This window comes from Chiroxiphia lanceolata, chromosome 12 (assembly GCF_009829145.1).
Source record: "Chiroxiphia lanceolata isolate bChiLan1 chromosome 12, bChiLan1.pri, whole genome shotgun sequence".
Lineage (NCBI taxonomy): Eukaryota > Metazoa > Chordata > Aves > Passeriformes > Pipridae > Chiroxiphia > Chiroxiphia lanceolata.
Window position 1 is genome coordinate 14,940,117 of NC_045648.1, and position 144,179 is coordinate 15,084,295.

Here is a 144,179-nt window from a genome sequence, read left to right on the forward strand (position 1 = left end):
TTCATTTTTTTCCTTCAGCCTTATTTACACATTTGAAAGACCTCTCAAGCAAAGGCTAGAGAACATGCAGATAATGCAAAAGCTGATCTGCCCTGCACAGCACACCCTATTTGCTTTTAGCAAGTCCCAAGGCTGAGTACAGTAATTGCAGAAATGAAAAATCACCACTTAAATTCAGCTCTAAATTTGCAGCCATTCTTGAGTAACAGAAAAGGAGTGGTATAAATAGATCTGTGTGATGAAACATTAAGTGAAAGAAGGCAAGTATGTTGTAACAACCGATCAAAACCTGAAGAATGTCAATAGCCAAGATCTCTTGACAGATACTCAGGTACTACACTCACACTGCAGCCTGACACCACGAGTAACACACGACTACAAAGCACACAGACCTGCATCCTTTGGTGGTGGTTTCAGAAACTGGTGACACATCCAGACTAGGTCTGGACAAAGTACTTTGGTATGGCAGTTGTTAAGCAATAGTGCAGAGACAAAGGATCAGGCAAGATCCCAGTTCCCTGAAATAACTGTCCTACAGGAAAGAGACCTCGCCCAGGGAAACAATCATTTTTTACATCAGCAAAGGCTCTTCACCCCTCTGCTGAATGTGTCTCACTGACAGATGGAGCTGTTAAAGACTTGAAGGGCTAGACATTAGTGTCACTCTGGTAGGTAATTATTTTAAAATCCATACAAGCTTAGAAAAGTGTATCTTCAAGAGTTTATGAATTAAATATAAAGGCACTTTTTGGCAGTCAAGTGTGTATATATTTACTGCCTGAGGACAGGACATTAGTTAAAAGTACAACTGAGAGAGCTTAACAGTGACTCTAATTATGAATGGACTGAAGTACTTAAAAACATAATGTAGAGTGCTAAGAAACTGCTGACAAATGGGTCTTCAAGGGTCTGGTTCTTTGGGAAATAATTTTTCTCATGTGCATGTTTCATTGATTTAGTCATCTAATTTAAGGCAGTCCAAAATACCAAGTAAAAGTAAGCACTCAGAAAATAATGCAGCAGCTGCATCCATACTGGTCAACTATCTCCAGTAATTGCCTGCAATCGATTCAGTTTTCATTCATTTCACAATATTAAGGCCGGTATGTTCCTTAAATAATTATCTGATGAGCAGGTGCAAATAATAGTATCATTAGCAACTAATGCTTGAAAAAAGATCACGGTTTTACAACAAACAAAAGAGATAACTGCACAATAACTGAAAGGGTGTGAGATTTAACCATAGTCTCGATGCACTCAGCAACACAAACCCCCCATCTCTAAGAAGCTAAACCTGCTGCAGTCAAAGCAGTAACACTGTTCAAGCTCCAGGTGCAGCCCGACGTGGCTGCTCTGAGCAGAGTGTTTGTTATCTGCGGCCCAGGAACCCCGACTGTCTGTTTGCCACCCGGGTACAGGATGCACAACAGGCTGTCTTGTAGTAGGTGTAGACACAGAGCCTGGCCTGAACCACCACATTGCAGTTGTAGTATTTATCTTTGCAGTTCTCATCTGTGGAGGAAAAGGAAGAGACAAGGAAGTGAAGAAAGAAGTAATGGAGCAACAAACAAACAATCTCCTTTCTTTTTATCACGTAAAATCCCTTGGATCTGTATTTAAACATTAGTTCTCAGGTCAAAACAAGCTACCTATGCAAATAAGTCAGATTATTCAAGATTTCATACATTATAACAGAAAAACAAATAAACCATGGAAGAAATGTACCCATGCCCGGTTCCCCCGGTTTTTTGATGTAGTTATCTTTAACTATGTTGAATAATTCTCAACTGAAACTTGTAGAACATTAAAACTGCTTCTAAATTATATATCTTCCTTGCCTTTGCCATTCTCATTGCTATTAAAATCAAATCTGTAGGAGCTGAATGACTAATTCCAAAATCAAACTGTCTGTATGTGTATATTTAAAATACATATATATAAAAGAAAACTGCTTAATTGCACTTAATGTCTTAGTTTAATGTTGTTGGTTCCTACAGAACCTGTTACCAACTACAAATCATACATGATTCTCCTTGTTTTAAAGACTCTGCCAAGAGAAACCTTGGAGAATGCAAGGAGACAGCAGAAAAACACCCTGTATGTAGCATTTTCACAGAAGCAGATCTCTCACATTCTCAGCAACTTCAGAAGTAAGCCAGTTTCTTACACGTCACAAGGAAAACATTTTAAATCAGAAATGAAAACCTACTTTTCCAGCACAGAAAAGAGCTGTATTTTGTGTAAAAATAAAACTCTGTACTCGACAAAGAAAATACACTGTTAAAACCTCTTCAAGACTACTAAATATTTTCTCCACTAGATGGAGATCCGTAGTTAAAGCAGAAGCTTCCTCTTCCTTACCTATTTCAGGGACACAATCCTGTGTGTTGCAGGGTTCTTTCTCTTCGGGTTTCAGCTGTGGCTCACACTGAGAACTGGCTGCCATGTCATCTGACAGACACCGGACCTCCCGCACCCGAAATCCTCCTTCACAGGATTTGGAACACTGAAACAATTAAGCTGAAGTTCATGAAGACCATATGAGATGTGTAAATACAGAAAGAAAAGAAAAGGGAACTTTGAAGCCAGACCCAGGCATCAGTGGAGCCTTTTATCAACTTCACCACTACAGTTTTCTATTTTCTATCTATGAAGCCCATAATATACAGGTGCAATTTTGTTAAAGATTCCAAAACAGTTTTGAACACAGGAGGAACAACTGGACAAGTAAACGTGGTGGACACTGCAACTGACAGCAAGCCAGGACAGTTCCCTTTCTGAATTTATTAGTTAGCTTCTTGCTTCTTTAATTAGCCTTCTTGTTCCCTACTTATTTATACATATCTCCCAAATCTACTCTTTCCACAGTGTTCCCATTTCCTACTTTAAGAACTCCCTGCACTGAACTTTACTACTTGACTGCACTGCCCTCCACTGCCCTTTTGCCATTTAATAATACACAAGCTGGAATAATTTTAATTGCCTCTTTTTCTGGCACTCAAGTATTTTTCACCTCTTGCAACACAATTTTACTAAGCATTATAGGTTTCTTTGAAGGAGCACAGAAATACTTTCTTTTGATGTCCAAAGTCTGTTATGAAGCCAGAGATTTTTGTACTTGCTTGTCATGGTATTTTTAAAGCCAATTATTACACATTTCTGCCCATATTGAAGCAAATTCCCTGTTGACTTCAAGAATTTCGCCTGAGTGGGGTCTTTGAGATTTGGTTCACTGTCCAGTTTGACCTAATGCTCACAAACTTAATTACATCTGGGTAATTTATAATGACTAAAACCTTAGCAGCCCTGAACTAGTAAGAATGTTTTCTTCCTGACTTTTTTGGCATAATTATTTCTTTTCCTAACACTGCAGAAACAACTTATCATGATCATAAAATCAGACACTGTAACAAACTGACCAAAGTATTCTCAGTATTATATTCTTAGACTGCTCTTTCATCTTTAACACAACCTTTTGAAAGGGCAGCTCTGGGGCACTAATAGAACACCTTTTTTTCTAGCATTACTCTTGTTACATGCCTATATAGAATACTGTAATTATTCCACATGCAGCAATAAGAGCTTCAGTTCAGGTTTGTAGAGATCTTAAGCACTTAAAGTGGAACCAAGGCACCCAACAGACTGCACACAAACCCAGCCATTCGATCCCCCTGACTGAGAGGCCATGCCATGTATTTTAGGTCATACAAAAGATCTGAAGAGATGAACCTGACAGTTTCCAAACCTAGTTCAGGGGCTTTGGGTCAGCTCTTCTGCTCCCAGCTCACCCCTAATTTTTTCTCTTCAGCTCTAACAGTAAGAAATGCCACATACTCTGTTGATAACTGTAACAATATAGAACAGAATCACAGAATAGTTTGACCTTTGAAGGCCATCTAATCCAGCCCCCCTGCAGTGAGCAGGGACACCTTCAACCAGAACAGGTTGCTCAGAAGGAGAACTGAAACACAACGTGATTTTATAAGACCTCTGCTAGCAGATGTATTTCTTCCTACAGGGAAGATGGTCACAAAGGCTTAGACCTTTAAGGGTTTCTAGATGCCATTTCTTAGGAAGGGATCTCTAGGGATCTCTAAATACCTCTCAGATCCTGAGGAAGTCAGCACCTTGTTCCTTGTGCCTGCAGAAAGCACATATCTCACTTGCACAGGGACTCTGCTGCCTTCTGTGGAAGTAGACAGTTCTACCTCTGCTACACACCCACAGGTTCACAACTGAAAATGGGTTTGCTAAGGGGAAGTTATTTAATCTAAACAGTTCCATAAACAATCCAAAGAATTTCCAGCAACACCAAAGAACCTGCTTTGATCTGCATGGCTTTATTATGACCTTGACTTGGATGTTGCTGTCAAATAAGCACCTATACCTGCAATTAAGGGAGAAAAAACAGGATTCCCTTCAGCTGACTTAGTTTGTTAAAAACATTCTACCTTCTTTTCTTCTTTCTAGTGCTGCCAGCAGGCCAGTCAAATAATTGAGCATTTAGCAAAAAGAAAAATCAAAATAATTTCTCTCTAAATAATTTCTCTCTCATGTCATGTGGATGAGATATTTCCAAAGGTTCCTGACCAAGGGAACTCAAACTAAAGGCATCTGAGTTACATCCACAGTTCAGAGCTGTCATTGGGAATTTGATTTAAGGCTCAGAGAGTTACTGCATGAGATATGATGTCATCTCATTCTAAGATGACAATGAACTTCCTGGTTTTTATGTAGGGGAAAAATGCTGATTTTTTTCTGGTAAAAATCCAATAAGCTTTTTTTGGTATAGGAAATGATGGAAAGACAGATGAAACCAAAGCATTCTGTGGCCCACTGGTCAATGCAGCTGGTCCACTTTCAGGGCAAACTGAAGATACATTGGGTTCTACATTTTCTCTCAATCAAGTTCTAAGTATCACAGTGAAGAATTTACAGTAAAATATTATGGCAAAACTGACTTTAAAAACCAAATACATCCCTCATTCTTTATTAAATGTTCCTTAATTTTAATGAAATCAGAGATCTGAAAGGAACTTCTCAGTACACATTGTCTCATTATAAGGGGCAAACTAACTTTATAAAACAGGAAGATTCTTTGAAGAAGAGATGAGTGATGAAAAGACAACCATGCAGTGTCTCCTTCTGGTCAAGATATTTCCTAACTTTCCTAAGCTCCACTGGATAAAGGCTTTACTTTCTTTTTAGTGTCATTCCTGTGCAAAATAAAGTCAATGTCATGATCAGTGGCTTTATGCAAATGGTGCTCTCTTTCAACATGAATGGAAAAAGCTGTATCAAACAAAATAGAGACAGAGGAAAGCATGAGAGACTTACTGTGCTCCATTCTGTATGAAACCACTTAGATCCACACGGTTTGAGGTAGCAGGATTGCTGGATGGGAGGTTTTTCCAAATATGAACATTCATAGGGGTCCAAAACATCAAAATTACCTTCAGTTTTCCTAACACAAATGACCTCTCTCTGTTGAGTTCCACTGCCACATTCAGAGGAGCACTGCATCAGAAAACAAAAAACAAGGGGGGGAATCTGTTAGTCTACTCATGTCCTTCAGCTTGCTTACAAAGTAACATGTTTGTTCCTGAAATAAAATAGCACACCCCCTTGCACACATGTGCACTTGCATTTTAAATTAATATTCAAACAGAAAGATCTGGGCACCTATCTAGACACTAACATCCAAAATCCATTTCCTCACTTTCATAGGTTTCTTTCTCAGAAAAAATGAGCTTAACTATATCTTTCCTTCCATCACTGGCACATGACTTGAAGCAAAAGGAAAAGGGCAAAGTATTCCTTAAGATCCTGCAGTAAGATTTTTCTCTCTCAGAATCAGAATAGCAGCCTGGATAAACCTTGGGTTACTATTATTATTTGTATGCAGTATTAACAAAGCAGCCACTGGTCCCAGTTAAGTACCAGTACAAGAAAAAGCTGAAGGATATAGTAATGATTTAATTCATCAAGTGACTACTGACTGTGTCAGGTATTACATATTTAGTTTTTTAAATTTTTTTTTTTCATTTTAAATCTTAAAAATGGCTATAGAAATTAAAAAGATACTTCTGTGAATTTTTATTCCATGTGGTACCACAGACTCAAAACATATTTCTAATTATTTTAATGAATAAGACGTAGGGCTCTAAGTATATTTTTGGAGAAATCTGAAAGTGTCGTTTCACCTGTAGCTACAGAAAAGAAACTGGTATTTATTTTTCTAATCAAAAGAGAAGCATAACTCACTTTCTCCATAAACTGTTTCTGCTGAAGCAGGATTGTATGTACTGTATGAACTTTTGAGGGTTATAAGGTTAGAGCACAGTTTTGGAGCTTTACAAAGCTCCACATTCTGTGTTGTTCTTAGAAAGTGCCTTGATCTGCCAGGGTGTTATTTTCATGTTTGCAAGTATCTGTGTGATGTAGTGTTGGTTCCAGTTCTGAAAAGCAAATTTGACTCACTTGGATTCTTACTGTCCATTTAAAGGTTAGGTACACACACAGTACTGTTCCTGGCACTTGTAAAAAGGCTTTTAGAAGATGATTCCAGCAACATACAGGTTTCTGTGTTGCATAAAGGACTAGGGTTTTCAGAAGGGTTTTTCTAGCCTAAACCAATCATATGTTACCAGCAGTGAGGATTTTATTTATATTTTGGGTAGAATTTACAGTCCCTTCACCAGATTCCCACAAAAACCTCGAGCTGAACAAAGAACCTTAAGATAAATGCAGCCAAATAAATGCAGAAGTACAGTAACTGCACTTTGTTTAACACCAAACGTCTCTGTTGCTGCTCTGTTTAGTGGTACCTCCAGAAGACAGGCTGTGAACATCCAGCCTGAACATCCAGTGCTCCCTCCTGCTCTGCTCTGCTGACTGTCTCTCTTCATTTGGGTATTTAGAAGCCAGGATTTGGTGCTCAGACACTGCTGTGTGTCATCGGAAAGCAAAGACTCTGTACCTTTGGTGTGCACCGAACAATCCAATCTCATGCAAAGAAGGAAGGTGCATCAGCCTGAAAGACCAGGGAAGTTTGGATGCCTTTACTCAACACCTCTCCTGGGGCAGCAAAAATGGATCCAGAGCTCCCATTCAATCTGCTGGAGAGGTCTAAGTAACAAGCCTTGATTTCATCTGCCATTAGAACTGCAGATAAGTATTTCTGAAATGTGAATTTGTTATTCTCACACAATAAAACCAATTATCACTTAGAAGCATTAGCATAGCAGTAGCCCTGCAATCTCCACCTCAGCTGTACCAGTTTAATTTCCAGCTCCTTATCAGCTGGAAGGGTTTCAGGATCTGCAGGGCAGTGAGTTACCAGCCCAGCTCCACTGAGGGCTGGCACCAGCACTCTCAAAAGCTCTCCAGGCTGTGCCAGAGCCCTCAGCAAGGGACAGAAATGCCTGGGCACAGGGTGACAGCTCCTGAAGGGCTACTGAGATGGGGATAAAGGGAAGAATTTACCTTGAGGAAAGAGCATCAGGATACAGGCCACTAACCAAATTTGGTTCTTTTGCCTGTTCTAACAGAGGCACAACAGTACTGGAGATAACTTTTGGGGTTAGCCGTTGGTTTTTGTCTTATTTACCTTGGAAATCTCATATACATATATATATATATGTATATATCTCTCTGCTTGCATGCATGATCACAAAAGCTCTACTTTAAAAGATGCAAATCTGTTGCTTTAGTGTTTACCTGAATATGCTAAGCAGCATTCTGTTACCTTCCATTTTATAAATACACTGGGTCAGGAGATGAAAAATAAAGAAAAAAAGTATAGAGAAGAACAAAATCTTATTTTCATCAAAATAAAAAAAAAAACCAACAGCAGGTGCTGAAAATTATTGAGCATCAACTGAGCAAAATACAGGAAAAAATACCCAAATATTCCACAGAGATGTAGAAATACCTTATGGCACACGTCTTTATTGCACAAAAATATGAGTTTTAAATTAAAATACCAGCAGAAAACCAGCAGCTATGTCAGATATAGCACTTGGCTCACCTGTGTCCAGCCCCCAGCAAACCACTCCACTTTACCAGCACAGGGTCCGTTATTACAGGGGGTGGTTTCCGAGGGTCTGTTGTTGCCACAGCCCTCCAGAGGCAAACTGCTGACGTGGTTGGTCATACAGAGCACGGAGCGCGTGCGGATCCCGGCCCCACACTCTGCCGAGCACTGCGGGCAGAACACACCACACGGTCACTGCACTGCCCCCCACACTGCACAGCAACACCAGGAGAAGCAACAGGCATGAAAGTAAATCAGTGTATGCAAAGTCATAACCTAATTGTCATTCAGCTGTAGGAAATCGTCTCACGGTTTCATGCTTTTGAAAACACGAGCAGTACCTGTCTCTACAGTCAAAAATGAAAGGATTAGTTAAGAAAGAAATCTCGTTTTACAGCTTTGTAATAGCTTTCTTATTTTTCCTGCCTTCTTCCTGCCTGTAAATTCATTCAGTTTTTTTAATTAATCTTTTTGCATCTCAGTTGATAGCTCTGAGAACAGATAATTTCCATACAGGGCTTTTCAGACAGTAGTCCTATTTCAGCCTTTGATTTGTTCTCTGAGTTTCTCCTCTGACCACTTCAAGCTGCCAGCCAGGTGGATCTCACACTGCTTGAAAGGGCAAGGAAGACTCTGAGGGCTGGGACACTGGGAGTAAAATGACTGTGTAGCACATCCTGGATGTTCCACAAGTTGACAAAATATGACAGTGCAATAGAGTAGCAAAATATAAATTTTTTTGACAGGTGGTTTCAAAAGATTCAGGTAAATCCTCAGCAATTAACTGTTAACTACCAGTAGTTTTTGTCCAACTTATTTCAATTGTAAATTGTTAATTAGTCTTAGAAGAGGTGGCCACAGAATTTTAGGTACATTCAATATTGCTTTTTAATGCTGTGACTTTCCAGTAACTAACATTCACCATTCTCAAAGTTTCACTGTTAAATTCTGAAAGTTCTTACTAAATAGTGACATGCAGAGTCTTATGCCACATATTCAGAGACTGTATGCACGTCATCCATAAATCACACAGGATAAATTCCAGTTTTGCCCTTAGAGTTTGCTCTTTTATCTACTGCAGCAGGAAATCTCTGATATTCCACTGTTCTAGGCAGCATCAAACTACTGACATTTAAAAACCAGAAATATGCCAAGGAAGTAAGAAATTCCTGTGTTAGACTGTTCTTTTGTTGCTTAATTCTTTCTTACTCTTCCCTTTCATGTCTAGACCATTAATATAAAGAAAAACCTACGTGCAGCTCACTGAAAGATATGCATATAATGGAATTTAAACACAGCAGTTATATCACACATGCAAAGAAAACCACAAGTAAATATGCAATATATGGGAGAAAAGGATGCATTTGATTGCTATTTCAGATTTTATGTTTAACATACCATGAAATTAGGAGAAACTGTATATTTCTTCAGCAATGAACACCACATTCCTTGTGGATGAATATAACTCTGCACTGGAGCACTTTTTAAACTTTATGAAATAAGAATGATTCAAAAAGCTGGTAATCAGACACAGAGTTGACCACAGCTTGATTTGGCTGTCACTGGTAATAGTGTCAGGGTTCACTGCCAGGAGTTCAGCTACAGGACAGCAGATGCCATGACAGCACCACTGTTAATAAGAAGGTGAACAGATACAGTCACTCATCTTCTCAAGAGGGACCAGTGACCGAAAGTACAATTGGCTGTAAACTGCTCTTTACTCACTGAGCAACACTGGTAACCTGTGTGAAACATCTGGTCATGTTACATTTATTTCACAGATACAGAACAGAAAAATGTTTTTCCTATCAGCAAGTTGATTCCTTTCACAAGATGTTCAAACAGGATAGCAAAGCTTTACTGAAATGGAATGCCTACAAAACTAACAAGTGATTCAACTCTGTAAAGCAAATTTTTTAACAAACAAAGTACAGTTTTGAAAAAACTAGAAATTCAGGTTTCTTCCTTCATCTGCAAGATCAAGTAATTAAACTTTGCCTAAATGATGGCTATAAGTAACATAATGAACCTTTTTTGTTGGTGATTCTGTGAAAATAGTCCACTTTCACCCAGATATGTAAAACAGACCTACCTCCTCAGCAAACCAGATTTCATGGCTAAGGAGGCCTTTTCAAAGTAAAGTGGCAAAATCTTGAAAACACAAGAGTGATGTAAATGTGCCAGTAGTGACCACTTTCCTGTTTATATAAACTGAGACTAAACTGCACCCATGTCAAACAGCCCTCTCTCAGGTAACGTGGCTTTGCTGAGCCCCACACGATGGCCACCACTCAAACTGCTGTGCAGAAACACATCTTGTGGCTGCTCACCTTTCATCCTTGGCAAGTATATTCAATCACATTAAGCACAGAGAACCAGATATATACTCTGTAAATACTTTTCTTATTTCTAACTAATTTTCATTTGACAACCTAATTTGCTTTTCTGCTTTGCAGACCAGAGCTGGGAACAAGTTTAGCCTATAAAGTCATCCAGAAAACCTCCACAGTCTTACCTTTTAAGTGATTATGTAGGAACTAGGCTTACATATCAAATAACAAAGGAAATACCAAATGGGAAGGTATAGGGTTGTCCTACCCTCTGCTGCAATATTTTACTACAGATTAACTGCTGTCTAAGAATTTACAAAGCAAACTTCAACCTGAGTGTTTCATGTTATGTATTTGGGTTTTTTATGGGTTTTTTTTCTTCTTTTCAGTAAAAATCTTCTACATGAAAGCCATGGATTTCCAAAGTGCAAGGCAGGGAGTAGGGAGAGTTTGGATAATGAATCCTCCCCTTTGGTTTTCACAACTGACACACCCACCACTTTCAATTTGGTGCCATTGATTTGTTGCATTAATACATAGCAACTGCCATAACCTAACATTGTGAAACATGAGGAACTTTCACAAGCTGCAACTTCATTCTGGTCCTATTATTAAAGATATTTTGTTTCACAGTCTTGTTTTAATTGGCACAAATTCCTCAGAAACCTCTGTCTGTGTTTTAAGGAGTCTGCCATTTTTCCTCTTCCTGAGGTCCTTCCCTCATGAGTTCAATTTCAGAAGCTTTCCATACCCATTAAAAACTAAAAATAAAACCCCCTCATTCAGGGCTCTGATAGTTGTCAGAAAACAACTGAACAGCAGTCCAGGAAAATAAGGCTAGTTCCTGCAAACTTGGAAAACTGCAAGTGGAAGCCTGGATTTTTGTCAGAGCTACAAGACATGGGTACAGCAAAAAAATCCTCTTAAACAGTGCCAGTTGCCCATCACCAGTGTGCCAGCCCCACTCATTACCCTCAAATGGGGCAACAGACCACAGGAGAGTGGCAGTAGGAATTCTCCTGGACCTCTAGAGCCCTTTCACTCAGGTCTCAGCATCACTGCTGGCATTAATTAAATTTTTAAATAACAACCAATTGAGTTTGAGTAAAACATTCCCATTTGTGTAGGATTTCTGTGTACCACACTTTAACCTTCACCATCTTAATTATTTCCCACAAGACAGTAAAGATTTTTATCAGTCATCCTCCTGATGTTACACTGCTGCAAAAAATAAAAATGAAGATCTACATTTCCAATACATTTATGAAACTCCTTAGCATTATTTGACCTACTCTGAGAAAACACATTTCAGAAGGGATTTTAGACAGATTATGTAACCTTTGTTTTCCCAATAATTAACTCAGACTTGGGTTTCAGAAGCTCACTTCTGCCACAGTTCCAAGACTGAGGCAGATTTTCAAAGGATGTAAAACCACTGAGAGCTGCCTTGATTTCTTAAAAAACAAAAAAGAAAGGGCTGTGTTGTAGCAAGAAATATCCTCCTGTATTGCCAAAGCATTTTCTGATACTGAGATTTGAACTGTTTCCCTTCAGAGTGCATCTATGCACACAGTAGGTGCTGGATCGGTCTCGCACTTCCATGGCAGCCTTCCAAGGGAACAAACATTTTGAAATACAGTCTTAGTCTTTCAGCTGGATCATGATTGCTTTTACATACACAGTTACTTTCTTTATATGCAGTAGGTTACACTGTTGGTACTCACACAATACTGATGCTCTCAGGAGTAGTTAACGTGAGGGAACAGAACAGACTTCCTCACTACTCTGGCTCATATAATAAATATTACTTGCCTTGAGAGCTGTAAGGACTTCTCAGGGCTTGAGTGCACCAGAGCAGCCTCTCCTGGGGCTTCCACCCACACCCTGCTCATGGCCTGGGGTCTCCATTTAACCTCAGCTCTGGTCCATGCTCAGAGATGTGCTTTTTCCCAGCCACAGCCTGGGGTTCAGTGATCCCTCACCCTTGGACTCACTTCCCAGCTCGACCCTGGCACTGCCCCATTCCCACAGACCTGCCCCAGGATCCCTGGGCTGTGTCTGACCCCAGTGACTGTCACTGCACTGACTTCCAGCTTTCCCTTGGCCCTGCCTCATCCCTGTGATGGTGCCTGATAACCCGGCCTGCTTTGGCCCTGCCCGCCACTCATGAGCCCGTCCTGTCCTGCCAACCTCCCCTGTCCTGCTAACCTCCCTGGGACACAGGGAAGGCTCCTCCTGCCCTGCAGGCTTGATCTGCTGATCTTCTGGAGCAGCTGAACTGTGGCACAGCCAGATCAGCTCTAGAGAAGGAAACACAAATCTCTGCAGGTCTTGGCCCCCCTTCTATCACAACTCTCCTGGCTGTGTTTCATTGCAAGTTATGAAGTGTGTTACATATTCATACATAAAGAATGCAAACCTTCTATTTCCACATGATTTCCACATGAAATCAATGAAAAGGGCTATTTTATCTTGTTTTGATTTTTTACTGAAAACAAATAAACAGTGGTAATAAAAAATAATGAACTCTTGCACAAGCTCCATGGTAATTTTTTCCCCTGTTTTTTTTCTTTTTTTCCCCCCAGGATTCAGGAGATTTTAAGTGAACTACCCAGAATTAAATAAAAAATAGTGAAAGAAGAGTGTAAGGTACAGTATTCATTGGTGGTTCCTCATCTGACTCTTCAGCAAACCCACTCAAACCTGTTAGGCAATGTTTTAGAATTGTGAGGAATAAAGCACTGATTTTTATGAAGTTCTCTTTTCACTACAGTTCTCTTATGGCAGATTATTACAGAAGCATTGCCATTACTCCTTTTAATGAAGAGTGAAATCCAGAGCATGTGTTTGGTTTGTTTTGATTATGCTCCCTGATGTGCAGCATTTTTTCTTTCTTCCCAAGGTTTTATTTTGGCCGCAGAATCTCATTAACATCTAAGAATTGTTTGTATTTTGGCTTCTTTTCTAAGTAGGCTGTAAACATAAAACGAGAAACAAATGAACAGAGGAGATGGCAATGAGGAATAAACAAAAACGGGAGAGGGGAATGCTCCAGTTGGAAGCTGGAAGAAAACACTGGTGAGCCTCCCATTGCTGTAAATCAGGAGAATGCAGTTTCCCACTTCTGACCCACAGGAGAAGTAAACTTTCCAGCAATTAGAGCTGTCAAAGAATCAGTCATGTGAAATGTTTGCAAGAATCTCATCTGCTCCCATCAATCCCATTCTGTTGCTGAGTTCAGTAAGGTTCACCAGATTTACTCTACTGATTAATGGATGCTGGTTGGTGGAGCTGTGCTGTTTTAATGCAGTGTGACATCTTTGGAGAATTAGCAGACAGGAAGCCATCTTTCTAAAAATGCACATAAAAATATCACAAAAGTTTGTCCAGACCCTCTATAGGCAAAAGAGGTTCAAGATCATACAGAAGTCAAAGCCACAAAACTTAAGTTAATTCTCTTATTTATACTCAAGGTAGAGCAATAAATGTAAAGACAGGCACAGACAAATAAGATTGGTCTCACTTTGCTACTACAGACTTTTAACCTGCAATCTTTCCCATTGAAATGGGTAAAAATTTCTATTTCTCTCAAGACTGAGCCTGGGGGATATCAATACATGGTCACAAACAAATGACAGAGTATATACTTTTCAGAAAAGAAGTGTTTGTTTCCTAAGGATGAATTGCTTTCCCTCCTTTCTTTACATGTTTCACCAGTGTGGTCACACATGTCATAAGCTTTGCAGGTAAAAGAGTGTGTGTGTAATACACACATGATGGACTTTGATACCTGTTTGTCAAAATAACACAGATCAAGAACTGTATTGTTTCAGGAACATGCAGGGGTTTTTAATTACATGTATAAAGAATCAGTGTGTGCAGAAACTGAATCCAAGAAGGTTGATGCCACGGGGGGGGAAACAGGTGGCCATAAAATACATAAATACATTGTGGGAAAACAGGAGTGGAGAACATGGCAAGAAGGCAGCCAAGTGTTATTTACAGAGCAAAGCCACAAACAGACCACCCTGGGAAGGAAACACAACTCTTATACACAAATTTGTATGTGCTCTGCAGGGTTTTAAGTGTACATATGTTATATTGCCAAAGTTACATTCAGGGAAATTTAATGACATAATCTTCCAATTCAGAACCACAGAAACTATCAGTGAAAATAAAGGTACCTAGTATGATTTTTTTTCATCAATTAAAACTTTGCAAGGTTTCAGTAAAAGAAGAAAACCTAAAATCTTTCCAGCATCCCTAAATTAGATCTCACTCTATTTTTAAAACACTGTTAAAGAATACCCTTGTCAAATTCTGCACACATATGTACCACAGTTATCGAATCCTGAAATTTAACATCTGTTGGCAGCAGAGACAACTGTAATTTTTATGTTACTGTGATTTTTCTCGATGTTTCACTAATTAACCAAGGCTATATTGTAATGCCCCATGCATCACATAAATCTGGACACGAAGGTTTGATACATCCCTTGCTGAAAGAGAAAGGATGTGTTTAACTGATCTCTGACAGCCTTCTGGAAATCTCTGCTTGCTGCTTGTACAACAGTACACATTAAGTGTTTGCAAAGTGGGTTCAGGAAAGTACAGGCCAGGCCTCCTCTTAGGGCTGTAACCAAGTTTGAACTCAACCATTTCAAAGTTCCAACGTTCTCAAAAGTTAGGATAAGTTCTTTTACCTCTTATTTCCAGCCACGGCTGAAATGTCAAAATACAATGGGAAAGACTGTTCTGTGGTATTTCCAGCTGGGACTTGAAGTAGGCATGTAATAAATCTCACAAAGAAGGTCTGTTCTTGTGAGATTTCCACCACAGTTTTGCAGACTCAAGAGGTTTGAACAAGCTTTTTTAAAGCATTTGAACTTTTGGCTGCTTATCTGAACCATTTGTGGCTGCCCATCGCTGATCTGTGCTTATTGCTGGAGTGTGGCTTGGCTTAAAGCACTTCTTAAAGAATTGTTTGGGGAAATTACACACGCAAAGTCCATACACCTGGGAATGCCCATTTCCATTCCATGACAGGATTCTCTCCTCTTGTCTTTCAATAGGAACACATTCCTCTACAAAGAAACAGAGACTTCTGACCCTAAAAAACAGTCCTTTCGTGGCAAAATAAGAAAGCTAATGCCAAAGGCCTGACTTTGCAAAGCTACTGATTACTCCTTTATTCCACTGACTTCCACTGGAATCACTGCCACTGGGCTCCTCTGAGCACCCCAGTTATGAGGTATGTGTGAATCTTAAAAGATCCTGCATATCCCAGCTCAAATCTACTTTTTTTCCTGAAATAAGCTGTTCCTTACATCCTCTTTGTGAATCCAAACCCACTGCTGGCAGAAGTGGTGGTGAACAATGCCAACTACAGTAGCAAGCATTTGGAAGAAATGAATCTGTACACTTATATAAACTGAGAAGGTAACAAAATCCATTCTTTGCTCTCCGGCCCTAAAATGTTTGTGGTAGAGAAAAAAAACTCCAACATTTTCCACATTACCTGCTTCACTTCTATTCAACACATATAAATAAGCATAATAACATTCTACAGTTATGACCTTCAGGTCAAAAGCTGCTTTTAATTCTGCAGAGGACAGAATATTAGTGTAGAAAAATGAAGCAAATGGTGCTAGAACCTTCAATGGAATGACTGTACTTTGTGTGGTGGAACCAGTAGCTGATAGCAGCTGGGCCAGCTTTTCCAAGAAAGATGTCTTTGAGGGTAAAATGCATTTTTCTCTCTTACCTGTAAAATATTACCTAAAAAAAAGGCACTGCCATTTCCCCTACAGCAAAATCTTTGCCCTTTGCACTAATAAACCTATACTTCACCTGGTAACTTTCTGTCCATACTATGCCAGAGTGTACACTGGAAAAAAAGTGACAACAGCACAGATTTATTAGTCTATATTTTTGTTTTCTTTATAAAAGCTATTTGAGCTGTCTAGAGGCTGAAAATTTTGCAGACCTTTGATGGTAACAAGAGTCTATCAGCCTTTTTAATTATGTGATTTAATTATCAGCTACCTGTTCTACTTTTGAAGTTCCCGTTCCATCTCTGCATCTAAACCATGTGCAAAATCTTCGGAGTGTCCAAACTAATGCTCAGTCCATGAGCCTGACATTCCCAGCTTTCAGAGGTACTGCTGCAAAATGATCTCAACCATGAAATCTTTAAGTTATAGATGGAATCTTACAGCTTCAGTGAGAAATTACAATATTTGTCTGTCAAAAAAAGGGAGACGCAACCAGGAGTTTACAGACTGAAGGCTCAGCTTGTCTCCAGATGAATTGGATAGGCAAGCATCCACCAGAGACCAAAATACCCAGCTTTTCCTAGCCCATGTTTGTGAGCCTTTTAATGACAGCATATAAATATCACCACTGAACAACAACAACTCTGAGCCCAATCACAAAACAAGGTCAATCACCACTGGGTTTGCTGCTTTCATGCAGAGACTCATTGGAATAAAGAATCCCCCTTGTTCACAAAGTACAGGAGCCTGAATCAAGCTTGCCTGAGTTTAGGAAGTTGTTCCCCTCTTTTCACAGCTAGAAGATAATTGTTTTATGGCTTGAACTTAAACCCAGACATCAGGCCTCAAATCTGCATCCCCTAAAAAAAACAGTGAATGAGTTTGAATTTTAAGAGTTTGAATCTTGAGTCTCAGGGCTAAGCAAGGCACAATAATAAATCTCAGCACACCCAATATTTTGGGAAGTTCAGACTCAGAGCCAATTCTAAATCCAGATGTTTGGCCATATACCCACATGCCCTTTCTGTGCATTCTTGTATCTTAACACAAACTCGAGATGCCCTTGGGATCATTATGTTTTTGTTTGCTTTTGCCTGTTCATCAGATCAAGGATAAATATGGAAAATAAGATTACTCCTTTTATGGCTGTGCAGATATACATTGTTTAATTCTGATGCTCCTAAGTTTTAGAAGATTTGGCAGCACAAGATGATGAGAAGCCTTACCCTGTCACTCCAGTCTGTGAGGAACCAGCTCTTGGCACAGGGGCCCATGTCACAGTTCTCAATGTCATTTGGCCGCAGCTTCATGTTACACTCCTCGTCATCAACCACGTCCCCAAGGTTGCTGACACACTTCACATCCCGAGTCCTCTGCCCCACTCCACAGGGCACTGAACACTGCAACAAAAGGGAGGTGCATCAGGACTCTGAGCAGTGGCTTATCAGGGAGCTGGGAACATCCAGCTCATTCATTCCTGCTAAGGCAGGAGATACAGAACTATTCTAGATTGCCAGGAGTAGGGAATAAAAGCACATCAGTCGTATTAAATCATATGCTCAGTCTGTGGTATTCTACAGTGTATCATGCTGATACATTTGGAAAACATAAAATGAAACCCCATCTTCAACAGGTCATACTGCACTTACAAAATGAACTGCTGATATTTAAGTAGCAGGCTGACATACTCTGCATCATTTTGACCTTGACCTATAAGAAGATATGAAGCAAGAGAAATGCAAAGAAACACAACTCCTGAATCCCACTTCCAAGCAGAGGCCTTCTCCTCCTGCTTTCTTTTCTCCAGCCTCAGAGAACATTGACAGCTCTGGGTATCTCTGCCTGACACCTGGTATCTCTGGGTATCTGATGCCTGATGCACAGGCTGGGGGAAGCAGGAGCAAGGAAGCACTTCAGGAGAGAGAAAAAAGTAGGTTTAGTTTGAGGGTTTAAGCTAGAATTTGAGGGTCTATCCACCTACGTAACTCAGCAACTCAAAGTTTTTTGCTTTGTTTCATGGAAAACTGAGAGATTTGTGTATCACTTCACTTAATACTGCAGGATATTTTCTCTTTCACACCATGGCCATGAAAATAATTGGGATGGTTGTCAGCTTGATCAAACCTGTTGTAAGCAATACCGAAAAGTTAAATCTCAAAACTGTATCATCCACATTTATCTAAAAGTCTTGGCATGGCTTCAAACCAACTACAGTAACAGCAACTACTGCCTTTATCCTAAATACATATGTGATGTATTAAGCTTTACATGCTGTGAGAAAGAGCAATAGGTTTGTCACCTCATGCAACCCTCTCAGGACCCTCCTACTCACACAGCATGTAAAAAAAACATTGCTTGGAAAGCTTGTGTATGTCTGTACAGACACATCTGCACGGTTTGTGTTTTTTTATCTTCTTTCTGGTGAGGAAACTTTAGTGGTCATAGTGAAGCAGGGGTTTACTGAACTAAGATTTACTTATTTCCAAGGCCTCCAACATTCCACTTCCCCGTTTTAAACAAAACCAAAACTCATGTTTGATTAGTGACACCGGGAAGAAAATTCTTATTCTTTTCTGAGGTTTTACGCCCCGAATGAGTCAATCATACTTACTGAGGTCCACTCTGTCCTGATCTGCCACTCACTGCAGATCTTCAGCTGGCAGGTGCTGGTGGTCTCGGGTTTCTCCAGGTGGTGGCAGCGGTACTGCTGCACCGTCAGGGTGCGGTTGGCGTAGATTTGCCGGCACAAGATCTGGCGGTGCTGCATCCCCAGGCCGCAGGTTTTGCTGCACTCAGACCACTCCCCTATGTCCCAGCTGACGGAAAAAATAAAAAAAGGGGACATCTTCTTTTCAGCAAAGAATTCTCTAATACTGAATCTTAACAGAACTTGAATGACATGATTCTGATGCTGGTACAGAATCCTATAAAATAGCACTTAAACCCCTACAAAACAACCTCTTATGAGACAACATTATACACTTGTACACACAATCCACCTGCAGTGGTTCATAATAATAGCCATGGATACAGATGGCCCAATTTATGGCCTCAAGACATATTACAAACATTACTTAAGCCTCTAATAGCTGTTTGTTTTTTTAAAGATTCTACCTATAATATATATTACTGCTCGAATGACACTTCCCAAAAGTTTAAGATGTACAGCGCAAAGGTTTTCTGCAGCGAAGACTCTAAAAAATGGCAGTAACACAAAAATTATGCAATGCATCCAGGCATTCGTTCATCAGTAAAACTGAAATAGCAAATGATAAGCAATGAATAAATACAATTCATTTTAGAGATGAAAAAAATCCCTAGATATATTCTTCTCATTCCAAGATTTCATTGTATTTATTTTGTCACCTTTGTACAAATATGTCATTTTCCCCTTTCAGTGTTCATTTCAAGCATGAAGATGGACACAAATAAGGGAAGTATCTGAACTGTTCACGTATTTTATTTCAGAGCTCTTGTGGAGAACAAGCAAAATATTTGTATTTAAATATTTAAATTTCTTTGTTTATATTCTTGACATTATCCTGAATTAATATGAGTTGTTAGAAGGAAAAAGGTGAGGAAAATGGTTTTGGTAAGAGAAGATGGCTCTGTGTAAATGGCTTCAGAAATTCCTGAGTATCTAATACACACCAGGAAATTGCTTTCAGACATCTCTGACACTGTAACAGCACTTACACCACTGGAAATCTCCATGGGATAAGATTCTGCTGCTCAGAAGAGAACTGAGAAATGTAACCACCAGAGAGATTGACCTAAAACAACGTTGCTACAATGGCAACTGGGTTTAACCCTTTTCCTGGTATGCTCCCTGAATGAACTGTCCTTTTGGCTGGGGGGGTTATATTTTTATTTTTCATTTTTGAGTATTTAAAACCTGTTGCTTAGCCAATTGCAATGCACAGTGTCATTTCAGAAGGAAATCACAGCTGAGCTGGACTAGTGTGCTGGAAACAAGGGCCACCACTTCAGAATCCAGTCATGGAGCTGAATAACTATTCAATTCAAAGAGAGGGGGTATTTACCAGGGAGCTGCTGTGAGCACTATCTCATCTTTAAACACGACACCACGGAATGAAAAGGTGGCCACTGCAGCACCTGGATCTAATGTGGAGTGATAGAACCCACAGAGCCTCTTCTTTAGACAGGTATGTGCAGAAACCTCTCACTTGAAAAAAGATGTACCCACAGAGACCATGTAGCCTGTGCCTGCCTGAACAATCACACACATTTTGAGGAACTGCTACACTTACTTTTGCCAACTTCCCTCTTGTCTACTCTGAACACTGTTCTCCCTGTGAAGGGGAAGAAGGCCAACAACAACTAAGGAAAAAGATCCACTACACTTTATGACACAAGGGCACAGTACTTAGAAGATCAAACTAGTTTCCTGCTCAGGATAGCCTCTTTCACAGACAAAACCTCAATGGCATTGCCTTATTTCACTTGACATAAATTGTAATATCTTACAAAGCTGGACATGGGAAGAGGTTGCAGGCCTCCTCTTCTGGGATGGGTTTGGTACTGCTGTCACAGTAACCCTCAGGGACCTCCTCATGAGTGATTCTGTTGACACAGTGGAAAATTGGGTACTGTGATCCTGAAATGGAGAAGAAATTTAGATGAAGGATTGCAAAAGACTCTGCAGTTCTAACAGCAGCATCCAACAATGACGTAGGAAGGAAAAGCAGAACCTGACAACAGGAAATACAGACTTTATCCCAAATTTCCAAATGTAAGAGCTGAATGCTGTACTGTTTACATTGTAATACTATGGGAAGTATTTAGTATATAGAAAGTATAGCACAGCACTGTAGGAAAGGCTGAGAAAACATGTTCCTGGGTCTGCACGACATCTTTACAGTGCAGAGAGTACAAACATTAAGTATTTAGGCAATTCAAAAAACATGCAGCCAAGAGGCCACAATACAGGCTTGGCAGGAGGAAAAAACTAGCAGTTATTCTGTCGTGCTTCTGGAAAGAGACTGAGCCTCCTGACTTCAGTTAAATGGAGAGTAAATAGAGGAGAACATCATCCACATTACCTGGATTTTGCAAAGATCCATCAGGCAAAGCTTACAGGTTAAACATCACCAAAAATGACTACTTTTCATATTTAATGCTCAGTCTTTAAGTAACTTTCATGCCAGAGCAGAAAGACAGAACTCTACTATTAGTGCAAAGAGCCAACATGTGAGCTTGTATTTGGCAAACAAAAAGTTAAAGTACATGAACTCGGCCAAGGAGAAGTGGTCAAGGTACAACTAACAACTGCCAGTTCAACTACTTGAAGCCAGACCCAGTGACTTAAAAATTTTAGTGATTTTAGTTGTTTTGGGCTATTCTACAGCAAATAACTCTGAATGACTAATTATTTATTGGTATTGGAACCTGATTAGTGCAGAAACTCAGGATTAGGCTGAGAAACAAACCACAAACGGGAAAATTAACTTTGAACTGAAAATGCTAGATTTTGCTTAGGTTAGACCTAACTTTCTTGCACAGAATGAAATAAACACCAGTGGAATGCTATTCAACCAGACAAGCAGATACGCAGTTTACACTTCTTCCCACAAACTTCCTGGAATGCTTTCCTCCCTTTCCTGGAATGCTTTCCTTTGCAGATTTCATATTTGTCATTTTGCCTTTGAAATGCTGGAACCCTCCCAGGAGCCATCTCTTTTCTGTGCCTGGTGTCCAAAGCACTCACCTTTCCCACAGGTGGTAGTGCACTCAGTTTTTCCAACCTGTTTCCAGTTGTGTTCTCGGTTTTGCCTTGGCTGTTGCATAGCAGGCACCTGGTTTTCTGGCTGATGAGAAGGAAATCTCCCTGGCTGAATAACTGGAAAAGTTCCAGCTGACTGTCCAGTGAGAATGTCTGTCTCTCTGTGCAAATCCTCATCCTCATGACTTGTACCTTCTGGCATTCCCAACTGACCATTCAACGGCTCCCCTGATGATGGACACACAACAGAAAAGGAAAATAATGAGAATGAGCCTCACATGCAAACATCGGTCTATGCTCTGATCCACTAATAATCAGAACTGGAGTTTCATTAAATTTGGAAGCAGCTTTAATCTGCCATGTAGAGAATTCCTAATAGTGACCTGCAAAGACTGTGTCGTTTTAAACTAAGATAACCAAGTCTCAGTCTGCAAATACATTAAGACTCTCCAAACACACTGCAGAGTTAATGCACCCAGTGTGTCAAAATCTCCCGAAGCTTTTTTGTTTTGTACCATGCTCTGCATCCTGTGCCTCCCCATGGCCCAGCACAGCTGCTCCTCTTTACAAACAGGCTGCAAACAGACTTAGAAATTTGTCAAGGCAAGTCACAACCATCAAAATGAGGACCAAATTCACTTGCAAATGTTCTACTGTCCTTCAGGACTTCCTAGAGCACACACAGCACACATCCACAGCTCAGGCAGGAGCACAGGCTGCCCAGATTCTGCCTTGGGACAGAAACACTGTTCTGTTTGATCCTCTCCAGTTGGGAGAGGAAAGAGAAACTGTGAAGGGTTGTTTCAAATTATCTCACACTCTGAAAAGTAAAATCATGTTTTATTTCATTTCTGAGAGAAGGTTACAACACTCCAGCTCATGCAAACCCATGGCTAAAATTTTAATAGCAGAACTGTTACTGAAAGCAGAAATCTGTGAGCAGATTCCCTGCTAAAGTATAAATAATCCCCGCCTGTATTAATTCACTGAAGTTACTAAATCTATGCTGACATCTCATTCAGCATGTAGGGTGAAATTCTGGGCCCCTCCCACATCAATGGCAGCATTTACACTGAATTTAATGGTATGAATTTCTCCATTAGTTTATTGGGTAACAAAATGCGTTAAATAATAGGAAATGGTGGCATTTTACCTGGCCTCCTGTGAGCAAGTAGCTGAGGACTAATGACATTGTCTCCTGGAATGATATACTCGTAATGGATACCTGGGTTAGGCTGCTGATGTATCATCTAAAAAGAAAAACAGCCATATATTGAGTCCTTCCATTTGTTACTACTACTTAAATATCAACTTGAACTGCTCGGCTACATGACATCATTTTTCATCGGTCGTGATAGAAGCAGTGGCTAATGACTGTCTCCAGAAAATACAACAAGAAGGAAACACAAGTTACTGTGTGTTTGTAAAGAAGAAAATACAAGTTACTATTTGCAAGGAAGAAAATACAAGTTACTATTTGCAAGGAAGAAAATACAAGTTACTATTTGCAAGGAAGAAAATACAAGTTACTGTGTTTGCAAACTGAGCCAGCTTATGATGGCACAAAAACTATTTGTCTAAATCTTCTTTGAAAAACGTCAGACTGCCATGCTTGGGGCCGAGGTGGGCTGTGGCTGCACCAGCCATGGCTGTGCCTCTCAGCAGTGAGAGCAGCAGAGGCTCATACCAGGCCTCAGCAGCAGAAGAGACGGTCCTGAGGTCAACAAAACATTCTCAGAGAGCAGGAGCTTGACAGATGCCTGAGGAAATGAAAGCAAGGGAGGAACAAAGCAGAGAAAAACAAATACCACAACCCCCAATAGACACATTTGGCCTTCTACCTTTTAAAGGTTCACCTGTGGAACCTGAACAGAGCACATGCGCACAGCACACACGTGTTGTTCTGCGTGTGCATCTCCCAAATCCAAGTGTTCCTTCCCACACCGTGCAGATCCCTCGGCAGCACTCCCTGGAGCCTCAGCAATCACCCAGCTAAAACTACTGACATTGTGCTGCCCTGGCCATGAGCCCTGCTCCTCAAAGGTGGAGGGAACACATTCCCAAGGCCCACGTTCCTGTTATAGCAGCTGAAGAGTGCCCGTGCAACCCTCCTGCATCCTTCCACGCTCATTTGCAGCTGAAGGAAGGTGTAATCTAAGTGCAGCCAGACTCCCACTGCTTTACAGCGAGCCACAACTCTATCAAAGTGCTCATTATGAAGCACAGGCAGGATCTATAAGGTAAATGTGAAAGTGAAGCTGAGTGTTTTCAGAGCACTGCTGCACAGGCCCACGTGAGCTGACACCAGGCAGGCTCTGACAGTCACTGTTACTTTGGGATGCTTGTTTAAGCAGAGGCAGAATGGGACCTGAGCAAGCTTTGACTTTATAACAGCTTTTTAAAGCTGTTAGTAGCACACTCCATACCCAACTGGCTTCTGTCATGTTGTTGCTGTGAGCCTGAGCATTCTCACACTAGGAATGCAGGGGTATCATAAGCTGCTAATTGCACTACTTTTGCTTTGATTACTTCAGTACTGCTTCTAATGATACTTATGCTTTAGTCCTGAACTCTCAGTGGGGACTAGTCTGGTAGAAGCCTCAGATTACACCCCAAGTACCTTTTTAAAAAAACAAACAAACCCAAAAAACCTCCAAGCAAGGAGCTTGCACTAGCTCCTTGGTTCTGACAATCCACGGACCTAAAAGAATAAAAGTCATGCTATGCTAATGGCCTAATGACCCAGCAGAGCACAATTAACGCCTCAAGGCTTCACTAAGTTCATCACATCAATTAATACCAACTAGGGATTCAGACCTTTGTTTTTCCTTGTGTCAGAATCACTTTTTCCTTGCCAAGTATAATAGCTGTTCCTCTAAAACCTGTCCCTCAGAGATCACTCACTTTTCTGAACCATCAAATAATGCACTGCCTGTAGTACTTTTTTGTAAGGGTTGGTCCTTCCAATGTCACTTTGTTACCCAAAAAATACACCCTCTTTGTGTTTGGTCCTGAGAGATCCAAGAACTGTGAGCTGACTTCAGCAGAAGAGTACACTGCCCCTTCCAGAATCAGGACCCTGCTCTTTAGATGGTTCCAGGAGCAACTTCCCAGTTGTTCATATGGTTTTACCATCACATTTCTCAAAACAACTGACAGACATGTAATAAAGAGTTTAACTGCTGAAGTCCCTAATCAGTATATTGTCCCAGCTTTCCTGCAGGAAAATTCCTGCAATGACAGCATAGTTTGCTCTGAGTTAGTGGACCTAAGTCTTTGTAGCAACGTTTACTTCACACTTGGACAGAACTTGCATCTCTTTATCTTGCTGTTATAACCTCCTGTAAATCAGAGAGCTTTTTCCTCTCCATTTTCAGAGTGCAAGAAAGACAGCACCATCTCAGGCAAACAGGACAGAAAGCCATTTGGAGTTCCCATCTGCAAATCTCTTCATTCTGCTACACAGAGCATAAAGATCATGAGTATGGATGAAAAGAGAATTGCATGATTCAGGCAAGACAAAGTCTGAAGAAAGACATCTGTATCTGCATGGCTACACATTTCAAACCCATAAGAGAGGCTGTGTCATGCTGATGATTGATTTTCTTTCATCTAGCACTATCCAGCTTTATCTTCCCACACTACATTAAAAAAGACAGTGAACTATCATCTTATAATGAATTGTAGTATTCCTCATACGAACAAGAAACATCTCAGATAAGAGTCCAGCCAAATTAGATGTGGCAATTCACACCAGCAGCCACAGAGCAAACTGATAAAGCTGTGCCCATCATGTCAGCTTCTAAGAGTCACTGCAAAAGCAAAAAAAGAAAAAAAAAAACAAAACCAAAGAGACTAAGCCTAAACTAAAACATTACACTATCATAAATTTAAACTTCAGGCTATTTTACGGTATTACTTTGGAAATATCTGTTTAATCCATTTCCTGACCCTTTTCTCTCTGGGTCATTACATATTAGGCATCAATCAGCTGACAATAAAAACTTACAGCCAAGCCTCAGCTCACAAACCCTGTAACTGCACAATGACACATGGATTTTAAAAACATAGAGTCTGCATTGCAGAACCAGCCCAATCACTTATTTTTCCAGGCTTTTGCCAGTTGTACATTGCCATCAATGGGAAAAGAAGTTTGGATCAGTTGGACCAGATGATCTTAAGAGGTCTTTTCCAACCTTAATGATTCTAACATTAGCATAATTATGACACTGCTTTATTAAGGCACCATATAGCAGATGGGGAATAACTCTGCCAACATTTAACTTTTCCCAGCTTAGTAATCAGGGCAGTTACTATTAATTCTTCTATGAAATGACCCAGCACACTCAATTTTCCACCCATATTGCACTCAAGGACAAAAAAGCCAGAGCTGGATGAAACAATCATATAATCAGCTGAACTGGTTTTTTTCAATAAATTGATTTACTATGTGGGAGTGTATGATCTAAGAACACACCATTTATCTTTGAATAAGTTGCAATCAATTCCAGTTATATTTTTTACTTCAGTATGATGAACTAAAAACCTGTCCCATCTGAAGTACAAAGCTTTTTCAATATTTCTCCCTTTTGGACACAATTTGTCCTTTCTCTTCCTTTCTCAAATAGCTATTATCTATAGTCTCCTAGCACAGCTTCATTTTAAATCTGCCCTGCTTCAAATCCTACATTCTATAGGTTTTCTGCATTGTTTCTTTTAAAGAAAACTGAGATGGTACCCCTCTGTGAGAGGCCTTGTCTGGCTTAGGTATTTGCTTGTTCACCATAAAATTAAACTATTTGCTCCAGTTACACAATTTTGCTTCAATAGAAAAGTATCCAGAGAAAATCCAGTTCACAAAAAAAAAAAAAAAAAAAGAAAAAAAGAAAAGAAAAAGCCCCAGACATTTATATGTTTTATCTGTTTTACTGAACAAGTAAAATTGGGTTTACTGGATCAGTTAACTCTGACGGAAAAAGGCTTGATTTAGATTTCCTATGACCTGGAGCAAGACAGAAACAACGGCAAACAAGTGTAAAATAACAGAAGTAATGTTTCAAACTTAAAGTAACAAAGTATTGGTACCGAATGTAATTTTAGTGTCGCATGTTAACAACAAACCGAACATTTTGTTTTTCCATCAGGAAGATTAATCTAAACACTAACTCACATAGACATCAAGGACTTCATTTGTGGGGCCATCTGCTAAAAACGACTCCCCTGCAGTGCTGGAGATCTCGTTTGGGCGCCTGTAGGTGAACATTGTCCCACCACCTTCGTATCTCCCGGGCCGATCGATCGCCCAGTTCCCGTTGATGATGGACCGTCCCGAGCGGCTCCGCAGGGCTGCAGGGATGGGACACAAACACAAGGACCTGGGTCAGAGGAGATCACCTTCACACACTGGTGCCCAACCCAATCCCCAGAGGAGCAGAGTACACTGTCAGGGATTCTCCAGCGGCAAGGGACGAAGCTGTTGGAAAGAACAACTGGATTAGTGGTTGTGGAAAAAGAAAACCCCAAACACAACCCAATCTTAGAAAGCTTTGTCTGAACACTTTGTATGTTCATGCTGCAGGAAAAGAAAGGAGAATCAAAGACAGTTTGGAAAACTTCTCCAACAGTCTCTGGTCACAGGTGGTCCTGTGACTCTCAGCGAGGCAGCAGCACACACTGAACACGTACGGATTGCAAGGAAGTGGTTTTCCTCCACTTTCTTCCCATTGAATCGATTATTTTGTGATTTAGGCAGAACAAAACACTGAGTCAGACACAGGAAATCAGTACATTACACAGTGTAGAAACACCAAACAATTTAGGGACACAGGAGTATCCTGAGTTGCTAAAATATTCCAGTTACTCTTCATGGAGCTGTTCAGCCAGTGCCTCTATTTCCCTTTCAGAACAGGATTTTTTTGCCAGAACATCTGCAGGGCCCTGATCTGCAGCACAGTTTGGAATGATGAGCTCTCTTGCATAAGAAAAAGTGACTTGCAAATCAGATACTTGTCAGAGAAGGATAAAATATGGAGCCAATATCCAGCTGGGAAGTGCATTCCCTTTGTTATCATGGGCAAATCACTGCTTTAGTGACTCAGGTGCCTCTGTTCCTTCTGCTTCCTACTTCCTTTATCTGTTTATGTGACTAAGTCCTTAAGGTCAGAAACTCCTGCACATATATGTGCATAATTGTATGCAATATTGGTTATATATTATTTAAAAATATAGTAATATCTTGAGGCTGAAACCACATCATTGTTTAAGCACACTGGAAAGACACAACCCTTTCTCTAAACTCATAGATTTTCCATTTTATTATGAAAGAGTTTGCTTTTAAATTCAGACTTTAAAACAGACAACAAAATTTGCTAATACCCTTGGTTGTATATTGCTTGGTAATTTATTTTTTTAAAATGTAAATTCAAGGTACAAGCTTTGAACTTACAAAAATTTAGGGTCAAGGATCCAGATATTCCAGAGACTGTTTCTTCTGTGCCGTGCTCCAGCAACTGTGATACTCAGTTAAAATGCTCTCAAAACTACACACAACTATTTATGTTACTGGGAAAAACTTAAGAAGTCTACATGCATGGCCTAAATGATGGGAAATTAAATTTATGCCATTAATTCCAAAGTAATGCACATTAGAAAAGAAAGTTAAATTGTTTGTACATATTCCAGACATCTGAATTAACTTAATTAATCAATAGAAGCAGTCTTTCTGCTTTTGCTGCAGGCCTCTCAGTGAACACCAGCGTGACTGTGTGGAGAAAAACATCACAGAATGTCAGTGTAAAGGGACATCACGTTAGGATAGAAAAAGACAGCAAGAGAACCACCCTGCAAGGATCACTGTTCTTGTATATAAATAAGGGATTTCAAGTGCAATACTACTGCCACATTCCAGAAAGCACATCAACCACTTCACTAGTCCTCCTTGTGGAAAGAAAACCTGTATTGTGAAAATTCCATAGTTACAGACAAAGATGCAGGCAAATACAGACATGTGGGTTAAATGGCCACCACAAAATCCAGGGAATTGGACAGATCAGTATCTTCATGCACAGAGCAAGTTCTGCCTTGGATCCTACCAAAGACTGAGCTGCTCTCCAGGCTCAAAGCCAATCCAGCACAGGACAGGACAGAACATCCTGTGTGAAGGGAGAGTGCCACTGCCAGTGTCCTTGTCTTAAGTTTTAAATTCAAAGTCTTTTTTCCCCTCTGTAGGAGGGGTTGCTGGTGACTACCCAACTATATAATTTGCTTAATATTGCTGAAATCTTTCATAGCAGATGACTTCATTGTGGTTTGTGATAAATTCTGTAAGCAGTGCTTGGATACCATCACACTTAGGTCTCTTCTATGTCCTTACCATTGTTATTCATGGATGGAAGAGTAATGGTTCATTACACAAAGTGTGACTTCATCAGTCTTCAAACACCAACCCACTCCAGTTTTCAGGTTTGTCTGTCATTTCAAGTCAGCTTGCACTGGCTTGCCTTATGCAGAAACAGAGGTGTGCAACACTAATGCATTATCTAATAACTAACAAACATCTGAATTGCAGTCACATGGGATTTATGAATCATTCCTGCCCCAAACCAGTCCTGTCACACCTCTGACAGAGGCAAAGGACTCAGCAACCTACTTTTTCAAAGTAACTTTTTCATAACAAAGGATATGAAAACACATGTGCAATCTGTAAATTTAAAATTTAAATCAGTTTAGTCTTTATTATTAGTATCCCAATTTCTGCAAGAAAAAATTTAAATAGTATTGAATCTGCTTTTAAAGGAAAACAAGGTAGAAACTGAATACAATGGGTATAAAAGTAAAGAATTTTATTTACAAGAGTTTATATTATTGCATTTCCTTCTTCCTACACTGGAAGAATTTTTTTTTTTTATGGTTCTGGACAAAATGTAAGATGTAGAAAGGTGAAAGATTAAAGCAGCTGCTAACACCAGCTCTGAACCCGTGAGAAAGAAGCCCATATTGCTGACAGTGTTTACTTTCAAGGAAATACATGGGACAGGCCCTGGACCACTTGTCCCTGTGAAGAGCCTCGATGGGTGAAGTTTAAGACTTGTAATTCTGCCTGTCCAAAATGCTCTATGGATTTGAGTGGACAGGCAGAGCTGCACCCACACAAACCTGGAGGGACTGAGTCCCGGGGGAGAACTTCCCACCTTTTCAGGTTTCACTGACACACTCACAAAACAGTCTCTGCACCACAAACATGAGCTGAAAAATATTTTATACAACATCAGCCAGGAAAACAGCCTCATCATTACTCACACAGGGATGTGAGGAAAAATTATGGCTCGCACACTATTGCACACAGGTTAAATATGAAACCCAGTCACATTGTTTCCTTGCTAGTTATACACTATTTACACTTGTTACTTTTTAATTCAAGCAACTGTGGATTAAACACTTCTGCAAAATTTATTGGAGACTGGTTTTATGTTGGTTTATTAATGTGGAACACTTCCTCAACTTTATGATCTGGGTATTTTTTCTTAGATTGATGCTAAACAAATAAGATAAATGAATTATCAAGAGCTCAGAAAAAAGCAAGAGCTGGCTAAGATTAAATTGTTATTAATAATGAAGCTGTAGAAAGATGGCTGTCTGAGACACTGCGAGCACATTAAACTTTCATTTCAAATCCATCATATGACAGATTTGAAAGAGGCCTCTCCATAAAAAGGGAAAATGTTCCTCTTTTATGTTTTGATCACTCTGCAGCTACCACCTCAACTCTGCCCCCTGAAGAATTTTTATGGTGCTAATATTTTTTGCCAAAGCATGAAAGATTATGAAAAGCTCTACCATTAATTCCTCATGAGGAATTTCTCATACAGGCTGTAGCTCATTTAATCTATCTTTCATCTTTGAAACAGCTTTTTAACTAAAACAGTGTTGTTTACAGTGGCCTTCAATAATGTTTTGCACCAGCTATACAGAGTATTTCAGGATATAAACTCTGATTAGCATTTCCATATAAGCAGTTTGATATATTTTGTAAATGTCTTGCTGAATGACTCCCATTTTTCTAACCATATCTGAAGAGAAATATTTTATGTGTGGGCAGTACACATTTTATGTGTATTTGCAGTACACTTTCACCCAAAACAGGCACAGCACCAATAATAAAATGAAACCTCTCAAATCTGGCAACAGCACTAATATACAGAGTAATACAGCACATTTTTCTGTCCTAAGGCCATTCTGTCTGGGAGAAGTGTCCTAAGTCCTACTTAATTGCTTTACAAACCATAATAAGACCTCAGACAGACAGAATCAAAGTTATTTCCCATATACAAAAATTATGAAGGGTCTCTCATTTGGTCCTGACCCAAACAGAGGGAGGCAGGGAACAGCTCCTCTCTGCTGGGAAGAGGATGGATGCACGTCTGCAACTGTGGCAGTGGGAATGGAAGGGAAGGCTCGTGCTGCTGAAGTCAATTGTGAATTGCTGGTGATTTAATCCAGGGAACCTGGCCAAGCTGCAGATGCACTCAAGGTGCAAGTCAAAGATTGATAAGACACTGTAAAAAGTTCTTTGATAAACGTCCTCAAAGGAGGCACCAAGAACAGGCAATCGGGAGAGGAGGGTGGGGCTCTCAAGCTGCATTTGTTTTGCAGCTGCCAATTCAACACCAAAGCATCTGACAGGCAACTATCTTATTTTTACACCATTAGCACAATTTTTACTTGACACATCATATTTTGAGCATATTTTTAATATTTTATTTTAATAAGCCTTTTCTTTTTTAATTCTGTCGCTGTTTCAGTTGAATTAAAATGCAAGAATATCTTGGCCATACTAGCTCTCTATAGAAACAACACCACCTTCCCAGCACGTTTAAAGAAAATGCCCAGATACAGCTGCAGAAAGTAAGAAGACTAGTTCATGACCAAAGACATGAAAGAAATGCCCAATTTCTACTGTTTATGTTTCCTGCACAAAAATAAATTATATGGGGCTTTCAGAGCTAAATCTAAAATACTCACACACTGGATTATAAAAATCAGAGCAGGATGGTGCATCTCGTGCTACTAAACCACACAGATGCCCCTGTGCAATCTCCTGGGAGAATTCAGTTGCTTTCGTGGTACAAACCATGAGGAACTTCACAGAAAGAGAAACTTGGAAGTGAGGGGTTTGTTGGAACAGCTAATGAAATATGCACTAGTCCAAATGGATTCTCTGAAACAACTCCTTTCCAAAAGGATAGATATTTGCTGATTATTAGAACACACCTTAGTTACAGAGCATTAAGAATAAATTTGGCATGAACTGAATTATCTATTATTTGCCTCTGAGTTTTTGAATTCAAGTTCCTATTGAGGTCATGGCAAAGCTCCCACAGGACTCTCAGCTTAATTCAAGAAATATGAGTAGGGCTAAGATCTCATGATCAGCAAGAATCAAATGATTTTAACAATCTGATCCTACAAAACCCTTATTCCAGAGCCAACAAAGGATATTAGAAAATGGTCAGCAGTTCACTGACTGGGCTCTAAATTAGTATCAGACTGTACAACCCAAACCTGAAGACAGTGTCTCTGCAGGTTGAGCACCTTTACCTCTTGCACTGTATTTAGTTTCTTCACTGGCAACTCATACAGGGTAAGGGTACAGATCTCCTGTGACAAAAATGGGGCACCCTCTAACTTGGCACAGCTGAGGCAAAGGGTTGCTGAACTTCCAACTATTTTGGAAGTTCAAAGCCATTACTGGTCACTTGAACTGTGCCCAAAAGGACACAGATTATAGAGTGGGGCTCTCCACTGAGAAGTGCTATATGACCTTATGTAATCCTCAGGCAAAAGAATACTTTTCAGTACAAATTTTAGGACAAAAAACTCCTGTGTATGCCTCCACTCCTACTCAGACCAGGGAGGACCAGAAGCAAACATAATACAAAAGTATAACATGACTTGTCACGTGGTTTTAAGATCTGGACTGAAACCAGGAGTAAATCAGGTGTAGTGGCATTTTCAGCCCATTTTCAAAGCCTGGGAATCAGAACCTTCTGCACATGTATCCAAATTTTAGAGACTTACTCATGTACAGGTCTGGGAAGCACCTGAAATTTTGAGTTTGTCTTACTACACAGCTACCCTGTAATATTGACCCCTATCCCAACAAACCTTACTCATTTTTTCACCTACTAGGAACTTAAAAATCTATTCAGAAACACAACAAGCATCTTTGCTTACAGCTTTGAATAGCTTGGGCATATGCTTATTTTGCAAAGGTACTGTTGCATGTTATCCATGAACTGAGTAGTAGTCATAACATTGCAAATTAAACACGACACATGGTGTTTATTGCTAACATTAGCATTCAAGCAATTGCTTAAATATTGTTACAGCACACCCTAGATAAAAGCACCAGATTGTCAACACTGTTACAAGGAAACGATAATTCAAGTATACTCTTCTTTCCAAGGAAAGGCTTATGAAGATTCCTTTCTTATCTAAAATATTAATTGTAGACTTCAGATCAGCAGCCTAATCCTGTTCAAGGAGTTGTTTTGATATTCTCCTTAGGGACCTATCGTATTAAAGAAATTCTGCTCCATAGGGGAATAAATTTGAAACAGTGAATTGCATTAAACCAGTTCTGCCAAGTTTGTCCTGAGGTCCTACTTCAGCAGGTTTTATCCTTCCACCATGATGGTGTCAAAAAAAGCCAGTACAAAATATACAGGTTCTGCTGTCTTAGGTTTAATTTAAAGTTGTTCCATTTCTGAGGAAGCAGTCATTTTCTGGATGCATTTCCTAATGATTTTGAGAGCAGCAAATCCCACTATAGCTTTCAAAGGACTTGTGATTTTTTTTTTTTCCCACTTGCAAAAAAACCACAACTATTTACTTTCTTAAAGGTTTACAGCTAATCATTGCAAACAGAAATGATCATTTTCTGCACTGCAGCAAACAGTAATTTTCCTTTTGGAGTCTTCATTAAACTGTTGCCCTCTAATTTCCCCCTGCTGCTGCAGCTTCCTCTTCACTCAGTTATGCCTGTTCCTTTTTATGCTTCCGACTCCAAAAGCCACGGTGATGCATCAGCTCAAGGAAAATGCTGGGGCAACAAAGCAGAACAGACAAAGAACTTCTGCTGCAATAAACAACATGGGCTTTGAGAAAAAAACACCCTGATTTGTCATATAGCTGTGCAACCTATTCAGGGCCAGACAGGTTCAAATCTCAACAACTTCAATAAAATCTCTGAACAAACTGCAGATTCAGTCTGCACGTCACCAAAGGCAAATATCCTGAGCTTCTACCAGGGCAGGAGGCAGGATTTCCCTGTGTTTTTTAACAGTCTTCTCTGCTGGGTATCATTTACAGTCAACTGACACAAAACCACATCAGCTGTTCTACACTTCCTCTTCTGTTATGCTTTTTTGAGGAGAAGCAAAAGGCAAGAAACTCCCTTTCTGAGCACAGTATTCTCACTGACTCTGAGCCTCTGGCACACACAAGGTCCTACAGAATAATCACACAGATATATGACATTTGTAAAACGTGATAATAGGACTCCTTCAGTGTCACTACTGCTCTCCCACACATCACACTCGATCCCAGTGGGAAGCAGTTTCAACACTGAGAATACAATGACACCTTTAGAAAACTCACAGAAATCCTAGTGTTACTCACTCAGCAAATGTTCTGCATCCTATTACCCAGCTGCCAGACTAATACTGCAAACCTCTGTCTGTACACAGCCTGGAGCTTTTGAAACAGGGAGTTCATGGAATAGATTTGATGATGCAAATAAAAAGGTTAATTAAAGCAGAATGTCAGCATTTGGTAATTCTTGCACTGCAAGGCATAAGCACCCCTTATGAGTTGCATCTTCGGTTACATTTTCAATTTTCTTCCCATTATTGCTTCCCTTCTTTAAAATTGCTCTGGTAAAAAGCCTTCTCCCATTTTTCAAGCAGGTGCTTTTGAGTGACTGAAGACTTCTAATAATATCATTCATAAGTACAAAATTAATAACACATGATTCCCAAGCTTTCCATGGGGAGTAAGTTACTCAAAGGCAGTAATCCCAAATGTTGAGATATTACTCTAAACAGCAGAGAATTAGAGAATACTCTAAAGAGTATTCTTACCCAGAGCATACAATTAGTTAGTAAAAGCATTTATTGTAGGACATATTAACATTTACTGGGAAAGCAAATGAAAGAACAATGGGAAACAACAGAGATGAAGTTGATCTTTATGCTAGTGTTATGTTTATGAGGTCTCTAACACAAAAACCTGCTTAGTGCTCCTTAGCATGACAGGCTTTAATGAAGTCAGGAAGGTGTGAGGCATTAATGTCACATGCTGTTAACTACATATGCAAGTGTTGCACTGCATCAGGATCTCAATAACCACAACCTAGTTCTTCACTATGGGAGTTTCAATTTCCAATTTGCATCGAAGTAGATGGACTGCAATGAGTAAAAAAAGTCCTGTGAGAAATGACATCATTCCCAAACACACTGATTGCATGTTATGAGTAGTCTATCACAGCCCCTACACTGGAGTTTGTGAGAGACAAACTGTCAGAAGGCAGCCCAACGCTTGGGGAAGGTAAGAACCATTGCAACAAAAACTGAAAATGAGCAGGTTCCATTATTCTGCAAATGAGCTGAACTAAAGGGGCTCACACAATTAATCTACACAATGACACTACATGATAAGAAAGATGAATGTTCCATTTGTTTTTACCTAGACATTCTCTATAACTACATACCTCAAATACATTTTACTAAGTACTATTAAAGATCTAAAAAAAGCTCCTGCTCTTTTAACTTGCACAGAAATTTCCCTTGACTTTAAGGGGTAGCAGTGAATGACTAAATTTCCAACTTCACTGAAGTCAGTGTAAATATTCTGCTGTTGTCAATTGTATGTGATTTTACCATTGGTCAGGTCTGTCTGAAAATACTGAAGATGAAGGACAGAAGGACTGGCCCAAAAGCAAACTAAGAGAAATGAAATGTGAAGATAAAGGACAGCACTAAAACACACTAAAACTGGAGTAAAAATCCTGGATGTCTTGTAGCTGTACATAAACTATGTTAATGTATATGCAGTTGCACATTTACTATTCTGCTTTTAGGAAATGCAGCACCTCAAATGGAGCTCCTGTGGTTCAGAAGAACAAAGGAATTCATCAGCAAGATCTAACTCAGAATTTTGGGCTTTTTTTCTATACAGAACTTTACAAAGTCCTTTCCCATTACAAAGTCCTTTCCCATTCTTACTTATACATCCTTAATTTCTTTCTTTAAAGAAGGTAGGGCATAACTAAGGTTACAGTTTCTAAGCGGCAGTCTCAGGACTTCAGCTCTTATTGGGAACAACCAGAATTTCAGTCTAAGCCCAGTGAAAAAGCTTGGCTTGAATTCTCAGCAACATATTTCCTATCCTACCTCAGTAACATCGGGAAATACTCTCCACTGGCAATAGCTGTAAACCAATTATTTAGAAATATTCAGAATTATTTAGAAATATATAACAAACAACATTCAGGACTTGGTAGTCTCCAGGAGGGATACATTTCCAATATAGTAAGTGATATTTCAGGCATGCAGCTCCCACTGAATCTGCAGATTACAGTATTTGGCTTAGTTACATAATTTCAGTTGGAATCTGGTTCTTATATTTCAGAAGTTGATCGGAGTGGCTGTTAATGGCTCTGAACATGATAGCTGAGCCTTCTGGCACAGCTCAGCTGCACATTAGTTACCCCAGCACAGAAACTCAGCTCACATTTGGCATAAATCCTATGGGTAGATAAATGCAATTGAATTATCTTCTAATCTAGACATTAGTTCAGTCAGAAGGGTTAGATTAGTGAAATGCACATGTGTAAATACCCCACTCTTTTCTCCAGCTGGCATAACAAAAAATGTTTTGTACCTCTTTGCACTCCTGACAACTGCCAAGAACTGGAATAGTTGGATGACAGCTAAGCTAAAAAAGCAGATTGTGACATCTCTGCAGAAAAGAGCACTGTATCTCATGAGAATCAAAAGCTAAAGAAGAAAGAATCATAACAGCTTCTTTTGTTTGCTAAATAGCTTTCAGTCCTTGCAATGAAAAACTGGAGTTAATGAATACTCCTAAACTGTTTCAAATTTCAAATGGAATTTCTCAAGAATTTTGGATGCTCTGTGTGGTAAAGTTGAACATTGTAACTCAAAACACACAGATCTGAGAGCTGTGAAGCACTCTTGGGTCCCCTAAGCTTAGCCATGAATTCCTCTGGCTCAGTGTCTGTCATTCCCACTCTCTGGAGGCTTTCAGAGCCACTGTCTGACTGCAGGCCAGTCTGACAGAGACACTGAAGTCTCGAATACAGTAACATTGGGATGAGAGCCAACAACAGGACAGAGGAGAGATCTGAAATAGTTTTCTCCTACTGAACAGCAGATTGGAGCCTGAGCCCCCAGCTCTCTGAGCTGGCTCAGCAGGGCAGGGAAAACTCAGAGCTGGGCCCAGCACACAAGTTAGATCAGGGCACTGCACAGAGACTGAAGCCAAACTCAGATCAGAGGTTACTACAGGTGGGAAAAGATTGGCTTTGATTAATTTGGTGGCCACTATGGTAAGGATACAGGTGCTCTGACATTAATTTATAACAGATCCTCCTGAGTATTTAGCTCCTAGCAAAGAAAAATAATATAAATACCAGTTACAGACTGTCTCCATTTACCTGAGCACGCTCTGCCAGAACAGGAACTCCTGGCACAGCAGGCTGGGTGGTCAGAGCAAAGCTGGACGTACAGCAAGTCGAGTCAGCACTGGGATGCACTTCCCCAGGCATTATTTTCTGGCTATAAAGGCTTGGCCCAGTATCACACATGTTATTGTTTATGTCAGTCCACACATTTAAACATAAAAAAGATGTCCTGGGATGGAACTGAGTTGATATTTATTTGACAAAGCTATCAAACCATGTGAAACACACGACTGATACCTGGAGATAAGCCCAGAAATGCACAGACACGATAAACCCAGAAATCATCACATTTTATTGATGACTTCTATAGCTCCAAGAACAACAAAGAATATGACTGTAATATTTCACAAAAAGCAGCACACAGGATTATTCCAAACACAAATCATTTCAGAGTCTCACTTCTCATTCTATCACTGTTCTTTTTTCCCAAGCTACCTATTAAGCTAACAAAGAAAAACTAAAAAATTCCCCAATCAACCTTTTTCATGGAAACACAGGAAAAAATATAGATTTGCAAGCAGTGAGTCTATGCCCAGATCACTAACTAAGTCTGGCTAATTAATGGCAGTATTTTGTCTGCCATTAAATAAAATGAAACAGTGGAGTTTAGATTCCAAAGACACAATAGAAAAAAATGAGTTAAGTACAGCCCGGACAAACTATATAATTATTTTGCCATCAGGAACTAAATTTAAGTTCTTCCAAGCATATGTGGAAAGAATATATTAATAACAAGAAAGTTGCTTTTTTCCTTCTTTTAGCAAGAAGTTACTTATTTTCTACCCCCCACACTGTGCAAGCAGATCACTTGGAAACTGCTCTGCAGTTTGTTGCTAGTATTTCTAAAGTTTGATCTTCTGGACCTTCTGCACCAGTTCCAGAGGTCTCCTGATCAATACACTGAACAGAAATTGTTATATACAGGTTCTTAAACCATGAAATATGACTGAAATTATTTTAACATGCTGAACATTAAATTAACAACATTTCAGCAGCAAATTTCTAATTTCTCCTTTAAACTTCCACCTTTAAAATCCTTCTCCTTATGTCTCTGATTAATTCTTATTAAAGTTTGATAAGCTCTATCTTCTCCCTTTAATGGAGTTTCTCCAGTATCACTTTTTCAGAACTACAAAAAGTGATTAGCTACAGCCTTAATTTTTGTTTAAACCCACAGTCTATTTTTTTTCGGCATTTCAGACAGCATTTCTCACACTGTTTACATTAAGAGTGAATTTAATTTTTTGTAGAAGTACATCCAGCACACCTAGTTCATATCGAGCTGGGAACGGGTTTTTTTCCATGTTTGAGATAAACAAGTAAGTCTTTTTATGAATGCTGTCTATGAGTAAAGAGCCTGTTAAATACCTACCCTCCCAGAAGTCATTTAAACTGGTTTCCTGTCATAAACACAAACTAAACAATTACTGCAATGTAACAGGTTACACATGTCTAGGAAATACTCCGTGCCACTGGATCATAGCACAGTTTCTTCCCAAAGTCTTCAACTTTACACGACCTATTTCAATACAATTCAAGGCAAACCCAGGAGTTTTATCAGGGAGACGGCAGACACAGAGAAATCAATCCTCTTAATCCAGTTTTTTTGTGGACTAGACCATAGTGATTGGCCTAATTTGAAGTGGTTACACTCACAGGCCACTGCCAAGCCATAAATCCCAGCACTGCTATTGCAGTTGTATTGCAGGGAGCAGGACCTTGGACAAACCCCTCCCACACCCTGATCCATGGACAGAACAAGCTGCCACTACTCTGGTGGATAAGCTGTTTATCTGCACAGACTGGGGTCCTGTGGGAAAGGACATGGCTTGGGAGAAGCTGCTGCCAGCCCTGGAATATCTGCTGAACACCTTTGTGCAGCCTTTGTTGAATTACAACTGTTAAACTGGAAGCACATGTTGCATCTTCCAATTTACTTCTCATTCCTGACTAATGGAACACTGAAGTGGTCTAACTACTGAGCAAAGAGCCAAGAATGGGTTTTTGGAGAGAAGAAAGCCAATTTAGGAGAGGCTTTGGGATCCTTTAGAGGTTGGGCCTGTGCTATGAGCACAGCAGGCCTGGAGGTAACTGCCAAGGTTTGCAGCCCTTTGCAGTCATTATATTATATAAAACAATTGAATTTGAGATACAGTCATTCAATAAAGTTCTTGAGTCACCTACATTTACAAAAATGCATCAAATAAGTTTGAACAAATTAACTGAACCAAAAAAACCTTTATCAGAGATTATTATTACCAGGCCAAGTAAACATTAACCCCCAGATACCTCCTTGATGGCTTTTGACAGATATATAAATTCAGGTTAAAATATTTACTAGTGTTTTAAAGAATGCATTGGTAGAATATTTTGTTTGAATGGGATTTGGTATTACCCTTTATGCTGCCTTTCAATTAGCATCTTCTTCACTTTACTTTTTCCACCTCTTTTATTTCTTTTCTATTTACCTTCTCTATTTGTTTCTATACTAGCTGCCTAAAAAAATATAATCTAAAACACAAACCCTGCCCACCTTATCCAAGGAAACCATAACCAGTTGATCAAATAACATCTCTTCCACTCAAGCCAATAAAATCACTGCAGACATCTGCACTGACAGTCTCTTCTGCCCAAAAAACCCCATCAAAACACAACCCCAAACCAACCCACAAGCAAAATCAACTGAAAAAGCAACAAAAAGGTTAAAGGAGCTGTTCAACACTTTTCTCAAACATGTGATGTAAACACACTGTTTCTTCTCACTTGTAAATGCACCGTGAAAAAAAAGGGTTGTGGGGCTTCCTAAGAGCTTTCCTCAGTTATTCCATTCCAGAACAGAGGGATGGTGGCTGCCTCAGCAAAACTGAGCTCCACATTAACCACTCTGGGACACAGCTCAAGATCTTCAGTGCACTGATCAACAATCAATAATGGTTTCCAATGCTTACTTAGGCAGGGTAGGAATAATAATGCAGCAGAAGAAGGGCAGCACATAATTGAATTAAATTTCTAGAGGATAAAAATACCTCTTGCCCAAAAGCTGCAGCCTCTCACCGGGTATTTGTGCATGCACACACACAGGCCCAGGAGCCACCCACAGACCCCTGGCAAAGCCTGGGCACAACCAAGAAATATTCCTGTACTCTGAGGTGTCTACAAAAATCTCCACTGTCACCCTGGTTGCCAATGACCAAAAAAGACAGTGTGTTACTGGAACCTTGCCTTGAGGTAATATACATAACAGATCAATCATTTATTCAAGAGCTCTTCTCCCATTTCTGCCTGCACTAAATAGGAACACACCACAGGACCGATACAGGGAAAGTTACACTTCTTGTTTAAATTGCAGACTGAAATACCACTCATAGTCTTCAATATGATATTTAGCTGTCTTCTCTTAAAAAAAATCACTGTTTCAATGTTTCCAAGTTCACAACCCACTCAATTAACAATTACTTCCAAATCAAAGATTATTCTTCCCTTGTTTAAGGACCATAAATCCTAGGGAAAATATCTGACCATGAACTGGCAATGTGAACTCGATATTAAAGATCTTGCTGGACAATACTGATATACACATATTTCAAGTCCAGTGGGTTTCAACACTGTGTATTTTTTCATTTATAATCCTATCACAAATCCACACAGCGACTTCAGTGGTTAACAGCATTTTTCCTGATTAACTTCAGTGAAGACAGAAACAAACCCCACCCTAAATACCAAAACACAAACTGGTTCCCTTTACAAAGACTTACTGTCAGATAGAGTTTAGGATAATGGTCACTTGAGAGAGAAAGGAACTTTTAGTAATCCCATGGAGAGATAAAATATTTTCCATTTTCATATTCGGTTATATCCACAAATACCAATGACTTTATTTTGTTTTGCCTTTCTTTTCCATTCATTTAGTGTGTCTTTCTCTTGAGTCTGTCTCACACAAAATCTTTTCCATCTGTTTCCAAGTGTATCTTCATTATAGGTATTATTACTTTTATGATTATTAGGTTTTGAAGCTCTTGATTCAAATCAGGGGTTACTCCATACTGCTTTACTTCCCAAGCAAAGAGCCAGGCCCAAGGAAATCAATGGCACCATTGTAATTTCCAAGCTGCAGAGGATCTGCCCCTGCTTGTTTGAACAGCAGCTTTTCTACGTCCACAAGCACGTAGGCATAAAAGTCTGCTCAAAGTTCAAAAGCAGTTTTAAATTTTGTGCCCTTCTTTACAAACACTTCTAAAGTTATTTAGGCAGTAGAAAAAACCATTTATCCAGTTAGGCTCCAAAAAAGGTTAATACAGTTCATTGCAGTAGGTGCTTAATGGGCATTTTCAGGCTGCTCCTTATCCTGCTCACAGGATCGTGAGGATCCAATTAATTAATGTCAGAAAAACACTTTGAAGATAAGATGCACGTTCTGTGACGATTTTCTCAAAGAACCAAGGAGCTTTTGTTTCAACAGCCAAATTCTGGATGGAGGCATGAAATACAAACCCATGCAGTGGTGGGTTTGGGCAGAAATGGAGCGAAGGCGAAGGAGGGTAGCTTTGCACAGCAAGAACTTTTAGTCACTTCCCACTTTCTCTCTGCAAATACTTACCATGCTGAATGGATTTTAAGCCCTAAAAAGCTACATTGCTATTTATGATTAACTTTAGGAGGCAGTGTCTTGAAATAGTCCTGGAACATCTTAGTGATCTACTGAAGTCTGGGAGCCTCTCAAAGACTGAGAAACCTGGGCAGCACTGCTGATGTTCACAGGCACCAAACCATGCAGGACAGGAAAGGCCTGGCCTATCCTTGCATTCCCTCAGAAGATCAGTTATAGGATCTTTCTCACATGGATTTGGACCCTGAGAAAGCTGGATCATCATGACAGACATGAGGATCTAAACAAACATTAAACTCCATTCCACCATCATTTCTGCTGGGGATGCAAACACGCAGCACCTTTGGTACCACCTCACTTGTGACACCCAATACTCTGCACAAGATTAGTGTAATTTATCTGATGCCCAACAAGCCAAGACAGAATCTGGACTTCAGACTTCAGTTCCTCAGACCAGTTAAACACATTACTATTAACATTGAACATCTGCTTGAAAACCTCCCCTACAGAGTGTGTTTTTAAGGTTTGAAGTTGCCAAAGTCAGCATTTATGCAGACCCAGAGAATTGCACTAGTCCATTATTCTGCACAATTAGTGAGAGCAGAAGTTTCACCCTTGCAAGTGATGGTGCTGAACTGCCTTAGAAGGAGAGAACAAGAGATAAAAACTACAAGTTAGACATTAAAAGCTATTTTCCAGTTTTCAAGGGAAGAAAGACATAGGATGGTTGCTTTATACTGGAGGAGGGAAGAAAAAGCACAAGTAGGTGGTGATGCATAAGAGACACCAGTTCTTGTTAAAACTGAAATCCAACAGGAGTTTGACTCTAAATATGCAATATTATACCAAATTTAAGACCTAAGTATGCCAGAATGACAGAGCAACAGATGACTCACATACGAGCAGATGCCAGTCAGCACTTACAGTTCAGTGTTAACTCATTCCACCTCTAAGACAGAATGAAAATTCAAACATAGTAAATTAAAATTGCACAATTCAACCAAGTGAAAAGAAAACAGCACTAGTCCATTACTAACGACACCAAATTTGCCAGGAAAATCTGCATCCTCAGATGCAGACACAAAATGCACTATGGAAATACTGAAGAAAATTTTATACCATCTCTGTGTAATCAGGTTTATCTGCTCTGTCACAGTATTCCTTTGTTCTAACAAGCAGCACTGTCAGGTTTAGATTTTTACACCTTACAGTCTGACAGGTAACTTATTAATGGTTTAATACTAAGCAGAGTTGAGGGTCTCTAAGCTTAAAACAAATGATGAAGCTAAACAACTGAAAAAAGCCTTCATCAATTCACCTCCAGAAAAGTGTCAAATTTCTATTGCTTCACTGGCATTAGGGATGGTATTGAAATAAAACACAAATGCTTACATCCCATTCCACATTCCCTGTCTCTGCCTCCTCGATCTTTAGAGAAATTCCAAGGTAGGAAAAAAATTATTCCATTTGATTTCACCTTTCCTTCAAAAACGTGTGCAGTGGGGATGTTAAAGACATGGCACACACTCAAAACCGAAAAACAACAGTGAACAGGGAATTTTAAGACCCCTTTTTTGGTCTGTTCCTCAGTTTAATGTTCAGCTTTAGCAAACAAAATCCAAGTCAGTATCAAACTCTCCTGCTTCTCAATAAATACAAAATACTGTTCATCTGCCAAGGTGCACACGGAGAGTCATTGCTGGTTTCTGAAGTGTTTGAATCTCTTCAGTAACAGACGGGTTTTACCTTTACAATAACACTGTGTTCTACTTGCTGGTGTTCTCATTGCACAGTCTGTTAACTGAAGACAAATAAAGGACAGAACAAAGATGCAAAGTGCACCCTCCCAAAGTGCCCATCCAAACACTCCTGGCTGTGTGTGATCCTGGGCCACGCTTCTCCCTGGATTCTGGGGACACACCTCTCCTGCCTCGGGAACACCCCAGGCACTTTGCTGGGAAGCACCACTGCAAAGGGCCACTGTCAGGACAAGCAAATTCGAGGTTAACCTGAACACATGAATAGAATTTCTCCTGTTAATCTCTTTAAATTAAACTGTCTGTAAGGTTTGTGGTGATGTACTAAATTACAGACACATGACACTTCTTTGGGAACCAACAGAACAGAACAAAACTCTTGAGATTTTCCTTTGTAGTTCTCCAAAATCTGTCCCTGCACAACTGCTCAGAACTGAGCTCACACTGACGGGCCCGGGGAAGGAATCCTCTGTTTCATTCACGAACCTTTGCTTGGATGTAACTCCCAAACTTTGCAGCTTCAGTGCAAAACTCCCTCTAACAGAGCTCACTGCTGGCACAGCAACAAACCAGGTCTGCTGCTCATTAGGATGGTATGAACAGCTTCAAAACAATCCCCAAGGAACTCTCCTGAACCAGAGACTCAGAAGCTTTAGGAATTAACTATGATGTGCTATAAAGCAAGGTGAGGGTTGTAGGAAAAACTGATTTTTTCACTCTATCAATAGATACAGTCTGAAGAAACTACAGGTTCTTAAGACTACATGTTACAACTGATACATTGGAGACCTTTTTCTCAAAAGGCTGCTTTGATAAATTTAAAACAGAAAATTATGATGTTGGGAAGTTAGAATCTCTTGACAAAAATTTAAGACTGCATCATGCTTCTCAGCCTTTTTTTTTTATTGTCGGAAGACAGCTGAAGAAAGGTATTGTCTGTTTATAATGCAAATTTAAGCTCAAACCAATTTCCATGGCTTGGCATTAATTGCTGTTAATTAGGCTCGGGAAAGGAAAGAAAAAGTATTTGGTAAGAACTACTAAAAAATCAGAGGAACTATCATTCTGAATATAGAACAACCCCTTCTAGCTCTGCCAGACACTTGAGGAAAAACCAATCCTTCCAGTCCTCTGCAATATGAGCCCAGAAGAGAATGACAAAATGTTATGACAGAAATTCAACAGTAAACTTATAATTCCACTTACTGAAGGAATCTTTATTTTGCAGTATGACCGAATGTCTGCAGACTCATTATCCACTAAGACATTGTTGCCTTAGTTCCTCACAAGTAATTGTAATGATGAGATCTCTTTTCACCAATCAAAATGTATCTCTTTCCCAAGTTCTCCACAGCTCTGGCATCAATTATCACTTCAATGTTCTCATGCTTGGTTCCAGGCCTCCTGCCCAATGACCAGTTCTGCTCTTGCTCCCTCCTGAGGTTCACCTCCCATCATTTCAGTGAAGCTCCTCCAAAGAATCCTTAATTTAAGTTCCCTTCAGCTGTTCCTTGCTCTGTACCAGCGGCACAGTTTTAGGGTGTGGAGGCACCTGCTGTGGGCTCGTGCCACACAACCTCTCACACCCACTGCCTGCTGACTCAGGGCAGGGAATTCTTCCTTTCTGCTCCCCCTCTGCTGCTGGAGGTGGCTGTGGGTGAAGGAGAGGGACTGAAGTATCAACCTTAATGCAGAGAAGCTGCAGCTGGACAGTCATGGCCTTAAACCCCTTTATTAGCACATTGTGGTTACCAGTGGCCAACAGATTCTGTTCTGCTGTCTTGGTCTAGATCAGCAGTGCAAGCTGGTAACCTTTGCTGGGTAGCTCATTAAAAATAAGTCCATATTCAGAGAGCAGACATTCACCTGACCTAGATCTTTAAAGCACACTACCAAAGTTTTTAGAATTACAGCAGTTTGATATTTAAAAATGGAGTCATGACCGTGGGGTAAGTACTACTGCTGTGGGTACAAATATGAAAGCAAGACTGGGTCTGTAAGGCTTCTAAGCACCCAAATTCTTCTGACACAAAGTGTTTGAAGTAATATTCAATAGAAAACAAAGACACTGGGCAAGTTAAGAAATAAAGGATAAAGTTTAATCTCCCTTGACTAACTTAATCACACAGTCTATAAATCAAGTTTTAAATCCCCATATATATTCTGTATTAAAAAAGACTTGGATTTCTTTTGGAATTTAATGCTGCAATATAAAAATATTCTCTGCAGATGAAATCTCTTTATTTGATCCAACCATGAAGCCACTAATCATGTAGAACTTCTACTGGGTGATTATTTTACTAAAAGAGATTTTAAAAAGGGTAAAACCCAAAAATGTTGAAACTGAGCAGTTCAAAGGGAAATAAGAGAAGAAACAGCAAAAAAAAAAGTTTCTTTTACAGAATCAAAGATGTAAGAACACATTCTATCTCACTAGATCAAGAGATGCTTAAGGAACAAAGAAAGGTTTTTCACTATCCAAAAGAGAATTTTGCTCAGAATAAAATAAGATTAGGGAATCAAAGAATGCTGTACAGAAATATCTGTGACAATTGAAACCAGGTTCTCAACCATTTTTTCCTAAGTTTGGTTGTGTAGCATTTGAACAACTATTTAAATTAGTAACAACCTCTCCTCTTGGCAAGAAAGGAAAGAAATGTGTCTTCGTGTGATTTGGGAATTTGCCTGTGAATTTGTTTATGAATTTGGATTGACATTGGTCATTCCTTATGTACAGCTAAGCCAGAGAACAAAATTATTTTTAAATTAAAATTCATAAGAAGAGGAGAAAAGTATTGTATCACACCAGTGACTACATCTTGACAACAACTTAAAAAAATAGTGTTTACTCCATGTAAAAAGACAACTGAGCAACAGATTGCATATGAGGGACTTCAATTAACTCACAAAGCTAATTACTTCCAAAGAGTAAACAGCATTTCCAAAACAGTCCCTTGTTGCTCATCTTAGAGACAAAGGAAGAATGGAGAGGAGCTGAAAGTCAGCTGCATTCCTGAGAAGAGAATCCATGTTACTAAATATTGGTCACTGCCATGAACTCTATGCAGCAGAAGGTGCTCAATTAACATACACTGTTCAGGGGCTTAGATACTTTAAGAAGCCTTGAACAAACCATGTGTTGATATTCCAAACACCACATGCTGTTCAAATGAGTATTTTCATGGAAACTACTTGATGGTTTGGTCATCAACTAGAAGACAGAAATAATCCAAAGCTTCAAGATCTAAAAAGTTCTCATTAATTGGGTTCAGATTAATAAAAACTGTTCAAACAGCCCATCTCTTTCATGTTTTAATGCATTTTCTTTGAAATTTTTGCATTCAAGTTCCTTAGTTCTGTCTATAGCTGGAAACAGAAGTATAATCAAAACAATGTGAGAAAGGCTGAAATTAAAGATTTTGGGGTCTGACAAGAAGCAGGAAATACTAAAAATCTTGCAGAGTCAGTTCTCCAGAGGCTTCCAGGCCAAGGGGGTTTTGCAAAGTTATATAAGCAAGCAGATTGCTGGGTGCTTTACAAGGCAAACTGAACAACCAGCCTTTCTGAGTTCCCTCTCACTATTTTGCATATTTCTCTTTATCCCTTTCCCTTCCTTTCAAAGCAATCTTTCCATATTTCAAGAGAAGTTAAAAAAACATTCTTTTAATACAGAACTTACGAAACAAGCACCTCAGTGGGACTCACTGCTGCTGGCTGTTGTTCAGATGATGCATTTGCAGGGCAGGTCATCAAAGTAACAGCAGGCTTCAGCTGGTGCTCTGCCCTGGGGATTGCTGTTTTTATAAGAACATTGCTTACAAACAAAGGGTAAAAAAACCCACAACACCACCTCTGCCAAATGATGGCAGAACTAGGAAACACAGGAAATGAAAACATGATTTCCATGAGTTTCCAAACTGGTCATGATCGCTGTCACCAACGAGCAGGTATGAGCCAAAAAATGAAAAAGAAACATTTCTATTCTCCCTCAAGATGCAGAGGGTAAAAGCCAGGAAGCTGTTTACCTGGAAAAACAGCAACACAGAGAATTCTCCTTCAGGTTCAGGTCAGATGGAAAGCCATGAAGCTCCCAGGCTTCTTGCTCAGCATCCCAACCCAGAGCTCCCTCCAGATCTCCCACCAGCAGCAAACAAGGAGAAACTCATTTAGAAGCTCAACAGAGAAAATACTGATGGCAAGTGCCTGCAGAAAACTGGTCTGTAAGACAGGGGGGGAACAGCTGTGACACACAAGCTGACCCAGCCATCCAGGCTCAACCACTTTCCTGAGGCAAAGAGCACTTCCCTTCACCCAGATCAGTAGCAAGGTCTGTCTTTTAGTAAAAGTTTTTTTAAAGATCTGCCATTTAACATATAAAAAAGAATAAACTAGTTTTTGAGAAAGCATTTCCTTTGTATGTTTTCAAAATGTGCCTGGAGCCCTACAGACCACTGTACAGAGTGGTAGATACAAGCTGTTTAATGAAGCCAGAAGGGAAAAGGTTACTTTGGAATTTAGTATAACAAGATAACCCTGCCAGGAACTTCAAATTGGAATTATTTCAGCAACACCAGTACTGAAAAAATACATGGTCAGCAAAGAATAATGTCCTGGATATACTGTGTTTCAACTCCAGGTCATTACACGAGGTAAGATGCTTGTGCAACTTGGATTCAGTGGAGTTGAATTCATTAACACAAGGGTTGAATTTCATCCAAAGTCTTAACAGCTTCAAGGAGTTTAGAGGGTGATCACCCCCAGCCAAATAATACATGTTGGCTACAGTAAGATGAACATTTATTTAGTGAAAGAAACTCTCCCTGAAGAAAAACCATTTGAAACTATTTTATGGACAATAATTCAAAGGATATGTAAGTGTGTGTGCAGGAAGAACCTGGCATCTTAATAACAAACTACAGGTAAGAAATGTTAGAAAGGCAGCTATTGCACACTTCTATCTGGTTTAATATACAGTCTCCTATTAGTTTTTGCATTTCTTTTGCATTAGAAGCAAATTTGTGATAGTCTTCATTCTCAAAAAGGCAAATGCTTTGACAGTTGAAAGATCCTACCCTCTCCCTGGCTTTGTGTTCATCACCACAGATCTCATCTTCCACACCCCTGAGTGATCTCTCCTATGTGACAAACATCCAGCTGTGGCTTCAAACACCAACAGTGAGCTCCAGTGCCCTGTAACCCAGCATTACCCTTTGGGAAGGAATGGTTTAATAAACAGAATATTACCAACAGTGCAGAAGGAAGGACAAAGACTTAAATGTGACACAGTGAACACTTCATCCTGGATAGGCTAGGATCAGACACTTGAGCAGTGAGGCTGTTTTTAAATCCATGGGGAAAAAGACAATGCTCTTAGCAGACCTGTCTTAGTTTTGAATTAAAGCATGGCCACACAGAGAGTAATTTATTAAAATTACTGTTAATTCAGATAATCAATGTATCTAGAACTGAGGAACCAATGCTAACTGAAATAAGTGAAAAAAAAAATTAGAATCTTCTCTGCTCATCAGGTCTCTTCTAAAACTGACATTGAATTGAAAGTTTTGAGGTGCCCAAAAATTTTTAAAGCTTCTATTAATGGCCAGTCTTGTAGAATCAGAAAATATTTAACCAAAAGTAGAATCTGAAGCACCGAAGGACACGACTGAGAGTGGAGACAAAAAGATAAGGCAGAAGCAAAAAACCAGTAGCTATCAATTTATATTACCAGTATCATGTTTTTATAGGAATACCTGATCTTGCAAACATTAAAAAAAAAAACCCCAAACCAAAAAACACCAAACCCCAACTTGTTCCTCTTCCTGTGTAATATTTCCTGAGTCTTCAGTTCAGCATTCAGGAAACAAGGACACAGCACTTGCCCTGGGATACCTAATCATAAAAAGCATTTCTTAGGAATATTATTCAAAATGTTCTGCTTAAGTTTACACAGAGATTCTAACTAATAATTTGCTCTGTAATTTCCTCATGGTTTGAACTTGCTGTGCTGAATTTCAGTTGATTTAAGAAGTGTTTCCTTAAATCTTTTCTCCACAGTTTGGAGCACATTGTTGGCTGTACAAAGAAATGTCTTTGTTGTTTAACTCCAGCAGAGAACAGGCAAGAGGACCAAGGACAAAAGGTAAAAAAAATAGTTATTCTTATCCAGATATTGTAATTACATGTTTTCTAAGTGCTGCATTCAGTAAGCTGTGGATGCAAGAGAAACACTCCAACTCCAGTGCACAGACAGGGATGCACTCAATGAATAATACACACCAGAAGAAATGCCATGTTTAAGTCACTGAAAACTCAGACATGTATCCTCTCCTCCATATTACTATATAGTATTTGTTGCAACTTTTTTTGCACAGAAACCTGTAAACTTGTACAAAAATAAAATTAAAATAAAATCAGTAACAGCAATTAAAAAATAAGTATATTTTGAAGTGTATTAATTGATCTACTTAGCCCCACATGAAGGAAATGAGTTAATTGTTTATATTATAAAACTTTTCATATGATCACCTGTGATATCAATGCCTCTAACAACGTTTATCCAAATTCTCTGCCAGTGTTCTAAACTAACTCCTTTATCTGCTGTAAATTTCAATCTCTAAATTGATTTCAAAATGTTATTTTAACCTCCAGAGCTGCTAACAATATTTCATGATGAAATGTACTGCTTGAATGTTATCTGCTGCATGGAATACGGAGTGAAAGTGGGTTTTGAGCACCTTTTCAGAGCCCCATTAGTATCAGCTCCTGTTCTTTCCATCTGACAAATTTCTTACAACCATACTCGTGTTCAGGGACATCAATTTTCACAAAGGTGCTATTAACAACTCTTGGAGTTTTGTTTAAAAATATTAATGTGCAACTCTTATTTTAATCATAAATACTGTACACTGGTATGTGCCAAGAGAAGATGCTACAATAGCAGAGCATCATTTTACAGAAAGTGGGGGAAATGGATTAGACCCAAAGATATCTCTATTTCATTTAGTGGCTGAAACTGCTTAATTCCATTAAAACCAAAACTGAAATACAGAATATATTCCCTGAAGGAACTGTGATGTGCTTTACAATGAGCAATGAAATGAATTTCACTGTGGAACAACCACCTTTGTAGCAAAGCAGTGTTCAGGTGAGAAACAAAACGTTAAGGGACTTGCTAAAACTCTGCTGGATCTCCCCTCCCTTTCCAGGGACACTCACACCCCCCAGCTGTCAGCACTGGTGGCACCGTGTCTGAGACCATTGGATGAACTGGATCCCAAGGCCACAGGACTCCAAACTCAGACAACTGCCCCAGAAACAAACTGTTCCTTGAGTTACAGGACATGATCACATGCCTTTAATGAGAGCAAGTTCATCACACAGTGTAAATGTATTCCAAAACGAGCACATTTTCAACCATTGGATCTCTCAATCTCATATTAAGCTAAATTTTAACTACTGGTACCTCCTTCCCACCAGATTGCCTTGCTGCTGAGGCTGTGGATATGGAGGACAACCAGCTTCTTTAAATTGAGTTCTCAAGACACAAAAAAGGCCAAAAAACCCCACCTTCCAAATAATCACTTCAGATTCGTGTTATTTGGCCTTAAACTTTGCCATTATCTCAAATCCCAATCCCGAAGATGATGAAGGATATTTCTACTCAAAACCACATGTTTTGCAGCACAAGTGCTGTAACATCCTGGTCCCACTGAAGGTATTATGGTCCCACTTAATTCAGTGGCAGGCTTCCCAATTCCATGTATGAGAACTGGCCAGCTGATGATTACCAGTGGGATAAAAAGTATGTCTTTGTCTCTTTTCTGTACAAGACCAGCATGTGACAGAAGTGCTTTGCCAATGGAAAACTCTGTCCAAGGTCAGCTGTTCTGTTACCAACGGGTCTACCACGTCAGCCAGTAAGAAAATGTTGCTGAAAACATCTTTGAGAAGCAAATCCTTCTGACACAGCTCAGGACTGCACAGCCTCTAACCTTCTTTACACTTTAGAGAGTCTAAACCTAAATGGTAATAAAATACTAGAGTAAATATACAGCCTGATGAATACATTATTAACAGGAATGAATAGCTATTATACAGCACTCCAAACTGGACTGCTTTCTTTCTGAACTAACATACACTAGAAAACAAACATGAGATGTTTCCTGGGGAATTTCAGATACACCCAATGGCTCTGTTAGTTAGTTAATTTTGGCTCACTAAGAAACACTAGTTAATGCTGCAGCTCATTCTCAAACTGACTGCTAAAATATTTTCCTCTATCAGATCAACACTCTTCCTACAGTGAAGAGCTGCAAGAAATGGAAAGCCTAAAAGGAATTGGAGCACTTGGGCAGGGAGGGAAGGAAATATGTTTGTGTTATATGAAATTCATTTATCAAAAACTGGGATTTTGTGAAAAGTTAATTACAAAGCTACATGAAAAACCAGCTAAACAACCATTGAAATTGCCTGTCTCCTTTAATCTGCATATTCTGAGTACCCAGATAATGACACGTTCCAGAAATACTTTAAAGCTTTATATACCACTGTCATGTTTTCTCTTCTGACAGAAGTTTATCATTTACAAGTAGCAAGAACTTAAAAATTTTATACTGGAATCACTCCAACTTGTGTGCAAAGACCAAAAATGCAGTACTTAAAATGAGCAAACCTCAAGAAGCTCCATCATATTCAGCAGAATCATTAAGACTGTGCTTTTTATGAGGGTCATAAGCTCTGCAACAATGAGCAATAGATTACTAGAGAAAAGTTCACAAAAGCAGTGTGGAGAAGCTTTCAAATGTTTGAATGACTTTTAGCTGAGTTTGATACTTTTTCCAGCACCTCCTGATTTTACACAAACTTTCCTGATTGCTCACTTGGTTGGTGCTTTTGACAAAACAGTGAAAAGATGTGGAGAGCTTTGTAAAAATTGGAACACATGGAACCAAGACAATCTCCTAAACAGAGACAAGCAGGATAACTCCAATTCCCAGAAACATCTGCTGTCATCTTCTAAAAAAAAAATTAAATAAATCTTACTGACCTTGAGCCAACTTATGATTTTGCATTGAAGAAACCATAAAATGTACAAAGTGAAAGGAAAACCAAAAGCAACTACCTTACACTCCTTGAACCAAGTGGAATGTTGCTTACAAGCAGCTCTGCTGGCTACAACTGGATCATGACAGAACAGGGTCCAGAAAATTCAGTTTTGCAAAGTATTTAACTACATCCTTAAAGGAATGGCTGCTGGGTTGTTTTTCCTGTTGTTGCTACACCTTAAGGATAAGAGTTTTTTTAATTATTACTTTTAAAGTTCAAGACTTTTGTTTATTACCATAAATATAGAGAAAACAGTAAATACCAGATCTTGAGTTCTCAAGCTTCCCAGTTCTACCAGTGTTATGGGCATTATGTCTATATTCTGAATGCTGCTTTATCAGTGGGAAATTTGTGACCACCAATGTGCCAGAACCCAACCTCACAATTACCATTTCACTTGTCCAATAAATTGCTTGATAAACCTGTCTCTGGTTTCGGTTTTCTGATCTGCTGGAACATGTTCATTCCTGTCCTGGTGCAACTCACCTGCCTCAATAAAGCAAGTTTCTTGTGTAACAATGTAAGCAGAACAGCTGGAGTCCTTCTAGCTGGAATTACATCCTCAAGAATTCCTAACAAGCGAGCGAGCTGGCAAACTGAACAGACTAAATCCATACCAGCAGCTTTAAAATAAAACACATGAAATGGATAAAAAACAAAAGGAAAAAAAAGAAGGAAAGAAAAGAAATGATAGCATAAACCAAGGGTTCTGGGGATAAGCAGTTAAGGAGTAGCATGGGAACCATGCCAACGGCCTGGTTATTTTTAATCAAAAAATGTTACTTTCTCTCTGTGCTGCCCATTCCAAAAATGTTGAAGTGGCTCAGGCCATTTTAACATAGTTAAGGGAATTTTTCTGCCAGCTGTTTTTAGATGCTGGCACATAAATCTGACAGAAAAATTACATTCAGCTCCATGATTTTATATATTAGTAACATGACTGCTTTCACTGTACTGCCAAGTAAGCTCCGTTCTCACCCATTTTCTACCAAGTGTACAAGTATCTGTGGAAGTTCTTTAGAGAGAATTATTGGTATAGTTCATCATCAATCAAGTTGGTGTTGATGGATGTTATACAAACTGTTGGCATGAACAAATGAATGCTAGTGCATTTAGGTACATAATGTATAAAAAACTCACTTGGATGAAACCAGGACAAATTAGAACTGATAAGACCACCCTACAAAAGGTCCAGACATTTGGTTTTCTTGGACTGTGGGTAGTTTACATTATTTCTTCAATTTTTGAAGGGTTACTTGTACAATTATGGAGCTCACGTTACAGTTCAGACTGTTCCCCACAACAAACTCCCATCCACAGGCACTGTTCCTGTAGAACTCAGTACAGCTGCAGCAGGAACTAAGGGGAAGAAAGTAGAAAAGAGGTGAGAAGCAATTCCATAACGAGCATTTTCCTTTCTTGTACCTGAGCAGCAGGTGAGATGCTCACCAGCCACAAATGAGATAAAGCAGCTGTCCAAGAGGAATACTGGGGTTTGGAACTTCCAGTACAGTTTTAGCAAAGACTACACCAATTTTACCATCTGCTCTAGCAATTGGTAAGACAGATCTAAGGATGGACTAACAGGTGAAGAGAAAGTAAAGGGTGAGGAGCAGGTTTTATAAATTTGAACTGATTCTTCTCTCTCCAGTCCACTCAGCAGAACTGCCTCCAAAACATGCACAAATATAGACAAACCAAGGGCTTTGTAACTTGGGAACAGGACAGGTGACAACAGGGAAAGCCACAGTTCATAAATGCACACAAGATTGACATAGATCTGCATAAATTCCACATAATCTCTGAGTTGTAACCCATTACACACATCTAGAAATATACCTCAAGATGTTATGTTAATATAAATATTCAAGGACAATCTATGGTTTTGAATTAAGAACCTGCTTCAGAATAAACAAGTGTACAAATGACCTTGGATTCTGCAAATGCCACCTCAGTACCAAATTATCTCAATAAAATTTTTACATTCTTTCACTTTAAAAGAACTGAAATTTTAGGCAATCAGAAGATGCTCTTTCCTCCTCAAGCAGTCTCAATTCAATGTACATGAACAACCAATGCTTGGCTGGATTCCTGACTGCTCAGAGAAGGGCAGTGATGTGGGAAGGGAAAACACCAGAGCAGAACCAACTAACAGGAAATACCAAAGCCAGGTCAGATGGACAGGGAATACATGGGAACAGGTCTATGGTGTTTGTCGTGCAAGAACAACCTGGAATTACAGACAGTTCTATCAAAATACCTGTTTAATGATTTTCTTGCCTTTCCTCTCTTCTTCTTGACATCTACTGCACACAGCTCAGAGGGCCTTTCCTGGCACAACCTCCACCCAGTTGCACTAGAGCACAAAGAAGGCTTCATTCACTGAGATGCAACTTACCCAAATAGTTGTTGCTCTTTGACATCTCAGTAATGTTGATTTTAGTAGCTCCTTCAGGAATTTCCACTATCTTGTGGTAGCCAAGATTTGTTAGCGTGTGTTTGAAAACTCCAGACACCACCTTGCAAGCAGTGTTGTCCCCTCCACATATTCCACACTTGTCAATCACCTTGTCAGAACCCAGATAGTCGTCACAGCCAATGCTCTGCAAAATAAAGTAAGATTTCTTTTTCCAAGATCTTACAACTGCAGACTTTGGACATAATAACCAAGGATAGTATGACTTTCAGAGAACAATCAGTTGTGAAACCATTTTGAGAATCAGCATTTCAGCAACGTCTTCCTTTGTTCATCTGTATAAGAAAAGGCCAGAAAAGCTACAGGGTTTATAGGCTCGGGGTTTCAAAGTTAGCTGACAGGTTTTTACATCCTGCTACCAAAAATACAAGAACACACTAGAACAGTAATGCATTGTTCATCACTGATTGCATCCTCCTTGGCTGAAAGGAAAGAACCTCTTAACAACACAGTTCCCACAGCTGCTAGTCAGAGAAGAGGTGGAGAGCTATGATTATGTCAGGATTCAAAATGGGCTTTTTACAAAAGCAGAACTACTTCACACATAAAGTGTTGTCCTAATCTCCTCTAAAATTGAGCACTCAGCCTATTCTCACCAAAAGAGGTTTCTCAGAAATCTTTATGCTGCACCTTGACAGTTACAGAAGGGATCCTCCAGTTCACTGAGTAGAAAATCTTCAACCCACTCAGTAGCACCCACTTGGATGGGATAATTCAAAATAGATCATTTCCTACAATCATAGAATGGTTTGAGTTGGAAGGGACCTTGAAGATCATCTCATGCCAACCCCCCTGCCGTGGGCAGGGACATCTTCCACTAGACCAGGTTGCTCCAAGCCCTGTCCAACCTGGCCTTGAACAGTTCTAGGGATGGGGCAGCCACAGTTTCTCTGGGCATTTAAAATAATGTAAATTAAAGTGCAGAAAAAAGGTTACAGATTTGACACAAACAAGAAAAAAAATCTTTCCAAGTTACTGCACTTCAAAAGTCTCTACAGTACATGCACTACATCCTGTTTTACAGAAACATTTCTGTTCATTGATCTTGCTGGTTTGTATTTACAGACTTAAGGAAGTTTTATGATGAACACCTACCATCTACTTCTATGATTAACTGGCACACCCCAAAAAAGAACTTCTCATTCTCATTCAAATAAGAATGAAATATTACATGAGCCAGTAGAACAGAAACCTATCACATATTTTATGAAATGTAATTTGGAGGTTGAAACTAGATGATATTTAAGGTTCCTTGAACCTCAACCATTCTATCATTCTACAAATGTAGTAGTTCAAAGTAAATTTAATAAATTCATGTCTACCCCAAAGAAAAGCTTTTTTTAAGCACAAAGAAATCATTCATGATCATACTAAAGCTGCAAGTCAGGAAAGATGTCATAATAAGTTAAAAATACAGGAACAATGCAACAGATAAAAGGAAAAATCTAAGGTTGTTAACAGATAAATCAAGAAAATACCAGATCACTTATGCTAAAGTTGAAATGTGATAAAAGCATGTAAACAACAATTCTTCCATCATTTTTGATCTTACCTACCAAGTGCTGGAGCCTTATCTTTTTAACTAACCCCTGATCTACATTGTTCATGGTTCTTCTGTTAAGAGAATCATATTTGACATTCCATCATCCTCATTTTAATAAACAGTTTTCCATATTCTACCCGAATTTCTAAGCTTTTCTTGCCATGTCAGGTATCTTCTCCACATAAAGTCAGATGTTTTTACTTCCCAGGCCTCTCAAACAGAATGGGAAGATGTTCTTTTAATAATTCAACCAGTAACAAAATGGACACAAGCGAACTCACACATTGGAGATTTGGTGTTGCCCCAGGAGCTCAGGTGTGGTAACCACCTGTGCACTCCACAAAACACCTTCCCTGCAGCTGAGATGGTAATTTGGAGACTTCTTCACTGACCAGGAATGCAACTGTGTTTTCACAAAAACAACACCGTTATTTTCTGTAACAGTTTAAAAATCAACTTATCTATGAGATAAATCAGCTTCTGTTTTGTGACAACATAAGAAAGCACTTCAGCAGCAAGCCAAGGAAGAGATTTGATGTCCTGGAATTTTGATACTGGTTATGGCCTAATTATAGCCTGGAGATAAGTAGGAATTTGTGATGTGTTGGAATGGTTGACAGCTAAACAGCACACAGACAAACCAACTGGATTTCCTCCTAGAACACAGGCTTGAACTGGAGTTGGCTACAGAGGAAGCTCCAGATCCTCCAGAGACAGTTTCAAAATAAGCAGCAGATACTTAATCTACTTTGATGACAATATCTTTAAGTTATTAAAGGGCAGAAAATTAGCTGCATACAACTAGAAACTCTGTATTCCTCAGTACAAAATTTGGTTTTATTTCTGAAAACTGCAGAAATGCCTGAGTTGGGGTTTGCTGTTACACATCGTGGTGCTCGGGTAGTGGAGACAAGGCAGTTCCCAAAACCCTCTGAAACATGGCACAGCTGATGTGCCCAGCACCATGAGATGTCTCAGCACCAGCAGAATGCAGCTGCCAGAAACACAGGGAACACCAGGATGGCCAACAGAGAAAACCCTACAAGCCACAACCCCTCCAAAATGACATGGGCTCCCTCAGGAAATGGAATGAACCACTTTACCAAGGCACTTTCACACAAGGACAAGAGATTACAACAAAAAGAGCCTGTCAGAACACCAGACATCTGGGATTTCACTCCTGTGTATCCCATCACTGTCTTACTCAGGAGAAAGATCTGAGAGTGACCAACAAAGGAATTCCAGCAAGAACTGCAAAACCCATGAAGGAGTAGAGCTCCACAACAAGACTAGTAGAGTTTGGGTTTATTCCCAGCCATTGAACCCAAAGGTATTATGTTCTTCAAGTTCAGCACATCAATTAACAATACTGGAAAATAAATAAAATCCCCTGATCCTCAAAGAAAACATAAATAACTTCTGTCATAGATTTTGAAATTAAATTTTATTATTCTACTTTACCACTTGTATCCTATGAGATACAAGAATAATGATGTCCACAAGGTGGCACTTACAATCCTTGTGAAATCAAAATGCAGAAGGTCTTTGCAAAAAAAAAAAAAAAAAGAGAAAAAAGCTAATTTCTTACACCTCAACACAAAGTTTGTATTGCACTTCTTTTCAAATGAGCCTTTATCACATGAGTAACAACTGCTGTCATTTTGTTATCAGTAACAGGATCTTAAAATATCTCAGTCAATCCAAAGATTTCTTTTGGTTTGGAATGTACTTAATCTGAAATACAAATGTTGTACAAAACTGAAATAAAGGAGAACCTCTCAAACTGTTATTTCTTGCATCATATGTTCTCCTTGTCTGGTCACCAGGTGGACTTCATTTATCAATCATAAACAAATGTTTTAATCCAAATTCTGGTGTCTGTCCTCCAAAGGAATCCTCATTGACTTCAAAGTTGACATCAATGGGAAATTTGCCAAGTCACAAGGGTCAGGTTCTTTATGGATTTGACAGGGCAGAATTATGTCAATCCCATGGTCTTCACAATGTAAAATTTACTAGCAAGTTTAAATTACTTTTAGACTTAAATGTGTCAAACAGAAGTATATATATATATTTTTTTTTCCATTCACTTGAACTTTTGTGTAAAATTAATCACTCCCACTGAATCTGTGGGAATGAGAAAGATCAGGTTTAGGAGCATCTCAGGGACTTTTATGTACACAAATCTTTGGGACCAGACAGGATGCAACCAAGGGTGCCAACAGAGCTGGATGATTTCCCAGTGAGGTCATGGTGGTTGGCAGGAATGCCCAAAAAGCAGCTGCCACATCCATCTTCATTAAGGGCAAGAAGGAGGACCTGAGACTCAGCTGCAGGTTGGTCACCCTAACAGCCCTCAGGAGACTGCAGAGCTGATCCTCCTGGAAGGAGGATCCTCCAAATACATGAAGGACAAAAAAAAAAAAAAAAAAAGAACAACCCTCCTGGACATACCAAGGTCCAGTTGTGCCTGAACAAGCTGCTGTCTGCTGTGGTTCAGTCAGCTCAGCAGGTAAGTGGAGAGCAGTGGATGTTCTGTGCCTTGGGCTCAGTGACACCTTCAACATCATCTGTCACAGTGGTCTTAAAGCCACACTGCAGAAATCCAGACTGGGAAAGGTGACAGTAAGGGGAGCGGGAAACCACTGGATTGCCAGATTTAATGGGTAGTGATCCTGCTCCAAAATCCAACTGACAGGCACTTACCAGTGGCCTCTCCCAGGAGGGATACTGGAGGCAATACTGTTAAACACTCCTTGTGTGAGCTGGATGTTCAGACAGGAGTGTGCTGGCACCAAACTGCAGGGAGATGCTGGAAGCAGGACTGGATTGCTGCTCAGAGGTGTCTTGACAGCCTGGCAGAAGGGGCAGGCAGGAACCACAGGAAGTTAGAATGGGAAGTTCTGTGCCTTGCACAGAATAACTCCATGCACCAGGACAGGCTGGGAAGTAGCTCTGCAGTAAAGGACCTCAGGGATCTTGTGGACAACACGTTGGGTGTGAACAAGCAACGTGCCCTTGCAGCAGAGACAGCAACTGCACAATGGACTGTTCCAGCAGAGGGGTGGTGGAAGGTCAAGGCAGGGGATTATGCCCTCTATTTGACAAGAAAAACCTCAAATGGAATATTATGTCCAGTTTTGGACTCCCAGTACAAGGCATTGACTTTAAGAATGTTTTTGGAGAGAAAGCATTAAAAGCTTCTAAATGTGTCAAAGATAAACCTTACTCCCCTTCTTTATCCTGTTTTCCTTAATCAAGTCCCTCTTCCAACTTTGCCTTCTCCGAAAGAGGGAAAATGAAAATACCAGGAAATGATATCAAGAAATGTGAAACCACAAAAAAAATTAACAGATTATCAAAATAAAACAACACTAGTAACCAATTTTTTCCACTTTACATCTTTTAAGATGATCTGCATTGCTTCCTTCTCTTATTTTCTGTTCAAAGTTGCACCACTAACTAGCAATGGTTCTTTCTAATCTCTTATTAATTCCAGTTCCATCTCTATTAGTTTTCTTAGCCAGTCATTGTAGAACAGGCAGTAAACTTGATAAAAACTGTCTAGAAGTAGACATCTACATTTATACTTCATATACATTATAATTTACTTTATACATTTATAATTCAAGAATTAAGGTTTCATTTATGCACTAGTGTATTGGGTCTGTCTGACATGGAGTCAATTTTCCTCCTAGCAGCCCTCATAGTTCCATCTTTAAACTCAAACAAACATACAGGAAAGATCCTTTCACTGTTCTTTTAATACCAGATTTCTTTTTCTAAAAAAGAAAGCCTTGAGCATCCCTTTCAGAGTCAAATTTGTATCACAGACATCTCACTGAAATGAAAAAAAGTTGAAACAACAAACTCAAAATTTTAAAAAAGGCCAAGGATGTTAGTCAAGAACAGCCCATTGTTCATTTTCTCCAGATGAATTTTTATGTTTAAGAACTCTTACTTATTTTACAACAAAGCAACACTATAAAAGAAGTGGTTTTTTTCCCAGAGTAACGACTATGTAAGCAAATAATTGAGAAATAAAACTATAAAGGATGTCCCTTTATACCACCAGTACCACTCTATTCACTCAGAACTCCAACTTTCAGCCACCTTATCCCACTTCAGGGTACACCCACAGAAGATCGATCCCCCTCAGTGTGTTCTGTGTCCAACAGCTCAAACTCACAGCAGGGGGTGAATGTGACCTTACAATCCCCAAACACACAGAAATTCAAATAAGTGAATGGGAAAAACAAATGAGCACCAGCAAGGTTAGTTAATGCAAACACAGATATATATTAGACATGAGAGTTTTAATCCCTGTTTGAGCAGCTTGAGCTTTCTACATTTCTGACTTTGATTAGAAACACTTGATGCACAATGTTGAGGAGAGAATATTAAAAAAAACCCATTATTTTGGCATGTAAATGATAATCTTTTTCTCAGATCAATCACTTTAACTTAGGGAAAAAATGGAGGATAAATATTAGTAAAATGAGATCCTAATGGTGCATAAATCAGATCCCACACCAGAACTGGTGAAGTACTTGGCTACAAAAACAAAGGTGCAGCTCTGTCTGTGGGGTTCTGTGGCAATACACATCACATGAAGATGTGGTACTCCAGAATGTATCAGTTTATCCACAAAGTCATTTATGATACTGGACTAGAGGGACTAAGTCCTTAAACACTTGGTTTAACTTGGTGTTTACAGTCTAGGCTCCCCCTTAAGAACTTGTCCCAGGAAGCCTGGATAAAGAAGGCATTGCAAGAGAAATTAATAAAGTCCCAACTTCACTAATTTCACTCAACTGCAGCTCACAGACGTGCCACTCATTTAATCCTTCCCCTCCAGGCAGGAGGTCCATCAGATTAGTAACAACAAAGCACATACTGCCTTGGCATCTCAAAGCTTTGGCTCCTCATCTCTTGGAATTACAGTTTGCATTAGTGGATTTAGATTGTTTTCCCAGACAGTTTCTGATTCTTCCACCACAAGCCTTGTTTCTTGTCTTCAATAAATCTCTCTCCTCTCCACCAGGAAGGACACTACTTTTCTGTTTTATTTTTCCCCCAAAACTTAAGCAAGGTTGCCTAGAGATTGGCTGGGTGGCTCTCTCCTCAATGTGTGAAGAAGTTGAGGATAACAATACTACTTTTCTCTGGCCGCTGTTAAAACCTTTGACTTTCACACATGAACTTATAAATTTAACTCCTAAAATTAGATAAATATAATTCCTTCCATTTCTATCTGTCTGTGACAGGTATTAAATGAGGTACCAATGAAGATATAATGATGCTAGAGAACAATAGCCAGCACGTGCCAGTCATACCAGGAGTGGGATTCCCACCAAATGCACACCTCACTTGCCAGAGCTATTTGTAAATGAGAAGAATGATACAGATTTCCAGGAACTGCCTTCAGCTTTGCTGTTCCCTGAGGGAGCCAAAATGTTTGTGCTCTGTAGCACTCCAACAGAACAGTGAGCAAATGCCAGCACACAGCCAGGGTCTGAAGCACTTCACCGTGGGAGGGAGTTCCCGTGTACAAACAGAATGCAAGGTTTGCTGGTGCACATTCCTCAGTGGGAACAAAACAAGGTGTTCAGCAGTGAGGAACCAAGGCTATGCTTGTGGAGCAACAGGTACCTCCAGAAAACCTCCAAAGGCAGAGCACAACAAAGTCAGCAGGGCCTGCTTGTCTCACTTCAGCATCTCACGTGTCTTCAAGGTTGCAACCTAACCCTCATTTGCTTTACAAATCAAAGGAGCAATGTTGAGAATTTACATTCAACCACAGGATAACAAACAACATTCTAATGGCTCTCACTTGATTTGTGGTAAGCTATAACCATAATTTTTACCTAAACATTTGATCCTGCTTTGGCTTTCAAATATTTCCTGCTGCCCACAGACCTAACCCTCACAAATCTTTGATGCTATTTACAGCCCCTCACGAATAGGTTATGGTCACATCCAGATGTCGCCCACTTAATCAATCACAGATTTTCTTACCTGCACAATAGCTGGTTTCATTACCTATCTGTGCTTTATGTTGAACTTCATTTTGTCAGATAAATTTCAGACAGCAAGAAGAAGCAAGCTATTCATTTTTGACAACCTTAAGAATTCAAATGACATTTATAGTATCTAGATATGCACCGGTTCAATGAAAAAAAAAGCCACTCACATAAAGACATATAAAGACTCTTTCACTAAGACATTCAGTGGTTTCTTAGTGGCTAGAAAATTACCTGAGAGCAAAAAGGTTTTATTCTTGTTACAATGGAAAGAGTAAAGCCATCCAGGAAAAGTAATCAAGTGAAAAGATGCCCTTAAAGATATCAACTAGTAACAGCTAATAAAAGGGGATTAAAAATGTAAAGCATGCATCTCACACTGATACCTCTGGCACTTTGCAAAACAACTTCTCTCAAGTTATTTTTGTTCTAAGGAAAGATTCTATAAGTGGGACCTGCAGTTCTCCCACACACAAACCCCAGCAAGGTGGGTGAAATCTGCCCCATCTCCAGCGATGCTGCTGCAACAAAGAGCTGAAATAGAACCAGAACATTGCTGGCTGCCACCTTATCAAAGTCAAGATAAATACTCAGTTTTGAGCCCTCCATTCTACAAAGAGCTTATTAAAGGATTTTATTACTCAAGTGTTTTGAGGTGGCCGTGTTGGCAGCATTTATGAGAGAAGGAGCTGAAGATCCCTCACCATGACACAAATATCCCATTGGAAAGTACACACAGGGAGTGCAAGGCTAGTGGGCCTTCCCCCATTTGATCACACACAGTCCAGTCATCAGCACTCACTTCTGCCTGGGGGGGAAGAAATCTGTCTTAAGCATTCCCAGGAGGCTCTGGGCACTGAATCCAACCACAGGCACATGAGCCTAACACAGATGAGACTAATTTCACCATGCCTGGACCCTGGGTCAGTCTGTTCCCATACATATCTGCTGCCAGAGCATTCAGAAGCACATCCAGGGTCCTGGGGCTTCCCACTTTCAAGGGAATCAGATTGCATTCAGGGTGGGAACACCGTGAGAGAAAAAAAAAAGTACCTGAAATTGAAAGATTGTGGGGTTTTTTTTAAACCAAACATTGAATCTGCAACTGGAAGCTCCATATCCTGAAAGTTCTAAAGCTCAAGAGGTAAAACAGCTTCAAATGGTATGTGCATGTCTAAAATGCACTAATTGCTTTTTCACTTCAGAAAACTTAAAATTACAAGGACAGTAAAGCTGCTTTAGTCCAAGACCAGACTAAATCTAATCTGAAAAAAATATTCCTAAATCACATATAACAAAACGCTTATGTCTGCTTGAATATATTGATCTGCTGCAAATATATCAGATTACTTGATATCACAGATTCAGCAAGAGTAGCAAACTCTATGCTTCTGTTTATACAACTCAACTGGCAAAGCAGAAAACCATTTCATATCTAAGGTCAGATACTAACTCCACACATTATACTCTTTAAGAATGGTATTTTGTTTCTGAGGATTTGTACATAAAGTGTATGTTTATGATGTGGATCAGAAGGCTAAAGCCTCCAAAAATGCAGACAGGGCTTGGATGTACAGACATACTGAACTCACTAACAGTGCAGTCTGAAAATACATGAAATGGTTCATAAAATCTAGCTTAATTTGACCTTGTTGGCAATGACAAGAAACAGTTAAACAAAGTAATACAGTTTCTGTAATTGATATTAGTTCTCTGCCTTTTTAAAACACCTCTCATCTGAGTGGCCAGAGCTAATGCATGTCAGCACCAGCCTGATCATATCTCTGTTATTGATGCAATAATGCACCCTGTCCATGTCAGGGTCTCTACAATTCTCTTCAAAAGCTTGATACTTCAGAGAACAAGTGTAAAACACAATATAATCTATCCAAGGTATGGCTGTGACCGAACACAACACACCAACTCCCTGCTGGCCTCAAAATACTGCATTTTAAGTTCTCTCCTGAACTCTTACAATACCTACCATTATTACTTTCTGGTTCATGAATGTCATAAAGAGCATAAACAAGCAGTAATAGCATTTGAAGACAACCTCAGGAAGAGACCAAAAATAGTTTTAGCTATGACTGAAGTTCAGAACAGCCTCCTGAGCACCTACAGGCAAACACTCACCTCTCCCACACAGCACTGAGAGAGGCAGCAGGTATTTGATTGTTTGAACAGAAGTTCTATGGCATGGTGACCTCTGATGCTGTTTTTATCCTGCCCTCTAGGAAAAGGAGATGGAAAAATGGACTGGCATATTGTCCATTTGAGTACAATCTGTTTCTTCGGAAAAATCAGAAGTGGCAGAGCAGCCACTCCATCTCCAATGCCACAGCCAGCAGTGGAAGCCTCCATTCAAACCAGTTTTATTTTCTCCATCCTTGGTGCTGAACAGCTCTATAGTATCACCCCAATTAACATCCATTTAAACAACATGGGTGATTTACCCAAATACACAAAATTTATCTATTTACACAAATACAATGCTTTCTCTTCTTAAAGAAACTATGTAATATATGCAGCTGTAACTGAGATGCTTGCAAAGAAATCTTTCAAACTTACAGGTCCAAGTTGTCTACTTTTAAATAAACAAAACTAAATAGATTTTATTCTTGTAAAGCTCTATTTTGAGATTGCAGTACTAAAATGCTAAAATTCTGACTGTCCTATAGAAAATAATAGCCCTTAAAACACAAAGGTGGAAGGGGAGCTTATTACAAATGCCCTGCAAAACATACGGAATCGAAATGTTCTGGAGTTTTACATACTCCTGTTGAGCAGAATTTAGGCAAGGAGGCAGTGCACCCTGGCTCTGCTACATGAGTTAAGCACAAAGTCCATTTCCCATTCAGCCATCTGGCTTTTTGGCTGTACATCAGTGCTGTAGGGGAAGGAAATGTGTGAATCCAAGAGGGAGGAGACCACAAGAGCAGAGAATGTGATGGCATAAAAAGCTCCTTCCAAGTGTGTGTCTGTATCACAACCAGCAGAAAGAGGAACACCCATTCCCTATGAATACAAGCACCTGTCAACATTTCTTTGTGGAAGACTCCCCACAGCTGCAGATCACTTCTCTGCAGGATCTCACGAGGCCCTGATCATTTGTCAGATTTTTTAGATTTATCTTGAAAGGGACCTTTGCTCTTCAACCAGCAAGGACTGGATTCAACTAGTGCTTGGTTCTGAACACGGAGTTGCTGTAAGGTTTGTGCCAAAGTCCTAAGCTGAGATTCATCAATGCACACTTTAAAACATCCCATTTGATTAAAAGAAAAAATAACATTACTTTACTGTTCCTGGGTTTAAAGGAGTTTAGCCCAAATAACTATACAGCACACTAAAACTTTGTTCTAAATACAACTGGTTGCAGTGGGAAGTTTCCTCTGCTTTATGATCTTCACCTACTTGTGAAAATTATTTGCAGAGATGAATTTGCTTTTTACAATGTGATTTTTATGGTAACAGAAATGGAATGAGGTAGTATCAGCACACCACCCCTACTTGCAGAGCTCATATTTGAAGATGGACAGAATAAAGTTCTGAAAAAACATCTAACTAAAACCAGCCCTCCTTTTTACTTGTTTTAATAGAATTCTTATATGGGACTGATCAGTTTATATCAGGACATATTTTTCATGCTCAAACACTATTAGATAATGAAATTTATGTTTTGAGTGGCATTTTTTGAAGCCAGAAACCAGGGAATTTGGTTCTTCATCATTTATCTGCTCTCCTCTTTGGTAAAGTCCAACTCTTAGGATGCTGATTTTTCTATAACTCAGAATTGTAGACCAATATCCTTTTTCTAGGCTTCTAAACCTCTTCAGCCAACAGCGAAGCAGTTTCTCACAGAAATCCAGAACTGAAGAATGATCTTGCTCTAGATAATGGCTCTGAACGTGCCAAGTTCCTTTCTCAGTTACCTGTGTATGACTTCATGGGGTTTGAATGGGTCAGATTTAGCAGCCTGTATTACAAAAGAGTTATTCCTAAAACCTAAAGATTTTTTAAAGCTGCTACTTAACTAAGCTGTTTTAAACATCTCAAAGTAGACATGAAAAAGTAAGAAATATTAGAATTCACAGTGATGAGACCTCGTTATCACTAAAGACCTAAAACAAATTCCCTTTGAAAATTTTTAGTATTTTCTTATATTCCAGTAGTTCCTTAATATTTGCAGGATCAAGACTTATGGTCAGGTATAAGTATTTAGTATTTTGACCTATATCAATGTTGCAAACTTTCAAATATTTTTACTTCTGTTAATCAGAGAGAAAATGTGCAAACCATCAGTGACAAGGTCCCTGAGTAATGGAAAACTGCACACATTTCTCTATTTTGATTGGCACACAAATAAGGCAAAAAATGGGGCCTAATGCCTGTCTCAGAAGAGTATGCTCAGCTTCACCATCCTGTCAATAATGACTTCATCCTTCATTTGCACTAGGAATTCCTGGCTCCCAGTATTTTCTAGCTAATGTGAAGACATTCAGGGTAGCAAAAAAACCCAAGTATGAAGAGCTTCAGAGAAATCTCAAGGCAGTCAATGATCAGGCCCTTTGAATGGTTAGATGTCATCACCAAAACTCTTCCTCTCTACTCCAGAACACAGAAACACAGAGTCCTTGCAAGTCAGACCAAAGGTATCAAACATGGACACAGAAGAGGGATCCTAAAACTAGGAAAAATCTATGCTGTTTGGATAGAATATTTTTCCAGGCTGTATTTTTTATTTGAGGCCCAAAGACTTCTTAAGTCAAATGTAATGTCTTTCTATCATTTAGTGGTCCTTTATGGAACGTGCTTAGCTTCCTTCCTGAAATGCAGCAGACCCAGTTGGTTCCTCTGTCAGTGAGTTCCACCACCCTCCACATCATCTTCTCTCGAGAACAGCACCAGGCAACTTCTGCCAGTGCCTTGTAGAGCTTGTACTGAGAACAATGACCAGCATTTCCCCTTCACATGCTCCATGAACTCTCAAGTTTCATGGACTTCACTCCATCATCCTCACCCAAGTTATCGTTTTTCCAGCCTATTTTCCTGCTCATTTTATTCCACTCCCTGGTCACCTTTGTTGCCTGAACTGCAGTTCTGATGGGTCCCATCTGAGGAGGCAGCTGAGATGCACAAGCACCACATGTATGTTTGTCCATCTGTCCCTACCCTCACACAGGAACACACACTGAACAACCTGTTCTTTCACTTTTTTAATTCCTAACTTCTAATTAGCTTTTTTGCTCTTTTACAGTGAGCTGGCATGTTCACAAAAACATCTGAATGTTTTTTTCTGAATGACAAGCTACTTTACTATCATTATGGGTTTTTTATTTTGGGGCTGTCTTTTCTCCTGTGGATGACTTGCCTTTAATTGTGCTGAACAGCGTAAGCCTAAGCCAAGACACAGGAATAAAAATCATTTTTTTTCCATTAAGAAACCTTAGAACCACATGTGCTAATGCTTTGAGTTTTTCTCTTAACCAGTTACTCATCTACAGTATGATCTCTCCTCTTACCCCATCACAAATTAACTTCTTTAATAATGGAACTTCCACAGAAGCTGGAGAAATCCAAGTAAGATCTTCCTTGTCCCATTTTGTTGATATACCTCTTCAAAGAGCTTAAATACATTGGGTGAACTCGATTCCCCTTTAAAAAGTACTGAAACAGCTACATCCATTACAAGTGAAGTGAGATTCTCAAGCATAAGGTCATATGAAGTACAAATTATGACAAAGTATTTATTCATACATGAGTGGATTAGTAACACTTGAAAGTGGTTTCTAAACATAACAGAGATTTGGGAAAATTTACATCTAAATTGGAATTCAGATTATTTTTTATTCATTATGTTCATTTGAACAAACTACTTCTAATCTCATTCTTTGAATATCCCTTACTTTAGTGCCTATGCAGAAGCCTACGTCTAGTTTTTAAAAAGCTAGTTGTTTTTAAGATGTTTTTCAGGAATGCACACTTTTCAGATGCCCAATCCTGTTTTAAATATCACTATAGGCCCTCTGCAGGCAGAGCCACAACCACATCACAATGTGTTCTCAGTTTCTCGTTAAAGGTTTGGTTAATTTTGGCACGCTAAGCAAAAGCCTGATGTGCCTGCAAACAAATGCAAACTGCAGCACCTTCACAACTGACCCAATCATTTATGAGTTCACTCTCCCTCATACTGTTCTTACTCTATTGTTTGCTCTAAAATGTTTCCAGAAGGCAACTCCTTCTGCTACTACCTTTTCTCAAATCATTTAGAGTTCTTGATCTCAAACCCTGTTTCCCTGTTTTGCCGAAACTATTTCTCAAGATCTTTGTTCTTCTTTTTTTTTTTTTTGGACATCTTGACAGGTCCAAATAGATATGAAAACGGCAAGCAGTTTTAAAAGGTGAAATCTTTCCCCAAAGCATCATCCATTTGGAATGCCCTGTAGAAGTCACAGCCACAACATTTGGATTCTTTTCTGGGTTTGGAGATAGCCAATCTAATCCTTTTCCCAGAGCACTTCAGTTCAAAGAGTTGCAGTTCGATTCAAGAAATTTCTCAAATCATTTTTGTGCTGTAGGAAAGACAATCACAAACTCAACCTCAGCAGTGATTTCCTTTGGTTGTCAGTGAAAGGGTGAGAATCAAGGCAGGTAAACCAGGGGCACCTGAGAACTACAGAGAATCTCCTCAGCGGCCTCAACAGCTGTTCAAATACACAAATCTGAGTTTAAGTTTTGTTATGTCAAATGTCATCTGAATTTCAAACCTTATATGCCTTATTGTAAAATGGGAAAACCTTATTGTAAAGGATAGCTTATTGTAAAATGAGAAAACAGTTAAAAGAAATGTAACACAATGCCTCCTAGATTACTAGATGATGGATATAAATGCAATGAAGATCAGATTTCGGGAATTTTACTTTTTTCTTTATTGCCCAAAATCACCACATAGTCACCATGTATTTGCTATATCCTTCCATCCTCATCACTACTTGAACAAAACTCCTGCCACAACAACTTAAACAAGTTTAATTTGAGGCTCCTGTAAACCTGAGGTTCCTGTTTTGAGTAGTGACCTATATATGGATCAGATATTTGGATTTTTTTTTGCGAAGATGAATTAGAGGACAGAACATTAAAAAAGGTTGTTTCCTTACTTGAAAAAGAATTTTGACAACAGCATTTTCTTATATTTCAAAAGGAAAGGTTGAAAAATAGAGAAACTGCAGTTGTCATTCTGTGTGTCACTGATTACATAAGAAGGGATTGTGCAGCAAGTTTTATGATGAATTGGATGAAAGAGAAAAGAAATGGAAATGCAGCAGTTAGTTTTGTCTACTTGAACTCTGGGGGGTTTATTTCCAAATGCCTTTTCTCATTATACCAAAAAGGGTAGGGGTTTTTTTGTATTATGTAGACACTCCCTCACGTCCACAAACTTAGAAAGCAAGAGGTCTCAGTGAAGAATTATTTTGTATAACTGAGGACAAAGGAAATAACTAACTGGTTTCAGTCATTACCAGCATTACAACTCTTGTGACCTGGTCTAACATACAGAGAATCCAACTTTTAGAAGCAATTTTTTAGGGGAAAAAAGAGTGTGCCAAATTCTTCAGAATCTAATTCATAGTTAAGTACCACTGAATTCCAACACTGCCCCCCCTTCTAAGCCACACAGACTTCTCAACTGTCCTTGTTCTGTAACAGGAGATTTACAAGTTTTACCTGCTTGGTATGTATAAATAATGTCCCTACGAGTATACTGTGTTTAACAAACACTTGCATCTTTTGCAATTTCAAGGTTAAAAGAAAGAAATACTTAGCATTTTCTGAAAAAGAGGTGACAATATATAAAAGTGTCCCAGTGTAATATTCCTGTAAACCCCTGACTCTTCCACGCTGCTTAATAGTACAGAAGTCAAGAACAGAGACCAGATGAGGGACCCTTGAGAGGGGAGAGTCAGATTCACTGTATTTCTAATAATTCCCAAAGTGAAAAGAACCCTGGCCATTGCCAGCAGACTAGTCCCAACTGGCTTTATACTCAGGTTGTGTTTATTCAAGTGTTCTCCTTTATGAAGGAAAAACTTGGCTTTATTTCAAGGTAAAGAAAAAAACCTCCAAGCAGCAAAATATTTTAAGGACAGATGTCTGATCTTGAAACAGCAGCTAACACAGCCAGACTATATCTGTGCAATAAACACTTACTCATTAGCCCTCTCTTTCAACTGCATGTATTTCTTTTTTATCCATGATGTCGCTCACAAAAAAGGCAGCACAGAATACACTGTTCTCTATTATCTCCTGGGACAACGGTAATTAACTCCTTCAATTCTAATAAATTTGAAATTCAACAACAAGTGTCGCTGTGTTGCCTTTTTTTTCCCTCCTCCAGGGGTTCAGTTATGTCTGTTATGCTTGGAACTGTGCTGGGGAGAACCAGGAGGTGCCAAGAGCAGCACCCAGGAACTGGATCCCTGGGGGATCTCCCAGGAATCCAAGGAGCTCTGTGACCTGTGCTTGACCTGCAGTGCTGCCCTTAGGGCTTTTCTTCCTCTCCACCTTGGTGTACCCACCTTTGAGACCACTCACCCTGATACAATTTCATCCCCAGCAATATTTCAAGTTACAATTTAGTTAAAAAAACCTAAAGAAATACAAGCAGAGCTGGTAACTATAGTAATGGCTAATATTTTCAAATGCTTTCCTATAATATCCCTGTTGCTTTTAAACGGCTACAGCTCTGCCAAAACTTAACAACCCACACTGAAAATTTCCTTGCCAGGGACTAGAAACAAGCTGAACATTTCTTTTCAAAGAAAATAAACACAAGAATAATTTTGGTTTTTTCCAAAAACTAGGATTAAACAAAATTGTGTGTTTTGCAAATAGTTTTTAAAAGAACGTATAACTGGTTTACTCAGGAATGCTCAGAAATACACTTTTTTAAGATCAGGGGCTCAAAATTGGCACAGAGACTGAGACAGCATCAAGGATGGGATCTTTTCTCTTCTTATGAAAAGATGCCCATGTCTAGTCGAGATTTAAACCCCTGAGTATCACCATGGCATCCAGTCAACACACATAATTAAAAATTGGGCAGTACAACACTAAAAAAACCCCAGTCATACTGTGCATGCTCCAGAGCTTCAAGGAAGTTCCAGACATGGTCTGCAACTGCTACTGTCAGGAAAATGCATGAGAACAGCCTGCTGTCAGTGAGGCAGCACAACCAGCTCAGAAGCTGGTTCTACTGTACCTGAGTGAGGAACACACAGTCCGTGGGTGACAAGGACAGACACTGTCCCAGAGAATCCTGCCTCTTACACTTTATCTGCTCCACAAACAGATGATATCCAGAAGCTTCTTATCTAATGACTTTGAAGCACTTGCTGGCCTTTATGGGAGTCCAGGTGATTCCCTGATGAACCCCCCTGGGAGAGCAGGGGTTTGCAGCTTTCCTTCTTTAAAAACAAAGAAAATTATATGACTGTTCAACACACGAAAATGACAATATTCAACCTCACCTCTCAATAAGGTCTCAAACTCCCTTTATCCCCACCTGCCAAACCCCATATTAATTCCCAAGGTGCAGTGACATACCCCAACACTGATTCCACACTAAGTAGGTGGGGTGGTACCACCAGAAGGTAAGAAACAATTCTTTCTGAATGAGAAAGACATTTCTGGATGTCTTTAATCCCTATCTCTTTTGATGGCACCCCAAAATCCAAGGAATTGTCAAGCACTGATGTCTTGCACCAACAAGAACTGAGCTGTTCTTTCAAGAAACTCATATTCAGCAGTGGGAGGTAATTCCTTAGCTTGATTTCTGTAGTAAAAACTAGAATCTATTGTATTTCTCATACTAACAGCAAAGCACATGCATCTTTTTCCCAGTACTTCTGTTCTTAGAATGTACAATCCATGTGTTAGTAAATTAGCTTGGCCTCAGGGATTATGTAATATTCTCACTCACTCACTGTATGGCACCAATTAAACACAATTTCAGTTTCAGTTGTATTTTAGACATTTCAAAATCTCTCACTCAAAGTACCAGCAAACTCACTGATGTAATTTAATTATTACACATTATTTGTGCCAAGACACGACAGTTAGGATTAATCACAGTCTGCCCATGCTTGATCCCCAGCAAAATCACAAAAACAGCTCTTCTGGGGCTCTTACTCTTTAGCCTTATTCTCTCTTGTCCAATGCCTGATAAAGTACATTAAGGAAGCCAAAGTAACACTGCATTTCTATTCAAGGCAGATCCACATTTAGGCTCTTGCTGGAAATAAATACAATTTTTCCTCTGGCTGTAAACTGAGGATTTTCTTCCATCTAATTCTGTCTTTTTAAAATTTATTATTCTGCCAGTGAGTGCTTTTCAAATAGAAAACTGTTGATTTCTTTCACTTAGCTCTATTGTACTTACTGTGGCTTGAAGGCAAAAACATTACTTTGCTAGCTACTGTGAAGGATTTCAGTCCCATTCCTTTTTCAATCCTGCTTGCTTTTCTTCAGCCTTTTCTCTCTATCACTCAAGTATCTGTTTATTCATGGCAGGGGGGAAGGAGAGAGAAATGATGAAAAGTGTTGTGCTTCACCTCCTAAATTTCTTATCCGGGCACTGAACTCCACAGTAATTCTGCTACTTCATTTATTGGAAAAACCCCCACATATTTCTCCATCAGGCAAACTCTGTGGAAAAAAATGTAGCACTTTTCCATAATATAATTCAGCAGCAGCTAATGAGATGCAGGTATCACCTACCTACCCTTCCCAGTGCCCTTGGATTGTGATTTACTGACCTGGTCCTACACAACCAGCAGGAGCCCTGCCTGATGTTTGCTTTGGTGCAGCAATTCCAGCTGCCCAATGCAAACACAAAAGCCCATCACAGTATGAACAGTGCAGATTCTCTGACATCCAGCCAGACACCCCAGACAACCCTCCCCTCCTGCCCAGGACTGCCCTGTTTGCTCTCTCTTCTAGAAGGTCACAGCTCAAAAACTCTGCAATCATTTTTATGCTATTCATCAAAATAGCCTTAAAATCTATTTGAAGCACGTGTACTCATCTGAGCTTTCAGGGCACACACAGTTGATGAGAGAATTTCTGCATCCTCATCAGATTCTAACTTGCCTACAACCTCTCTCTGAATTTGAAATGCTATTTAATTATTTAGAAATGCTGTTTAATTCTGATTCTCCTAAACATCTCCTCCAGTGCCCACCACAGTACAATCACTGGCCAGCTGTACAGACATGACACTCTCAGGGACATGAGAATAAAGCCCTCAATGAGATCTTCAGGACTGAGCTATAACTTAAGAGTATGCTACAAATAAGCAGAAGTTAAATGAAAAGTGTCATATAAGTGTTTATAGGTGTATAGTAGCAACAGTAACTATATAACATCACACAATAATATGCTCTCATCTACGTTTAAGGGCTTAGAAATGTAATTATCTTGCCCAAATAGATGCCACGTGGTATCTCAGACTGATACTTCATAAATAACTTAATCATTATTCTCATAAAAATGAGACTAACTATAGGATCCACTCACATGAATTCATACAACTGCAGCAAAACCCCACACCTGAATAATTTCCTCATTCCAATCCTGCAATATGTCCAGACTCACTTCGAACACACACACAAAAAAAAAGCAAAATAAACTTTTCCCTAACACAAAGTAGTACAAAACAAGTAACTGCAAAAGCAGGCAGTACAGTGTCAATAAAACCTCTGGCAAACTTAGGTTTTTCCAATTAGAGAAAGAGCCAAAAGCTATATGAAAACAGCCAACAAAATACCAATGGCAGGCAAGGGAAGAGCCAGCCAAGCGAACATGCTGTTTGGTTTCCTATCCAAGGAAGGAGAAAAGGAAGAGAGGTGAATTTCCACCTGGAACAAATTCATAAAATAGTCCAGAGCACAGGATTCTGGCAGCTGTATTTGCTGTTATACTGAATCAATATCCTGATCAAATTTGGCAGCACTCCTGTGAGCATGTGTTTTGTGCATTCACCCCTATGTAAATACTCCAGGAGCACAGCTCCATCCCAGGCCGTGGAGCAGAGCCCTCTAACCACAGAGGAACCAGAGCAGGCAGGGTTTCCCAGCAGTTCTCTGCAAAAGGAAGTGGAGGGAACCAAATTTTCTCTGAGCATGTGATCATCATGCACAGTGTACAAGCAGAACCATTCCCAAATAACCCTGTGTGCTGTTCACCAGCTGGATCTCACAGCAAACAAATCCATGTACACAAAGCAGCAGCGACTCAAAAAGGCAATGACACGTGAAGCTGGTCATTTACAAAAATGTGGGCAATATTCAAATGCCCATAACAAACTCGAGATGAAATAAATAGAAGCACAAAGGAAGAAAAAAGGGGGAAATGAATTCAATAAACCTGCACCATTACACGAAGAAAGCAAAGAGTGTCCTCAGAAATCAACTGAAAGTCAATCAGAAAATGAAGTCCAACTCCTTCATGAGTCCTAAGATTGACCTAAGTCAGTGAGGTGCCTATAAAGAAAAGTACTAAAATGCAACTCATGCTTCTGAAAACTTTACAAAGTACAATCCCACACAGTCTGGGTCTTTACTTTTTCAAGAGTCGCCTGAACAGAACAGCCCATCAGAATGGGTTCTAAGCAGTTTTACATAACCTTGGAACAGGGAACACTGGAAAACACACTCCCTAGTGCTTAAAATAATCAGGGAGCACTATCAAAATGTGCAATATCTACTTATGCCAAAATACCTGAAGGGCTCTATAAATTGCTGTCAACAAGACGTGAATTTGCTGAAAACCACTATTCTAATGAAAGCTTTGTTATTACCCAGTGTGTCTCTGCAGTCAGGTTATACAGAGAATGGATTCAATGACAATAAATAGATTTCCATATGAACATTCCAGACTGCATTTGTGTTGCTTCCATCTACATTTAACGTCCATATCATCAGCAAATTAAATAAAATACATGAAAAACTTGCCTGATAGTTTAGCTCAGATGAAACTCCAGAGCTGGAATAGTACAATGTTGTATGATAGTACAATGTTGTTTTAATAAAATATATAGGTGGGAAACTACTTAAACAGAATAAAGGAAGGAAAAGTATGTTACATAATACTACCATATTGTGTTTATAGTGATGACAGACTGGTTGTGAAATTCTAAGAGATTGCAAAGACATCAGTGCTGGCTGAGGAAAATTAGTTTTAAGGTAAAGAGATCAACTGAAAGATTAGGAATAGATTAGCAGAGGATACAACAAGAAAATCTAACAAGCAAGCAAACTGCACAGACTAGCTCCCATGCTGGTGCCAATGGACGGCTGACAAGTCATTCTTTTCCTATGGAAAATTTTGAATCATTTTTCATTAATTAGATTAAAGTTATGTCTAGAGAACACACATTAAAAAAAATCTTACAAGAGTTTCTTGAAATATTCCGAAAGCCAATAAGACATAGAGTGTCTTCATAATATTTTCCCAGAGATAAACCATAACTCTGAATGACTGACACCTTCAAAACTGACACAGAAGTCTGGGTAGAGAATTGTATCCAAAATGTTAAGATTTTTATGGGTGAAAACAAATTCAAGCTCCATAAGAAACAGCCAAGCAAGAGTTTAAAAGAAATGGCCTGTGTTGCTAACAGAGGACACTGTTCATTACAGCAAAACTGAGGAATATAATGAATACACTGTATAGTTTTGTCACCTTAATTTCCAGAGATGTGCAGGGTAAGCTCCACAGCAAGCCAGATTTTCTTGTAAATTTTACCCCTACAAGACCTCTGATCTGTTAGATACATTTGGAATGCTTCCTTCTAGAATTCTAGAACTTTTCCTTATCTTTGATGAAGTTGAAAATCCACTATTATTATCAAGCCAGCCATCAGTTCTAAACCAAACCATTTACAGGGAACAGTTTTCCCGGCACTGTTAAAAGATGGTAATGGTTTAAAACTGTTAACTGGAAGGAGACTGTATTATAACACCAAATACAAATGTAATTTTAATTTTTAGAGAAAATCACTGAATATATGGTAGACACATGGTGACTTTAAGTACAGACTATTTCTTAATACCAGACTGGTTCTCTCACAACCACCCCCCCTTTTCTCAATCTGTAAGTGTAAGCAAATGCAAGCAACTGAACTATTTACACCAGGAGCTAAATTAATTAAAATTTAAAATAATTACATTAAGAATTAGAATGCATTTACATCCTTAAGTAAATTATTCTGACATTAAATCAATCCCTGCTTCAGTCGTGCCAAAGTATGAGAATACAAAGCATATCACCTACCCTTGTTCCACCTACTGCTCAGTTCAAAATGTGTTATCTCATATTGCTGAATTCTGTCAGGACTATGTCAGAGCCCTCATTTTAAGGTTGTAGATTAACAGATAGTTTTCCAAGACCTGTCCTTTCAATTTGGAGATGACTGCACATCTTATTTGTTTTGCTTGGAAGCATCCCTGAGTATTAATCTTTGCTTCCTGAACAATAACACACATTCCCAAATATCACCAGTTTTGTCAAAAAGCAGAAATGTTTGACTTTCTATTGACTGAGTGCTGTGCTTGGCCAAGTATCCTTATTCTTTATGGATACATAATTAAGCATTTCAGGTAAGATTTCACTCTTCTGCAATCCAGCTTTTAATCACGCAGGTTGCAAACAACCGGTGTGTTATAGAAAAATGACAGCTCAAAGGTAATGCAATAATTAATAATAGAGGTAATTACATTAAACATTTTCTGTTAAAATGTCTTCAAACAGCTTTGTTATCTCACAGTGATGAAGCACAGCAGTGCTGCCACTAATGACAGGTACAGTGTGAGGTACTTCTCCTTCATTGGAAAATTCTGCCTGACAGCCTTAAAATTCCCCGAGCAGGATTGGTGCAGATGAGTTTTTGCCAGTGTCCCTCCTGCTCAGGAAGTGAGGGTGGGTGAGCTGGGTGGCAGTGGGGACCACTGTACCTGTCAGACTACACAGAGAGCGGGCTGGAAACAAAGATTCCGCGATCCAACCTCGACGCTGAACAAACCACCCCAAGTGCCAACTAACAGGAAGCAGAGCCAGAAGTTTCCACTACTCGGTGCTCTGTACATGAAGCAGAGCCAGAAGTTTCCACCACTGTGTGCTCTGCAGCATAAGACCAAAGAGATATTCAAGCCCACAGTTAATGGGACAGGAGGAAAAGTAATTCCCTGCTCCTCCACTACACTGACCAGGATCAATGACCAGAAAATTCAAGGAGTTTATGCAAAGAGCACAGACTTGTAAAATGTAAGACCAGGAAATTTTATAAAGACCACAGAGTTTGGCCTATTATGTACTTATCATATTACTTTTAAAATATTTTCTTTCTGCAGAATTTATCGCAGATTGCAATCACCATTTTACAAGAAGCTGTAAAAAAGTCACTACATGATGTTTCTTACTACGTATTTATTGAAAATCTCTATGCGTGGATTAGAATTCAAAGAAATCATGATTTAAGTCAGTCTGTCCATATGTGATGATTAGTTTCCAAAGGAATGATTTCTGTTATTCTGGATACAGTGCATACAGTCTCAGTATAAAGAAAAGTCATATCATAGAGTTTTAGAAACCTGACACTAGAATTAAAAAAGAGCCTAAATATTCTACTTTCCACCCTAGAGCAAAATTAGCAGCACTTTGAAGTTCTGACACAAAATCTTCAAAGCCTGCCTAACATTAACAAAGAGTTTGGGTGATGTACACTGTTTAAAAGGAACTATGAAATCTGTAGGCCTGAATAAACTATCATGGTTTAGGATCCAGCCCTTCCATCCCCTCCCCAAAGTCCCGTGTGGCTCCAGACCTCCCCGGCAGCCTTCCCTTCCTCCGAGCTTTGCCACAGCTCCACCGCAGGCCTGAGATCCAGAGGCAGGTTTTGGGATGCCAGGGTTCAGCACGAGGTCTCCTCAACGTTTCCCATTCTGTTTCCACATTCCTTTATGTTCTCCAGTGCTATGCAGAACACCCCGGATTAGAGCTGCTGTGGTGCCTAATCTAACCACCAACGAAGAGAGGAGATAAACTGATCCTAGAAAAGCAAACATGCCTGTGCTATTCCCATCAACCACCACCTTGGCCCACAGGAACATTTCAACAGCCCACATTTATGGCATACCCGGCCTCTACAAGCAGGAAAGCACAAAACCCACATTCACATGAAAAATTCCAGGCCTCACATCCCGTTCAGGAGTGAACTCCTCAATTCCATTGTACAGTAACTAGGAAGATGCTACTGATACATTTTTGCTATGTAACTACTCCAGGCTTGCTTCTTCAAATATCTTGCATTTTGCCTGGACACAGGCACAGGGGAAACGTGGGTGTGGCACACTTAATATTCTGATTTGTTTATATCTGAAACTTATTTTGCATTGTTGTGTAAAACCTATACACTCACCTGGGCATATGCTGACCTGGGCAGTAAACACTGATGAGGAAAACTGTTTTAACTGCATTTGACTGGAGAAGCTTTTAAAACAAGTAGTAAGCAGTAGATAATTTTAAGATGGACTTTTTAAATATTTATTGCATTGGATAAGTAAACAGATGTTTCGTGGACTTGGTTCAAGGTTTTTATATTTATGAGATATTCGCCAGTCTTTGCTTTCAACTTAAAGCAAGAAAAATCAAGCACGCTGCTATATTTCACAGAACATCTATTCTGTTACCACATGACAAAAACACTAACCCTATTAATACTTACATTAATTCATTGAAGAGTATCTTCTTAAACTTGGCTGCACAGTACAAAGAATTCCAAATGTAATTCTTAGCATCCCCAGCCCAAGACACTGGCAGAGTTTAGAAGCCAGGCTTTCTCGAAAGGAATGCTTTTAACTTCAGCACTAACAGGGCTGAAATTATTGTAGAAAAAAAAGTGTATTTCCTTTTTCCTTCAAACACCCACTGTCTCATGTGCAATTCAGCCCAAGGTTATAGAAAACTCTATGTTCTAAGTTTGGTGATCCAAATCCTTCAGTCTTTACTTAGGCAGGACTCCCGCTGCAGGCAGTGAAGTCAGTGGGAGTTTTGCCTGGGTAAGAACCGCTGGGTTTGGCTCGGAACGTACAGGGCTCTGCAAGCTGAGCAGAATGGGAGTGAAAGTCACTGCTGCATGTAAGCAGCTCATGTTTCCAGCCACGAAAATCATAAATTACTTTATAACACAAAAACATAAAATGGCTTGGTTTGGAAGGGACCTTGAAGATCATCTCGTTCCAACCCCTGCCACGGGCAGGGACACCTTCCACTATCCCAGGTTGCTCCAAGCCCCATCCAAGCCAGCCTTGAAGGGATGGGGCAGCCACAGCTTCTCTGGGCAGAGTCTGCCAGGGCCTCACCACCCTCAGAGGGGAGAATTCTTTCCTTATAGCTGATCTAAACTTACTCTTATACACCAATGAGCATCCTAACAATTTCGTATTACTTACCTTATCTTGTAGAACACATACGAATAAATGCACAGGAATAAAGAAAGGCTTGTATGACCACTGACAGAGTAAAGTGACCAGGATGACATCAACCCTGTGTGCAGTTACAGCTTTCCAGCACAACTTCTTACACAGTAATCATGAAAAAAAAAAACAAACCTAGGACCCAAAATAAAAATTTCTCTAAAAAAAGCAGGCAATGATTACTTGAACATGCAGCTCTGCTTGGAGCTGTGTATCTCAGGAAGGGGAAGCTCTGTTTAAAACCTCATTTTATCTCTGTCCTGTTCTAACCTATTCTTCAGCACATCCCACAGCCCCACTGGAGAATTTAGGTTCAGAGAAATGCTTCACAGGAAACAAAACCCTTTGTTACTTTGTAGAGTGTCACTGCTCTGCCATGTCCATTCCAGGCATTCAAGGCATTCAGCTCACTTGCACTTGCCTGTGTAAGTATATGTTCTCTCAGATGTGTGTGCATACCCTCTGTGGGAATCTGGTCTGTGTTCTCAGACTGGGACAGCCCTAAACACCATCAGTATTAGGGGTTAAGAGCAAAAACTAATTCAAACAGAAGTGAAACAATTAAAAGCTTTACAATGAAGCATAAATTTGATTAAACCCATTTAAGCCACCCTTCCACATCCCACAGAACTACATTTTAAGTATCATGCTTCATTTTTAAATTGTTTCTGCATGTTTTCCTTCCCCCTCTTTTTAGCTTCTACTAAGTTTAGGTTCAAATTCACAAGTATGTTTCCAACCTTCATAAACTCAACTTTTAATATATTAACTGAATGTTTTTGCTTAATTTGATCTTAAGACCTTGATAAGACTGAATGAGATATCACTATCAAAATAATCTAAAACCTTAAGTTCTCTCAACAGTATTCTGTGTTCTGCACCCATAAGAAACCAAGACAAATCATTCTCCCTGGTGTATCAGCCACACAGAGTATTTTTCAGAAGATTTATGTAAGCTGCAACTCTCTACACAGGCTCTTCAGGGAAACTAACTGGCTTGTTAAGTGGTGGAAAATCCTTGATTCAATCTCAAATCTGAGGAAGTAAAATGTAAAGAACTCTAAAGTTTTAAAAACAACTTTCCCCACATTCAGTACATTTCAAAAGAAAGGTTAAACCTTTCTAATGAACTGAGGAAACAGGGTGAACTATACATGTTAGTTGTCCCATCATCCTCACAGGACTGTATGCAGTCTCACTCCACTTGATACAGAAACAAGATTACTTTTAAAAAAATCTCTCCGTAACTTTTAAAGCCCAAACCCCTAAATAATAATTTTATTTTTTTATATATTCTTGTGTTCCTCCCCAGCAGGCCCCTTTCCATCAGGGTTCAAGAGAATTTTGGGAGACAATCCCATAAGACAAAAGTTGTTGCTGGATTTCATTGATAGGAGCCTGTGGAAGACCAGAGGGATTTGCTGCAGGGGACAGACTACACAGACCTGCTCTCTGAAAACCAAAAAGTTCCAGTAATGGAAGACTTTCCTACACCAAAATCCTGTCTCTTGATCAGTCAGTGAATGTTCTCACCCTCTAAAACCACAGGGCTATCACCTGATTGCCTTCACTTCCCATGCTATTCCTATTATCAGTCCTTCATGACTTGCAGAAAGGGAAAAACTTCAGCTTTCCCAACCAAGTCAAATTCTTGTATCAAAATCTAAATTAATTATACTTAAGGGGGGGAAGGGGGCAAATGGATGCAACAGGATGCAAAACAGTATTTCCAGGAAGTTCAGACCTGTAATACAAGCACAGATTCTCATCTTCCTCACACAGAGAGTTGTTTTGAGTAAAAAAATAAAACCCTGTCTTCTTTGCACCCTTGATATTTTCAGGTCATGAACAGAAGAGGTTCTTCCCTCAGGTTTATCTGAAAGAAGCCAACAAACACATGGATGTTCCATTTGGGAAGGAAGCCGTGTGTGACAGTTTATGATGCCACTGCTGTACTTGCCTAAAAAAACCAGTGAGCAAAGGCAAGTGCAAACAGAGTCAGTGGTCCTGCTAATGGATTAGCATGCACAGTTACCATACACAGGAGCAGTGAGAGTGGAATTTAACTCCAAGATTAGGATGTAAAGAAGGTATCACCTTGTGCCACTTCACACTGAGAGTTGGTTTAAAGCTCTGCAGCACTTTTCTCCCTTTCTTTTTGGCACGAGTGCTGAACTGTGCTGCAGCAGATATTCCCATCACTTACATCTCCTGCAGCAGATATTCCCATCACTTACATCTCCTGCTGTTTTAAAACCAGTAGAGGAACTGGAATCTCCACACTGTTGATGCCAACCAGTGCATGTCAGAAGGGATGGAGGAAAACAACAGGCAACAATTAAGAGGACAAATAAATATTACTATTTAAACCCTCTACATAACTGGAAAACACTATTAAAATGAAAAATACATGCTGTTCTACCAGGCTGCCATGATAGATCTTAGAAAGACACAGACAGTTTTATGGTCTTATAAGTGTTCTTTGCTGAAAGGGAAACTTGGAAGTAATAAAGCATTTTCTTATAACTGAAGCCTGACCGCAACTGCTGCCAATTCAACAGTGAACTGACTTCAAGTATGTGGAGTCAGATGGTTTCAGCTTCACCACTACAGGGAAACCAACTCTGCAGCCTGGCACAACCACTGTCTGGAAATCTGCCATGATTGTGCATTGAGTTAAGCCCCAGACAGACTGTGAGGGCTGAACTTTAAACCATTTGTATTTTTAACGTACACAAATAAATTTATGGCTGCATAAAAAACTGTCATGCTTCAGGGATTAACCTCTAATAACCTCTCCTGCTATGTTAACAAAGACATTTAAAATCTGCCTCTCCAAGTTACACAGGACTCAGGTTAATGAAGGCAATTCAAAAAGAAATTTTAGGGCCTCATTATATCTAATAAGGGATTAGTGACACCAGCAATTTTTAAGACCATTTGTGGACACTTTGATGCTGCCCTGTGGCTTGGGACTCCCTCATTGTACCTCAGGATTCCCAGATGAACATAAGTTTGGAAAGGTGAATAGAACATTACAGAAGTGAGTGGCATGGAGGACTTGAAAATGGAAATAACTTTCAGGAAGTCATGACATAACAGCTTTCCCTGTGGAAGAAAGTGATCCTACAGGCACTCCATCAGAAAAACTTGACAGTGTAACCCCATCTTACCCCTGTTAGAGCATCCATACAGAAATTATCTGTTCTGAATGTCAGAACACGAGAAAAGCTGTGTTTGAAATATCCGATTAACTAGATAAAAAAGGATCCCTATGGCAGAAGACAACACACAACAATGGTACAAGTGTCAGCCTGCACCACCAAAACTGAAGCAGCTACAGAAATTAATGTATTGATAGGAAGCAACTAAAGCTGGTAAACCAATCCTGATGACATTCCAAATGGGAAAAAAAGCCCTCTCAAAAAATAAGAAGGTTGCCTTTACTCTTAGTTGCTATTGTAGAACTTCACAATTTTACATATTTTCTGGGAAATCATCAAATATTCAGACTATCCAAGTTTTGGAGGTTCATTTCCAAAGAAAAGGTGTATTTTTAAATTTAACTACTTATCTCAGAACATTCAAGGACGGGGGGGAAAGAAAAGGAAGAAAGATGGAAATTGTCATGTTTAGAAAAATGATGATAAGGTAACTTGCAACAAAAGTTGGGACAATCTTACCCACACTGACAATTCTAATCTTATATTCCACTGTGACTATTAAAGCTTCTGGGGTTTGTTTGTTTGGTTTTTTGTTTTGGTTTTGTTTGTTTGTTTGTTTTTGTTTTGTTTTGGTTCTTTTTTGTCTATTGACAAAACAATAAAAATACTTCAAAGTGAAAAATACCAGGACAAAAATTCAGTTACATTTTTTAGGGCTTCAAGGACATGAAGTTCCGTTTGACTCCTGACCAAAATGATAAGGTTTCCACAGTTTGCATTTTATCTGGAGAAGTTCAACAAACCCCTAGTAGAAACCATTCCACAGGTTAAATGAAAAAATAGAAAAATAAAACCAAAACCCAAGAAAACCCAAGCACCCAATGTTACAGCAATCCATTCATGCATCTGACCAGGTGTGGATGTGACTTCACAAACTGTGGACTGCAGTTTGGGATTCATGCAGCCTGCACAAATACACACCAAGGCTGCAGCCACTAAAAATGGTGTATACTTTAATGAGAAGCAATATTACACTACATTTTCTATCCAGAAGATGCTATAAAATAGAATTAAAATTAGTAGCTCATGTTCACTTGTCTCAGGGACACAATAAATACCAATGGCACATCAAGGACACTTTGTCAATAACAAGTTCGCAGAAGAATGACTGAAAAACACCTTTTTTTTGGTCTGATTTAGGAATTATTTTTAAAATGGTATGTTCTGATGAAAAAAAGAGAGACCACAGGGAGATTAAATGACTGCATGTACATATAAATACATTGATAAGCATCACTGTAATCCTCTGAAGCATCCAAGCAATGGCCTCACAGAGCTCCGTAATTATCAGGTAATTATCAGACAATTATTTCAGATTGAATGAAAAATTAACTACCTCTTCATATCAGTAAGTTTCAGAATTCAGTGAGTGAATATTAGAAGTGCTAATTAGACATCACCTGATCTCTGAGACAAAGGCTTAATATTGTCATAGACAGAAAGCAAATAATGGCAAATGTCATTATAAAAATTATGTCATTAAAATGTAATCAGAAATGTCATTAAAAATCTCAGTATAAAAGAAGCAATTTCATAAAAGTGACACTTTACTAAGATGATGCCAATGCTGTTAGACAGATTTACTAAAAGAGATACATCTTCTTTATCTTCTTTTTTGGGCTAGGCTTTCATTAATAATCATCAGAAATCACCAGTGACTGAGGATCAATTAACTGAAGAACCTTAATTCCTGTATGCACAAGCAGAGTTGCTTCTACCAGAGACTCAGTCAATCAATAAATAACTATCAAGCAACAAAACTCATTAATTTTTCTTCAGTTAAAACTTGGTCAGCTTCTGATATTTTTCATACTGAACTACTGAATTTGATTAAATAGTCTTTCTCTTGAGCATAAAAATATGAGTAGCTCTGAGACTTTTTAAAGCTTCTTTGAGGAAGAAAAGAGGGGGTTTTTTTAACCAGAAAGAACAGATGCAAGGACTTCATTTTTAAACATCACTACGAAGTCTGTTTTAACAATGTCTTCATTATTAATCTCAGCACTACTCATCGATTGCAAAAAATGTTAATTTCCAATACCTGCCCCAGAGGGAAATCTTGACCCAATTAGTCTTTCCCAAACCTCACATGTCTGCAGATGTCATTTACCACAACAGCCCAGTCTCAAGATGCTGCATAAGAACTTAGAAACAATCTCTTAGTCATGCTTGCAAGTCTCACAGAAATAGTTTTATTCCCTACTTTTCTTCAGCTGCCAGCAATGCTGTGATCTTGCCACGGCTGGAAACATGGTTCCATTGCTCTGGGGAGAAATTCCTGTCAAATTCCAAGAGCAATGCTCACTCTGGTCCTACCTGAGCAAGAAACAAGTGCACTGGGTCAGGGGAACTCCTCTCACAGCTGAAGGGTTGAACCTGTCCAAGAGCTTTTTTGACCAGGGCATGTCTCTGATTAAGGGCTACCAAAACTGAAGTGGTGTATTGGTTCATTTTTAATCAGAGATCAAGAATTTTGAAAAAAATATTTTTAAAAAGTCGAAAAGTTGGAATTCATAATTTTCACTAGTTACTGTAATCACCAAACAGCAGGACTACTAGGAAGATGATCACAATGCTGACACAATATTTTCCCTGAAACATAAACACCCTCTGTACTTAAGACAGATAAAACCCAAAAACCCAAGAAATACTGAAAAAAAAAAGGAAAAGAGGGATAATCCCGTAAAAATTGCTGTAATGCCACAAAGTGCTAGAACATAGTCACATATTTACTCACAACTGGAAAATACTGCTTTTAGTCTTTGACTTGGCCTGAGAGCTCACCTTTGCAAGCCTCTGGAGGCCACATACAAAGACTTCATCACATACAGGATGGACATTAGATGGAAGAACGTCCACTAATCATCAACAGTGGCACACAGAGCAGTTTCATCACATAAGAACATTTACTATCTGAAAAAAAGTGGAACAATAAGGCTGAAATACCCCCCCATGCAATACTGGTAATTAAATATACATCCAGCTTACAATCTAACATTCCCTGAGACTGGTGTCACCAAACATCCAGACTGAAGCGTTGTTTGATCCTTCTGTGCATTGGCAGAGGGTTGTTATCCAGGCAGAGCTGTCTGTGATTAACTGGGACAGGGCACATGCCTGGGCACTCCTTGAATTACACACAGACCATCCACCACTCTCCACCTTTTGACAGTGTTTTAAAATTAGATTTAATAAATAAATGCATAAAAATCAGAAACTTACTAGGCTACAGGACTTTTCTGAATGAAAAAGGAACAGCATTTCTGCTTCATTTTAGCACTGACATTCTAAAATTTAAAATGGTTTGCACAGAGTTTAGTCAGCTCTTACTATTTTTAGAAATGCCCCACACCAGATGGTTTTTTCATTCCTTTTGTTGCAGGATACCACGTTCATTTCCAGATCCTCTGAACCAATGCTCTTACAACTCAGCCATTGCACAGAGTTGTATAATGCACATAGGAAAACTTGCATCTAATCAAGGCAGCAGGATTTGGCTAATGACATCTTTCCTAAATCCTCAGTTGCTGAGATCAAAACCCTATTTATGACACTTTTAAATCAGTGACCATTTGGCTTTCATCATCTTCATGCAAGCCAAGACTTTACCTTGACATTCCCAGTGCTGATCCTCCACTTCTGCTTCCCTGCAACGTCTCCCTAATGAAGTCTCCAATAGTTTGCACAAGGCTGATTGTTTTTCAGGTCATTTCCTTACTTCCCTTGGCCAAATCCTCTTAAAGCAAACAACGTTTTAAGCAACAGCATTCATTTCTTTCTAAAATTCTGCCAAACTGTTTATGATGTAGAAATTTCCTTCTGACTTGAAGCAGAAGTATTAGCATTTTTTAGCAACATCAGTTTGCTATCCAAGAACTAACTTCTTATCTTTTACAGGGAGATGTGAAGTTCTGCAAATTTTAACTTGATTGCTGGGTATTCCCACCTTCCCCTTCAACAGAGAGAACCCAGTGTTGAAACTCGAGGTCCTGCAAGACCTGAAGTTTGGACTTGCAAGTTCTGAAGTGTTTATCCTTCACTAAAATACGGCTTCACCAGGTTCTTAATGCTTATTTAGCAGCTAGAGACAGCTGCAGATGTTAACTTTTGATCTCATCTGCTCTCAATCAATTCCTAAAATGAATGGCTGCATATACAGCTGGAGCTGCATCAACTGCCACTCCTTCCAAGGACTAATGGACTTCTGTGCATCAATACTGACTTCTGACAACATGGAAAAATCTATTAGATTTTTTTCAAATAACTCCTACTTTTTCAGTACACCATATCTTGTCTTGTAAACAGATATTTACTGATTCTCCTTTTCTAAAACTGCCTTAGGGAAATTCATAAAAGAATCAGCTGGCTCGTTTCTTACAAGTGAGAATGACAAAACTGAACTATGCCTAATGACTCCACTATGCCTAATGACTCCTAATGTGTCCACTGCTAAAGCAAAACTGATGGACACAAAAAGCCCACACTTAAGAAATAACATTTATTATCACCTTTAAAATACTGTGATATTCAGGTAGTTTGTTGGGAGTGAGAACAAAAAAGAAACAGAACCATATTTGATAGATTTCTGGCCCAATTCTCACTGAGATGAAGGTTCCTTTAAAGCCTCTCAGTATTGACACAGCAACGTGAAGGGAAGTTAGTACCCCTAAAAAGGAGACTACTAATCTCTCTAATTTCTTCTGAACAAGTTATTTTGGCTTTTTACCTTTACTTGAATCTGAAGCATGGTTTTACTTAGCCATTTTTTACATGGTTAGAAACTGATTCCTATGATTACAAGTAAAGCATCACAACATCAGTTGTCACTTCTTGTATTTCTCACTCTCATCTAAAAATCAGAAGTGGTGATCATTCAGAAAGAAAAGGTAGGACACAACCCAACCTCTGCTGACATGATCTTCCTGGAGATAACCCCCAGGAGCCACACTGTGACAGCTGGATGCACAGGGTATTTTCTTACTTCCACTACCAGAATGGTCCAATGGTGGAGTTACTTATCATTTTGCTTTGCTTTAGCTTTGTTCATTTCCATAATAAAGCAGAAGAAATATCTCTGTTTCTTATGTTGATCATTCCTAATCACTGAGTTCTTTGGTACTGCACTGTTCATCCCAGTGCCATCCCATCACCTCCATGAATGGAACACCTCACGAGCATTCTGCGTGTGCTCTCCCAGGCATCAGCAGGAGAACACTGAATAGCTGACCCTGAAATACCAGACAACCACCTGAGTACCTGAATTCTCAAAAGGATGAGATGCAGCCACAGAGCAGCTGATACTGTAATCACCTCATGTCATGAGCAGGGTATGTGTGTTCTCTCCTCAGTGGCATGGGACCACCATGTACCTATCACTTGCTCCCTCCTAGTTCCTCCACAGCACCAAGAAAATCTGTTCCTGAGTTTCTCACTCTCAAAATATATAAGCAAATATTTAACCAAACCATCTTCAGTTGAACAGATTGGCTCAAATAAGATAATTCTGCCATTTCAGCAAGAATTTTCCACTTAATGAGGAAATAAGAAAAGCAATTTATACAGTTATTCTGTGTCCTTGTGCTTTTCTAGAGGATACAGGCTCACAGGTAAAACATCAAAACAGTTGGTGCCCCTGGCTAGAATACTTCACTATCACCTGCTCGTTCGAGCACTAAATAAATCTCACTTTTCAAGTACTTACAAGCAAGAGTCCAGTACGTGTTTCAGACGTTCTGTCAGATGTTAATACACCCTCCATGCACTGACTGCTATCAAATGTGGCTTTGTTGTCTCTGCAGCAGTTACCTTAAGCTTGTTTCAAATGCATAGTGAAATTAGCACATTAGGAGAAAGAAATCTTTCCTCAGAGGGGGTGATTTCTTGTGGTAAATCTATTCCCTGTTTGGGATCAAAATGCAGCATTTCCATATGCTTTTACCATTGCTCCTACAACTTCAACTTCCAAGGAGCAAGGAGGGAATTTCATATGAAGCTACCAAGCTTCCTACTGCTATGTTATCATTTACCTGTGATGACTTACCCAGTAGTCAGTTATCTTTTTAAAAAACAGTTCTAAAAAACCTTTTAAATTTTTGATTAAAAATTTTAACAACACAGGGATTTTTCCTTGAAGTCAAAAATTTTAAAGGATTTATTCCCAGCACCATGCCATTTTGGGAAGAAATTTCAGGAAAAATGGAAGCAAACGTTATGCTTCAGTCAAAAAGCAGTTATGGTTGGAAAGATGAATTTATTGACTCCTAATTCACCTCATTCTCCTGTGACTGCCAAGTAGGTGGGAGTGGAAATTTGTCAAAAACTTCTGTCTCTTGATAAAACCTTCCTCCCAGCCCACATGCTGGGAAAATAATACCTGTAACCCATGAAGAAACAGCTCAACAGCTTCAGGCAATGACATACACAGGCAAAGCTTTAATTTAATACTCTCTCATGCTCCACTTTCATGTGTCTCATTTAAAAGGGTCTTTAAAGAGAAGCAATGTAGCTGCTGTCAGGGATATAATTGCTGGGTTGGTGCCCTTGGGTCCTTAACACCCCAGGGACTGATGTTTGATGCCTGCTGTCCTTTTGGCTGCCAGGAACAGCGAGTGGCACTGAAGGAACGACGATGAAAGCACAGATCAAGTAAGGACAGGGATGTGTGTGACACACACAGTCCCCTTCTATCCACTGTCCTTCAACCATGCAGGCAAAATCTGGTGACTGAATAATTTCCCCCAACTCTGGACTCCCAGGCTCTGAGCAGCAGCTTGGTAAGCACTGCTGGGTTCCATCTCCAGCAGAGTCACCTGCAGGGAAGCTGGGAGCAAAATGATATTTTGACTTTTACCAGCAAAGCATTTGTTTAGTTACTTAGCACAGTCTCTTTTGTGTGCCAGGTCTCCCTTCCAGAGAGGCTGGGGAATTCTTAATAATCAACTTGTTTCCCTAAAATGTGTCCATCACCCAGAGACAGAATGTAACAGTGCTGAACACAAAATGAAAGATAATCTCACAGACCAGGGAGCGGGAAGTGTTTTAAGAAGTGATATTACTTAAAGGCAACCACCAGGAGTTTACAAGAATTTCCATTCTTTTAATTAAAGATTTTATGAGTCTTGGAACACATTCCTGTGCCCTATTATACATCAGAGCACTTAAAAATTCAGAGCCCTATAACATTGCCATAAAGAGATAGGACAACCAAAGAAGTCTTTAGAAGAAAGATCTACTTATACAATGACAGTTATGACTTAAAAAATAATCACAGGGACTTATTTTACTTACTAGATCTTTATTCATCCCTTTTCTGTTGTTTGTGAATACCTTTCAATGCATCCTAATATAAACTACCTGCCTTCTAAATTCATTGCTCCGTTTATACGCTCAGCATGTTTGGAACAAATATTAAAATCCTAAGAAATTGAAGTTAAACTCACTGTGCCAGAAGAAAAAGCATTTACATTACAGTGATAAAAATACCTTCATTAGAACTCAATTTTAAGAGAATTATTACTTCAAAAAGCAAAGATAGAAAAAAACCCATAAAGCAAATCAAAAGAACGGATACTGATAATGAAATACGATCAAGAAAGTATTTTGTAAACTGTTAGTTTCTAGGGAAAACGGTATTTCCACGTACAAAATTCACGGTACATTTATTTAAACACAAGTCTATCTAATAAGTAATCCAACAAGTTTCTAGAACAGCTTTCCAGAAAACAGTCTGTGAACCACATCTCAGAAACAAATTAGCTCATCCATCACACGTAACCTCTGATTTGGTAATGACTTAATGAATTTAGCTTAACTTTGGTAGGACTGAGCATGATGCTGTAATTACTGTGGGAATTCCTGCAGCCCTCAATCTGTCTTTTGGATGTTTATGGCACGGAACAAGAAGCTCAGCACAGCCTGAACCAGAGCCCAAAGCCAAAAGGCTTTGGATCCAGGCTAATGATCTGAGAGCTATTAAGGAAGTGTCCTCCCAGCCTTTGGTCACTCTGCTGGGATTTCAGTCCTGTCTTTCCCTCAAGAATAGGCACAGATACACCTCATAGGAAGAACTAAATGCCACAGAGAAATCTTGAGAATAAAACTGGAAGAATATTTATTCCACCCCATCACAAAGGGTGAAGAACACACTTTGAGGCGTTTTGCTAGAATGTAATTAACTTTAAGGTGAACATCCTACTACACTAAATTTACGTCAGAGTTTTTAAAGCAAAAACAGTGTTCTATTATTAATACTGCAGTTGAGACAGACAATAAAGCCAAGAAGAGTGAGGCAGGAATGTCAGGGGTCAAATAAACGTGTACTGTAGTACTTACAGCAATACAGAGCATATTCTTATAATTTGACCAGGGCTGTGGATATTTACTTGACAGGATTATTTTTCAACTATGGTATGTCTCACTTTCAGATGTTTTACTGGTGATGTCAGCAGTTACTGCCATATGTAAATTACCATCTGTTTTTTCTAACTCAGAACAGAGTAATTTTAAAGAAAATCCAAATAACTTTCTTTTATGTGCGCTAAACAAATAAATGGTTCAATCCCTCCTTAGTTACCAGTCCACAAAGGTTCTCAAACATTCTCATGCTTCATAAACAGAAGGGTGAAGGGTGATGTTTTATGGCAAAATAATAGTCAAGGTGACATCAATTTCTCAGGAGAATCGATGGAAACCCTATTAACATTGGTTTGCAGATGGGAATACTCAGGTACAGAGATGAGAAATTACTTTTGTCACTATGTCAGTGGGAGAAATTATGTTTTCTTATATGCTGGCCCAGTGAAAGTCAGAGATGGAAATGCTCGTTTTATTGGGCTGCATCATGTGCTCCCTGCCCATAACTGAAGGAGTGGCATCAGCTAAACTGCAGCCTGGTGACTGAGCAGGCACAGGTGAATTAGTTTATCTCCTGGCCATACAAAGTTTCTCGGATACAAAACCAGTTATGTGCTAGGCTGATTTGTCAAGTCTATATAAAAGTCACTGATACTTGTTTTGAGCTTCTAAATTGTATTTTACCTCTGTGGCCCTGGAATTTAAAAGTAACAGCTGTGTAATAGCACTCTTCTACCTCCCAGGACTAGCATAAGGATTAAAAACCTGAAGACGACAAAATCCACAGATGCAACAGTAATTAGGGCTGTGCCAATGTGACTGGGAAGGTAAAGTTGATGCAATAAATGAAGACCATCAATAGCCATGTAGCACAAGCACTCCCATGCTCATTCTCCACACTGCTCTTCCACAGAAATGTATGAAACTGTGTTACCCAAACACGTGTGATCTCTCAGGACCTTCTCCTCCACCTCTGCACAAGGACACACACCAGTGGCCACACGTGCATCAGGTCTGCCCAGACAACACCAAAAGGTTCTACTGAGAAAGGTCAGAAATTTCACTACAACAAGTCACAACAAAGAGTTAGTCCTTGATAAGAAAAAAGTCAGTCAAGAGACAGTGTCAAAAGGGCCATGACCTCAACGTGTTTGGGCCTTCTGTGATTTTTAACTCTTGCTTCAGCAGTCTGAGATCAGCAAGGGAAAGCTCCACTCACATTGCACCACACAGAAGTCAGTCCCAGTGCTGGCACCAACACTGAGATGTTTCTCACAATGGGCTGTGTTTGTGCAGTTGGGATTGTGACACCTGAACCTGTTCAGAACTGAGTGACCTTTTAAGGTGTCGATAAGTTCACTTTGGCTCTCTGGTTCCTGTGGACAAGTGACCTCCTGTGGAGGTGGAAATGAATGGCAATGGGGTCCTCAGCATTCCTGTCTGTTTATTCCTGCTCTGGCAGCCTGGGACACGGTGGAGAACAACTGTTCCATGTGTTGGCCCATAAGCCACCGATGAGACCAAGCAGTGTCTGCAGCACCACAAGCTGCTCAGACACCCTTTACACATTTAGCAGGTAGAACGTGATACTTTCACCCTCTTTATGCCCAAATTCCAAAGAGAAACACTTCACATCTGTGAAATTTATTTATAATAAAAAAATATATTAAAACAACTCTCAAGGACTTTGTTTAGTATCTTCTACACTTCATGTTGAACTAGTTTATGAAGAAAGCTGAACACTATCAGATACTCTAAACAGTATCCACGTATTTAAATAAAACTTCTGCTTCTATAAACAGCTTAACTGCAGCAAAACATCCTGTTACCTGAGCAAATACTACTGAAGAACTGAAAATAATTAAGATTTAGATCTTACAAAGCCGTTCTATTCACTTATCCATGCTGAAAGTTCTGTGTTAAGTCACAAATCATGTATTTTTATGATTAGTCAGATTATGATTACTTGTCACATTAAAATACAGATTGAACCAACACATAAGGTATATGTGAGACTTAGTTCCCTTTGTCCACACATTTTGTAAGCTAGACTGAATTTTTTTAAATGCCAATAGAAAACAATTCAAACAAAACTGAGAATGGCACAATTTGGTTTTGCTTTATTGCTGAGAAGGCCAGGCTGGTGACTTGAGTAAATTTGCACAGCTTCACTGACACCTGTCCTGAGCCAGGCAGGGCTCATGGGACTGATTGATGGTCAGTTTGTACAAGATTAAGGAAGCTACTGAAATGGGAGAATTCAGCTGAAACAACGAAAATCTCAAGGACTGTGAAATTCTCTTCTCGAATACAAATATCTATGAAGTGTACTGAGAAAACTATTTAAAAGGCTACCTACCTGCTTGTGAGTGAAGAATAATGATAGGCTTTGGAATACTTGAAAGTATGGGGATGGTCTACTCCTCAGGAAAACTCCCTAGTTGCTCAAAGATTTCTTAAGCTCAATATATCCAGTAAAACCAATGATTTTCATGCAAGAGATGATTCCAAACCACCAGATTAAAGACGTGGGAAGGTGGGAACCTTGATTAAGTATTGTTTTGAGCCTAGGAGTTCAACATGCTCATTTCCTAAGAAGCACACACGCAAAAAGACTTTGTGCTTGGCCACTACAAACACGGTGCAAGTTGCAAAGCTGTGCAACCTTCCTTCCCTCCTGGATGGAAAAGTGATGCAATGCAGTTTCACTGACTTCATGCCAAGCCATGCCTTAAATCAACAACAAATGAAAAGCAGAACATAATCACACACACATCAGAACAAGTGTTAGGGGTGCCTTAAGATTTATAAGGGAAAAAAGTAACACTTGGATTTTTGTAATTTTCTGTTTCTTGAACAGTCAAAGTTCTGCAGCATTAAAATACAGACAAAACAAATTGGCAAGTAAAGCAGCTTCCCATTGACTTTATAATCTATCAAAATCTGACACTTTTATGAGCAGAACTTTTAAAAATACATACCTATAAATCAATTAAAATATTCAGAGAAGTATACAAAACAGTTCAGAAGAGCACAAAACTACAGTACAAGTTCCTTTAAAAAACGGCTTCTCTCTTATATTCTGTGTCTTCAATTCACTGTCAACCAGGGGAAAAATCTTTACTGAGTAATTTCCTAGAGAAATAATATTTATGTAGCCAAGGTTCTGCAGCTGGAGCAGGGAAGTGCACAAGATTATCGGGTGGTCTCTTACAATACAGGACAAAGAAATATTATATTAATAACAGTAGATGCAGTATATTTTTTATTACGGAATTTTCAAAATTAGCCATATGAACATAATAAAGGAGAAAATTTCTCACTACCTACACTAAAACCTACAACCTAAGATTCATTGATAAAGTAACAGGCCATTTTTCATACTCTGTCGGTTGTATTAGCTGAAAAACTCAGAACAGTAGTACAGTTTAAAGTACTTGGCATATGGATCACAGTGCTAAAACATTCCACACTGCACTTTTACAGCAGAAATTCATTTCCAGGTAAGAACACAGCATTGCTTTTATTTTACTTGCTAACGAGGATAATTGGCAGGCAACACTGCTGCTGCTCTAGATTTGTTCTTTATATGGATCTCTGAAGACCACATGTGCCTGCAGTGGTGACAGAAATATTTTCCATATGAGCCACCACAGCTTTTAAGGTCCCTCAGTCTGGACAAGGTGAGTCCATCTATCATTTTCTGTGCTCGGTAACAATCAACCAGGAAGTTAAAAACTCCTGTGACAACTAGAGGGCAATGATCAGCTTCCAGTTGCTCTGATCATCAAACCACTTAAATTTGTTGAGACTCTGCTGAAAACTTTTCCCTGCTTTCACTAGATCAAAGGCAGCTCAAGATTTCACTGAGTCATTTTCTTGAATCGAAACCGTTACAGCTTCTCTTATTAAACCACCCTGAAACTAAAATAAAGTTTCTATCTAGACATATGAGCTACAGAGTGTCAACCACACGCTGTTGGACAAGGTGTTTTTTCCAGTTCACTTCCACTTTCTTTTACCAGAGAAAGTAATGGCTCTGGACTTCATTAGGCTACTATAAAGTTATGATAGGGCTAACAAAAGACAAGGCTCTAAACCAGAAACACTGTTTGCAGAAGATTTACTTAAGGAAGGCATATTTACGGAACAAAACTAGCCAATGATTCCCTTACAATGCACAGCTACACATCACATTTCAGTCAGAGCGAGCCAGAATGAGTAACAAATGTGGTTTCTGCTAATAATTTCATTAGATGGAATATTTTTTATCTAACACAGTACTGTGCTCGCTGAATTATTTCCTAAATGGCAAATGACCAGCTGAAAATTTCTGCTTTGGTATGAAATAAGAACTTGATGACAAACTGCTCTGATGAGGACAAAAATCCAGAAAACGTCTCTTCGTAAATCAAGTAGCAACTTTTTAAAGCATAGCAAGAGCTGTTCTATTCCACTGTTCAGGACTGAGGAATTAGGAATATAAGGAATGCATGAAGTCCCTCTTTAATGATATGATATGCATTTTTTAAAAAAATCAAGCTTTTTCTGCCCTACCACATACTAACATTACATGTATTTGCACAAAGAGAATGTTATTAATGAAGCCTGAGGTTTTCACATGCCCACATCCCCAAAATATAGCCTGTGTAAAAACTTTTTCAATAGTGCACGTTTTTTTTGCAGAAAATATGAAGAAAACACTACCATCTACTGCTGCTGAGTATCATATTTCTCTGAATATTAGTAAAGAAAAATTCACAAATTAGTCATCTCTCACAGAAAGCGAACTGTCGAGAGAAGTTAACTTGCAAACTGTTCTCCTTTAGTACCTATGGGCTTTTGCAAAAAAAAACCCACAAAAAACCCCAACAAACCCAAACCAACAGTAAAAAAAGCAAACACAAATCCCCCAAACTGAACCCAAACAAAACAACAGCTTTTTACACACGAAGCAAACAAGGCAATTCTAAAAATGTCTAACAGCATAAAAATCATTCACGGTCCCATCTTAATAGATATGAAGAAAATGCAACTCTGACAAGACAATTTTTGACAAGACATTATACTTTGCTTACCTCACCCCCAGGTCTTGCTAACACTGCTGTTTGAAAGCAGAGCAACGTTAGTATCAGGTAGCTGACAAACATTATTACCCAAAGTTAGAGCTACCCTGGAGGGGAGAACCCTCTGCCAAGTACTAACAGCAAGCAGATGCACTTGTGTCTCAGTATCACAGCCCTCAGCTCTCGTAGGTACGAGTCTTTCTCCCTCTCCCCCTTGCTCTCGCACTCACGGTCCGACCAGGAGCTTTGCTCTCAGCCACTGCTCTGAAGACAACTGGTAAGTTGATCTCTTCATGTAATGACTTCTCCCTGCTGGGGGAGGGGGCTCGGCCAGCTCGGAGCTGGGGGGCTGCAGGCAGTAGGAAGCGAAGAAGGGGAGGGACAGGAATGGTCACTGCCAAGTTATGCATCTGCTGTGATTCATGGAACAAGCTAAACGGTAACCTTTAATGCACGAGGAGGTTTGGCAAAGCGTTATTGACTTAGGCAGGCATGATTGGAGAAACAGGCTAACGCTGCTTGCAAGAGATGCCTGTTGATGGTTAGACGGCATGTGCTACTTAAAGGTACAGCACCTCCTTTTATGGAAGGAGTTTGTAATACATAAATCATAACTCAGAATCTAAGCAGGAAGCAGCCTATGGTTTCACAGTCAGCCCCACATCAGCACAATCCTGCAATCCCAATGGCCTGATCCTGCCAGGGGCTCGGGCAGAACCTCGAGCTCTCACTCCTGGCCCCAGGGTAAGGGCAAGGGGGACCCAAGTGCCCATTCGCTCTCAGGAATGTCACAACTGCTCCCTGGAATGGACCCCCATCCTTCAGGATAATCCTGGAGCAGGATATGGATGTAACCTCTCCTTCTTTTTCATATTATAGCTGAATAAAGGAAATTTTGATTTATAACAATCCAACTCATCAAATAACCTGGTTTGACCAAGCAAGCAGAAGTGCAAGCCTTTCTTAAAGTTCCAGCTCCTGAAGTCAAGAAAACACACTATATTCTCATCTTTCATGTAAATACATACTTCTTATCCTTATGGTTCCAGGGGAAATCTCAAAAATATGACCCAGGAATAACCTGGTCTCATATGTCAAACAGTAAACCACATGAACTCAGAATACAGGTACTTTAAAATATCTCAGCACTTTAGGAGGCGGGAAGTAAAAATGCTGGTGAAATTGAGAAGCACACCATTACTATATATTACATTTCTTTCTGTAATTTGGTAAGCTTTGTATACACAGCTGAATATGTCAGACCCTTCAGGCTATTTTTAAACTAGCTTTACCAACCATTCTTCTCCTCTCCTACGAGAGGTGAAAGATAAAATACTTTTTCTCAGAATTACAATTAAATAGAGTCAAACTCCTAAACCAGTATAGCAAATTAGCATTCTCACTGCTGCTGAAAGTCCAGATTCTGCTGTATTTGCAGTTGGATATCTGGGTCTCCAGCACAGTAAAATCTGATTAGCTCTACTAACCAGACATCATTGTCACTCCTCCTACTGCCCATAAAGAGTCCTACCTCTTCTCCCGCCTAACCTGACTCACAGTGCTGGGTCTCTTCTACACCTACAGAGCAGCCTGCCCTTTTTTAGTCTCTGGAATCAGCAGAACACCTTTCATGGGTCAGCTGTTTTCTCCCTTGTTGATCCCCAGCTGTGCAGCTCCGTGATCCCGGGAACACTCCTGCCAGCTCCGTGTCCAGGGAGGGCACTCCAGGCAGGAAGAGATGCAATGGAGGCCACAGGACCGGGGGGTCTCACTGGCAAAGAGTCCCCCCTGCTCAGCTGCCTCCCCTCGAGGGAAGAGCACAAGCTTCAGGAGGTTTAAAAATCCAGAATGAGAGTTTCAGCACAAGGAGCTCCAGAGTGGTTCTTCCAAATGATCTGAATGATCACAGGCAGTCGGCCACGCCGTGGTGACAGTGGTGACTGGCAGCCAAATCTGCAGTTATTGAAAACTTGACACAGCCCTTAATGGTACTTTCTGACAAAAACCACCCAGAACTCTCTACTGCTATGTTGATCTCACAAATACAACACCTCCCTTCAAAACCTAAATGAAAGAAGTATTTTCCCCCCTTTTAAGGCGAGCTGAAGGTTTGTAGATTATGCCGTGGTGCTGACAGCTAAATGTAGAGCTGCCATCACAGGTACTTTGTACACTGGTTGCCTATGGCAAAGCCTCCAGACTAAAAATGTAAAGCCAAATAAACTTAAGGAAATTTTCCATCAAAACCCTGTCAGGAAGCCAACCTGTCCTTCCCTACTTTTTTGAAATATCTAGATATACCACAAAAGGAAAAAGGATAGTGAGCAAACTGCCAACTAAACCGGAGTTCAAAACGCTTCCAACATGAGAGCTCCAACCATGATACTTTGAAAATACAGTTTCAGAGCCTGAAAAAAGTTTTAAAAGAATACAGCATTTCAGATGTTGCAGTGTGTAACAAAAACTCCAGTGATGAAAGCTGCTTCATGCAGATTGACTACTGCTTCCATAAAATTAAGCTTTATCTTGTTTTTCTGTTTTAATCACTGGTTTTTGTGATTAAATATATAGCACAGGCACAAAACTGCCAATCCTCTCCTTTTTAATGGCAGGTAGAAAAGGGAATTTTTAAAAATTAAGAGTAACTGTGATTTTAGGCTTCTTTCTGCTGATCATTCCAGAAAGCAGGATATTCTCTGTAAATAATGAACCACCTTATTGAAGTCTAACTGAATATTGCTAGGATGAATTTCTGAGCACAGAAAACTGTACTACATTCCCATTTAATAAGTCATATAGCTAATTCTTTCCATATGCATTTAATTTTTCCCTCTACAAAAAATACAGGCAGAATTCCCTGAATTTCAGAAGCTGGTGCTCTGTTCTCCATATTAAGACAAGAGATCTGTTCATACCTGCTATTATGCCTTCAAGCTTTATCCCACTGAACTGGATGGAATTGTGCATGTTCACAAACACAACCACAGCCTTTCTTTGCAGCACAGAGAAACCTGAAACTTAACACTGAGCCAAACTTGCACTGCTGCAGCCAAGATCAGAACTCTGCAAACCTCAACAATCACCACATTGGAGATTAAAAAACTACTGGGGCAATAGAAAAAAATCAGTTTATGACTGATCAGCTATTTCAGATATAAAGTTCTGCAGTAGTGGATAGAGAAACCAAAATACCTTGCAATAGTAAAATGGAAGAAATAAGATATCTCTAATTCCAACACAAAAACATCCTTGTTTTTACTTAGAAACATACAAACATAGCAAAAATAACAGCATAACTGTTTTAGGTATATAATTGAAATAGAAAATCTGAAATTATATATTTTTTAAAAACAGAAAAAGCCATCAGAATCTTTAGGGGAAAAGTCCCTACTGTTTGCTCTCAGAAACAAAAATACACAACACAAACAATGCATCTTTGCACAGCACAGTTCTCATTAAAAGAGTTCTGACTTTCACCTGTGAACAAATTACCTGTCAGTCTCCAGGGGTTTGTAAAATCAATCAGTTTATGAAGTTTGTGACCAGCTTCCTCCTGAGGCAATTGCACCTGAATCTCAAACAAGGACAAGTTTGTTGAACTTATCAAAAGCACAAAATTCCCTCCCAGGTCTCTCAGGCTTCCAGTAATTCCACGTGAAATCATGAACAGTATGCTCAGGTAATATCACTCACAGCTACTGCTTTCTGCTAAAGGTATATTAGCTTAGAAAGCTGACCAGGTTCCTAATAGAAAAGTAATAATAGGAGAAAACATGAGTCAAAACAAGATTTTAAAGACTTCCTTTCTACTTCCTACAGCCCTAATGTTTGTAGAGCTCAAACTCTTAAAGCAAGACAGCATGGAGGATAACTACCTATTTCAGGTTGAATTACTTTAGAACCAGACACAGACAATTTCTGTGTATTTCAAAGTATTAATAACTACAAGTGAAAATAATTAGTCTAATTCATATTTTGTCACTTCAGGTACCACATCAATGCCACTGAATCTGCAAGGAAACAGAAGGTTGACTGGAACATCTGCTGGTGCTCAGCTGTAAAACAATGAACTGGTTAAAAGGAAGATAAAGGCCAAAACAAGTTTGCTGCTACAGCATAACCCATAAGCCCTTCAACTGTTTCTTAAAACAAGTATTTAAAATAGCATTAATTTACTTTGGATAGACACTGTTTTCCAGGAATCACTAACAGCAAAAGCAGTAGACATATTACTACTTAAGAAAAGGTGTTAGGTTTTTATTTCAGTGTTCCATGTAAAAATTTAACAGAGGAAAGTTGAAAATCTATCATGTTTTGATTTTATTTAACTGGTCATCTTTCCCGGTGGGTGATCTACAGGTGACTTAAAAAAAGAAGCAACAGAGAAAATTTTTACATTGATGAAGTCATATGGAAAGATGGCTGCCATATTTATTGCTGTCAGACAGGCAATTCCAGCCATTATCTCACTTCACTTTCTACAGGAAGCATTTCTTTCTGAATTTACTATTCAGATGTTTTAAGGTTAGAATAAATTACAGCTGTCCTTTAGCCTGAACTACTGAAAGACACCAGCCATAACATTTCACTCCAGATCTCTTCTATGAGGTGGGGTTTTTTTTAAATTTTATTTTAAAAATAAAGTTTGTGTTTAATTAAACACTTGAAATAACAGTGTTTCCTGCCACATTATGTGTGTCTGAGCAGACAGGGAATTTAGACTGCAGAAAGAATGTATTTTCCTTGAAGATAAAAGCAGTGTACTGAGGAGGGTGAATGCAGAAAAATGCCACTCCCTGCCCTACCTTCTTGGATTCAGGAAATACTGCAGCTGGACCACAGAGGGATTTCTGTACCCCCATGGAAGCTTTTACATCCACTCCACTGCTTTCTGCATTTCACTGGCCAGAGGGGGTGGGGAAAGAGAGCGAGAGATTCTCTCCTGTCCTCTGCCCTGCAGAGTTACAGCAATTCTCCTGCAGTGCTCTGACAGAGGCACCCTCACACACACACTGAGTCTGCATTGCAGCAGCACCTCTGTCTCTTACTGACCAGCAACAGATGAAATTACAGCAAGGACAAGAAGGACCAAGATGGAGTATTTGGACTTTTATAGGTGCCATTAAAAAAACCCAACCCCACCCAGGTTGAGAGGGAAGACAAGGTGTGAGCTGTGTGTTACAGCCTAAAGGTTGAGTACCTGGAGCCCTGTGAGAGCAAACCTCAGACACTGAGCACCTGGGAGAAAACAAGTCCCAGAGTCTCACACATATTTCTCTGCATCTCAGCAGTTTCTTCTTCACTGAAATTTTAACTCAATTTAAGTATTCCATATACTAATGCTTCTCCAAGTAACTCCCAGCATCTTACCCTTTTCCTCAACATTTTTGCAGCTGACTGCACATAATTTCTTGTACAAAGAAGCATTTAAGGGGATAGCTCTGTCCCTGAAAGAATTCCTTCCAAAACTGAAATATTGATTGGCTACCAGAGGGCAGCACATCTTCCACTGTTACCTTCCATAATAAAGGTACAGATATTCTTATCTATCTATCTATATGTCTAATCATTTTTTGATCCCACTCTACAGTTATGGAAAAGACAAAGGGATGCTGTGGAAAAAAAAAAAAATCCTTAAGGAGATTTCAATAAATTATTCCATACAGACACTTTTTGTCCCTGCTAATGCTTTTGCTAGTTAACTGCTTTCCAATTTAATTTTCAACTTCTATTCTAGCTTATTTCCCTTTCTAAGCTGAACAACCCTCATTTTTCCACTTGTTTGTCATCTGAAGTCACTCCAAGTTCTGACTTTTCCTCTGTTTCTCATCTTTTTGTTTCTCTTTTGTGAGGAAATAGAGATCAGGTCAGTTTAGAAAGTACACACAATTAAAAAGGTGTTGTTATTGCATCCTGTGAAAATGGCATTACAAAGTAAGTCTCCAAGAGGTATTGGTATCTAATTAGGTCAGCCCAGCTTTGGTTGCATCACTGCAGTTAATTCAATAAAACCATGTTGGCCTTCACGATCATCCCCTTGTTCTCCTCTCACTGCCATGGTACTGCCAGTGCTTTTAAATTGCACTCAAACCCCAAAAAGGAAATCTGAGCATTTCCTTCCTCTTTCTCTACTCTTGACTTCTCAAAGCTCAGGCTCTTGATTACAAAGCCAGACTTTACTGAAAAGGTCCAACTTCAAAGAGCTGAGTATTAACCTCAAATTGATTTATCATCTTGAATCTTTCCTTCAGTACTAAATCCATTATCCCTTTCTCTTTTCTGGCATTACAGAGTGCTAGAGGGAGAAAAAGACCTCTGGTTATCACCTGCCCAGGGCTGGGCTAGAATGTGTGTTTTTCATGGCCATATTCCAATTTTCTGTATTTTGATGATAGAATTCTGGTTTATATCCCAAGTTCTCCAAGCACCTCTTTGCCTCCCCAGACAGTAGTTGCATAGTGGAAGTAGAATCAGATGACATTTATGAGGCATTCCTTCCTCTGACCAACACTACGTTCTGACTACAGAACAAGTGGACACCATGCTTTGAACTTCTAACTTTTATGACTACCATTCATCTCGTGACAAAAATTTTTCTCTCTACATTTGTTAATCGATGTTTTTGCTTTCCTAATAAGGCATTAAGATTTTTAGCACCATATTCTGGTTCTCCTCACACTTTAATGTTATTTTCCCATGTATTTTCATAACATGTTATCCAACATTACTCATGCTGTCTTCTACCTCTTCCTATACAGAACAGAGTGGTGAAACCAAGAGGAAAAGAGTTCTCTGATGGTTCATATTTAATCTCTTTCTTTGTGTGCATAAAAAAAAAAAAGACACACATTTCTAGAAAACTACCTCTCATCACCCAAGTTTCACATAAGGTATTTTGATCTCTGTTTCATGTTGAAGTGTGGCAAATGAGCAGCCACTAAAAATAGGACCCGAAGGAAAAGGCCTTACCCTTTAAAATATTTGAGGCCGTTCTTTCGCAACTGGAGCAAAACTGGAATGAACCTACTTGGTACCACTGCTATATTTGGATACTTTACCTAAAATAAGAAATGAGAATAAGCCCGTTTGTCCTTGAAAAAAATAAATCCCCCATGGAAAAACTCTAAATAATCTGTAACTACATCAAATTAACTATAAATTATACAAATAATGCATATCTATTCCCTGGGAAAAGTCAGCCTCCCCCTAGATAAAACATTCTAAATATAAATTTGAGCCATGATATTTTCAAATCACTTCTTCATGAGGGATAAAGGTTGATACCTCTAAGTCTATGCAGAAAGTATTTTAAAGATACAAAAAGGCGAGGCCCTCTGGATCATGTAAGTGTACTAATGTTTTAATTATAAAACCAACTAAAGAGAAGTACCAAATGTCCTGACACAATAGGCCATGACCTCCTATGAGATCAGAATTATAAAGGAGAGTCTTTCTTTAGGCCCAAAACCACCAACTTTCAAACTGGATTTTAGTGCTAACACACATTTTCCCAAGTGACCAGCTGGCAAATGACAGCTGCCTCAAACTGCCTCATAAAACGATGGCAACAAGCTGTTGTCTCCAAGGGAAAACGAACCAGTTAGGATTGCAAATGTAGTATTGATTTTCAGTTTTGCTTGGAAACATCCTTGAAATTCTTGCAGAGAAGGAAGCCCTGACAAACCATGTTTTCATGCATACGCTTTCCCTGTCCTGTTATTTTCTATACTGGTAAAAATCTCAAAGCCATAAAGATATTCTTTTAGACTGGGAGAAACAGAAGTTGGAAAATCACTGTGAATCCTCCCCAGCAGTGGATGAAGTACAGCACATACCAGTAAAACCTGCAGGTAGGAACTGTGTGAAAAACACCATGGTAAAACCTACTTTGGCAAGAAATGAGCATCACCTGCCAACTAAAGATGAAAAGGAAGCTCTGCAAAAGCTGGCCAACATTTTTCATGCTTACTACTTTCCTGAAGCAATAAAACAGCAGCAGTCACCTTCAGGAACTGTCAGGGAGCAGTGACAGGGATGAGGAGCCGCGTGTCGAGCTTGCCAACAAGGGCAGAGAGGCCGGTGGCTTCACTGGCCAGGCCTCTGCCACCATGGGGTGGAGCTGGGCAGAGCCAGGGGTGGCAGCCAGGGCCAAACCAGAGCCAAGGTCACCCAACGAGTCTGCAGTGACAGGGCAGGTCCAAGCTGAGCAGTCAGTCCACAGATCAGGGTGCAAACCAGCAGGGTCTCAGCTGGGGGCACAGAGGCTGCTCAAAGGCAGCTCGAGCAGGGACTGAAGGCCCAGGGCTGAGTTCAACTGTGGCTCCTGGTCCCAGGAATCACAGGTGGGGGCAAGGCCAGTGAGGCTGATCAGCACAATCAGAGCCCTGGACATCTGTGCCTATGCCAAAATCCACATTTCTAACCGTGTGTACAGAGGGCCGGTAACAGTGCAGATCAACCAGGCAAAAGAAAGAATACAAGAGATGTTATCAGGCAGCAGATAAACAGTCTTGAAATAGAGGCAACCTCAGAGAAGAGTCAGTACTGCACAGAACACACACACTGTTTAGGGGGCAGACCTAGAGCAGTGTTCCACCTAACAAAAGAAACTCAACGTCCAAGCAGGAGTTATACAGCTGGAGAACCAGAGCCAAGGACAATTCTGTAGCACAGGCACTTCTGTTCTCTGATGTCACAGAGGTACTGAACCAGAACTGACTTAAAATCCAAAGGATGAACAGGAAAAAAAATCTTGGAAGACTTGTATTCATAATCCAATTGTATTTTTTGTGCTTTATGGGAATACTGGGTTTCTCTCCTCCTCTGACAGGAAAAAAAAAAAAGAAAATAGCTGTTGTGATGCCAAAGGAAATGTGTATGCTCAACTGAAGACCTGGGATTTAATTGCAATACTGGTTAAAACACACTGGATGAAACACTCATCCAGAGCCCAAAGACAAGAAGAAAGAGGAGGAAGATTTCTAAAGTAGTTTCATTCCACAACCCAGTTACCTGAAGTGAGCAGACAACACTAACCTCATAGTAATGCAAACTACAGTTTGGGCAGAAAGCACATCCCAACTTTTCCCATCTAGTTACAAAACTCCTAAGTCAAAGATGCAATTATTCCTCCCCCAAAATCTCTCCATCTTCTGTTTGATTTCATCCTCTCAATTTGCCATTTCTATCAATAAGACTGTCTGATCTCAGCACACTCCCTGCCCCTAATTGCATTGCAAATTTAAAGAATTAACACCAGGTCAAAATCTACCCCATTAGTCAACTAAAAGCTCATTTTCCATCACTGGGGAGTCCATGCCAGGTCAAAAACATGCAGCACCAACAGACCAGTTACACTGCTGGTGCAAATTAGGTACAAATTAGAAGCTGAGCTGCAGTGCAAGAACAAGGCTCCCCTTTCTCTGCAGATGTATAGCATATAAAAATGAATAAACTCTGTAATTAAAGAGCAACTGTGCATCTTTACAGCCTCAATAAAAACAAAATTCTGGGGAAATCTGATTGTTTACATAATACATTTTTTGATAGTTTATCTCACAAATGTGCTTGCTTTCCAAGTAAACCCATTAAAGACGTGCTGCCCATTAGAATCAAATGAACCATCAATGTATATGGAGTTTCCCAGTTCTCTGGACTCTGGACAGTGATCCCACATGCTTAAAAGCTTGGGAAGCACACAGGTAAAGCAGACAAATGGATTTGATTCCATTTTTCGAGGTGTCTTGCAAGTCCAAATGCCATTTACTGAGAGAAAATGACCGATTCCTCCGCACGGCTGATTTCTGCTGCACAGGGAAGTGGAACCACAGAGCTACAGATTATTTTAAATCTTGGGCTACATGTCATGTATATGAACTCTGAAAATTCATATGCAGCTCAAACCAGATAAGGAACATCTTAAAATAATTATGCACTCCCGTGTCTCAAATACTCCATTTACTAAAGGATCAGCGACTCACAAAGCTGATAAATACTTGAATAAACAGCTGATAAGTCTCTGAGTACCCAGAGCATGTCCAGTGTAATTTAACTTGAAGTTTGCCTTCCTGAAGCAGACAACTAAAACAAGTTCAGTACTATCAAATTTTCTCACGGGACAAACGGCTTGTCTAAATTCAGGAACACTTCTCTACTATATAAGGAGGAAAGTCAAGTCCAAAATGACTGCATGAAGTAGATGAATACTCTGAAAACATTTTTTAAGAAGTTACTTGGCATGCCATTTCATTTTTAAGCAGTAAAATTAACCTTTGGTACATTAAACCCAGCATATATACATGGATTAAAACCTTCAGCATACAGTGTAAAATCTCTACACGATGGCACAAACTCTGGGAATACTGTTTGCTGACACCAAGGTGCAAATAAATAAGAGTATGAACACTAAGAAAAAAATTACTTCTTAAAAAGCCACATAGAACAAAGGAAGTGAAGAAACATTCTCTGTGTATGGTTTGAAGGACACAAATGGTGCTGATTCCTTTATCCCCATCCTCAGACTGTCTACGTGGGTTAAAGTGAGCAATAACACCAGTTCTAATCTTAAAGGCCCGTGGAGAGACATAAAACCAGACTGTTTGAGAAACCTGGTTGTAAAAGCACATCTGTGCAGCCAACACCATCACATGGCTGGAAAACAATCAGAATTCCAACAAGAAGCAAGTGAATAAAACCCACAGAAAATTCCTTCACCGTGCAAGGAAGATTTCCTCCTGAAGATTTCCTGCACCGTTCCAAGTCTTTTCAATACAGTAACTCCATATTTGTATGGATCATGTCTCAAATAATCTTCCAACAGTGTTTCAGGGAAGACTTCCTCACAATGAATTATTTCTCAATGAATATATCACTTAATTTTTATGTACAGCCCCATGTACTGGCTCATGTCCAGTGGACAAGTACCAGTACTCACCAGGTACTTACTGGCCTGGGGCAACAGCATTTTAACCCTGCCACAAATACTTGGTTTATATTTGACTTGCCTTTTTCACATGTATTTTGCAAACCACTTATCCCTCCTGGTTTAGACACACTGTCAAAGGATTAGTGCAAGCATCCAAAACAGTTCACAAAATTAAGAATTAAAAAAAAAAAAAAAAGAAATTAAAAATATATTTATCCCACCTTTAGCTTTTTGTCTGCTTGGAGTTTTGGGGTTTTCTTTAGCTCAGTCATTTCACTGTTGTTATACTGTAAGGAAAGATGATTCTTGAAAGACAACAAACTCAGTGATACTTCTCACAGGAAAGCAACTCTGGCAGAAAACAGTGTCACATAATAGCCAATATTGTGATTACACTTGGGAAAGCTGGAGAGGATTTTACAGGTTATCTCGAACGGAGCTTTTACAGCTTCCAGCAGTTACAAAAGAACTTCCCAAGAGAATTCATGTCCTTCATCAGGGCAGGCAGATTTCCAGGGTGTCCCGATCCAAATCAGTACTGATAGAAATTTGTCCAAGGGACTTTAGGCTGAGATTGCTGAGCACTGACCCAGAATCACCAACACACATCATCAAACACATCTCAAAAAAACCAACAAAAACCAACGAAAACCAAAACACCACACCCCCCCTCCAAACTATTATTTTGCTGTCTTCAACTGCAAACATTTCTGGTACTCAGGGGTCTGCACATCACCAAGCAGGCCTGTGGCATAACACAGAACTGAATATTCTTTTAGCCATTGTCCTAAATTCAAAGGTCAGCAGTCTGGCCATGGAGTCACCATGGCAGCAGCCTGCCCATAAATTTCCAGAAGCATTTCTCAAAGCTGTGGAACAGCCCAGTGACACGAGCTGGTGAAGGATGGCAAGTGTGACTAAGACTCTCCTGGTGTATCTGGTAGCTGCTTGAAGATCCAACAGAGTTTGCCCTGATGCCAGACAGCTGCATGGGGAATGCTGCTTATTATTAATATCATCATCTGGAAAAAGCATATCCAGATACAGAAATTCCCCAAATGACAAATCACCAAGCAAATCCTGTCACCATTTCCACACTGGCAGTTTTATTTTGTCTGTATGACTTTGCATATTTGCCATTACTTGTTTTAGAAACAAGTTTACAATTAAGTATGGTCATTTTATCCCTTTCCAAGAAAATACATCAAATAAATTGCAACGATAAACTTTTCAGCATAAGTTCTTAACCACAAATATCCAAATAATGTTTTGAACCACTGGGTCTAGAATCCTTTTTTTTTTTTTTCTCAAGCCTGCAAAGTAAGGAGTTGCTTCATAGTGTCTTGGTTAATTTTTATTTACCAGAAAAGGTGGGATTGATTAGAAATTGATTCCTTCTCTTTCAGTAACCATTTCTTTCATTTTTCTAAGAAGACAGACAGATTGTTCCCTTCTTTATTTTTGCTGAAAATTTATGATACTCTTCTCTCTTATGAAAGGTTTCATAGATAAAAATTTGCAGTGCGAAATTCTGCACAATATGCTTGACTAGAAGCCTGGTTCACACAAAATATGTATTGTTTCAAATTTCTAACCACATTATGTGCAAGTGGATCAAGACAATACTTTAGTATACGTGCTAAAATGCGATGGTAAATGGCATTAAACAAATTCAATCTGCCATGGACCCCTAATGACTACTTATCCAAAGCCAAAATAGACAAAGATTAAATCAACCACTAATCTATGAATGAAAATATTTATTATGAAGTATTATCATGGAAGACTAAGCATTTCTCTTAAAAAGGCTTTTTATATCTCATTCTTTAACTTTCCAAGCACTCCTTTTACATCAAACAGATTAACTTTAAATATAGTATTATCAAGATACCTTGTTGCAGCTTTTCCACCTCTGTGTTCTCACCTATCTTTCTTTCTTTCTCAGCCATCTTTCATTATCAAGTAGACTCCTGTAATATCCATTGTTAGTCCCTGATGCCACAATCTCTCAGCTTGATTGTCACCATCAAATAACAAACCAGATACTTTGCCAGTAACTTAGAGAGAAATAAAAATTACTGCTTCTTCAACAAATATTTAAAAACAGCCTGGCCCCTCAGGGCATGATCTTATAAGTAAATATGAACTTAAAATGTAAATTTAATCCAAGTGTCACGCGTGGCTTCAGTTCCTCCAGTTTTCATGTCCTGTGACTAATTCTTAGGACATATAATGAACTAATTCTTAGGACATATAATGTATTGCAACTTAATAAGATTTTTTGCAACCTAGAGACACTAAAGAAAGTGTTTAGTAAGGACTGGATTTCGATTTGCCACCTTTATTTCTTTTTTCCTATTTTCCTTCTCTCTTAAAAACTTCAGCTGTGAAGGATTTAAAGTCAGATACTATACTTAGTTTTACTTAATAAATATTCTCATGTCCATATCTAGAAAATCATCAATATATTTAAGAAGAAAAGTTTGCTAGAAATACCTTTTCAAGATCATCTGTTAGATGTATTATTAGGGGGAGCATAATGAACTTTTGAGAGTATTAAGAGATTACCAATTAGGCTCTTCAGTGTGTCTGTCCCACAGTCCTAACACTTTCAATCACTGCCTTTAAATCTGTGTAGGAGTCACAGCCCATATTCCCTACACTGTGGAGAAAAATATAGTACACATCCATAATTCCACATCCAGCCTTCATGCAATTCCCTGCCAAGGTGGTTTGGCAAGCAGGGAAGATATTTCAAAGGAAAACACAGAGGGCCTCACTCAGTCATACTAATGCTCCTTCACATTCCTCCTGCAATATTAGACTGTCCATAAGGCTTAGTTAAGTACAAGAACATCTTTGGCAAGCAGGGCTTTCAAAATAAAGACCCATGTGGAGAATCCAACACCAGTACTTAGTTTTCACCTTCACACAACAGCCATAGTACCAAAAGGACTTGTAGTTACAAGGGAATGATGTATAGGTTTAGGGTTGAGATCAAATATAGCTTTCCCAGCAAATTTTAAAACTGAGAAGGTCTGCTGATGTCACTCGGTCATTTTGCATAAAAATAGAAAGAAAAAAACCCCATACATAAATACACAAGCAAGTATCTCACAGTAAAGAGTAACTCTGGACCAAAAAGCCTATTTTTTTAATGGGCACAACAGTGGGGAAGTGAGGACTGTCCAGTATATGGCTGAAAAAAATAACCCACAGACACCCCTTCCTCAACAAATGTCTTCTCTAAGCACATTTATGTTATGAGTAGTCTAGCACGTTGTTTTAACTGGAAGAATATACAGGTTTTTAATCCAAAAGACATACCCATTAAGCTTAATTTAACATTCCTCTTACACACTGAAACCCAACAGGACAGTTTGCTCAGTTACAGGATGGTGCATCTTGCACTTAAAAGGACCAAGAAAATTGTCAGAGCTGTCATTCTGAAAAAAGTGCTGAAAGCAAAATATCTTCTTGCATTCATACACGGAACAAAAAGCAACTAAGAATTTGAACTCAAACTCGTCACTGTAATTCCTAAAGCATAATGAGAAAAGACAACCAAGAGCTGCTCTGCAATAATGACTGTTACTAGTTTAGCAGATGTGATCAGAGTTGACCACAGGAGAGTTTAGATAAATGATTTTAAGGTAACTTTGTTCTTACCTTGATTATAGTAAGACTATAGAGAACATTTTTGTAAGAGTCAAGCCTTTGAATGTACTGTATTGCATGCTGGACCCATTTTGCTCATAATTTGTAAAGTATGTGTATAACTGACAGATTTGCAACAAATCTCTGAGCTGGAAGTTCCTTTTGAATGACTCTCAAGTTCAGAAAAGTGGATGGAATTATGCTTAAGAAATATAAACTTCTAATTTACACAAAAATAAGTTCTAGTGAATTTGCTCTAGAAGAGACAAGTTATGCAACATCTGATAATTCTGCATCTAATTCTGCATTTGCCATTAGTTCAATGAGGCTTTAGCACACCCCCAGGTCACCAGTGCTGCTACTCCTCACATCAGTCACACAGTGCTCACTCTGACCACACATGTGCTTAGTGCATGGGGACACTGTAATACAGAAACTCCCAGGAATATACTGAGCATGTGAACCCACCTATTTCACAAGATCCAATCCACTACCACCATCACAGTATAAACACACTGAAATAGTGTGCTATTATTTTTTCCTATCTTCTGTATCACACTTTTGCAGACACATTTCATATAACAGGCTATGAAGGCTTAAAAATGTACCCAGCTCTGCCTCCACTTTGAAAAAAACCACAGCAAACCCAAACTCTTTACAATGATCTTACAGTCCATCTTTGTAGTTCAGAAGCAAGGCAGGGAATAATTTTCCCTTTCAGAACTACAGTTCCAATCAAGTCTGACTTAGATACTCAGAAATACTTCTGAGAAAATTAAAATCCTACACTTCTATCTGTGATTAATTCTACTTTCTTCTAATAATTGATGTCAAGGTTCTCCATCCAACTTATACACTCAACTGTTCTATGGTGTTTAATATACATGCTACACACAGAGCTCTTTTCTTTGATTGATTAAAACATGTGCTCATTGCACCCACCAGCCAAAGGAAAGATGAAGAAAGAAAATGAAATCATGATGACAAAAAGCTTCTTCAAGCTTCAAAAGGAAAGCCTGCTCAGGGATGCTCCATTTAACATGTAAGCTGTAACAGATACAGCTACCAACCCCAAATATGCTGGGAATTGATATTCTGTCAGCAGAGGGGTCAAACTGTGACCATCACCTGGGTGGAGATTCAGCACTGGAGTTCATTTTCTTGGTGCTATTTCCAAATCTGCCTTTTATTTTTTTCTTTTTCCTTGGAGAACTGCAGATGCCCAGCACCTCTAGGATCTGTACCTTGTTCAACTCCAGCCTGTTGACACACTGCTGAAGAGCATCTGCCAATTCAAAGAGGATCTTGACCTGACTGACTTGATGTAATCTGGCAGCCTTAATTACCTTAAGCTGTCCTGTGGAATGCCTGGCCTGCATCTCAAAGTGCCTTTTCCACACACCTAAGAATGGTTGGTGTAACTTTGTAGAAATTCACTGGTTTGTAGCACTGGCCATAATGTTACACATCTGGATAACCTGGACAAATACACAAAAAGCCTTTTATTCTCCCAGGCCAACATTTCCAGGAAGAAAGGAGGGTATAATTGAGAGGAGGAGATGAGGCTTGAACATGGGGTTGCCATAACCAGTGCAGTGTAAGTTAACAGAAGGAGAGGGGAACTCTCCAAGTTCTATCCATGAATACATCCAAGACACACCCAGAGACACCATACCTACAACCCAAAATATCACACACATAACAGGCTTAAAGAAAAGGAGAAAGAGAAGGCCTTTTGCTAATTTTCTAGCTGGCAGCAACTGTGATATCTGCCTTTGGAAAGGCAGTTGGAGGGCAGTGGCAATAAGAGAACAAATCAGCTGCATTGGCCTGGGCAGTTTATGATGAGCATGGGAGGTCTGAAGCTGCTGATCACTACAAAAAACAATATTTCACTTTGATGCACGTCTATGGACTCTCACTACATTAAAATGTTTTCTTTTCTAAATGTGGGTTTCAGCTGCTGTGTCTGGCCACCATGTGACATGAAAGTGAGGATCTTTATGTAACACATAGTTTTTCTAATCAGTATTTCGTACAAGAGAAGTGAGCAAACACTGAATATTCTGTGTGCTTGCAGTGATTTAAAGACTTCAAACTCATAAAAAATACTCGTTCCTAAAAACACATACTGAAATAAAAAGCACAGGTTTGCCCCTAAAGCAAAACATCATATGGCAAATTGAGTGGACAGTTCTGATTTTTTAGAAATGAAGCTGTAGAACTGCATAAATCAAGATCAAAACTGCACATATGCTACAGTAAAAGCATATGAACTCCCAGAACATTGACCACATATCCTCTATCAAACATCTTAGAAAGAATTCACTTGTGTGTTGGCAGAAGGGCAGCATCTTGAGCCTTGTGCAATAAAAATGTCGGATATGACAGTGTAAAACACACATTGAAACAATGTTCCTTATAAGGGCTTTAATATTTGTTATAAACTGATGCATTATATGAGTTAAAACTTTCTCTGCAGCTTTTTTCAGTATTTTTTCAGCCAGAGGCAAGCAACTCTTTACAAATGTGCCACCTCAACCTCTGATTTGAGGAGTGGGATTGGCTTCACCAAACATGGGTTGTCTTAAACTGGGTCTGCAGTTTCTAGGGAAGAACTGCAGTTTGCACTGGGAAGCAATCACGGAATATCCATCTTGAGAAGGAGGCAAAGCCATTTCTATGGCTGCTGTAACTCACAGCTCCATGTTTTGTTGCTGTACAGCAGGTAAAGCTCCCTCTGTCCTCTCTTCCCTGTGCAACAGGAGAAGGGCCAATGCAGGCCTTGTGTCTGTGGCAATGGAAAGGACTCTGAAAAGTTCTGGTCTTACACCTAAGCAAAAGTGAAATGAGCTGCCTGTGTTCCTGGATGGACATCCACATACAACGATAATTTCAAAATTAAATTTAAATTTTAAAATCAGCATCGAAGGAAGACTGAATTTCATGATTTTGGAGAAATAAATGAACTTAGAGAATCAGAGAAATTTAGAGAAATCTGACATAGACAGAAAACTACCAGGCTGTGACAGTTTGATTTGAAGATGCCATTCCAGTCATCTCTTCCAAAACTGCAATGATTTTACATTCGACATTCCCCTTGGCCGATCCCTGAATGAAGTGAGAAATGAGAAACAGAAGTATTAAAAGTTTCCCAGATTCCACATACACAGGCACAGCTTCCCTCTTCCACAGTCTTTGTGCAGTTGTTGCCAAGGAAATACCAGAAAGGCCTCTATTGGTCTTTCCTGCCTATGTGTCTGTTTTCTTAGAGAGTCCCTGTGACTCTTGTGCAATATTCTCTGCCCCAACAGTTATTTGCAGGCAAAGTCCTTGGAAGGCTTTGAGCATTAGCTGTCTACAATATCCTCAGTAACTTCTTTACTAAAACACTTCTGGTGATCCCCAGTTCTGTTATGCAGACACATTTTGAAACCTCCACAGGAGTCAACACCAATTCCAAACATTCAAAGCCAACAGTTTCCATGTGCAGGACAATGTATGTTGATGGGAGCATGTACCACACAGACCAAGGAAACGGAGCAGATTGATTTAAAATTCACATTACACAGCTTGAGATAAGCTTCTGTGTGAACTATCTGTCAAGGACAGCTACAGGATTCTGTGATCAATAGCTGGTGACACCAGGGAAATTTAGTATATACATATGTAAGTAAGCTGGAAATTATCTTAGACTGCTGTCACTATGCAAATTAACCAAAAGGAAAGTTAAACAGAATGTTCTTTGTAATAGCTGAAAAAAGGGAGGGCACATTTCAGACAGATATGTCACTGACTGTCTATAGAATATGCTTCTACAAAGATAATACTAACAATTTTGCCAATGACTTTAATGGGTAATTAGTGGTGGATGTGAATTTATTAATAGCTTTTTGTTTTCCTTGCTGGTCAGATATTTGTGTTAATTTCCTGTCTTCTGTTCTACATTTGTTTATTCAACAAACAGAACAAAATCTGGCACAAACATCAGTCTCTGATCAACTAAAGAACCAAAACTAGGCAACCTTTCAACCAAAATCAACAGGATTACATAATATCAACACAACCCTGGAGGAGTTGTTGATTTAACGGAAGAAGCACAACACTGCACATTTAACATACTCAACTTTGCTTCACCTAAGATTAAATTCAGTTGACTTATCAAGTAGCAAAGACTTCAGGTATGATGAGACTTAAAATACTGTGGACAGTTTAGCATCTCTTAAAAGTTTAAGAAAGATACAGTGATGACATCCATGTTGTCAAGCTGATGGAGCAAATGTTTAACTCAGACATGGCTTGTGCTTGTTCTAACCCACACCGACTGGTCGACCACATTTAAACATTTTATGAGCATTTTCCTCACCATGTTTTCAAAAAGGTGACTTTTCACCACATTGTTTCTAAGGTGTGGGCGAGGGCTTATAAAATGTGGTTTTATCCCAATCAGATTTCTGCTTCTGGCTCTACAGCTGTAATACCTGACTGGAGTTTAATTCAGTTTCCAGCACCACAAGGCAGAATTAGTATGGAAGACATAAAGAGCAGGAGAGAAACTTATAATAGCAATTAATGCCATAAATTAATTCAGGCCAACATCTTATGTCATTACTGCACATTTAAGCACAGTAAGAATGCAACAAAAGTAAGATATTTTAAAATATTTTAAATTGAACTTTTAAACACTGGGAAAGTTATTTTTGGTCTGAGCTGATCATAAGCTAGTAAAAATTTTGCATTTTATTTAGGTGTGATCTAATCATCTTTCACTGCTCCATCAAAAAACCAAATGATTTATCCTTCCCAAACTCAGGCTAGCTTAAGATATTTTACAGATGATTCCCAATATTTTTATATATGAACAGATTAGCTGTCTATACAGTAATTACTTTTTAACCAATATTACTACCTAAAAATATGATCATGCAGGTATTCACTACCCATCTGCTGACACAACAGACCCTGAAACAGAAAACTGTGAATAAAGGGTGTCTTGGAATTCTGGAGAGACAAAAAGGCAGTTCAGTTGCATAAGTAAGTTTGCAAATACGAACATTCCAGCCAAATCTAAGTGTGCACAGAAAAGGGCCATTAAAAATGGCAAAACAAAGGATTATATTCTTTTTGCACTATGTTCCTATTCCCTGTGCAGATTTTTTTCTAGCTGTGTGGTCCCTTGGCTAAAATGAAAAACATTCCTGGAGGACTTTCAAAATTGTGGTGATGAGGAGTAAGGAATAAGAAGAGGCTCTCCAGAGAAGGACTCGTGAAGCAGCCTGAGGCAGTCTGTACTAACTGTGAGAGTAACACAGGCACTGAGCTGCTGAGGAAGGGAAGGGGCTGACAGTGGGAAAATGTGTGTCAAGGGGGAGGAGGAGTCTGATAATACTTGTGATTAACTGAGATGAGAAAATGAAGTTTGATGATTAAAAAAAGTGCAGGAACCAAGTGGTTTAGAGGCAGAGCATCATTGCTTCAGTATGAGCCCAGGGGGAGGTGCCTCCTCTCAGGATCCCATGAAACAGGAACATCACACCCTTGAGTTGCACATAACCAGTATTTTGTACCCAAGCAATGACATCAGGAATAATACTTTTGAAGTGATTATCTCAGGAAATATTGAAATAGACCGTATAAAATTATTCAAGTGATATAAACTGCTTGCCAAACGGGCAACAAGGACAAAATGGAAGTGAAAACAATCTTCCACCTGAGAAAGGACAACGAACAGCAAGTAAATATACTCTATTAAAAAAACAAACAAGCACTTTCTGGCAAGACACATACAACAGTTGATCAAGAAACAGTTCAAAATATTATGGCCTTCTTTTGTAGAACAGCTGCCTGAGGACCAGCAAAAATCTACACTGGCACCAGAAACACTGACTGGCTTTATCTGGAAGACTTTTTGTTCCTCATTGAGTGTAGATAATTCATCTAACTACTACAGCATTTCAGTTTTAACTAACCATTATTTGAAAATTTAGGAGTATAGGACCTTTAAAAATTACAATTAAAAAAAATTAAAATGGAAAATTAAAGAATGAAGAACCCCCCTTCATAAAACCATTAAAAAACCTACTTGTAAAACTCAATTGAACACCTCAAATTAGTTATTACACAGGTAAGTATATCAAACAGAAGAACTGTGCAGCAGGCTCCAAGATCTTGGCCAACCAGAAACAAACAAAACTGGGTTCTCTCCACTGACCATTTTAAAAGATCTCTCTGTAAGTGACACAAGCACTGTAACAATGACATTCCATTAACATTATAATCATGAATGGCTTTGACCTATACTTTATCAAGTAATTAAAAATGATATGGCTTTCCCATTGTTTTCCTGAACTTTTAATCCTTTCCAGACAGGAACTGTGGGTGGCAATAACTTTTTCCCTAGGCAGAGTCAGTGATCAGAGTCAGGACATGCACTTCTGACCCACAGAGCTACTGAGATGCTTCCTTCCCAACCCTCAAGGGATTGCCAGTGATGGCAAAGAGAAGGACAAATGGAAACCTGGAGTTTGCTCTGTGAGATTTGGATTTCTTCAGTTCACTAAAAGACCTGCTCACGGAACAGGGCACTGCTACAGAAGATTTCCAAAAGCAAAATTTCTTGGATTTCACATTCAAGTTTTAATAATTAATATTTAATGCTTAGTATATCTAAAGAAAAGTTGATTAAATCCATTTAGTCAAAAACCCACTTTACCCTCAGGGAAATTTCCCAACGTACCTGAAGTGCAAAAGAACCCCAGATCCTACAGCAAGTCAGCACATCTGTTGTGTTTATCTTTCCCCAGTGCTTTGAGAAAATCTACACGACAAAGCAACAAGAATGTAAAAACATCCTTCAGTCATTCTTCTCTCTGAAATGATTGTTCCCTTACTCAGCATTAGACTTCTTATGTGCTTCTGAGAGTGCTACTCTTTGGTGAGTAAGAACATTTTTATTTATTTGGAGAATAAACTTGGCAGTTTAAATTACAAATGTATCTTTAAACTACTTTTCTAGAAAGCAATTTAGTTCCATGTTTCAAAATCAGAACAAAGCACTCATGAGTAAGTACTTGGAACACTTTTTTTAAACAAGGCAACAATGACTTCAGGACTCAGGACCTCCTGGGCAAGGCAGAGGTACCAAGGTGGGCTTCAAGAGATCTGCTCCAAATACAGAACATAATTCAGTTATGACAAGGTAAACCAACAACTACCAAGATAGATCTATGCTGGCAAGTGGCTTCCACCCTTGTTCCAAAAGGAACATCTCCAAAAATCTCAGCCCTTTTCCCAGGCTATGCCAAAGCTATTCTGGCTGGTACAGTTCTGTAACAGAAATGCTCAATAGGAGTGAAAGAGAAGAGTTTGTGCAGGAAGTCTGCAACTGTTTTTAAAATGAACTCCTGCTTACATTTTACATTTTGTTTGCAATCAAATTCTCCTTCTTTCTTTGTCCCTCAGAAAGACCTTCAAAGGAAAAAAAAACACTATCAAGAGTCCTGAAAAAAAATAACAAACAAGCAGTAAATTATATAAGGTCAAAAGTGAAAAATATCTGGCTTTTTATTTTCCAACACACCCACCCTACAAAAAGGCTTCAGAGCTTTCCTTAACACTGTTCTTAAAGCTGAGGAGAACACGTGGGCCAATTTCCTCCTGCTCTCGGGTAACTTCAGCCCCTGGAGGGTTCAGGCTGGCCCTGTAAACAGCGAGGTAGGTCAGTAGTGCTGGAAGAGCCGAGTGCTGGAATTGCTCAACCTGAGCTCTGTGCAGCTGGACCAGCTCTGGGATACACAATCCTTCTGTGCCAGGAGTCAGGTTTCTCCACACAAGGTTCACTGGCAACGGTGCCAAGGAATTAACCAGAGGCTCGAGTCACTGAGGGGTTCATAGGATTCCAAAAAAGCCAATCTGAACACAGTAAACTGTAAACTACTAACTAAGCCTTCTAAAACCCTATTATAGAAATTAATTACTCCTGAGTAAAAGGCAGGCATGCTAAAATGTTTTCAGAGCCATAATATTCTCTAGATGATAGCCCCAGGCACAGCTGCTGAAATAATCATCCACCAGGTGAAAACTGAGGTTTACTGGTAAAAACTTCCACAAAAGATTTGCATAAATCAATGCACTCACTTAACACCAAAGATTCCTGCTTACAGTTCTCCACTGAGTACAGAGCTGCCTTACAGCCAAAGATGGGACCTCTTGCAATTTTTCTCACAGTTACTTATGGCTACTTGACACTTTGCAGGCAGATGCAACTTACTCTGTCCTCCTTCAAACCTGAGAGATGCCAACCTGCCCCATAGAGACAAAGGGTGAAAGGTGTTAAGATTTAGCAGTGTTCAGCTGCGTGCCTTTCTGAGACAGAGTACCAGGCACACTCAGGATCAGCATCATGTGGCTACAAAGCTTCTGGATGGCAAGGAGTAGGAGCCAAGAAACCTTGTGTCTGTCTGCCAAAAACATGGTAAAAAATCACTTCAAAGCAAGCTCCAAATTATTTGAGTGCATGAGGCTTTGGGCTGCAAAGTTTTGACTGGATGTCATGTGCATACCTCAGGCTCAGGGGGGCCACTTCAACTGTTATCTTACAAAAAACTAAACAAAAAAAAATAAAAAAGAAAATAAAATAAATGTACATAGAGGAGAGAAAGGTTCTCTACAGAGACATCACATCATCTTCCAGATCAGGACAGGGAAACAAGGTCAATACTCACTGGGCCACAGTACAATACCATGCTTAGTGTAAGGAGAATACTTCAGCAAAAGTGTCTGTGTCACTGACTTCTGCCTTTCACACCATCCCCTGAGTTCTGGAGGCTTTGAAAACAGAAGCTTACTACGAAGTCTACCACTCTTGCAGTATTGTCAGTCCTCCCTCTTCTTTCACCTCAAAATGTTTTTATACAATGTCAATGGAGTCAGGAATGTCATCCTGTGGGCTAAACCACACTAGGTAAGACTAACAGGCTAATTCTTATCTAATGATGTTTCTGAACTAAAGCTCATTACAACAAACAGACTGATCACAGACATTCTGGTTTCCATCAGAATGGTTAGGAGTGATACAGCAGGAAGCCTAAAATATGCCAGTCCAGGAGAAAAAGCTGCAGTTATTAAATCTGAATTACTGAAAAACTCCAAAGTCAGAGTATTAAGACAGGAGACATTTACAAAGACCAAACAGCAACACCAACATCAAATTACTCAGTTACTGGGCCAGAACTATCAAGTTAAATTACATTGTGCTAAAAATACTACCAGAAATATAGCCTAAAATAATAATAAAAAGAACTCCAAGCAAAAGTAAAGGCTTAAAATGAAAAATAGTGGTATACACATTCTAGTCTCAGACAAGTAAAACAAACCTTGAGACGTAATTTTATCTGCTCTACTTGTTTTGCAGCACAAATACATGACACAAAGTACCTAGAAAAATACAACTGGGTCTATCAGCTCTACCAGAGCACTGAAACCTGATGCTACTTTTGCAGGTACATTTGCAAACCCCACTGTTTTAGATTAATCTTTGGCAGCATCCTGTTAGGAGTATGTGAAGGGATTAATATCTGTTTATGTTCTTTTACTTACACCTTTAAAACTCCACAAATAAAAAGAAGTACAATCCAAGAATTTGTAAGACACATGATTTATTCTTTGCTGTACGCAGAATTCACGTGTTTCACTATTAAATCCCAAAACTTAAATTTATGCATTTCCCTGAACTCCTCAAGTGCCCAAGCCAAAACAAGAAAACACATATATGCACACCCAAAAAAAGAAATCTTGTGATTTCAACACACTTCTCCATTCTCATAAGCCTTAGCACTAACCTATTTATTCCCTAAAGGAATATTTATTTCCTAAAGGAAAAATTCAGTCAGAAACAGCAGCAGAGAGCAATTAAACAGTATCACAGCACTCAGTCCTTTTGGGCTCGTTATTTGTGAGTCTCAACAAATTTGTAACAGTCATTTGAAGTCTGAAACCAACTCGACATTACAGCTGGAATAAAAAACCTGACAGTCTGCCATCTGAAAAGCATTCAATTATATAATACCTGATACTGTGTACAGCAGATGTTCTCAAGCAAGAGCCCACTGCCCTCATGAGACCAGTAAAGACCTCCTAGGGGTTTGCAAAGTTCCTTGATTTCGCTTGTAAAGCTTGGGCAGTTCCCACACTGGGCTTGTCGGAGGTAGGAAAGGGTCTCCAGAAAAACCAGTTCTGAACCAAAGATGAAGAGAAGTTCATCTGATCTCACAGGATGCACACAAATACAACCTGAAGATTTAAAACGCTCCTGTGAGTTAAGATCTGAACAATATTTACTTTGATCGTGCCATGGCAATGGAGACACTTTGGATATGGAAACATCTCTCTTATGTCCTTGTTCAGGGAGTTATTTGAGCGACCTGGACAGATGGGTTTGTCCCTGTCCTGCCCACACCTCCCTGTGGCCCTGGTCAGTGCTCCTGCTGTATTCCCAGAGCCAGAGCCAGTGCAGAGCTGCAGGGAACAAGCAGCTTTTCTTGTCCTGTCCTGGCTTTTGGCCTTCCCTTCCCAAGCAGAATCAGACACTTCCCTGCCACATGAAGAATCAGAGGAATCACGTGAAACTATTTTGAAGTCAACAGACAAAGGTCAGCTCCCACAACTGGCAAAGCTGTGGGTTTGCTGGCATGCAAGGCCTTGCTCCAGAAAAGACACAACCACGGGTTTGACTCTGCAAATGAAGGCAGCCTTGATAACTTCATCTCACTGCTGATCACTGGGCTGCTGGGAGATCTCTCTCAAAGGCTCCAGTTCAGAAAGAGATTTTTTGCTTCTTAGTTTGTATGAATTCTCTTTTTGATGGAAAACATTGCTTTGTTTGCCTGAATGCAGATTTCTGCTTGGGAACCACTGAAAAGCCAAAGAAAATTTTACATTCAGAAGTAAGGTTGCTCAAGGAAATTGCTAGTTTGCAGTAGTTCAGTAAAAATACAGAGCTAAAAAAGTCCCATATGAGTAATTGCCAGATTTTAGAATGATGCTGTTCAAGATATTATAAAATACTGCCACCATAACTCTCTGTATTAACTTGACTGCAAATATTTCCCACCAAAATAAACTAAAAAATGCAGCACAGGCTGGACTTCCTATTTCAATACAACAGCAAAGATGTATTGAGGATTTTGTGTCATTAACTACTTGTTTTTCATCTACTGTAACCTTTTTCCCTATTAAATATGTATTTGTGATTCTCTCCATGTGAGACACATTAGTTAAGTATTTTTATTAGTATATCTGAGCTTGGAAACGCTTTCTTGTGTTACAAGACTCAGTCAGTCAGTAAAGCTTCAATTCATCAAAGCACTTAAGCCTGCACCTAACTCCAAGCATGCACGTAATCCCATTGACTTTAATGGCACTGCTCCCTTGCTTAGTTAGGCATGCAGTTAAAAATCAAGGTCCATGTAAGCATAACTGTGCTCTTTGGCCCAGACCCAAGCCCTTCAAAAAGGGAAAAAGCAGAATGGAGAAAAAATGTTCAGCAAAGCTGTAAGAAGGTACAGCAGCTTTCTAGGGAATACACATAACATAACAAATAATTCCTTTAACTATCTTTACAACGAGCAGTTAGCTGGAAATCCAGTTACTGAAGTCCACCAAGATATTTTCAAACCTCAACTGAGCACTTTTAGGAGCACTTATTCAATAAAGGTGTTGGAAATCATAACTAAAATAAAGCATGCAAGCATTTCCTCCAGGTGTGTTTATGCTGCTTCTCACCACTCATCCAGTTCCTAAGGAATATAATTGTCCAATGCTGCTGAGCAGTGACACCTCCCCCTCTTGTCATTGGGTTGAACTTTATATAAATAGTTTTAGAACAATGTATGCTAAGTCTAAATTTGGAGTATCATTTCAACTGGGTGCACTAATGTAATCAAGGATTCAGTCCTGCAGCTTCCAAGTTCTACAAGAATGCAAAGCCTCTCGGGGTGGGAATGAACTATTTGTTCACATTTTGTCCAAAGAAATGGAAATAAGTTTGTAATACTTGATGCTGTGATGAACAGTGAAGCAACAAGTGGAGTCACAGAGTCCTATGTCCTCATTATCAGGTATCTCTTAGAGTCACATATATCAGCATCTGTTTTGTTGGACAAAGAACTAAAAATTTACTGCTACTTCTACTTGCTTCTTTTTTTTGTTGTCTGCTCCATAGAAATGTAAAAATGAAGCAGTTTGGATCAATTTAAAAATAAGCACAATGCCTTTTTTTTTTAAAGGAAAACATGGGGGTCAAACTAAAATACATTCTGTTTCAGAATAACCATTTCACATTTTAAAGTGAAATAAAACAGAAGAAGTAAAAAGCTGACTTAAAAAACATACTGGACAGCAGCAGTGACCTGTTCCTCGTACTCCTCAGTGCCCAGAGTGAGAACACACACTGAACATGTGGAAATGCCAGGATCTAGCAAGACTTACCAAAATTTTCATGTGTCTTCTCAAGCAAATACAGCTGATCCGAATGCAGGATAATGCCTTCAATTCCTCAGTGTTTTCTGGGTGAGATACTCAAGTTCCACAGCCTGCACTGGGTATTTCCCTGGAAGGTGAGACCCCACTGCAAGCAACAACCACCATTTCCACAGGAAGGGGAACAGCTGTCATGGGATTGGTAGGTAACACTGTGCCCAGTGGATCGGGCAGCACAGTGACTGGGATCATTCCCAAAGCAATGGGACAGAGCTCCAAATCCCACTGAATTCAATACAAGGTCAAAATTGGGAACAATCTCAATGCCCCTTAAGGCTGGTAAGAAATGGAAGATGCTTCCAAAAAATAGCCATTTTCAACACCTTCCAACAGAATGCCTTCAAACAGCTGTAATATCTCATTTCCTTTGCTTGCATTTTAAATTCTACAGATGCTCAAAAGCCATGATATTCTTTGCCAAAGGAAGATAACGCTACAAAACCTTATAAACAGTGCTTTTAATTTCTAAACAGAGCCTTTCACACTGGAATGGACCAGGTTTGTTCTTGCCACTGTGTGGTAAACTAGATACAGGAAAACTTGACAGCTGGAACACAACACAAGTGGTGAAAGCGAGGACTTCTGACTTCTTCCCCTTTGCATCACTGATGTTCAAAAGGGAGCAGTGGCAAACATAGAAGAAGCCTCTAGTATATGAAATGCCAATGGTTTCATTCATATTATTAAGCTTATTTAAAAATATAAGAGGAGTGAGATTCTTCTGAGACTGGCAAGTCTTCCTGATGCTTCCCAAAAATGAGGGTAGATAAAGATAATACGGTTTGGACAAAAACAAACCCAAAAGGTTTCTATTTCACAAGACTGGAAGAATTCTCTCTCTCTCAGAACAGCACCAACATATTTGGCAGTTCAAATGACCAAACACCTGACAGATAGGATTTCTATACTGTTTTATAAAAAAGCTACCAGAAAGAGAAAGTCTAACATGAGAAGAACGGTTCTGTGTATAGAACACATTTTCTGAGGGATCAAGTTTCAATTATACTTATACCAGCAAAGCTGCCTTGCAGGAGAAAACAAATAAGATGAACCCATTTTTTAACAATGACTCACTGTGCAAAAATATGCCTGAAGCTTTTCTTAAGTACTGTTTTCACTAATATAACTCCAAAAACACAGGACTTTAAACTCCTATTACATTAGATTCACAGAAAGTACATCATGGTTTGCTTGTACTGGCTCCTGAACAGTACAGACATATATGCTGCTTTAAATATCTGCTACAATTTAAAGGTTAAGCAACAATCTTAAACAGCTCTGCACAAGAAGTCAAGCATTTTATAGTCCAGTAAGATCCAGTTAGTTATCACTGCTGTTCATGATCTCCTTATGGACTGTTTTAATTGCTTCTGCCCAGTATCTGGTCTTTATTAGAATAAACTGTAGCAGTAAAGCATCCATGATGTATATTTTCCACAAAGTTAATTTTTTTAAAATCTAAACCCACTGCAGATATGCAATGAATCTGTTACATCTCCTTCATATTTTGTTACTGATGGAAGAAACACTGCACAGGCAACATTAATACTTCTGGAAAATCATATGCAACAAGCAGTGATATTTAAATGGAAATTTTATTCCAAAAATTCTTTGAACTACCCTTTTTTTGATATATAGATTTTCTACTTCATTTCTCACTGAAATGGGGGTGGTAATCAAATGAAGACTGGAATAAAGGATGAGCAACTAATATGTAAGGAAAACAGAAACAATGATATCAGAATCTATTCCATCCCCCTGGATTTTGCTGCTGAGAACAGCAATGACCTCAGAGCTGTATGGAAGCTGAAAGAAAATCACAATGTGCAAGTATTACTTGCAAAACAGGAACATTTTTTTTAAATGTCCGTCTGCCCTGGAAAATAGAAATTTAAGCCTTATAAGTATAGCAGAGGGGGTAACAAACCTACAAAAGCAATTCCAAGCTCCAGTTTACCCTTGGTAGCTGTAGAAATTCATTGGTGTCCATAACAGAGGTGACTGACCCTGGAGCAGCCTGAGAGTCCACTGCAAACATTCCAGAGTTCAGGAGTCATGTCCATCACACTGGGACTTTGTGTTGGCAAAGGGGCTCAACAAACCTCAGGCACGTAAGATAAACTGCATCTGCCACATCCAGCCAACTCCAAACAAGCAAACCTCGCAGTAATAAAATTTATTTGTTTTAATAAAATTCTACGGGCTGTAAACCAATCTCCTCGTGCAGGTAGGATTTCCACAGGTCAAAGACTTTTCAGTCATGCCCCATTTCTTGAAGTGTGAGCGTAAACTGCAACAATCCCTTTAAAATGAAGGTTTGCCATGGTAGGAGACACATATAATTATGACAACTCTTTTCCAGTCTTACAGAATACAGATATTTTAGTTTGCTTCCATGCAGGCCACTGTACCTACTTAAGGGTTTAAATGCTGGGTATTCAGACACTAATACAGTTTCAATGCACACATATTTCTTCCATTCAATATAACAATAATGAGATGAAAAGATCATGTTTCTTTATAATACTCAAGGGTTGTGCAAGGCCTGAATCTATTTTAGAAGTTGTTTCCTCCCTCTCAGCCAACACTGAGATGAGTATTCTAAAATTAGGACCCAAAATTTAGGGTCTAATTTGCTTGTGCTCACATTTTATTTAATAAACTTTAGTGAATGCATATTGCCTCAAATCTCTCCATATTTCACATTCAGTCCTACAATTTTACTGCTTAAGATAAACTTTTTTTCTGTGTGAACCGTTTATGAGAACCTTAAATCATGAAACAGCTGCATAACTGTGAGAACTTCTATTTTTTTAAAAAATGGGAAAGATTAGCCAAATTCCTCTTCAGCTTTAGCCACATATACAACTATAATAAGATAAGATTTGGCTTATCAACATAAAAAGATGTCCTGCAATGGCTAAGACAAATTCAGACATAGTGGTCTTCGCATTTAAGTACTGAAAATTATGAAAACCCAAAAAATCCATTTCTACTTCACACAAAGCCCTACCTGTATCTGTGCATGGTACATCTGCCTTGAATCACCTGAAGAAAAATATTTAATAAGACCAAAATGTAAAATCTTTACCTCAATATGATTGAAGTGTTGTTCAAAATAGCTTGATATTGTCCCTAAAATATAGAAATGTGCCTAAACAAGGTAGAATCATTAAAGTCAAATGGCAGCAGAAGCAGGAGGGAGGTGAGGCACACACAAAAACCTACATCAAACCACATCCTCTTTTTGAAGTCATGTAACACATCCTAGGTTTCAATGCTCTCAGCAAGACTTCATGCATGTTTATTGCACTGAATTCAAAGGCACGAATCAATTGTACAGAGTTTTATAGAATTACTGGCAGCTCCTAGAAACTCACTGTTCCCTCATGGAAGAATGTTGTCTTCAGCAGACAGGCATCCATCACTCTGAAGGTTTGCCTGCTTCCAAAGGAGCTGCTGAGAAGGAAACAATTCACCATTCACTGCATCCCCCAGGGAAAAAAAGAACCCACAAAAAAGAAGAACAACCAAACCAAGACGATGATTTTCCAGTATTAATAATTTGTTGACATGAGTATTCTTACTGAAGTGACAACTTCCTCACAAACAACAGAAAAGATCTCCTGAATCCTGAGGCACCAGCTGGAGAAATCAGAGGTCCAAGCTGTATTTCTGTTGTTCTCCGGGTCGCCATCTCAACCTCCAGCACCAAAGTGTACACAACTAATTAATTTTAGCCTAAAATAACTTTGGGCAACAATGAAATTGCTAAAAATAGATCAATATTCTACAGAATTTGCTGAGATGTAGGCCTGGGTTCACTTCTAATAAGTATGTTTATTCAATTTTCCTTTATCAGCTACCTCTCTTCCTCAAGGGAACGGTGTCATGCCTCTTGCTCATGCTGGTTTGGATCATTAAAGCTACCAGAAAAATCAAAAGAGATAATCTAAAAGATTACATTTTTTCAAACCATTGCTTTCTTTTAAGAAACTTCATTTTTTATTATGAGTAAAATCAATACTCAAGCTACAGCCAGTTATTGAAATTTAATGTTCATACAGAGCAGCAGAGCTACAGCAATTGGATAACCCTTCACCCACAGTAAATGAAAGGCAAACCTATTACCTTCAGTCTCTGTCTGCAGCAGTTCCAGGCTGCATTATTTCCTACTTGACATGAACAAGCATCACAGCCACAGGTGGTTACTGTTTTCTAGGTAACCTGCAATAATGTGGTCTCACATCCAACCCCTAAGTACTTGTAAACCTTAGCAAGCACCAGTTGATTTAAAGCCATGTTTTCAAGGTGTTTGTTGTACTGCACAGGTATGTGAAACATAAACATTTGTTTCTCATATCACCCAAGCTGTGTAAGACTTCAAAGTCCTCCATCAGCTCCTCTACCCAATGCTCTTTCTTACCTGTGTGGCTGCAAACCCAAGGCAGAACTGTCTAGATATGGTTCTTCTCTCATTATCATCAACAGAAGTACCAAGCAAGCTACAACTAAAGAATCCCAGTTCTTCCTTTTGTCATACTTTCCACTCTACTAACTGGTAAAGCTGTGTGTGCTAAAGGGAACAAAAATCAGTCATACAGATGTGGTGGGAAACAACACTTTTAGGAAAGGGTTTCCTTCATTCATTCATTTATTGGAATTTCATGTCAAGATGGTGTTGAAGAAGGAGCATCTGCTTTGTAAGGACAACTTAGTCCCCTTCAAAAATGTTCTGCTAAGCAGTTCTTCCACTTTGCATTTTCTAAGACATCACCAGTGCACACTTGAAACATCTACAGAAATCCATTTTACTTGTGTGTAAAGGCTCACAGCCCTCGACAGAAAACAGCTTGGGATACAGGGAATAAACGTGGACAGGAAGAGAAAGAAAGCGCCTGTCACAGAAAAGTTTGGGACTACAGGACTGATTTTACTCACAACTAGTTTCTTAAGTTGCTCACTAGTATTGTGCAGAGATTTTTCATATTTACAGAGGAATCAAACCAATGCCTCCAATGAAACCAAATAATGCAGTCCCTGCCTCTGTCACCACAGCTCCTCATGTGTCCATGACCTCGATAAGAACAAGCCAGACTCCACATAAACAGCATCAACAACAGCCCAATAGCAGGAACTAACAAGCCTCTGACATTTCTGACTTCTGTAAGGTCAGGGCAGTGGTTACAATCATAGGCACAGCTCTAGTATGGAAAGGGAAAGGCAATGTCTGTAAAAACATTTTGTATTTTATAGGAGAAAACAGATTTTTGTTTCAAAGTCATCGTTCCCTGCTATGAGATACACAAATATGGACGTTTCTCATTTCCACTACACAGGATTTGTTCAAACCACACACAAGCCAAACTGTGCTGAAGCACTGCCAGTGAACTATTAGGATTGCTGCACTGTGGGCACAACAACTTTAACCTTGGCCAGGTTTTCATTTCATGAAATGCACATGAGATGCCACATTAAGCTGCCTCAAACTAGAAAGCTGACCCTAAAGTCCTGTGGCAAAAATTATCGATCCATTTAAATGCACTGTAATTTAAAAAGAAAACCTATCAAGTTTAATGCACGGGCACAAGTAGGTTTTTACAAGAGGTTTTGAACAGATCAGGTGTCTTTGCTACAAAGAGGGAACAGGAAGTTATTCACAGGCATTTTGATGACTCCATGGAGCAAGGTATAAATGCTCCTGTTCAAAGACACCATTTTGTCAGAGCTGCAGAAAATTGGATTGCCTCCTCATCAGCAAGAACGTGGTATATTCCTGTGACTGCAGAGAAGCCTGTGGCCATAAAAAGGATTAAATATGTCAGTCTTATATAATAACATCACATTTGTTCTGTTTTGTTCAAGTTTTGATAATATTTCTGCCCATGTGAAAAATCTGTTGCTGCAAAACTAAAATGTCTGAGACCCCAAAATAGGGCAGAGGCTTGTAAATCTATAGACTTTTAGTGAGGGTTTGAACTCACCTCACTGGTTTTGTGAAGTCTGAGCCATTAAGTGGATGATCTTGCCAGTTTGGGACTTCTCTCAGTAACCAGGGAAGCTGGAAATTTATTTTACTTTAAATGAAAACCTCAATTCTCATACATTTGTGGGAGTCTGTAGGACTTCAAGAGTCAAACACCACGGCACTTGTGGGGAGCAAAAGAAAGAGAACTGGCAATCCCTAGAGGCTGTTTCACTGCAAAGCCACATGAAAATGTGGCCCATTTCAGGTTCTGTTAAAAATTCAATTTCAACCAAGTTTGAACAAGCTCGTTTTGATCTAACTGTGCACCATTTTACAGTCTCTGATCTAATCTTATTAAAGTTCACAAACTGAGGTGGTACCAGATGGCATCCAGAATAGTTTTTCATTTTGAGCTTTTGAGAAAAGCTCAAAACCCTCATGGGAAAAGTTAACCAACATGAAATTTAAACTGAAGGGGAACTCTGCATAGACTCCTGTGAAACTAAACTGTGTCTTGTAAACATCTTGTAAACATGAGTTCCTGCATCAAAATTGAAACTCTGGTCTCAGCAAGGGGTTAAAACTCAGATTCTTGCTCTCCCTGAGAATATTCTCCCACACCTTTGTTCTGCTCCAAGGCCAAACACAGCTTCCTGCAGATCAGCCTTACAGCCATTTCACCACCATTAGGACTCAAAATTGTAATAGCAAGGATTTGCCACACTATTCCCACTTTTAGGTGGAGAATCCAGCCATTAAAAGCACGTTTGGGACAAAGATGCTCCATGTGGAACATACAAGAACGAGTTCCCAGCAAGCCACCCAAGGGAGGGAAGTCACAATACTATTGAGCTCCACCCTGGTTAAAAAAATAGGCTCTTAACAGGGCAAAGAGTCTGAAAAAGAGCTTCTGGGTCCAGTTTGTACATTGAGCACACACCCAGTACCCTTACAGAGGGCTGGAGTCACAATAACCAAGGAGATAAAATGAAATATCCAAGGAAATCTACTGCAGAACAGCCCTGTCAGTTTGACTGGAAACTGGAACAGGGATCTGCATCCACAGCAGCTCCTGGAAGCAAACAACAGCCACTCTGCTCAGCCCAGGGACTTCATCTCTCCATCAGATACCAACCCAACAGCACCTCCCAAACTCAATGGTACCTTTTTCATGGCTTTCATTTCACAAAGTAAGAAATATTTCAAGCATATTTTAAAACAGAACAGCTCCTTAACTGTTTGCTCTGGGTGCACCTCCATATGTGTGTGCAAGTGCTGCATAAAAAGAAAAATATATGCACAGCAGAACTACTGTCTACATGTACCTTCTTCCCAAGGATTTATGTATTCATGTGACAAATTTGCTCATCCCAGTCTATCAAAATTGTAATTTGTGTTTTAATGGAAGTGCCTAAAAACATACTGGACCCTTTCCAGGCTCTAAAGTAATATTATAATATAGTTAAATGAAAACAAAGGCTAAATACTTAATTTCCTGTAGACCACATTTCCAAGATTGTTGTTCCAGTTTCCTGATTAAATAATAGGTATTTTTGAATATTCTGTTACAGCTATTAGCATTTTCAATTTGCTCCTAAAAATCATCAAAACAAAATTAAGCATTTACTTACTCTCTGGCTCCCCAGTAAAAATCAGCTTAGGTCAGACAGTATTTCACTGCACTGTCATCACTTGCTAAAAATTCTTCTACTTCCATTACGACCTCTGGGTTATCCACTTCTGATAGTTTATTACAATTAACACAAAAAAAAAATCCTGCAGTACCTTTATTCTGAAGTTTCTGAAATGACTGAATTGTAATAAAATTTTCATCAGATCAGTGATTCATCACTAGTAACAGTAATTAAAATACTACCAACATTCACATGTCACCAGGTGGTACATCGGTATTACCAAAAAAAGAGAGGAGCAAACCTTTAGCAATAAATACACTTTAATATTGTATTTCTAAGAACTTTGACTTCAAAATGAGGTCTGAAATATCACTGGTCAACACACCATCATTGCTAACACCTTGTAGGCACAAAGGAGAACAGGGTTCTCCAACTGCAAACAAATTAAAAACCTGATCTCTAGACCATGGACTTCATAGGACACAGCACAGATTCAAACTGACAGAGAAAGCAACAAAACAAATCAAACTAAAATGAAATCCTAATTCCATTTATTGTTTCAATTATTGTTTTAGCACTCACCTCATAAATCCTCACACATGCAAGCCTTTATTTTTCCTTACAAATGTCCATAAATAGCCTCCCTTCTACTTCATAACCCCACCTGCCATGAGAACATACCAATCTGCTAATAAGCTGCCTCCAGCATACATACATTGTCTTTTTTTTTAATTTAGTTGTAATAACTTGCAGTCTTATTGCACATTCCAATTCCACTGCAGGTTAAACTCTACTAACAGACACCATGCAAGCAAGCAGGGAGAAAGAACACAACCAAATGAGAATGGTCATAAAATATATGATACCACACCAAGCCTGCTCTAATACTGAACAATTCTGGTTTTATTCCCCTGGCTTTTCTCAGGTTTACAGTGACAAATATTTGTGACTGTTTACAGTGACAGTCTCCTAGTATAAATATTAGCAGACAGCACTGATTTCAGGAAGGGTTTCTTCATTCTCATTTTTGTGTATGACAACCCCCCCCCTGCAGTAAAGCAAGTTCCCCTGTCCCTGTCTCCAGGGACAATGGGACAACACTGCTGCTGCCCCCTCAGAGCCTCTGCTGACACACAACATCAGAGAACAAGCCCTTTCTGTGAGTCCCAAGCTTATCAGCACAATGAGATGCTGAAAGCCAAATGGCTTGAACATTACAAGTTCTGATCTCTAGCACAAGAAATATAAGTCAGCCAATTAAGAGAGAAAAAATCCTGTAACTAAAAACACAGATTTTTTTTTTTATTGTTATCATTTATAATTTAGGAATAATTGTGAAGTTTTCACCCATGTTCTAAATAGGAGAACAAGAATGAATATTTATGCAGCCCTTATTAGCTTTCTCCCCATCGCTTGTCCAGGTGTTTAACAGATCCCTTACATCTGAGTTTCAGAACCTTACTTCTCATGCACCCCTCTTTGTTTCTTTGCAATAAAATCTAAATTACTTTGTTTCCTTTTGCTATTTAACCTCATAAGAGGGGTCTTGCACCAGCTCCATGATTTTCTTTTACAATTGCTTTCCCATGCATTCCTTGAAATCGAAGGAATTTCAAATGGTTGAAATTTTTTTTTTTTCTTTGAACTGCTGCAATGTAACACAAAACAGATCTGATTCTATTGATTACTTAAAAGGCATTAACTATAAATTAGTAATTTCTGCATAAAAGGTATGACATAAAACTCTTCACCTCAGCCATGATAAAGAGTCCACAGTTCCACAGCAGTTTCCTCTTTTGGGAATGCAGGACCACGCTGCAAAATACCTCCCTATGAGCTATCCCAGCAGGTTTTGTTGGAGTGCAGTCAGGAACAGTCTGGACTGAGAAAAATTAATAGTTTGGATATCACATATATTATCTATTTTTATCCTTTCTTCTTGTCTACACTTAATTTCCACATCGTGGCAGAAACCCAGTAGCTCAGAAGCAAAACCAACGATCAGGAGTTCAGGTTTGTTTATGAACAACCATGAGAAGGGACTGGTGTGTTACTGAATGTTTCTTAATAAACACTCCCAACTCTGACAGTAGTATATTACAAGGTTTTATCTAATTTTTTAAAGCTGAGCAAGGTGCAGATCGTGGCTCTCCTGGGAGGATACTAAACCCCTGTTTGTACTGGGAACTGAAACAACTGAGTTCATCTCCCTCACTTCCTACCCAGCAAACACTGCCAGTTGTAGACCTCAGAAAGACACTGAACATTAATGTTAACAGCTTAAAGCACAAAGAGAAACTTCCAAAAATGAAGTCTGACCTAAAGGGTTTGTCATTAAAAAAGATATTACACTAAAATGCTGGAAGAAGGTCTAAAAGACAGGAACAGGGGGGAAAAAAAGCCTGGTAGGGAGTTAGAGAAGCTGGTTCACTCTTCAGCTGCCAGAACCATCAGCTGACTTGGAGCCACAGCCTGAACAAGAGAGTATATGTTAAATGCTAGACCCAAAGGAAGTCAGCAGCACCCAAAAGTGATCATTTGATCATTCTTACCTAGGGAAAAATTAATTATTCATAAACAAACCCAGGTTCACTTGCAGCCTCATATACATCAACTTGTTTAATCAGGGGAAAAACCAAGGCCCAATAACGTACAATATTTTATTTTCTATTCCATTAGTATCCCCAGCACTCTTGAAAACTTTAAATTTTTCTTAGTTCTACTTTGGATTTTTTTAAAATATATCATTTTGAAACTAATTCAGAGAGAAGAGTACCTCAAGTATAATGAGACTGCCTAATTGTGTCACTTTATCATTGCAGATAAAGCATTTGCTTTCAGAACTACTTTGACAGTGACACAATTCAGCTCTTTGTGTTTTCTAACACTGTTACCCAACCTGTGAAGACAAAGGCACACTGCAGGCTAAGGATTACATTCTACCTTTCTATAAAGACATCCAAATCTGGAAGATAATTGTTAGAAAAAACCTGCAGAAATAAGAACAAAATAAAGCTCCACACAACTCCTTTACTTTGTTGTATTTCAAGCTGCTTCCCATAGGCAGGTTATACATTATTAATTATATGTGAGGGGAAAAAAGAGATCCAGAGTGGAGCAGAGACAGAATCAGAATTTGGAGTAGCCACTCCAAGCCACACTCCAGCACCTACTTTTGCTCCAAACTGAATTAAAGCAAACATTTTCCAAGTGCCACATTACATAGAATACTTAAAAGCAGTTAAAAACATCAAAGAGTGAAGATATTTTGTAAAACCATTTTAGGTTTGTTTATGGTTTATTTGATGTTTTTTTCAATTTCTACTGTTTTAACTTGCTTTTATTATTATATAATTGCATAACATTATAGCAGTAAGATGTAATATGATTGGAAGTTCTAGCATTTTAATTTTTAAACCTTCAGAGTTATACAAGGAAGCTGTTTTCTCTTTGCTCTTTAAAAAATTATCTAGATCAAAAATAAAGAATTTATGTCATACAATTATAAGCATCAGTTAACCTTAATTACACATTCTCTTGATATGCTATGGAACTTATAATGATAAAAAAATATTTCACAAAGCATTTACTTTTTTGAATTCTTATCTGGACATTTTTCAAAATTGAGATTTTACCTCAGGTAATCAACATCAGAACTTTCTCTCACTTAAGAAGAAAGTATGTTTAATCAGGCTTTTTATAGCAAATATATTTTATTCTACTTTTTCCCCGCAGCTCTGGGGAAAAAAATTTAACATAGTGATAACATTTTTCTCCAGTACTTAGAGATGTAATTTGTAAGCCAAATTTTAATGTTACTGAACTATTTTGTATCTTTTCACAAGTTTCTTGTCAGGTTGTATTTTAACAAAACAGTGAAATCTCTCTTTGGGGTTTCAAGTGTTGGAATGGGGAAAAAAACCGGTTTGTACACAGTTATGACATTCAAATCTTACATAAATTCACTTTCATTAAACTTATTAAAAATGTTCATGACTGTTTATGGTTATTTCAGTGGGTTTTATTCCACATTTACAGTGCACTAACTTAAAGTGACTCAAGAACGGCTTCACCCCCCCAGAACTGGCTTAAAACTGGGAGAAAAAAAAAACCTAACCCAACAAAACAGAGCATTAGCATGAATGCTGTATTATATGGGCTGGATAAATATGGCAAATGCCACTGTAAGCAACAGCTGCCCCAATAACATCTGGGTTTCTGGGTCACTTATAATGAAACAAGATGCAAAACTAGAGATTCAGAGAGCAGCTCCATGGAAGAGTGAGGAGCTCCATCCTTTGGATTACGAGGGGCTGAGAGACACTGGGAAAAGAACAAACAGAAGATCCAGTGCTTCCTCACTTCATTGGAACTGAACTGACCTGAATGCTTTGCTGCTCCCAGCTGCCCATCACCAGCTCTTACAGCAGTTCCAGCTCTGTTCAAAGGCAGGAAAGTTGTCCTTTAACTGTCTTTTACATGCAGGGATTGCACCTGCTGTGCACTGGTATCAGAAACAACTTAAATTGGGTCATGGTCAAAGATCATAAGCCAAAAAACATGTTAGTGTTGCTTTATAAATAGAGGAAGGCTGGGAGACTTTATAGACAGTGGGGTCAAGAAATCTCAGAGAGGTTCACTCTGTAAAACATTTAACAAAAAAACTATGCAAACAAAGGGAAGACGTGGAAAAAGCAGTTATTTCTTAGCTCCCAGGAACCTGTTTCTTCCATTAACACTTTATTAAGGCCCAGCAGGTGTTTCACGATGCAAAACTTGGCATTAGCAAGTCATTCTGAAAAGCAACAATGAAGAGTCCTATTTCCAACAGCCAAGAAATTATAATGGTGTATATGAAAAGGCAGAGAGGAGGGGAGAGCATTCTATTGTAATTACAGCTTTTCATGTTTATGGTACATTTTACAGATCAAAAATGAAGCCTTGAATATTAACAAACTAGAGATTTAATTTTCATGTGATTCTGCAATGCATTTCAGCATCTGAATGCCATGGGCTCCATAACCTACATCTTCACTGTCACAGAGCTGTGCAATCACATCCTGGGCAAAGCTTTGGTGACAATTCTCAGCGTGACCTTCTCAACAGGGTGGCTCCCACAGCATAAACAACCTAAGTCATTCATTGGTTCAAGGCACTGAATAAGAATCACTTTGAGAATAAGATCAACTAACTGGAAACAGTTTGCAACACTGGTCCTTCTCAAACAGAAACAATGCTCCCAGGCCTCTGTGCTGGCTGGGGTCACACCCAAGTACTGATGGTCAGAGCAGGCCACTGATGCACAGAGCAATGTTTATTTGGTACAGCTTTTCAGGCTGCTCTCAAAGCCTTTGTATCTTGTGACATAAAGCTCTACAAAGTCCCTGAGCACTGAAGAACACCCCCCTCCAATACAACCAAGAGAGATGAACAAGCAGCAGCAAACATGTTCTGGAGATGAGGTGAAGGACAGATATAGGTATTGATGTGCCCTCGATTCTGCTTTACTAAGCCTGATATTAGGGTCTTCCTCACGTTATTACTGATAAAAGAAGAACACAGTAATGCCTAAGAAGAAAGGAGAAAAGCTTCCCAGAAGCATTGTAGGGAATACTGACTCAGAAGAACATACAAACTAAACACAAGAGGACAGAGAAAGGAAAGTAAGTGGCTCCAGCTTTGAGAAAGCACACATAGAAAAAACCAAATCCACCTCAGACCTTTTTTCAGTGTAAGCAATCAACATTACACAAATCAAGTTGAGATTCCTACAGGGAACAGATTCTTTACCTTTACAAGAACAGCTCTATATTCCAAGATGTATCAGTTAAGAGAATAACCCTAACTCATGGAAAATACACACTTCTCATCATTCAGATCTGTCACTCTGATCCTACAGTCATTAAGAGTTCCCTAATTTAAAACAATAATGCCACCTATAGCTCTCTTACCTGGACACCAGTGCACATCAGCACAGTTCCAAATGGGAGCTCCTTGCCTAATCCTGTTTTTCTGATGGAGATTTAACATACTTGGCTATGCTTCCTATGGCTGAAATAATTTACCTCCCTAGAAAGTTTCCAAGAATTTCAATAGCTGATGCAATTTTTCTTTAAGGTCCATAAAATCTTCATTACCAGTCATTTTGTTACTGAAGTTACTCACAGTGTGCATTTAAAAACTGCTCAGATATTTTCTGTTAACTTCAGAAGTTAACTAGGAGATGAAAACAAAATACAATGCAAGAGAAAAAGTAATATAAAAATCGGGAGACAGAAAACAGTTGTTTCAGTTACCTTTAAAAGGTATCTGCTGTTCCCATCCAAATGAATTTTTAGGTAAAATGCTAAATAATACTCTTGCCAAGTGCGCCCCTGCGTGGTGACCAACGTCTGTGCAAACCCAATTTGCTTCTCGGCTCACAAGGGACTTTTCTGCCTCCAAAACCACAGTGAGTCAGTGCTCAACCTGCCCGAGTGCTGGGAAAGACTTCTTCCAGCAGAAGTGTCCCAGAAGTGTCCAAACCCCCACCCAACACGCTCCTCTACAGGCATATTTTGTAAATGATGGTCAAGGTTAATTAAGAGCACACTTTCCTCATACTTCGCTTTGCTCATTAAAACCTCCTCAACTTTCTACTTGCATTTTTCTCCTAAACTTAAAATTTACTGAATAAGAGCATCCCATTGGCTCCAAAAGAAATATAAGGATACACTGATTTAAAATAAGCAAAAATAATACTTCAAAGGAAGAAAAGAGACACTTATGGCTCAACAGCAAGTTGACAAAGCCCCACTCGTACAGTCTTTAACAGCACTGTCAAAATTTAGGGTTAGAAGAGAGGGAACAAATGTTTAAGTGTATAAAATAGCAAATGTATTAAAACAAACAACAATAGTGAAACAAACAGTAATAGTGAAACATACTGCAAGCCTGCAGCTGCAGCACCACATAAAAATTGTTAAAAACCAAAACTGGAACTTGATGGGACTGTCAGAAAATGTTTGTTCACTTTCCAAAATTCATCAGAAAGAATATTGTTCAAATGTGCAGAAAAACAAATTTACACAGAAATAATGCAAGTTCATTGCTATACTTCTTTCTTCTGCATAGGTGGAATATCACCCCATTCCTCCTATTTTGCCTAGTTTTATTTTTAAATTATTTAATTCCTCTAAAAAGTTTAAATTTCATTAGGATTCAGAGTCTAGTCCACACCAGGAGGTACATAATCAATCAATGATGAGTGAGCTTTGATTGTAGTACTTGCATTATTACATGTGCCAGTTACTACATTGGGACAGACAGATAAGAAAGTGAAAAAAGACCAATCAAAATTAGGGTATTGCATCATAAGAACATTTGGGTTTTTACCTCTCCTGGTAAGATTAAACTTAAGTTTTATAAAAAGGTTGTTATATCTAACACTGGTTATCAACAGAAAAAGGAGAGAATTAATATATTAAACATTACATTTTACATTAAGACAAAACTTCTCTTTAATGTATTTCAGTGTTAAAAGGTGTGACTCCATTTTAGATACTGAGAACTTTTAAATGGTTAACATGAGAAATACCTTTACTACACACAGATTAAATTTTTATTTCAGGTGAAGCTAAACCTGTCTCTATCATATTCTTTATCTTTTTTCTGAGTTATTTTTATTACAGAAACATTTACCATCTCCATTTTTTCCCCTAAGAATAAAGTAAGCTGAAAATACTAACCAGAAACAATGGTCCTGGAACAAACAGATAATGTTTTGTAAGACAAGGGTATTATAGTTCTGTAATGCAGAAAATGTCCAACAGAGGGGATAGAGACCATAAATTCATTAGGCACAACTCAATTTATCTGACTTAAAATTAAAATAATGTGCAGCTAAGGAAGAGCTCCCTACTAGTAAGGTTTGAATAATCTTCATTACTTGAGAAACATTTTCAGTTAACTGTAAATGCTGACAACTTTTCAGAAAAGTATTCTCTTAAGCATCTGACAGTACAAACTTCAATTATTTGATTCTCTAGTCTTACATCCTTCAGCTACATCCATGTTCACTCAGCAGTGTATAAAGCACTGTTAAGTAAAATTATTTCATTTATTTTTAACAGTGTTGCTGTTACAGAAGTGGGATACTAAGTCTTGGAGTCCAAGGAGATGGACAATATATGCAACTTAATATTCATGTATCAAACTTATTATTCTTTAAATCATAGGGAACATGAGATTTTACATATGGAATAGATAAAAAAGGAGTAATTTTAATACTGATGAATCTATCCTGAAACTTAAAGCACTTTTAAGAAGAATGAAGGACATCTCATCCAACATCAACTTTTCTCAAATGCAAACATGCCATTGACAATTTAGAGGCAAAGTTTCACCAGATCTGTAGCACTGACTTTCTAACCTTGTACTGTGGGAATCACTGACACAAAGAGGGAGCCAACAGTGACAGTGCTTTAAAGTACACTGGAGCTGTAATACTGTGTTTTCCTTTAGTTTGATATATTTCATATGTTTCTCTGAATACTCCCTCAAATACTAACTGAAAACTTTGAAAACTTTTTGTGGTTTAAACACATAAAAAAATCTCAACACAACTGTGGTCCAACAGGACAAGCTTCTTTCAGCTGACACACACCTTCATTTACTAGGTTGCAAGTATGAAGGAGTGAAATTGCTACAGATCACGAGAACTGATCACAAAAAGCTGGAAAATGACTGAATTGAGTTCCTTTCAGAAAAAAAAATACAAACCTTTTAATATTTTAGCTAAATGTGTCTCCCAAAGCCTCCAATGTTCAGCCTCCTGCACAAGCACAGTTAATATCACTGTGTCTGAGGACTCCCTCAACTCCCTTCACTTCCTCCAGCTCAGGCTCTCATTCCTCTTTGCTGTAGTAGAAGCATTCCCAAGTGCCTTTACCTGCCTTATCATGGCTTTCTCATGGTAATTTATTGTTTATGGGGCACTGGGCACCAGTACAGAGGTGGTTCACTGACTCTCTAAGAATGACAGACTACATCACTTCACTGAGCAATAAGCACCACTGAGGAACAGCTTCAATAAAAATCAAAATCTGGATGTGTAGATCGATTTTTCAACACCTCAGGAAAAAAGAAAGGGGGTGGGTGGGGAGGTGAACAAACCCTACAGCAAAAAAACCACTCCAGCCTAGGAATCCCTGGCCTTAAAAGAAAGCTGTGGAAGATCTCACTGTGTCCACTCTAATGGAGGGTACAGAGCAGATGGAGTCAGATTCTCAGAGATGTGCACACAGAGAGACCAAGGGCACAAACTGCAATAGGGAGAATTTCAATGCAATTTCTAGCCCAGACCTCCCATATAAATGTAGCAGTTTATACTTTTGTAATTGCACAGTACTGGGATGATTGCATGGTAGCTGGTATACTAAATCTATTTTGTAGAGTCATAGATCAGAAGCGTCATTAAAACAAATTTCTGGCCATTTCTGAATTGGTTTGAGATCAAGGAAAGTTTTAAAGCACAATCAACTTCACACAGCTCTATCATGTACAAAGGAAATTCAAAGCTCTGGCTTTCCTTGCACTAAGAAACACAGACCAGAAACAAACACAGCCTTGTCAGATTGTGCACAAGTAAGAGGACTCTGCACATGCAGAGGACAAGGTTGCATTCATAAGTGATTTCCCCTGGCAAACCAACTATTTAAACTGAACTTGACCTTCACTATTTGAGTTCATGAGTCACATCTGACCCACTTCTGCTTCTTTTGCCAACATATATAGCAAACATCAGCCAAGTGTCAAATGCCCTTGCTAGGAATAGATTTCTTTTACTAACTTTACTTGAAAGATTACAAACTTCTTTTGTTTTCTAAACACTGTAACATTTTGTTTAAGATTGCTACCATCTTGCAGAAATTGTATTTATTCCTTGCAAAGGGAATCTAACACAGTAAACTGCAAAAAGTCAACGCGGGGGGCTCCTTCTGAATCTGTGAAAAGTAACCACTCACTCAATATTTTCTACGAGAACATCACTGCTGAGTAAACTGAGAGCCGTAAGACCTGAGGCAAATGTGGACCAATCAGAAAAGTTAGACTGGCAGCAGCTGTAAGGCAATCAAGAGAAGCCATTCTGTTGCAGACTGAGAAAAATATTTCCACTCTAAAACTGAATCAAAGAAAGATGCTGTATTTCTTTCTTATTTAAGCTGAATCCATCCTTTAGCATTCCACTGTTTGTTCTCAGTAGATTAGAAACATTAAGAAAAAAACCCAAACCTGTAATAATAAAAGTTAACATTTTTCACACCTACTTTAAAAAAAAAAATAAGAGAAATAAGAAAAGCTGAAGACAATTCCCCCCGGTTTAGCCAGTGTCCAGCAGAGTGGGCAGAGGCAGCAGCCTCACCTTGCACTGCCCTGCCACGCAGATGGCGCTGCCGTTCTGGTCGCAGGGGGTGCCGTCGATCACCGTCTCCGCCTGGCGCACGTAGAAGCGGTACCCGATGGCCCGGCAGTTCAGCTCACACTTCTGGCTTCCCTTCACTGCGGGGAGACACAAAAGTCACCATGACGAACACCACGGCGGGAGACTGGACAGGAAAAGCTCGTTAAACTAACAGTGAGGTCCGAGAGGAAGGAAGGAACAGGCCAACCGACCACACCGATGGATGGTGATTGAAAACCAACTCCAAGGTAAGATACAACACAGCTCAGTCATTAGGGACAGATACTTCACTAAATGACCACGAGTATTTGTAGTTCCATAAAAAATGTTGACCAGTTACGCTTCTTAAAGCATAATAATATGTTATGGCATTTCATGACTCCTAAGTGGCAGCAAAATTACACTGTAATTGCACAGATGTGCATCAAATGAGGCTCACTGATAGCCACTGGTCAGTTCAGGTCAATTAGGCACAATAACATCCAGCATCAAGAAACATATTGAACAAAATAGATGCAATTTTTAAAAAAAAATATATTTTTTTTCTCTGCATTTTACAAGTTGCCCTTTAGTGACTATTCCTTAGGTCAGGAGAAAAATGAGGAAAAAACCACAAAAACCCTCTTTAATGTTTAAAAAATTCATAAAAACTCATCATACGCAAGCCCCCAAGATTTCTGCTGACATGCAACAACCAGTAGGAAATCAGTCCACTGAACTCTGGGTGAGAGGAACACAAGAGACAAGAAGCAAGAAATGTTATCTTCTCCAGTAAAAATCTGTTCCTTAAAACAGATACAGCCTAACACTCCACATATCTGCTGCTATCAGGTTTGTTAACACATCTGTGCAGCCTTTCTATTGCAATCATCTGTCATGTCTCCGTTGTCACAGCTTATCACCCCTATTTGCTGACTGAAATAACAACACCTTCCGCTTCTTTCCAACCAGGAGTAGCACTGCCAACAGTGGCAGTGAGGTACAAACAGAAATCCTTCTTCTTTGGACAACACTTCCCCTCACATCACCAACTTCAGCTCATGCCCTCACCTGAAACAGAAACCCACTACACCTAATGTGTCACAGGAGGTGCTGTGCACCCCAGATAACTGCTGCAACATTGTATTCACAGGATTTTCCACTTGACTTCGGTGCATTTTTGAATCTTCAGCTGAGACATAACAAAAGGCCAAAATAAATAAATGCAATTATATAAAATTATATCAAACACATATTTAACATCTGGTTTCTGTAAAAGTACTGAACTTTCAGCTCAGCTTCAGTGACCCCCTGTGCAGACACAGGATTAGTGCAGACCCATTCTGAATCTGGATCTGCCATTTCCCCTCACCCAGATATTAACTGCCACTCATCCCATCATCTACTGTGTCTGGCAATCTTCTGATAAAATCCTTAAAAACCTCTACTAATGTTAAGTGAGGTCAAAGATCTGTTTATCTCGTTCCCTTTTTTTTGCAGGAGTCACGTTCAGCTAGGCACTTTTCCACTGGCTACTGTTTTTCTAAGATAGATTCACTATCTTATCACTCCAAGGACTTCGCTTAGTTATTTAAAAAAAAAAAAAAAAAGAAAGAAAGGAAACAAACCAAAAAAGCTGAGGTATTTCCTGCAGTTCAATTTCCAAGTGTAACAGTTGGGTTTAATGAACAAACTGAGCATTATTCTTAGCAGC

At 39.2% G+C, this 144,179-nt stretch overlaps 1 protein-coding gene across 1 annotated transcript; it reads right to left on the minus strand.

The window, feature by feature from the left end:
- Nucleotides 1–745: 745 nt before the first annotated feature.
- Nucleotides 746–97,424, minus strand: THSD4 (thrombospondin type 1 domain containing 4). Its single transcript, XM_032700490.1, has 12 exons — nt 97,338–97,424; nt 55,512–55,716; nt 27,053–27,228; nt 23,036–23,132; nt 21,868–22,110; nt 20,628–20,757; nt 18,751–18,955; nt 17,366–17,539; nt 8,030–8,203; nt 5,338–5,517; nt 2,362–2,506; nt 746–1,512 (listed from the first exon to the last, which is right to left on the minus strand). Exons 1-12 carry the CDS (start codon nt 97,407–97,409, stop codon nt 1,370–1,372), a joined length of 1,944 nt encoding a protein of 647 aa, XP_032556381.1. The 5' UTR covers nt 97,410–97,424; the 3' UTR covers nt 746–1,369.
- Nucleotides 97,425–144,179: the final 46,755 nt, after the last annotated feature.

Bases quoted from the DNA above. Each gene is read 5' to 3' on its own strand.
- THSD4 (XM_032700490.1), bottom strand. From the start codon at position 97,409: ATGTTTGTCAGCTACCTGATACTAACGTTGCTCTGCTTTCAAACAGCA. The intron at 18,956-20,627 runs GTAAGATATTAC...TTTTTCCGTCAG, and splicing joins CTCTTCCCATGTCCAGCTTT to CTGGGACATAGGGGAGTGGT. The intron at 17,540-18,750 runs GTAAGTATGATT...CTTTTGTTGCAG, and splicing joins TCAGGACAGAGTGGACCTCA to TGTTCAGTGCCCTGTGGAGT.